General features: G+C 55.3%; 4 protein-coding genes and 1 pseudogene across 4 annotated transcripts in view; 2 read left to right on the top strand and 3 right to left on the bottom strand.

Moving 5' to 3' along the window:
* LOC128902625 (endoplasmic reticulum aminopeptidase 1-like) overlaps positions 1–13,884 on the bottom strand; it is a 16,567-nt gene extending 2,683 nt beyond the window's left edge. The window contains exons 1-17 of the mRNA XM_054185926.1: positions 13,238–13,884; positions 12,534–12,672; positions 10,898–11,032; positions 10,198–10,318; positions 9,690–9,844; positions 7,507–7,620; positions 6,612–6,743; positions 5,939–6,070; positions 5,707–5,790; positions 5,110–5,267; positions 4,543–4,622; positions 4,074–4,257; positions 2,483–2,639; positions 2,208–2,392; positions 1,327–1,488; positions 300–440; positions 111–192 (exon numbers count right to left, since the gene is read on the bottom strand). Coding sequence (XP_054041901.1) covers positions 111–192; positions 300–440; positions 1,327–1,488; positions 2,208–2,392; positions 2,483–2,639; positions 4,074–4,257; positions 4,543–4,622; positions 5,110–5,267; positions 5,707–5,790; positions 5,939–6,070; positions 6,612–6,743; positions 7,507–7,620; positions 9,690–9,844; positions 10,198–10,318; positions 10,898–11,032; positions 12,534–12,672; positions 13,238–13,728 — 2,652 coding nt within the window. The 5' untranslated portion in view covers positions 13,729–13,884. The remainder of the gene's footprint in view (positions 1–110; positions 193–299; positions 441–1,326; positions 1,489–2,207; positions 2,393–2,482; positions 2,640–4,073; positions 4,258–4,542; positions 4,623–5,109; positions 5,268–5,706; positions 5,791–5,938; positions 6,071–6,611; positions 6,744–7,506; positions 7,621–9,689; positions 9,845–10,197; positions 10,319–10,897; positions 11,033–12,533; positions 12,673–13,237) is intronic.
* Positions 13,885–30,644: 16,760 nt separating this feature from the next.
* LOC128902513 (maternal embryonic leucine zipper kinase-like) lies at positions 30,645–36,596 on the top strand. The gene is made up of 7 exons (XM_054185669.1): positions 30,645–30,781; positions 31,073–31,158; positions 31,624–31,740; positions 32,225–32,368; positions 33,948–34,016; positions 35,156–35,248; positions 36,411–36,596. Exons 1-7 carry the CDS (start codon positions 30,718–30,720, stop codon positions 36,594–36,596), a joined length of 759 nt encoding a protein of 252 aa, XP_054041644.1. The 5' UTR covers positions 30,645–30,717.
* Positions 36,597–58,486: 21,890 nt separating this feature from the next.
* LOC128902653 (endoplasmic reticulum aminopeptidase 1-like) lies at positions 58,487–75,055 on the bottom strand. The gene is made up of 18 exons (XM_054186013.1): positions 74,412–75,055; positions 73,708–73,846; positions 72,067–72,201; positions 71,367–71,487; positions 70,859–71,013; positions 68,676–68,789; positions 67,781–67,912; positions 67,108–67,239; positions 66,876–66,959; positions 66,279–66,436; positions 65,712–65,791; positions 65,243–65,426; positions 63,652–63,808; positions 63,377–63,561; positions 62,496–62,657; positions 61,469–61,609; positions 61,280–61,361; positions 58,487–59,436 (listed from the first exon to the last, which is right to left on the bottom strand). Exons 1-18 carry the CDS (start codon positions 74,900–74,902, stop codon positions 59,290–59,292), a joined length of 2,799 nt encoding a protein of 932 aa, XP_054041988.1. The 5' UTR covers positions 74,903–75,055; the 3' UTR covers positions 58,487–59,289.
* Positions 75,056–91,852: 16,797 nt separating this feature from the next.
* LOC128902512 (maternal embryonic leucine zipper kinase-like) lies at positions 91,853–96,424 on the top strand. The gene is made up of 7 exons (XM_054185668.1): positions 91,853–91,965; positions 92,257–92,342; positions 92,808–92,924; positions 93,409–93,552; positions 95,160–95,228; positions 96,112–96,210; positions 96,404–96,424. Exons 1-7 carry the CDS (start codon positions 91,902–91,904, stop codon positions 96,422–96,424), a joined length of 600 nt encoding a protein of 199 aa, XP_054041643.1. The 5' UTR covers positions 91,853–91,901.
* Positions 96,425–119,061: 22,637 nt separating this feature from the next.
* LOC128902704 (endoplasmic reticulum aminopeptidase 1-like) lies at positions 119,062–135,624 on the bottom strand (annotated as a pseudogene).
* Positions 135,625–139,187: the final 3,563 nt, after the last annotated feature.

Here is a 139,187-nt window from a genome sequence, read left to right as displayed (position 1 = left end):
ACCCTGACGCTTCATAACTGGCCGTGCTTTTACCATGTTAAGATTTAATCCCAATTTTAATTTCAGCTATACTACAGCTATGTTTTAAAACCAGAATCTGAATGGCTCACCTGTGCAAGCTGTGACCTTGTAGAGTACCGACTTGTCACTCCAGTGACGATGGTGGCTATGGAATTCGAACCAAGTTCAAATCTGGCAAAAAGAACCACCGATACTCAGAAAATGCCTATTTTTGGAGCCAGTAGAGTTTTAAAGTATCATTGGATAGAGAGAGCAGTAAAACAACTTCTGTTCCTTACTTTTCTACGAATTTCTCCCAATTTGCTTTCAAAAACGTCCAAGCCAGATGATAGCCGGCTGGGTTTTTGGAAACAAATACAATAATATGTGGAAGATCCTGAGTTCTTACGATGTCACCACGCAGACCTTGATCCATTAACCTAAGAATCAATAGCAGAGACGGAAGTTGTTTAGACCAGGAGATAAACCTGGCAAATTACTCATTTGGTACCGAGTTTTTGGTTGGAAGTTCCTTTTTCTAAAGGTCCTGACGCGTCATTTCTGCCGGGTCACTTCCGACTTCTCACAACAAACTCCTCGGCCACATCCATCTTTCCCATCGCTGTTATTTTCACAGTTACAGCTACTTGGCAGACCTGTATTCTAAACACCAAGCATAAAATCGGGGCTACAGTTTGCTCCTACTCAAAATCTCCAAATTAATGACAGTCCATCCGCCCCCTGAAAGAAAGGTATTTGTTCTACACTACGTGCCAGTGGAAAATTCGGACCTGCAAGTGCCCGAACAGCAATGCAATGCAGAGAATAAATAATGACATTACAGAAGAGCTAAAGCACGTCTCCAGTGATACGGGGACACAGCTCCATCGGTGTCGCACGCTGTCACCCCCATCAAACGGCGGAAGTCACAAAACGCGTGGTTTGCAGTTAACCCCTGAAAACCTCAGTGGTGCTCAGCTCGCTTAAAAGCAGGAAACCTCAAATTTTTATAAGAAACGTACAGCATGTGTGCCTGTAATCACAGTCACTAGTAAGGTAAATGAAGAAGTGTCTATCAAGCAAAGATCAGGTATCTTGCATTTTGTCCTAATTTGCTGCTGCAAATTCTGAGCGCGTTGACTCCTGGCACCAGAACACAGAAATGAAAAGGTGCAGCCACTTCCTCTGACCATATTACCTCTACAAAGCGTTTGATACGCCATGAAATGCAAAAGCTCTGAAACGAGACTCTGAATAATTCTATTTCCCGTTTCAATGGTCGTAAAGTTTCTCCAAACACCTTGCTCTTCCTGTGTGACTACTTACCACTGAAGCTTGTCCTTACTTCTGCTGAGGCTGAGAGCCCATTCGATGTCGTCTCTCTCTACGCTGAAGGAGTGCAGTCTGTATTTACTGAGCAGGAAATCCCAGCCTTCGGATGTTTGCGCTCCGACAGCATACACTGCTGCCTTCACGTCTGCTGGCAAGCTACAACGAGTTGAAGACCACGTTACTCTCCACGGCGTATTTAGGACCACGGGTAGAGACATAACCACGTCACCGTCGCACGTCCACTCGCACGGCGGACAACTTATTCAAAAATACTGGTCCCTGGGGGGTATCAGACAGGGACCCCTGCCGCTGTGAAACACTTAAGCGTATCAGGCTGTATCTCAGTGTTGCTCCTGCCTTGGAAACAACTCCCAGAAATTCTGGACTCATCATTTTTTTTTTTGTCCTTTATTTTTGTATGCTCCTTTCATGGCTATGGCCAGTGAGATACCGATACGGTCCCCTTTGGCCTGCCCAGGACAATCTCTCAGAGGTACTTTGGAGGGTGTTTTAGGGAGTTCTTCCACCATGAGGAGAAACAAACATCAGGTGAAGTTCATGAACAGTAGGGAACTGGTTTTACAGCGGCTATAGGTCAGTCTTCAGACATGTAAATCGGGGAATACATGTTATCTTCGCTTTCCAGAACATCTTTACCAAGCCAAGTTGTGGAGTTCCACATGATGTATGCGCTAGTTTGGGCACATATCATGCACCAAACTGCGAAGGCGCTGGGAACGTGAAGTCTAAGTTAGAAAACCACGAAGGCTCAACTTCAGCGCACGGAAAGGACTGAAGTTTAGCTCTTTTTGTAAATTAACTCTACTGGTATTAAACAGAGTATCAGAAAAGGCAGTAATAGTTACAGAACAGACCTCAAGGTCCCGTTGGATTTCTGCCATTCTGTAAAATATCCTTTGGCTTTGTCCACGCACGGCTGGTACCTGTGCACGCAGGCGAACAGCAGCAGCGAGTGCCTAAGAAATCTCTCAGACACTGAGCCTTCATCGCTCCAAGACTGCTTGTCAATCAGGTCTTTAAACAGATTGACTATATACTCCTAAGACACGGAAACAACACAGATATATTTTAAAGTGCGTTTTATAGGGTACAGGCAGAGTTAGAACATTCTCGATTTTTAAAACCTTACCTTTAACTGTTTCTCTGTACCACCCGTATCCCTCCTCTCCACAAGCCTGTATATAGGAATCAGCTCGCTCATACCCTGGAGTACAGGCATGATTTGTCTTTCGTGTTTCAGGTACAAACTCAAATCAAAAGCTTTGGAAATCGACAATTTGTTTACGCTAAGGAAGCAGACGACAGGGGATAAAACAAGTTATAATTAAAACTTAAAAGCAAAAGCTAAGTCAAATGTTTTGCGGAAAACTATACAAATAGGAATGCCTTAAGAGTATTTTCAAATCTCTTTTTAACTCTGCTTTTGGAAGTGAAATGTTGCTCAGCAGCTACCCAAGCTATGAAACCTAACATTTAACCTTTGAACTAAGAAATGGACTGTAAGAGAATGACCTCGGAAGATCGACTTTTTCCCCGCCTCTCTCACGCGCCGAGGTTATCCCAGCAGAGCCTCTCCCTCCTGCCCTCTCCCACTATTGCTTTTGCTCTGCAAACCACACACGTACAGAAGGAATCCCACCACTGAGATGACCTCCTCGGCAAAACACCCTTCCAGCTCAACATGTAGATATTTGGCCTGCAGTAAGCCTCGAAGCTACAACGCCAACTGCTCCTTCACTGTCTTTACCTGACTCGGCAAACTCTCTCCTACCCCTGCCAGACACCTCTCAACGGTTTCTTCCAAGAGCAAATAGAGAACACCCAAGAGGTCTTTGCTCACTCCCCCTGCTCGTTTGTTCATCCTTCTGTGAATCCTTTTCTTCGGACTCCTTTCCATGTCAGCTCCCTGCACACGTTCTCATTTTGTCCTTATTCACCCGTCTCTTCTGCCTCAAAATACAAGTATGCTCTAGTCCCGCATCACAAAATGAACTCTGCTTAACTCAATTTGCATCTCTAGCTGTCCCTTCCTCCTTCGCTCTCGAAGCTCCTCGAACGTGCTGAAAATCTCGCTTCACTCTCCTCTTTCCAAACGAGAAAGACCTTTCCTCTGCTGTCCAAATGAACATCGCAACTAGGCCTGCTGACATCCCCTTCAGCTGCCAGCTCAAATTCATACGATCTTAATTATCGCCCATCTCCCTGCCACTGCCCTCTTTCTCAAACACCGGGAGCTCAGACCGGGAATTACTTCGGCCGGTTCCTTAGTTCTCTGAGCTGCGCACAAACGTTGGGAAAGCGCCTCTAGGACACAGCCTTTCCTAATGCATCCCCGGGAACCAAGATTAAGCCCGATCAGAATCACATCACGTCTTTATGACTGTAACAGCCTTGTTTCTAAACAACAAATGGCACCGGGATCTTTCCAGGTGCAAAAACATTATCCTAGTCCTTCACGCTTCACGCTTCACACTGGCATCCTTCCCTTAGCCAACAACAAATATTGAACACAACATGTTTCGCTAAATAGGGTTAGATAAATCCACTGCAACCAAGAAAAATCCTGGGCTTACACTGCTGTAAGCAGGAAAAGAATACGCTCTCCACCTTCTTAACAGATTTAAGGAATACTACGTACTTATCGGCACTTCCTTCCCCAGTGGTATATATGCAGAAACACAGAGTTTGTATTTTCTTCAGACTTGGGCAGGCGGCCATACCTCACGAGCTGGAATACGTTGTTAACCAGACTGGCTCTGTCGTTGCTGCTAATTGCTGTGTGGTTCTCTTTCAAAAGGTTAATCAGGCGATCCCATCCGTCATCTTCGTAGTGCACAATGTAATACCCATTCATGTCCACGTTGAATTTAACCCACTCCACCTCTTCCGGGAGGATAATGACATCTGGAAACGAAAATGGAACTCCTTTTTTTTTTCTTATTGATTCAAACACATCCTCGTACTACACCCAATGACAGTGTTATTCTCATTTCAGGCATTTAAAGAACACAGGAACACGGTTTCTAAATACATGAACAGATTGACGTCGTGGTATTACGGGGCTGACAAAAAATTGCTTCTCCGGTACCAGTAGTTCCAGTTCCCCGGTCCGAAAAAAACTGTGCAAAACTAAAAGGCTTGCAAACAAACGTTGAATACATTAATCTCCTATTTCGTCAAAGAAATTACCTGCTTTAGTTGTCATCAAAAATCTCTCCACCGTGTCAGATTTACTGGTAATGTAGGTTAGAGGAACGTGCCACGAGTACCTATTGCAAAACAGAAGTGCTTTGTTTAATGAAAGAACTTCACAAAAGCTTCTCCAACTTGTCCCACTCCAACCGCTGAGTAATACCTTTGCCCGCGTGGTAACGGCAACGCGCTGCACTCGCACCTCTGCGCTCAGCGCAGAGCCAGAGGCACCTAGCCAGCTTTCGTTTTGTTTGCTTGGGGGATGACTGACACTGAAGCCGCAACACTACAAACTTTCCAGCCTGGTCCCGCTGGCACGTCTCCAGCGTGGGCTCGCCCAGAGGCGCAGACACGGCAGCTCTGCAGCTTCTGCCACCGTGGCCAGGCGTGCGGGGTCCAAGGACAGGAGTGCTACCGATCCCGAGCTACACCGGGAAAGCCTCCCAGCCAAACAGCTCAGGGAGCGCTCCTCGAGAAGCAATTGTAAGAGCTCTTACTGGACATCACTGTCTGCCATAGGACAGTATTTCGGTTTGTGTGCTGAGATTGCCCCATTTTGTTTACCCTGTGGGCAAGGCAGCGTCTACTCCCTTCACGTAGCGCTCCTGCTGCAGGTGGACGTTCTTCCCTCTCACTGTGACAGTTACCAGGGGAAAGCCTTTTTGCAGTGTCCAGGTGTCCATCATTGCCCTCACGTCAGGAGGTTCTCTGTTAGTCCAGTGCTGGTTTTTAGTGAGGGAAACAGACAACACGGAGGAAGAGGAAGAAGACAGGAGTACACTGACAGTGAAACAGAAGCGGGTATGTCAGAACTCTAAAAGGCCCTCGGTATTGGTAAGCTCTACATAGGTGCGGTTAGACTGGATGACATCTCCAGCTGTTTATTTTGTGGGCGGTCTCATATAGTTAATGACATCTCATTAAGTTCTGCTGCTTTGCAATCAGCCCTGGGCACAGGAGTAGGATTTCTGTCCGATGTCAGAGAAAACAGATCTCCCGTGGAACTGAGGAAACTTTACACTCCCTAGGACCGTGCTCAAGCGGTAAAGGATGCTTTTGGAAGGGGCACGGATCAATGCCACGGCACGGAACAGTAACATCAGAGGGCACAGACACGTGCCAAACTCCTAAGCACTGGCAGGTGGAAAACCAGATACTTACTGCACTTGAAGATGACTGTTGGCTGCTTCTGCAAAAACCATCACCTTGTAGTCCATTTTTATCGTTACCTATTGTAGGGCAAATCTGAAAGGAAAAAACCCCAAAGTTTTGGGTCATCTCGCTTTGATGTCATAATCGTAAGTACTGGCCACAGTCCTCAGTAATATATTAGAGACAAAACACCAGAAGTTACGAAATTTGAAAAAAAAAAAAGAGAATAAGGAATACTTGCATTTGTCATGCTGTTCCACAAATCTTCATTTTTTGTATTCTGATAGCTGTATTTCTGCAGGTACTGGACAAGTCCAGCTTTAAACACATCAGCAGTCAGGTAGTCCCTCAGCATATTTAATACGCAAGATCCCTGAAAAAAAGAGTCACAAAGTGTTTACACAACTACCCCTTTAGCTGGCAAGGTGCTTGTTTCAGAAGAGTTCCAGCATACCACTAATCTACATAGCAGTTCACTTTTCTACGTCCCTCTGAATAAAAAAATACCCAGGTTTTATGCATATTGAAACAGTACTTTGGTCTTTTTGTGACGATTGCTCTTAAAAATATCACCGATTGAGCAAGTGATGTTATTGGTTTTTTTAATTACTATACATGCCAGCACCACACGATGCTCCAGTGAAAAACACTCCTTGGGTTAAGACCCTAAAAAAGTGGTTTAAGACTAAATTGATACAGAAGAGGTAGAAGAAGCAAAGGCTTCCTCATTTGAGAAACCGAAAACGCAACTGCCCTTTGAATCCACCCAGGTGTTTCCAACAAGGCATTATTCCAGTCATAAAACAATTAACACCGTGACTCAGGGACATCTTGTATGTAGGGGTAAAATCAGTAAAATACAATTGACTAGTACAAGCAGCACAACTGAAATCAGCAGCAGTTATGTACTTTACCTTCTCATAGGAAACGCTATCAAACATTTCTAAAATTTGAGCTGGATCTTCCACAGAAGTAGATATAGCGTGTGAGGAATTTAAGGCATCCACTGCCATGGCATCAAAACATCTCCGTAAGAAATAGTCTTCCTGATGGGAGGCAGAACCAAATATTACTACTAAATTTTGCTCGGTGACTACTGAATCCCTACGCGTTCACTTCTCAGTCCATTCCCCATGATCTTTTAAGCCACACAAAGAAAAGACGACTCAGCTTCCTTTTTCTTCCAGAGCATAAAAATAACCTCCAACCAGTAGAACAGACAGCCAAGTGACTTCTGGTGTTTTAAACTAACTTAAATAGTTGAGCTAGTGAGACTTCAAAATAACTCCAAAAAGACACCTGCACATTCCAACAGTTTGATGACAGAGTGGTCAGTAAGCGTAAAAAAAAATTAAAAAAAAAGAAAAAAAAGGAAAAATGTGAATTTCCCTATTATCGTAGCCACGTAGGCTATGGCAAAATTCTGCCCAGATGCACCGTCCATCTGACTTCGGCAGAAAATGTCACGTATCGGGCCTCTGCTAGAGCTAGTGGAAGGATTTTGGTGTTTTCAAATCTGACCCTCTTGGAAGAAATCAGACAAAAGAATTTCTTTACATTTTTGGAAGTCTAAGTCTCTTCAAAAAAAGAATACGTTTGCACCGCAATCGTTAACTTCCGTCATCAGTTCACGAAAACATTTACATATAGTTAAATCCATATTCCTATCCTTCCCAGTTAACGTCAGATCATCCTATCAAACAGAAATTTAAAAGTGGTTCACAGCACTAATCTGTTTCATCTTTGTCCTTACTCAGTAGTGGATTTAGAAGGCAGTTATAAAACAAAAATACAGTAACAGCTGCTTACAACTCTCAGTTCTGGATGGGTAACGCTGACTGAGACGAACTCCATAAACTTCGCAAACCCTTCATTTAACCACAGGTCATTCCACCACTCCATGGTAACAAGGTTGCCAAACCACTGGGGGAAAAAAAAAAGGACTTCTGACATTAAATACACAATTTCTCACAAAGGTTGCATTGCATTGAGAGGGCTGGCAGATGTTATTGCTAGACCACTCTCCATCGTCTTTGAAAGGTCGTGGGGAACAGGAGAGGTGCCTGAGGACTGGAGGAAGGCTGACATCGCTCCAATCTTTAAAAAAGGCAAGAAGGAGGAGCCAGGGAACTACAGACCGGTTAGTCTCACCTCTGTCCCCGGGAAGGTAATGGAGCGACTCATTCTGGATGTCGTCTCCAAACACGTTGAGGAACAGGAAGTCATTGGAAGTGGTCAGCATGGATTTACCAAGGGCAAATCATGCCTGACCAATCTGATAGCTTTCTATGATGTTATAACGGGTTGGCTGGATGAGGGGAGAGCCGTAGATGTCATCTACCTTGACTTTAGCAAGGCTTTTGACACTGTCTCCCACAACATCCTCATTAGGAAGCTGAGGAAGTATGGGCTAGATGAGGTGACGGTGAGGTGGATCGAGAGCTGGCTGCGCGACAGAGCTCAGAGGGTTGTGATCAGCAGCACAGAGTCCAGTTGGAGGCCTGTAACCAGTGGTGTCTCCCAGGGGTCAATACTCGGTCCAGTTTTGTTCAGTATATTCACTAATGACCTGGATGATGGGACAGAGTGTATCCTCAGCAAGTTTGCTGATGATACCAAGCTGGGAGGGGTGGCTGACACTCCGGAGGGCCGTGCTGCCATCCAGCGTGACCTGGACAGGCTGGAGAGCTGGGCAGAGAAGAACCAAATGAGGTTCAACAAAAGCAAGTGCAAGGTCCTCCACCTGGGGAGGAAGAATGCTAAGCACCAGTATAGGTTAGGGGTGGACCTGCTGGGAAGTAGTTCTGAGGAGAAGGATCTGGGGGTCCTGGTAGACAGTAAATTATCCACGAGCCAACAATGTGCCCTTGTTGCCAAAAAGGCCAATGGAATCCTGGGCTGCATAGGGAAGAGTGTGGCCAGCGGGTCGAAGGAGGTCATTCTCCCCCTCTACTCTGCACTGGTGAGGCCACAGCTGGAATACTGCGTCCAGTTTTGGGCTCCCCGGTTCAAGAGGGACAGGGAACTACTGGAGCGGGTCCAGCGTAGGGCACCTAAGATGATTGAGGGACTGGAGCATCTCCCTTATGAGGAAAGGCTGAGAGAGCTGGGACTCTTTAGCCTGGAGAAGAGAAGGCCGAGGGGAGACCTTATTATGGCATATAAGTATCTAAAGGGTGGGTTGAAGGAGGATGGTGCCAGCCTCTTTTCATTGGTTCCCAGTGACAGCACGAGGGGCAACGGGCACAAGTTAGAACACAGGAAGTTCCGTTCAAATACACGGAAAAACTTCTTTACGGTGAGGGTGACAGAGCACTGGAACAGGCTGCCCAGGGAGGCTGTGGAGTCCCCTTCTCTGGAGATTTTCAAGACCCGCCTGGATGCAGCCCTGAGGGATGTGCTCTGGGCAATCCTGCTTTGGCAGGGGAGTGGGACTAGATGATCTCTAGAGGTCCCGTCCAACTCTGAAGTTTCTGTGATTCTGTGATTTATGAAGCTGCATTTAGGGTATGTTATTGACCGCTACGGAACCTTTTGCTAGTGATACAGCTTGCTCTGGCCTCTTCCCATTGCATTCTCCTTTTAGCAGTAATACAGCAAAACATGGGCTTCTACTCACATTCCACTCACAAGAAACCTTGCAAAGAAACCCCGTTTGGCAGGGAAGCCACGTACGAAATGGCGCACCTTTCCAAACTTCCATGTTCCCATTTTGGCGGCCTAAAATTAATTTCAAGGGCTGTCAACGGTGCAAAGGCCCCACAGTGCTGGAGCTGCTGGACTGAACGCAATTGTACCTCCAGCCCTGCGCGTCGGTGCAGCCTGCCAGCACTCCTTCCCCAAAAGCAGTCCTCCTCGTTCACAGACGAGCCCTCAAGCAGAGGCCGCTTTTTTCAGCTTCCAGCTCCAAGACCCTCCTCCCCGCACAGCATCCATCAACCCTGACCCCTCTGCAGGCCCTTCTGAACTCCTTATTCTTCCCCAGATCTCACCTGATGAGCCAGCTCATGGGCTATTATCATAGTAATCCGAAGTTTAGAAGACGCCGAGGACTTTTCAGGGTCATACAACAATGCGGATTCCCGGTATGTGGTCAGTCCCCAGTTTTCCATAGCACCAGACTGAAAATCAGGAAGAGCTGCTAAATCTAGAAAAAAACATTAAAATACTACTGGTATCGTTTTCCTCAATAAAGAACTCGCTTACCTGCTCCTCCCACTTCATGACTGCTCCCACATAAGCACAGGTATCACACACACTTCTAAAGGCTCTCTTTAATGTAATTGCAAAAACATACTTTCAAAAAAAGCTCTACACAGAAGACAAGGATCTTCAGCTCCCAGTGGAGCTTTTCCTCAAGTTCTGGCAAGCAGACACTTACTCCAAAAGCCTCTGAGCCAATCTGGGCCCTGTCTTAATACTCTAAATTTCTGGTTTTGTGGTATTTTACTGTCGGTGCTTAATAATGTTCTTGAATGCATGAAATTATTTAACACTTACCTTGTTTCGGTAAAGGATATGGAATGCTGAAGTAATCCTCATAGAAGTCTAAAAGTTTCACCGCAGCATCCAACGCGTAATCAGCTTGCTTGATCTTGTCTGGCACCGTATACACAGAAATCTACGGCAGACAAGCAGGCAGCACTTCAACCCCAACATCAAAAGCTCACAGAAGTTGCTCTTTACCACAGTTACTTCGATGACCATAAAAAGGGACACTAGAGCACATGCCTATCACGTCTCGCACACGGGCTACTGAAACATTTGCAGAAAAACATTATCGGAATTAGGAAAACAAGTGTTAAAACTCACCCACGAGAACCACCACACCCCTCCAAAGACTTCGACTATTTCCAGCCCTACCACGATAGAGTCACTCAACTGACACAGGTTTCCATTAGTGCTGATACTCCATGAAAACTGGAGTTCATTTGTGTTTAATTATACAATCTTAGATGAAACAAGCTGTCACCAATGCATGTAACTGTCTAAGAAGTAAGCCCGTTACCAAAAACCCGTGAAACTCACAAAGCCCAGAATGCAAATTGATCACCCAAGTACAGAATCAATTCCTTTCTCTCTTTTCCCTCCTGTAAAACGTCGAGACATATAAATCAGATGATCTAACTGCAAAGTAAAACATTATGTATTCATACAGACTTAAATACAAAAAAGCTCTTAGAAAATGAGACAGAGTTACCTTAACTCCGCGACTGGTTATTTTGCTGACGGATTTAAAGTCCGAAACGATAAAGGCCACGAGGTACGTACTCATCTTGACAGTGGTATCAAAATGGTCCTCAACAAGCCAGGGAGTTAGATTCACAGACTTCACCTAAAAAACGAGCACAGCGCATCACCCAGTGTACTACCTGCGAGGACCCTGGCACCAGCAGTTGCTGTCTTTCTTCTCACTTTACAGATACTGCATTTTAAAGATAGATACTACGTTACAGTTTAAAGATATTACATTACTTTACAAAGACATACTGGAAAAAAGCCATCCCCGTGCCCACCCTTCCCCACAGCGAGAACGGAACTGCGCATACGTATAGACATAGGGGCACTTCCATTCAGAAGCGTTACTTACTTCTACACCGGTAAAACCAGAAAAACAAAAACGCTGTTGAGCCCACCGATGGAATTAATCTCTGCTCACACCGATGGAATTAATTAATCTCACACCGAGGGAATTAATCTCACACAACTTTAGCTGATCAGCAGCTGTATAAATCTCAGCAGCCGCTGTTACACGCGAGAGAAGCGAGCTCCTCCAAATCGTGACTCAGCTACCTCGGGTGTGTGGTTTCGCATAAAATGAGGCACTGTTGGAGGTATCCATTTCCCCTCTTGGTTACAGAGAGCCCTAGCTGACCAACTTGACCGGCAACACGTTTAGCCCCACTGAACTGTAACACTGGCACTCACTCCTTAGTCATTTTTTTATCTGTTTCTCTACAAAAGAATTGATTTTTGTTACACCAACTTTCCAGACTTTTCATTTTTGAAAGGTACTTGGGTGAGGGGTGGGAAGTGCTGTTCCCTCGTATAAAGGTTAGTTTCCTTGCAAACCAGCAACTAATAGAACAGAAGAACTTACGGAGAATCTCTTACGCCCAAAGGAAGATCCAATGTACAAAACACAGTTAAGCCCATATATGCATACGTATTTATAATCACAAACAATATCTGTAGCTACTACATGTACAGCACTCTCACTCTGAGATGTTTTTTTAGAAGTCCAAAGGTTATTTTTTTTTTTCACAGAGAAAGTCCTGTTTATCTGACAATTAAGTTAAGACACATGCATCATGTATTTATTCACACACATTTCATCATTCATCTTAAAATCTAAGATCAACATGGAAAGCATTGTGTGAGTAAAAGAAAGATTTTGGAGGCTGCGCTGTGCTGATCATTCTCACACTTCTGCTGAGAAGCAGGAACCCATACGATGCATTATTTTCTTCATTCTGTTTTAACCTTGTGTCAAGACTACCAGCAATAGCACACACACGCTAATGGGAAGGGGAGGGGAGGGGAGGGGAGGGAAGCTTGGAAAGGACCTTTAAAGGCCATCTAGTCCAACCCCCCTGCCATGAGCAGGGACCTCTTCAACTAGGTCAGGTTGCTCAGAGCCCTGCCCAGCATGGCCTGGAATGTCTCCAGGGATGGAGTGTCTACCACGCCCCTGGGCAACCTGGGCCAGTGTCTCACCAAACATGTTCAGGTCATCATTCCCAATAAAAGCAACTGCCTGAATATTCTGTTCTCCTTTTGCTTTTGTGTTTCAAAGATCATCAGTCAACAGCACATCATTAAAAGTATCCACCTACAATTGGCATATTGGACAGCGCAAGGTGCTTTGGTTCCCTCCTGATCTTAATTGAGAACCTGGCTTTGAAGGCTGGTTCATCAAAACATGGGAAGGCCATTCGCGCAGCTGTCGGCTCAAACTGTGTTGCTGCAAGCACTCTAAGTGGGGGGAAAAAAAAGGGTTACGGTCAAACACCTTCATACACACAGCGATGTCTGAAAACAGAGTAATTTCACATTTACACAGTACCTACAGGTACTACCAAAAGCTTTTGCATATCACAGAATCATAGAATCACAGAATGTTTAGAGTTGGAGGGGACCTTAAAGCCCACCCAGTGGCACCCCCTGCCCTGGGCAGGGACACCTCCCACCAGCCCAGGTTGCTCCAAGCCCCGGCCAACCTGGCCTTGAACCCCTCCAGGGATGGGGCAGCCACAGCTGCTCTGGGCACCCTGGGCCAGGGGCTCACCACCTTCACAGCCAAGAACTTCTTCCTCAGATCTCACCTAAATCTCCCCTCTTCCAGTTTAAACCTGCTCCCCCTCGTCCCATGGCTCCCCTCCCTGCTCCAGAGTCCCTCCCCAGCTTTCCTGGAGCCCCTTGAGGGCCTGGAAGGGGCTGGAAGGTCTCCCCGGAGCCTTCTCTTCTCCAGGCTGAACCCCCCCAGCTCTCTCAGCCTGTCCTCACAGCAGAGGGGCTCCAGCCCTCCAAAAAGGGTTACCTGAGTTCTCCTTCCCGGGTCCTGTAGGTGCTTTTATAAAAGCCATGGAAGGACTCGGAGAGATTTGCCCGGTACTGGATGCGGAGGGTGTAGTTGTGCCCAGCCCGCAGGGGCTCAGCGGTGAGGAGTGCCACCTGCTCCAGGGCCTGGTGCTCCACCACCCGCGCCTCCTGCGCCGGGCGGCCGTGGCCAGCCTCGACGGTGGCCCTGGCGATCCCCAGGTGCTTGCTGTGCAGGACTACCGCACTGGTCTGCCAGGTGACTGTAACCTCGATGGCGGCGCTGCCGGCGAAGGTCAGGGTGGTGAGGTTGGGATGGATGACGAGGTGGTAACGCAGTGGGACAACATCCTTGGGGAGTCTCACCCCCTGCCAGGGGAAGGGCGTGCTGTCACCGCCGAGAGCCAGAGCCGCGCTCAGCAGCCCCACCAGCCCCGCCGCCACGGCCAACGACGGCCATGGGGGCGGCCCGGCCCGCCGCCGCGGCGCCATTTTACACCCGCCGCCTGAGGGAGCCGGGAAGGAACGGCGGGAATTCCCCCGCTGGGCACAGCCCTGGGGCGCGTGGCGCGGCACCGCACCGCACCGCGCCGCACCGCACCGCGCCGCGCCGCAGCCCCGGCAGCCCCCAGACTGCCTGCCGCGGCCGCCGGCCCCCGGCGCCGCCGCTGCCGCCCGTCGCGATGGCGGGAGGCAAAGCGAAAGCGAAAGCGGGGGGCCGGGCACTCCGCGCTGCCCGCCCCGGCCCGGCCTCCGCCGTGGGTGGCTGATGCCGGCGCCGCCGGGGAAGGGGAGTGGCTGAGGCGCTGCGGGTCGGTTACTGAACGGGAGCCGCCTGGGGAGAGGCTGAGAGGCGCTGGAGGCGGAGACACCCGTAGGGGACCTGCTCTGCCGGGCCCCCCCTCGCACCCCTGCGGAGCCCCGCCGCCCCCGACAGCTGGAGGGACTGCATTGGATCCCGCTTGCGGCCCCGGGGAGCCCTGCTGTTCCCCAGGCAGCTGGAGGGGCTCTGCCGGGCCCCGCGGGGAGTCCCAGGGAGCCCCGCGGCTCCCCAGGCCCCACTGGGCCTTCCGTGGGGCCCTGCGAGGCCGGGAGAAGCCCTGGGGCTCTTGGCGGGGACTGCTTGGCCCAGCTCATGCATCAAGAGGAGTGTGGCCAGCAGGTGGAGGGAGGTCATCCTTCCCCTCTAATCTGCCTTGGTGAGGCCACATCTGGAGCGCCGTGTCCAGTTCTGGGCTCCCCGGTTCAAGAAGGACGGGGAACTGCTGGAGAGGGGACAGCAAAGGGCTACCAAGATGCTGAGGGCACTGGAACACCTCTCTGATGAAGGAAGGCTGAGGGATTTGGGTCTCTTCAGTCTGGAAAAGGACGGCTGAGGGGGGAATCTCATCAACACTTACAAATACTGAAAGGGTGGGTGTCAGGAGGATGGGGCCAGGCTCTTCTCAGTGGGGCCCAGGGACAGGACAAGAGGTAACAGGCACAAACTTGAGCGTAGGAAGTTCCACCTAAACGTGAGGAGGAACTTCTTCACTTTGAGGGTGGCAGAGCCCTGGCACAGGCTGCCCAGAGAGGTGTGGAGTCTCCGTCTCTGGAGACACTCCAAACCCGCCTGGAGACGCCATCCTGTGCCACCTGCTGTGGGTGACCCTGCTCTGGCAGGGGTTGGACTGGGTGATCTCCAGAGGCCCCTGCCGACCCCGTCCAGTCTGGGATTCTGGGATTCTGGGCCCCACCCCAGCAGGGGGGAGTGAGTGAGCGGCTGCGTGGTCCTGGTCGCTGGCCGGGGTGAAACCACGACATCCTGCTCTAGCCTTGAAAAGAACATGGAGACCTAAAAGGCATCAAGGGCTTACTTGTCTTTCATTCCTCTATTCAGAGAAAGCAATTCCACTGCAGCGCGGAAGCTTTAATTAACACCCTCCTATCTCAGGCTTGGCCAATCCATAGAGACATGACCCGCGAGCCCACATACACGTGGATGTCGCCACGTCCAGCACCTCTGGCCTTCCTGCGGGGCTGCCACCACTGGTGGGGCCACTCTCCACCCCTGCCGGCGCCCCGAGCGTGCCTGGGCCAGGAACTGCCGCTCTGCTCAGCATGTGGTGGAGAAGCAACGGGCTCCGCCATGGCCAATTCCATACCTGGACACCCCCGATGTGGCCCCTCCAGCTCTTGGGGGGGCTGGGGCTCCACACGGTGCAGGGGTGGCCCGGCAGAGTAGGTCCCCGTGGGTGTCTGGGGGGCAGCAGGGCAGTGCGGGACGGGGAAGAAGAGCCCAAACACCACATGAAATTCCACAGTCTTTTTATTAACGGCTGGGAGACGCAGGCAGGCCGGCTGTGCTCCTTCTCCTCCATGCCCTCCGGAGCCAGGAGCACGGCGCTTGCAGGCGGAACCTGGAGGGAGGCTCTCTCACGACTGCCTTCATAATCATCAGGGTTTGAGCCGCCAGGGAAGACACGAAAGCGCTGCCGTCGTTCACCGCGCCTTCAAGGGCTGGGGTGGAAAGGAAGAGAGCCGAGGTCAGAGCCCAGGTGCACAGAGACCTCTGGACCTCTCCGGCCAGGGCCCCCCTTGGCCCCCCGGCTCTTCCCACGGCCAGGAGGGAGCCAGAGGCGTTGGCATCCGCCAGAAGGTGCTGGACACCAGCGCCCCACGTGCCCCCAAAATGTCTCAGTGCTCTGCCCGCACAGGGAGCAGAGCCCTCCCCGGCCGGGGCAGGGACCGGAGCTCCCTACCAGGGGCTCTCCTGCTCCCCGCCAGCCCCGGCAGACACCCCACTGCCCTCGCTCACCGTCGCAGATGACCTGGAGCTCCTCCTGGCGCCCATCCCTCAGCTGCCGCCCGGCGAGCCCTAGGCACACACAGCCCGTCACAGACCCCGCTGGCCTGCCCGCCCCAGCAGCCCAACTGCCCCCCACCGACCCCACGGGCCTGGCCACGCGCCCGCCTGCCCTCGGGCCCGGCTGAGCCCAGGCCGGTGCCCTGAGGGTGAAGCCCAAGGCGGCGGCCAGGGACCCCGCAAGGCTGCCAGCAGCTGCCCCTGCGTGGGCAGGGGTGGGAGAGGGCGGCAGGGAGCCCCGTGGGCGCCCGGCCCCGCGTGGGGCAGTCGGGGCTCTGCAGGCGCCCGGTGCATTCGGCAGCAGCCGTGGCTGGGGCTCAGCTGCCACGGGGCAGGGAGGGACCCGCGGCGGGGTTGTGGCTCACCGATGAATCTGACGGCCGCCTCGCGCAAGGGCTGCTGTGGGCTCCGCAGGTACGGCAGGCTCTGCCGCAGGTAATCCCCCGCGCCGCGGCTGCTTTCCGCCAGCTGGAGAGAGCAGGAGGGGACAGGGTTGGCCCAGAGCCTCCCCCTGCGCCCGGGGCTGGCCTTCCCTGCCTTCCCCTGCTCGCGCGCCCAGGACGCCGCAGCGGGCAGGGGCCCAGCTGGGAGCTCCAACGCGTGGGGGGAGAGGGGCTTCTCCAGTCTGGCTGTGGGGCTTCGAGGCCGCCCTTACCAGGCACTCGCCGAGCCTCCATGGCTGCTCCGTCTCCAGCAGCTTCCTGAGCTGCCTGCGCTTCAGGAGCTTGGCCGCTCCGAGCAGGGCTTCCCGAGAGGCCTGCAGAGCAGCAGAGAGTGGGAGATGGCCCTGCCGCCCAGGGGACAGGACTGCCAGGGGGTCCCTGGGCAGGACAGGGGGGGTGGCAAGGGTTGGGGGTCCAAGGCCTGGCCTCAGACACCTGCAGGCGCCCCTGGGAAGCCCAGGGGGGCTCCAGTGCTTCGGTCTTCGTGGCCGCGCACTGCTGCTCTGCTCCGCTGGACCGAGCAGGGCAGGGGTAGGACACGTCCCTGCCCACCTCCTCAGCTGCTGCCAGCTCTGCGGCTGCAGGCGGGGATGGGTCGGAGCCCTCCTCAGGGCCCCAGGTGCGGCACGTTCAAAGGGCTTAGAAATCCCCACCTGAGCCACGCTCTGGTCCCTGTCGTGCAGGTGGAAGAACAGGGGCATCATCAGGCTCCTCCCCACGTCCTTCCTCGTCTGCTTTTTGTGGCTGCTGACTGCCACCCCCATCGCATCTCTGCAGAGGAGGATGGAGTGCTCTCGCACGTCGCTGGACTCCTAGGAGGAGAGAAGGAAGAGGGGAGGACCTCAGTCCCGCTCCTCCAAGCCCACGGTGAGGAGACGAATGCTTGTGGCTCTCCCTCTGCAGTGAGGAGAACACCTCTCGGGCCAGTGGGCACGCGCGCAGAGGGACGCGCCACCCCGGGCCAGGCACACGTGCGCCCCCGGGCATGCTATCCAAGCCTCCGCTCTCCCGCCGCCTTACGTTTTCAAAGAGGGGCGGGAGCGTCCTGAGCAGCTGCAGAGCGATGGGGCCAGCCGTCTGCCTGTCCAGCACGCGGAGCATGTTGCCGAGGACAGTCAGAGCCCCTGTCGTGATGTCGCTGTCACCGTCCTGCAGTCGCTGTGTGACCTCTGGCAGGAGGCCTTGCAGTGTCGCTGCCTACGAGAAACACACCGTTTCACTCTAGGTGAACCTGCTCTGGCAGGGGGGTTGGCCTATGTGGTCTCCAGAGGTCCCTTCCAACCCCTATCATTCGGTGATTCTGTGGTTGTGTTGTGTGACGCAATCGAGGACCGCACCGGCCGACCCACGCTGCGTGTGGAGGGTGCGGGGCCAGTCGGGCGGAGGTCTCTGCGTGTGCGGAGCAGCCCAGGGCCTGGCCTGAAGCGCTCACGGGCCGCTGAACGGGGCAGCAGGGACAGCGGGCAGCGCTCCCGCCGCTCCCGATTCCTGGCAAAGCCCGAGCAAGCCGCTGCGCGCACCGCGCCTGCAGCCCAGCCCCAGGCGGACACCCGCACTGTGCCCGGCGGCCCCTGCCCACCTTCTTGGGTCTCCCGGACAGCGTGACGAGGCTGCTGACTGCCAGCCTGCGCAGCAGCACCTCCTCGCTGCTCAGGTGGGCCTGGAGGAGGGACAGGACCCGGGCATTGACGTGCTCAAAGTCGGTGTACTCCAGGAGCTGAAAGGCAATCGGCAGCAGAGTGAGAGCCCGGCACAGCCAGCAGAGCTCCCGGACGGCTCGGGGCAAGGCGCCAGGGCCGGACACAGCCCAGGCGGGAGGCAGCAGGGTCCGCAGAGGGCCCTGGCCGCCTCCCCTCTGCCCTCTGCCGCACGCAGGCAGCCTGCCTTCCCCCCGCCTGCCCTCAGAGAGGCAGCGCGTGCCAGCAGGCCCACCTCCACGAAGACCACCATGGCGCCGACGTCCTGCACGGCCCGTCTCTGGAGGAGGCCTTTGACCGCCTGCTCAGACAAGGTGGCGCAGCAGTCCGGTACTTGATGCCGCAGCACCCTGGCCCGGGGAAGAAGGCATTGGTGGCACCGAGCTGGGCAGGGCAACCTCTCTGGGACCGCGCTGAGAGGTGGGCGTCCCACTGCCCATGAGGACGGGGATCGTGCAGGCGGCCCTTCCCAACCAGGGGAGAAACGCCCGGGCAGGCAAGGGCGGCTGAGCAGGCTCTCACCTCGTCAGCATGGCGACACCGCTGTGGTAGGTCTCAGCACTCTCGAGCATGTCCCAGGCCCCCTGACTCCCGATGACTTCAACCAGGGAGGCACCGCCCAGGCACTGGAAGAGCGCTTGCATGGTGCTCACTGCGCTCCTGCGGGCAGAGCAAAGCGCGGTCACACGTGGAGCCCCGTCCCGGCTCTGGGCCCGGGGAGAGACCAGGGACAGGGTCGGGGCACCGGAGGAGTGCCGGAGCACCTGAGCACTGAAGGATGTGTCCCGCTCCCACTGACAATGCAGCAGCAGCCCTTCCGTGAGCTGTTCAGGCTGCAGGAGATCTGGAAGAGCACTGCCATGAAGAGCTCCTCAAAAAGTAGCCGCACGTGGCGTTGGCTGTCGGGCACCAGGAAGATCTCGCGCATGGCACTGGCCACCTGCAGAAACAGCCCGGGACGGCTCTCACTGCAGAGGTGTCCGGGCAGCAGGGCCGGGACAGGCGGCCTGCCGGCGCACCACGGGGCCGAGCGGCACGCGCTGCCCTGCCCGGCTGTGGCCCGAGGGCCCTGGGCCAGACGCCCTGGAGAGGGCCGGGTTTGGGGGCGGGTGGAGTGGGCCGGAGGGGCTGGAGAGGGGCGTGCAGCCCTGGGTGGGACGGGGCAAGCCTCGTCCAGACACTCACGGCCAGGAGTTCTTGGCAGCTGTAGTGTCCCCCGATGCTGTACTGCCTGCTGCATTGGTGACTGACCTCTATCAGCACCCTCAGCAGGTCGGCCACGAGGCTGGGCTCATGGGCCAGCGTGCTCCACATGGCCCTGGCAGTGCTGCAGAGCCAGAGCACACTGTCAGCGGAGCCACCTTGGCCACCACCCCTTCTGCCTGGGCAGGCCCCAGAGGTCCTGAGCTGCCCCCGAGGCTGATGGGCCACGTACTTGTCACAGGGCCAGGAAACCCTCAGCAGGCCAGTGACCACCTCATAACTGTCGATGTCGGCCAGCCGGAGAAGGGTGAACGTCAAGATCTCCTGGAGCAGCAGCCTGCTGACGCAGACCAGGTGCCTATAGATGATCTCCACAAGGTCGTCCACCTGCCGGAGACAGCGGGCTGGAGCACAGCCATGGCCCCCACTGCCACCAAGACCTGCTTCCCTCCCGCCACCCTTTGCTGGCCTCAAGGGACGCCTGTCAGGCACGGCAAGCCCTGGCCTCGGGGCGGAAGGAACGGCCCCCGCAGGGCACGCGCACAGGGCAACCCGGCTGCACACTGCCTACCCCGAGTAGATCCAAACACGAGCCTCTCAAGACCAGCTCCAGAAACCTGGCAACCAGCAGGGTGTCAGAGACCCTGGGGTCCGCCATGTTTTTCAAGATGGTGAGGACAAAGTCGCTCTTCTCAGATGGGAGGAAGCGTCTCCGAAGTAGCTGAGGGAGAGAGGGAGGGGAAAGGCGTCACACCGACTGCCCTGGCGGCAGGGACCGTGGGCTCTGCCAGCAACCAGAGCTCGCCGGTGGCCAGAATGGCCAGAGCTGCGGCACTGACGCTGGGCTAAAGCCTTGGACTGCTCCCTGCGGAGAGGTGGTGGCTCCCTGCAGCCTGATGGGCAGGAGGCCGTGCCATCCCTCGCCGCGGCTGATGCACGGGTTCATCCCAAGCCTCCCGCCAGCCCCACAGCCAAGACCCCCAGCAAGGAAGGAGCTTGTTACCACCTTGGCAACGTGCTCCGGGGCCCAGCGGGCGACATCAGTTGCCTGCTCCACGTGTAGCACCAGGTTCTGGCTCAGGTTTCCTGCCTGGTAGGCTGGGAAGGAGGCAAAACAGAGCATGAGTGGCCAGAACAAGGCAGAGCTGGGGACAGCAGGCGAGGGCCTGAAGGAGAGCTCTGTGCCTGGCTCTCCATTCTGTGGGGAGCCGGAGGTGTGCCGGGGTGGCAGGGGAGGAGGGGAAACCACCTCTTAGGCTGCAGAAGGGCAGGAGCGTGGGGTCTGGTGTTCTGCTCGGGAGGAGGAGAGAAGGCCGGGCGTGCCGCTGCCACAGGCTCTCCAGCCCAAGGGTTCTCGGGACAGGCCCCCAGCTGCTGCCCTGCTCCAGCCTCGCAGGAGTTCGCTGCCCCTTCCTCTAGCAGAGGGGGTGCGCCGAGGCAGTGTGGCGCCATGCCTGGGTCCTTGTGGCTGGGAGGCCCCAGCCCGCCCCGGCCTCTCTTACCATTTCGCAGCAGGAAGAACCTGTGGAAGGCACGCAGCGCCTGCGCAGCCCCATCGCTGATCTCCTGGTCCTCCTCAGCGCAGCACAGGGTGAGGAGCCCCATCAGCTGCCCCAGGAATGGCAGAGGCTTCCTATGGAAGAAGGACCTCCTTCTGTCTCCGCAGGGCAAGTCCTGTGGGAGAGAGGACGGAGCAGTAGCCAGAGCTTTGGAGGGCTCTGCCCTGTGCTGTGCCCCGTGGAGACCCAGCCTGCGGCAGCCGTCTCAGGGCGAGCAGCGTGCTGGGCAGAAGCCCAGGGGAGGCAGGGAGGCAGGGAGGGCTGCCAGGGCCGGGCCTGCAAAACGCTTCTGCGCCCTGGGACGGAGCTGGCTCCCGGAAAAAAGGCACGGGAGGGAGCAGCTCCCAGAGGGAAGGGCAAAGATGCTGGCGCAGGGCTGAGCATTGCCAAATACCCTGCCCTCAGGCCAGGCTTCCCTTGCGGGGAGCCCAGCGCTACCGGCTACGCTGGGGCAGCAGGACGCGGTGAGGGGTGCCGAGAGGTCGCCTGCACTGCAGGCCCCTTACCTCCCGCATGCAAGAGAGTGTCAGGAACTGGGTGAGGTTGACAATCCTCCGCACAGCCCTCTGGCGCCTAGCCACCTCCGGGGATGTCATGAGGGGCATCAGGACCTGGGAAGGCAAAAGCGGACGGTCATCCTTGGGAAACGAGCCAGAGCGGTGGCTCTGCCGCGCGCCTGCTGGGTTAACACCATGTGCTGCTGAGGCTTCCCCTGCACAGGGGGAAGCCTGGATCAGGGTCCGGCCACCTCACAGCCTCGGGGACCATTGCCAACAGCTGGTGACCTGCGGCAGTCAGGGAGGTAGCCGGATCCCACCCTCCCAACCACCTCTGCCCCTTCCCACACGCCCCTCCAGAGATGGCCACGTGTCCCCTCTGCGGGAGGACAGGAACCCCCAGGGGGGCCTGCCCCAGGCAGGTGCCAGCACCTCTGCCCCCGCAGCTTCAGGGCTGGACTCCCCTCGCACCAGGCCACGTCCCAGCAGCTCTCTGCCCTGCTGCCCTCTGGGGAGGAGAGCAGGCACGGGGCGGGCGGCAAGGGCAGTGGCTCAGCAGCGCCAGCTGCCAGAGCAGGGGAGCGGGGAAGGATGCTGGGACTCCTTCTACTGCTCCGGTTCCAGGCTGGGCCGTGCACACTCCAGAAGGCCACCTCTCTTTCGGGTAGGGCAAGGAAGGGACCCCGAGAGCCCCGCTCTTGGCAAATGCCTCACCTGCAAGATCATCTCCAATCTCAACAGGGTGGAACTCGGCGAAGCACCAGACATCACCACCTCCAGCACTCCGTTCAGAGTCTTCAGGATCTGCAAGAGGACAGAGCAGGTGGCACGCTTGCCCTGGCCCTTCTTCCTTGCAGGGAGCTGGCTTGAACGCCTTCCACCCGAGGCGGGCTTCAGCTGCCCGCTGCGCCCGGGAGAGGCCTCAGGCTCTCCCTGCTCTTCCTTCTTCCCCTGTTGTCTTCCTGCAGCCAGAGGCGGCTAGGAAAACGTGTGCGGGGACTGAGTGGCAGGATCTCCCCGTAGCTCAAACCCGGGCTTACCGCAGCATCCAGGGAAGCGCCTTGGCCGTCCCCGTTCTCTGCTGGGTCAAGACAGCAGATGTCACGGATGCAGGGGCAGAAGTTCTCGTGCACCAGGCCCTCAGTGTCTTCGCTGCAAGGAGAGAAGGTGCCGGTTGGATGCCGGGGTTTCCACGTCGGGAAGGTGGTCGCAGGCGTCGGGGCTGGCAGTCCCCAGGGTGGTACCCGTACGAGGTGGGGAAGGGATGCCTGGAGGCACGTCCTCCTTCCCCGGTGCCGCTGAGGCAGGGACAGAGGGCGGTCCTGGCCGGGGGAGCCCGAGCCCCTTTCCGCCTCCTGCCTCTCCCTTCTGGGGAAGAGCTAAGAGGTAGCGGGGAGCCCCCGGGCAGCCTCTGCCCTCCCATCTGGCGCACCCATGGGGGGCCAAGCGTGAGGGAGAGCAGAGGCCCAAAGGCAGTGGTGCCAGGGTCTTGCCGGGATGGGAGATGCCTGCTGCCAGCAGGCCCACGCCGTGGGGGGCCCTGGCCAGGTCAGGGTCTGGGGCAGGTACCTCATTGCGGCGATGGCAAGCATGGCTTCCTGCCACATCACGGCATCCGTGCTGTGAGGAGACTCCTTTTTCCAAAGGGCCTGGAGAGGGAGAGCACGGGCAGGATGGAGCAGCAGGGCTGCCAGCGGCCAGCACCAGTCTGCAGGGCGGGCACTGGCCCCCAGGGCAGCCCCTCGCGTGGCACTGGCCCCGTGGCAGGCAGGGCTGTGCCCAGGGAGGCCCGTCTCGCCCTCCCCTGTGCCCAAGGGCACGTGTGCTGTCTTTACCGCTGGGCTGGCGCTCAGCCAGCGCTCAGCCAGCGCTGCCCCCTCCCTCGGCCCCGCTGGGTGCCCTCACCTCCATTTTCTCCACCAGCTCATGCACTGATCTGAGGTTGGGCCGGTACCTGCCCTGCAGCCAGGCTGTGCAGAGCATGCGGATGGAGACCAGGAACCTCACCTTGGAGGCCTCTTCCTGACAGTCAGGGAGCAGAGAGACAGAGAGGGAGGATGAGGGCCAGAGCAGGGCCAGCAGGAGCGGGGCCTCGAGGGGTGCAGCGATGGCGCAGGGGGCCGGGGGGGGAGCAGCCCTGCACAGCCAGCAGTCCCCCTAGGGCCCGCGCACAGGCAGCAGGCACGGCAGCACGCGGCCGGCAGCCGCGGGCAGAGCCTGCCTGGCAAAGGCTGCCGTTACCCTTTGGGTGCCGTCGAGGAAGGCCAAGACGTAGGTGTGGGCTTCCTTCTCCTCGCCCTTCAGCCAGCAGCTGGCGGCAGAAGCAGCTCCACCTGATGAGGAACAAGCGCGGGGAGAGCTGTAGCCGCGGCAGGAGGCAGAGGGAAGAGAGGGGCCCCCTCTCCAGCCCTGCGCCCGCTGCCCTGCTCCCAGTGAGCCCTGGCCCGGGGTGCTGATGCCCCGTCTGCCCCGGGATGGTGCTGGCAGCAGGGCGGGAAAGGCCCCAGCCCGGCAGCACCGCTGCCTCCCGCCGGCCCAGCGGCCTCTCCCTGCCCTGCTCTCTGCCCCGAGGCTGGAGGTGGTCCCCTGGGGTCCTCTCGCTACTCACTCATGGCGGGGATGCCGGGGCTCTTCTCCTCCTCCGCTTGGAGCATGAGGAGGCTGGCGCAGCCCAAGTCCTCGCTCTGCACCCGGCGTTGCCTGGGGCTTTCTGGCCGCTGATGGTCCTCGGCGGCCACCCCGGCCCTTTGGTCCTCTGCCGCCTCAGGTGCAGGGCTGCTCCGAGGGCAACCGCTCGCCGTCCTGCGGGACAGAGGAGAGGGCTGAGGGTGGGGAGGGGGCTGCCCACGGCGAGCGGCCCCAGCGCGGTGCGGCCTGGCCCGAGCAGGGAGGTGGTGGGTGGCAGGGGCTGGGCAGGGCTGGGGGGAACTCCTGCAGGACGCCGTTTTCCAGCGGGCAGTCCCCCCTCGCCCAGCCGGCCCTGGCGCCGGCTCTCCTGCCCCCAGCCCCTGCGGAAGGGCCTGCTGGGCCCGGGTGCCCTGGGGTCCCTGTGGCCCTGGCCCGGCCCAGAGCCGCACTCCTACCTGCTGCGGGACACCCTGGCCCTGGGGGGGGAACGTGGCAGGGGTCGCAGGGAAACACGCGTTCTGCGCACAGGGACTCTCGCACGTGCCGGATCACCCATGTCCACTCTTCACGAGTGTCCAGGACACTGTGGCGCTGCCATGCGCATGCTGCTGGACATCACCAGCTGTCACAAGGGTAGGTCACCAAGGGCCCATTGTGACCCGCCACCCCTGCCGGGAGGGGCAGCCCATCCTGCCCCCCGCTGGGACCTGGGCTCTCCCAGGGGAGTCAGCCCACCGCTGGCTCTGGCCGCAGCCTGCGGTCCCTCTGCGCACGTCCCCTGCCGCAGGCAGTACTCTGCGGCCCCTTTGGCCTGAGGCCTGAAACCCGGCTGTGTGGTCAAAGGGCATCCTGCCACCACCCACCTGCAGAAATACGTCCAGACCTCTGCCAGGAGCATGAATCCTTCCCATCGTTGGGGAGGATCAGGTCCGAGACTGCCTGAGGAACCCGAGCATACCTAGATGTTTACTGATATTAAAATTACTGATTATTATTATTGATATCCCGAGTTACTGGGTGCTGGTTTCGTTTGGGATGGAATCGACCTTCTTGTGGCAGCTGGCGCAGCGCTGTGCTTTGGGTTTGGGATGGGAATGGTGTCGGTAACTCTCACAGTTTTGGCCACATTGGCCGATGGCCGGCGACAGATGCTCTCCCCCCACGTCTTGCACAGGGAGAGGAGGAGGAGACATAAAGAGACTTACGAGTTTAGAAGAAAGTAAACCACTTTAATGTGATATTAATAATAAAATAAAAAGGAAATAATGAAATAGATACAGCATATACAAAGCCGTACCAAGCTCCCAGGATGCCGTCACCGGCAGGCACTGGGGAAGTCCCAGACTGGACTCGGAGACGGGTGGGAGCTGGATTCCAGAGCCGGAGCCGGGAGCACGCGGGTGGGGATCCCAGGCCGACGAACAGACAGGGCCCTGCTGGGACGCTGCCCATTGAAGAGAGCGAGCTGACCCTTTGATCCCTCAGCTTTCATACTGAGCATGGGACAGGTGGGCTGGAATACCCTGTTGGCCAGTTTGGGGTCCCCTGTCCCGTCCGCTCCTCCCCTCCCCGCAGGTGGGACCCCTCTGCGCTTTTCCGCCTCCCACCCTCCAACGGGGCAAATAACGAAATGAGCTGAGCTTGGGTGTTACGGCAGTAAGTATAAGCAAGAGCCTCCCTGCGTGCCGCTCCTCGGCACAAGCTGCAAACGTTGGTCTTATCGCGCCGAGAACGAACCGTTTTCGGCACAACGTGCTGTTAATTTCAGAGTGAGAAGAGGCCTAGCTCAGAAGTAAAATGACTGAACGCACAGTTGGTTTGGTTTTACCTCAAACCAGGACATTCCACTCCTTATTCCATACCATTTGCGTCGTGCTCAGATCACTGATACGTTTATCTATCAAACCTACACGCACGCGTAGATCGATCGATAGACAGACAGACAGACGGAGGTTACTCAGTTATATCTTGACTTTATACAGAAAAGTTCACTGAGTCCATTTAGTTCATAACTGTAGCGTTTCGTCTACCATAGTAGACTCTCAGGGTAGGAAAGATGAATGAAATTCATTGTGGGCCATGCCCCTGGGTAGCATGTCCATCTCAAAGAGTTTTGCTGGATGACACTTGATGAAGTTGGTTCAGGTTCATTACTACTACGTTACCCTGAAAAACACTGATAGAACACCGTTAGTGTCATATGACAATATCATGCGATTCAGAATTAAGTATTCCCACCCGGGGTCAAATTTCCTTGGGGTACACATTGATCCTCTCCGTTCTTCAGCATCACCCACCAAGTGCAACCAGGTCCTTGAGCAAAAAGAGTCCCACAAACGGGTTTGCCTTGGCCTGAGGCAGGAAAAACCCAAACAGTTTTCCCTAACGTATTCCTTTCACGCACCACAGGGACTTTATCCCCTTCTACTATACGTAAAAGGCCTGATTGAGCTGGAGCAGCTCGATTGATGGATCCCCTGGTGTTAACTAACCAGGTGGCTTGTGCTAAAGGCTTGTCCCAATTTTTAAAGGATCCACCACCCATTGCATTCAGGTAGTTTTTAACAATCCATCGTATCGCTCAACTTCCCTGGAAGCTGGTGCGTGACAGGGGATATGACATACCCACTCAACGCCACGTTCTTTGGCCCAAGTACTTATAAGACTGTGTTTGAAATGAGTCCCATTGGCTGACTCGGTTCCTTCTGGAGCACCATGTCGCCACGAGACTTGCCTTTCAAGGCCCAGGATGGTATCGTGGGCAGTGGCGTGGCGTACGGCGTAGCTTTCCAACCATCTGGTGCTTGCTTCCACCATTGGAAGCACGTAACGCTTACCCTGACGGGTCTGAGGGAGTGTGATGTAGTCTATTTGCCAGGCCTCCCCGTATTTATATTTCACCCATCATCCCCCACACCCCCAAGGCTTCAACCGTTTAGCTTGCTTGATGTCAGCGCATGTTTCGCAGTCAGGGGTAACCTGCGCGATAGCATCCGTGGTTAAATCCACCCCTCGGTCACGAGCCCATTTGTATGTTGCATCCCTTGGTGACCTGAAGTGTCGTGGGCCCACCGAGCTAAAAACAGTTCACCTTTACGTTCCCAGTCCAAACGTGTCTGGAAAATCTTAGCAGCCTGATCCACTTGCTGATTATTTCGATGTTCTTCAGTGGCTCGCCTCATGGGTACATGGGCATCTACATGACGTACCTTCACCACTAGTTTCCCCAGCTGGTCAGCAATATCTTGCCATACTTCAGCAGCCCAGAGGGGTTTACCTCTGCGCCGCCAGTTGCTCTGCTTCCACTGTTTCAGCCGTCCCCACAGAGCACTGGCCACCATCTATGGGTCGGCATAGAGATAGAGTGTCGGCCACTTTTCTCGTTCAGCAATGTCTAAGGCCAGCTGGACGGCTTTTACCTCTGCAAATTGACTCCATTCACCTTGTCCTTCAGCAGCTCCTGCGACTTGTCGTGTAGGACTCCGCACAGCAGCTTTCCACCTTCGATGCTTTCCTACAATACACAAGACCCATCAGTGAACAAGGCGTACTTGCCTTCTCATTAGCTGAGAGCGCATTGTACGGTGGGGCTTCCTCAGCACGGGTCACCACCTCCTCTGGTGGCATTCCAAAGTCTCTGCCTTCGGGACAGTTTGTGATCACTTCTACGATTCCTGGGCGATTTGGGTTTCCTATTCAAGCTCGCTGAGCGATTAAGGCAACCCACTTACTCCAGGTAGCATCAGCGGCCTGACGAGCAGAAGGAGCTTTAGCCTTGAACATCCAGCCCAGCACTGATCATCGGGGCACCAGGAGGAGCGGTACCAGTTACCCCTCAAGCAGCTCCAACTCCTTCATATGCCGCCAAGACTTCTTCCTCAGTTGGGGTACGGTTGGCCTCGGATCCTCTGCATCCCCGACTCCAGAATCCTAGGGGTCGACCTCCAGTCTCCCCTGGTGCTTTCTGCCAGAGGCTGCAGGCAGGGCCATTGTTCCTGGCTGTTGTACAGAGCACATTTTTAACATCCCATCCTGTTTGGAGTGCTCCAAGGGCTACTGCACGCACAGTCTCTTGTTGAATTTGCCTCCAAGGCCTGTCGTTGCTCAGGAGCCCACGTAAACTCCTTTTTCTTTCGAGTCGCTTCACAGAGAGGTTTCACAATCTGACTACAACCTGGCATGTGCATTCTCCAGAAACCCACCACACCTAAAAAGGCTTGTGCTTCCTTTTTGTTCGTAGGTGGGGACATAGATGTTATTTTGTTAATCGCATCCCTTGGGATCTGGCGACACCCATCCTGCCACCCGATTCCTAAGAACTGGCTACTTCAGGCTCTTTGTGTAGCAAAACTTGCTTTCAAAATAATCTTGACTACCTTCTTACCTTTCTTAAAAACCTCTTCTGCTGTATTACCCCACACAATGATGTCATCGACGTACTGCCGGTGTTCTGCAGCTCCCCCCTTCCCCAGTGCCGTCTGGATCGGGCCATGGCAAATAGTGGGTTATCTACATCCATAACGAAATTATCGCTCTCTAAACCAGCTCTGGGGTTTAGAAAGCCGACGTTAGTTTATTTACAGCACCGGGTGCATGGGGGATACCTCCTCCTGTCATGCACAGCCATCAGAACTCTCCGTGTGATTTTTATACACGTTTTACAACATCGCTATAACGTTAGTACCTCCCACCCCTATTTGATTGGTTAGTAACTCACATACAGTTACACCGTCAAGTTACAGCTACCACACATGCTCAAGGGAAGGGTCTTCACCTGGGCAAGGGTTGTCTTGACCTATGGGCGTGATTTTTAGTATTCTAATGAAGGTAGTTCAGCTTGGGACACTAAGAATTTTCACTTTCCTGACAAGTCGGCTAAACGTCTCAAAACACGTAGATTAGTACCATCCTCAAGGTTCTTACGCTCCACGTGCTTCCTGGAGAATGATGCACGACTTGCCTCCCTTGATGAGGAGTTCTTTTAATTAGCTCATGCCTGATAAAGTCGGGGATAGAATCTTCATTATTTGTGACAACTCCCATAAGGCCTTCCAACCCTAGCTACTAATAACATTTCAGGGATGTGCTTTGCTAACAGCAGGGCTGTGTTTGCACCCCTGGGGCAGTCAGTTCCAGGTGTACTGGATGCCTCTCCAGGTGGAAGGCTTGCTGCTCACGCCTTGGGTCTCCAGCCGACGAACCAGGTTCCGGATGGGAATCGGGGACTCTCGGCTGGTGCGATACTGTCACTGATGCACCCCTGATACCATGAGCCGGTGATTAAGGACTCTCTAAGACTCGGTTTTGGAGTGTCAAAGCAGGCATTCTTTATTGCAGCGCTGGGCGCACAGGGGATCGCTCCGCCTAGAGTGCGCGCCGAGTTGCTCAACTACAAAGGCTACAAGCAATCAGAATATACACATTAATTACATTTCCCAGAAATGACTAACATACTCCTATTAGCACCTACAACTCATTAATATGTAAATGTCCCTGATGCATGCGCATCCGTGTCCGTTGGTGGTCTTCCAGGGTCCTCTGGTGGTCGTCAATAGTCTTCCTCACCGTGTCTGCTGGTTGAACTCGGGTACAGTTGCACCCGCGCACACTCCGTTCGTCTTTTGGCTTAGTTTGCAACTCCAGTTCTCACCAAACTAGCTTATTCTAGCATCTCTCCCATCTACTCTCCTCAAGGATACAACGTCTCAAGACTTCCTTGTATCCAACTAAACCCAGCAGACGTCTAACCCATCCGCTTACAAAGCGTTTCAAACTTAGCTACGTTACTCCAGTAAGGAGGGAACCAGATGTTCTTTTCAACCGGGTATCAGTGAGGCCTGAGGGGCTTTCCACCCCAGCCTTTTGTGCTGTTCAAGGCTACTGTATCACCAGCGAGGGTATCACCCTGGCAGCAGCCATTGGGTGTTCTTTAACCTTCTTTAACCTTTAACCTGTTCTTTAACCTTCAGCAGTCCCGCCACAGAAGGGTCAGCTGAAAGACCAGATAAGGCAGGCAGCTGTGTCATGTCCTCAGTCCCTCCAGCTGCCATACCAAAAGCCCACCCATACACTTTTGGGTCTTTGAAATACCCTCTCTTGAGATAGTTTACGCCAAGGATGCGCGGAGCGCCTGGGCCAGTCACAACGGGGTGCATCTGCCATTTATTCCCAGGCCGGCTCACTTTGGCCGAACTACAGTCAGTTCTTGAGACCTGTCACACCAGAAACAGCAACAGATTTTGTTCCTTTATGATTCAATGGCAACAGGGTACACTGCGCACCGGTGTCCACCATGTCTTTATGCTTTTGTGGCTCTAATACGCGAGGACATCGAATCCATAGAGCCCAATAAACTCGGTTATCCCTCTCCTCCTCCTGGCTGGAGGCAGGGCACCTCTAATGTTGAGGGCTGCCCCGTCTGGTGAATTTCCCGCTGGGGGTGTAGCGCTTGGTCATCAGCGCAGGTCGCCCCCCGCCCCGGCCCACGCTGGGCTGCAGTAAATGTGTTTTCTGTTCCAGAGTCTGCTCAGCGTGGAGAAGCCCAAAGGCCGGCTGCAGTTTCTCCTCGCAGGGGCTGAGAAGAATTGCCAGGTCCCCGTTCCTCTCAGAATGGCTTTAGGTGATTATGAGGAAATTCTCAAGTGCTACGAATTACGTGAAACGATTGGAACAGGTAGGCCTGATCCGTGGGCACAACCCGATGCGCGCGCCCTGTCTGACCGCTCTCGTGCTTCCCTAAGCACACGTTAACTGTTGCTGTCGAAGGCACGGGGCACGTTTCTGTTGTGTATTTTGCGTGGCAGAGCTCTGGCAGTGTCACTGAAAGTTGGCGTCAGTGATCGCTTCTTGCTGTAGTGAAGACGCTGCCTGCGGTGTGTGTGACACATCCGCTGCCCCTGTGAGATTATAGGCAAGAAAACGTGTCCTCACGCTGAGCTTTCAACGTCTCTTTTTCCAATCCTAGGTGGGTTTGCAAAGGTGAAACTCGCACGCCATCTCCTCACTGGTGAGAAGGTTGCCATAAAAATCATGGACAAACTTGCTCTGGGGGTAAGCCATGAGATACTTACAAGTTGGTGGGACCTTCCGCTGCCCTTGCGGAGTTCTTGAGAACACAGGGGTGCGACGTGTCAAAAGGCAGCCTGCCTGCCCTTTGGGCTATTGGTGGATGCTGTAGTCTTGAAAGAATATTAATCTCGTGGCCTCTTGTGGGGAGGGCGACATTCTCTGGCTGTAAAATTGAGGAAGTTACAGATTATTACAGTAATTTGAACAGAACGCTGGTGAGAATACTAGCTGTTTTTCGGCTGCCCCTCTGGGTTCGGCTGATCAATGTGCCGGAATTGTAGGAGAGTAACGGCAGAGCTGCTGCTGGGTTGAATTTGGGCACTTGAATTGGGTGCTGTCGTCTTCGCGCTGTGGAACTTTGTATTGCACGGTAGTCTGGTGCTTACTGTGATGGACAAGCCTTCCCAGTAGCTGGCAATTTCATGGCTTGCTGTTGTGGTCTCTTAGGATGACTTGCCTCGTGTTAAAATAGAAATTGATGCCATGAAGAATTTAAGGCACCAGCATATTTGCCAGTTGTATCACGTGATAGAGACATCTGAGAAAATGTTCATGGTCCTAGAGGTAAGCAACGGTGTTTCTCCTGTGGCAAAGGTTCCTGGTTTTCGCTGTAGCAGTAGCTGATAACAGAGTTCAAACGAAACAATTCTTAGGAAGTTACCTGAATGATGTGCATGTTCTCTCTTCCTGTAAAAGCCGCTCTTTGCTGTTGACAAGAAGTGAAATAACTGTAATTGCTACCTTGTGCTTCAGTTATTTTAAAAGAGCACCAGGAGGGTACGTAGGGCCCTGGAACTCTGGCGTGGTTGTCACCTCCTGGGCAGTTTGTATGGCTGTGCCATTAGTGTGATGTATCTGTCGCAGCGCATCAGGCAATAGTCAGGCTCCTCGGCTGCTCTGGTCTGCTGCGATGCCGGCTGAGGGCACGTTTGGGGGACACCTGGGTGCTACCGTGATAACGCAGAGGGATGGAAGAGCGTCGTCGCACTGCTGTTTGGATTTCCTTACTGTATTCTCAAGGTATTCTCTTTTTCCTGTCTTTGTGCAGTACTGTCCTGGAGGAGAGCTCTTTGATTACATCATTTCTAAGGATCGCCTTTCAGAAGAGGAAGCTCGTGTGTTTTTTCGGCAGATTGTTTCGGCGATTGCTTATGTTCACAGCCAGGGATATGCCCACAGGGACCTCAAACCAGTAAGCCTGAAGAGTAGCTAGATTTGCATGAGTGATAACGAACCCTCGCTTTCATTTCTCCATTAGGAGCTGGAGTAAGTTATGCCTTCTCTGTTCTCTGGTGCTTAGAGCTCTTTATCTAGCATCTTCTGAAAGAGCATTGTTTCAGCTTGCTACTGTGTTCCTCAGCTGAGCTGGATGTGTCTGTATCTGAGGAAGGAGCTTCCCTCGGCTTCCTCTGAAAGGGAAGCAGAACAACATGCTTCAGCTGTGAGTGGAGCGGAGAGAGGAATCTGACTTGGAATGTTACTTAGACGTTTTTGTTCTCCCCTTCGTTGCAGCTTGTACCTGTAGAGAGACTTTATGGTGCCACTCTGTTGTGCAAACCGCTGTATGTGCATGCCCAAAGGAAAAAGTGACACGGATAGTTTAAACAAGCGGTGGTTAGACAGAAGGTGCAGGGGGAGCTGCAGGCGACTGGACCCATCCTGTGGCTTTGCTGTCATTGCAGGGTTTAGGGCATCATCATCCCTAAGCATCAGTGTAGGTAATGGAAGACCTGAGTCCCTTTCTCCTTGACGGGGTTAGAAATTTGCATTTTTACAGATGCTGGCATCTCTGAGAAAAGCAACTGTTTTAGCGCACAAGCATTTTCCTAGAGAGCTCCTGAAATCTTTGCCTCCGAAGAACTTCTCCCCAAACAAAGCATCGTATGTACCTTTGTGAAGGAGCTGGCTTTGCAGTTGGCGAGCGGACGGATTCATAGGCTTGTGTGATAACTTGGGTGGGAAGTGGCTTCTAGAGGCTTCTGTTGGAACCTTCCGCTCAAAGCAGTGTCTGACCAAGCTTCTTGGGCCTTATCCGTGTCACATCTTCGACCTCTCCCAAGGATGAGGCAGCACGATCTCTCTGGGCAATCTGTTGAGCCCTTCACTGTCCTTATGAGGAGAAAGGCATTTCCTTAGTTCCAGTCTGAACCTCTCTCCATGCCTGTTGTCTGTCAATTCTCCCACCGTGCGCTGCTGTGAAGAGGCGAGTTCTGTCTTCCTGCCCTCCGGGGAGGTATTAAAAGGCTGCCACGACATCTCCGCTGAAGCTTGCTCGTCTACAGGCTGAAGGAACACCTTTCCCCCAGCCTCTCGTTGAGCAAGCGCTCCAGCCCCCTGAGCACACTGCTGGCAATCCCCAGAGCTTACTTCAGTTGTATGGCCTTCCTGCGCGGGGGGCAGAAGCTGGTTGCGCTGTTGTCGCTGTGCTGAACGGAGGACTGGAGTGACTCCGCCAGCCGACTCGCTGTGCTCCTTTGAACACAGTCCGTGACATTGCCGACTGCCTTTTCTGCCAGAGCAGGCTGCTGCCTCACATCCAGGTTGCTGTCTATCAGCCCTGCCCCACCCCCCAGACCCTTCTCAGCAGGTAGGAACTGGGATTCCCCATCTGGAATACGGGGTATGTTTGGTAACAACCGATCAAAATCTCCAGAGGAGCGATTTAGGTAAATTCTAGCTGCTAACAACACGAAGCAATAAGGTGAAAGAAAACGTGCTCCCTTGGATACTTAGGTTATAGAAGCATTCGTTACCGCTTTCTCTGTTACCAGGAAAATCTGCTGATTGACAAGGAGCATAATTTGAAGCTGATAGACTTCGGACTTTGTGCCAAGCCAAAGGTAAGAGTATCAGTTGCTCTCACAGAGTAGAGCTAAATTAGCTGCTGCACGCACATAAAAACCACGCGTTTGACTTCAGAGGGCAATGCAGAGACTCGCCCAAAGATCCTAAATTCAAGCTGTTTGCGTAGTTGTCGTCCGGTCACTAATTACGGGGTAGGGCGCTAGCTGCGTGAGAGAGCAGTTAACTGCGTGTTACGACCAAACTGTTAGATAATTTTCTCCTCTTACATTTCCCGTTTTATCATAAGTTAAGGCAGAGATCATCTTGTGCGTATCGCACTGCTGTGCCCTGCAAAGACCTATAATATAAAGCTGATGTTGGCATGCATTTCTCTGTAATGAGTTTCAACGGTGTATGTCTTTTTCAAAAGATATGTGTGTACATGGAGATGTGGATCGAGTCAAATAGTTTATTCCAGTTACACTTACAAATCCTCTGGTTCCACGTGCTTGTGCTGAGTAGTTTCCCGAGTTTAAAATCGGTTTCTAGGGGGCCTTTCTATTTGTCAGCTTAACGTGCAAGCTGGGTGCTGTTAAGCAATGGTTTAGTGGCAAGAAGGTCTTACAGATCCAAAGACAGTTGCTTGTCCTCAGATCGTGTTACTTAACTCAAGTTAGTCTTGATTCCCTGCAAGATGCTCTGTTAGACCGCCGTCTCGGTGGTCTCATGTCATCTTATTCTGACTTGCTTGGAACACAGCCCAGGCAAAGTAATAATGTGGTTTTGACAAGGAAGTCATCTTAGTTGTTCTTCGTGAAGTTATTGTCTTAAATATTGGTATAAATAACCAGCTGGCCTCATGCCCAGTAGCTCTTGGATCACTTCTTCCCAAGTTCCATCTCTCTTCTCTCCGCAGTTGCAAAGGAAAGTATTCTTACCAGAGGAGGAGCTGCGGAAAAGGCTGCTAGGATAATAGGTGAATGAGCAGCTTGGGATCTGAATGATTATAGGGTCCTCGTGCTCTTAGACAACTTTGCTATTGAAGCGTATATTGCACCAAAGCGAACATCAGGTGGATGCAGATGCATGGCAGAGGAAGATGAAGCCTCTGAGGCCTCTAATATGGCATGGGTGGAAGACTTATGCTGTGTTAAAGCCGATGCTTCTGTATGATGGCTTTTCTGCGTTCTTCTAGGGTGGCCTTGACAACCGTCTGAACACGTCCTGCGGAAGCCCAGCTTATGCAGCACCGGAGCTGATCCAGGGCAAAGCCTATATTGGCTCAGAGGTATGGAGCACCGGTTTGGGTTAGGGGGGTTCCGCCACCTCCCCCTGCCGGGTATTTAAGTATTTAAAGGTGGTGAAGTTCAGTTGTGCTCACTTTCTTTCTCAACTACTACTGGATAACATTGCCCGGATCGTTTTCGGAAGCTGTGTGTCTGGCCTCAACAGTCACAGCCTGGAACAGCACGTAGTGCTTTTGGCCGCAGGTCGTGTCACTGGCTGGTTTGTCTCTGACTAGTCCTTCGCTATCGCCATTTGTTGCTCTGTATTTTAGTGCCCTACAAAACAGTAACTTAAATGCCTTCCTTCTGCTGCACGTTCTGTGGAGCAGTGATTTATTCTCTTAATTATCCAGCTCTTGTGGCCAAGTTTTATGCAGTTTCAGTATTTTGTGTGCTTTACCAGGTCTGTCTTTGGCTTGAAATTCGTGTATGGAAACTTGCTCTCTTCATACTGTGCAGCGTAATAAAATTTGAGAGAGAAAAACCGTGGAGTTTATCCAGCTTTGATTCCATGTCTAGAACGTGGTACTCGCCTTTGTTCATCTATCCAAACTGTTGTCGTTGCAATCCCTTCAAACTTCCTAAATTGTTGGGCCGTGGGATGGAGTCGGTCTTTTTTCCTTTTGCATACTTTTGCACCACTGTCCTCAGCCTCTCACTCCTGCTTTCTTTCTTGTTTTGCGTGAAGTCTGGTGCTTTGCGAGCCTCCTTACCTATGGTCTAAGTGGGGATTACAGTATGAGGCGGTATGAGGCATGTGGACCTTGTCGTGCCTCTACGAGCAGAGAAGAAGCAGCAGGGCTTTCAGGTTGATGGCACCTGTGCTGGCGGCGGCTGTCATCCGTAATACGTTACCATAGGAAATCCCGTGCGATTCCTAGTTGGATTTCATTTTTGCCAGCAAAATCCTTGTAGATTGAAGGTAATGCAGCAATTTAGTGACCTGAGGGGAGGATACTTGTTTTACTGGTGCTCTAGCTTGAGTGAATGGAAAATGGAGTTTGGGTTGCGCGCTCGCACTTGGAATGTAAGCATTCTGTCCAGAATTAAGGAGCCTACTTCACATGAGCTGTATGTGGGCTTTGCCAAAGGGGGACAATATTACCTGTCTACCCTGTTTTGGATAGATCATGTTCGCAACTTCCACTTGCGTTTATTTTGTAGGCGGATATTTGGAGCATGGGAGTCCTGCTGTATGCTCTGCTGTGTGGCTTTCTCCCCTTTGATGATAACAGCCTCATGGCAGTCTACAGGAAGATCACGGTAGGTATTGGTGCTGGAATACGCTGGGAACAGACATTGCTAAGCATTACAAGAGGTCTTTGCTTTCCTGATGGCAGAACCTGTTGAGCTGTGCCTCGTGCGAAAAGGCATAGCTGCTGCATTTTGTTACACTGTGCTACTTTTCCTATCAATATTTTGTGCGTTTGTTTCTGTCTTCAGTTGTCCTTTGCAGTACTCTAGCTGGGTCCTGTAAGAAGGTAGGAAACTGAATTTCAGGAGAAGCATTGTCTTGCTGGTGGGCTGGATTTTTGTGTCTGAGCCTTGATCTGGCTTCTCCCTTTATTGTATGGAATAGAATTGCAACTATGTAATTTGATTTGCCAAAAATAATGTTCTTGCACGTCAGCTATTCTCATCACAGAATCCCAGATTAGCAGGGGTTGGCAGGGACCTCTGGAGATCATCCCATCCACCCCCCTGCCAGAGCAGGGTCACCCCGAGCAGGTGGCACAGGAACGTGTCCAGGCGGGTTTGGAATGTCTCCAGAGACGGAGACTCCACCACCTCTCTGGGCAGCCTGTGCCAGGGCTCTGCCACCCTCAAAGTAAGGAGGTTCCTCTTCATGTTGAGGTGGAACTTCCCATGGTCAAGTTTGTGCCCGTTACCCCTTGTCCTGTCCCGGGGCACCTCTGAAAAAAGCCTGGCCCCATCCTCCTGGGGACTTTTGTGACTGGCCTAGGCTAGGAGGAGAGGGATAACCGAGTTTATTGGGCTCTGTGGATTCGATATCCTCGCGTATTAGAGCCACAAAAGCATAAAGACATGGTGGACACCGGTGCGCAGTGTACCCTGTTGCCATTGAATCATAAAGGAACAAAATCTGTTGCTGTTTCTGGTGTGACAGGTCTCAAGAACTGACTGCAAGTGAGCCGGCCTGGGAATAAATGGCAGATGCACCCCGTTGTGACTGGCCCAGGCGCTCCGCGCATCCTTGGCGTAAACTATCTCTGGCGTAAACTATCTCAAGAGAGGGTATTTCAAAGACCCAAAAGTGTATGGGTGGGCTTTTGGTATGGCAGCTGGAGGGACTGAGGACATGACACAGCTGCCTGCCTTATCTGGTCTTTCAGCTGACCCTTCTGTGGCGGGACTGCTGAAGGTTAAAGAACAGGTTAAAGGTTAAAGAAGGTTAAAGAACACCCAATGGCTGCTGCCAGGGTGATACCCTCGCTGGTGATACAGTAGCCTTGAACAGCACAAAAGGCTGGGGTGGAAAGCCCCTCAGGCCTCACTGATACCCGGTTGAAAAGAACATCTGGTTCCCTCCTTACTGGAATAATGTAGCTAAGTTTGAAACGCTTTGTAAGCGGATGGGTTAGACGTCTGCTGGGTTTAGTTGGATACAAGGAAGTCTTGAGACGTTGTATCCTTGAGGAGAGTAGATGGGAGAGATGCTAGAATAAGCTAGTTTGGTGAGAACTGGAGTTGCAAACTAAGCCAAAAGACGAACGGAGTGTGCGCGGGTGCAACTGTACCCGAGTTCAACCAGCAGACACGGTGAGGAAGACTATTGACGACCACCAGAGGACCCTGGAAGACCACCAACGGACACGGATGCGCATGCATCAGGGACATTTACATATTAATGAGTTGTAGGTGCTAATAGGAGTATGTTAGTCATTTCTGGGAAATGTAATTAATGTGTATATTCTGATTGCTTGTAGCCTTTGTAGTTGAGCAACTCGGCGCGCACTCTAGGCGGAGCGATCCCCTGTGCGCCCAGCGCTGCAATAAAGAATGCCTGCTTTGACACTCCAAAACCGAGTCTTAGAGAGTCCTTAATCACCGGCTCATGGTATCAGGGGTGCATCAGCGACAGTATCGCACCAGCCGAGAGTCCCCGATTCCCATCCGGAACCTGGTTCGTCGGCTGGAGACCCAAGGCGTGATCAGCAAGCCTTCCACCTGGAGAGGCATCCAGTACACCTGGAACTGACTGCCCCAGGGGTGCAAACACAGCCCTGCTGTTAGCAAAGCACATCCCTGAAATGTTATTAGTAGCTAGGGTTGGAAGGCCTTATGGGAGTTCTCACAAATAATGAAGATTCTATCCCCGACTTTATCAGGCATGAGCTAATTAAAAGAACTCCTCATCAAGGGAGGCAAGTCGTGCATCATTCTCCAGGAAGCACGTGGAGCGTAAGAACCTTGAGGATGGTACTAATCTACGTGTTTTGAGACGTTTAGCCGACTTGTCAGGAAAGTGAAAATTCTTAGTGTCCCAAGCTGAACTACCTTCATTAGAATACTAAAAATCACGCCCATAGGTCAAGACAACCCTTGCCCAGGTGAAGACCCTTCCCTTGAGCATGTGTGGTAGCTGTAACTTGACGGTGTAACTGTATGTGAGTTACTAACCAATCAAATAGGGGTGGGAGGTACTAACGTTATAGCGATGTTGTAAAACGTGTATAAAAATCACACGGAGAGTTCTGATGGCTGTGCATGACAGGAGGAGGTATCCCCCATGCACCCGGTGCTGTAAATAAACTAACGTCGGCTTTCTAAACCCCAGAGCTGGTTTAGAGAGCGATAATTTCGTTATGGATGTAGATAACCCACTATTTGCCATGGCCCGATCCAGACGGCACTGGGGAAGGGGGGAGCTGCAGAACACTGGCAGTACGTCGATGACATCATTGTGTGGGGTAATACAGCAGAAGAGGTTTTTAAGAAAGGTAAGAAGGTAGTCAAGATTATTTTGAAAGCAAGTTTTGCTACACAAAGAGCCTGAAGTAGCCAGTTCTTAGGAATCGGGTGGCAGGATGGGTGTCGCCAGATCCCAAGGGATGCGATTAACAAAATAACATCTATGTCCCCACCTACGAACAAAAAGGAAGCACAAGCCTTTTTAGGTGTGGTGGGTTTCTGGAGAATGCACATGCCAGGTTGTAGTCAGATTGTGAAACCTCTCTGTGAAGCGACTCGAAAGAAAAAGGAGTTTACGTGGGCTCCTGAGCAACGACAGGCCTTGGAGGCAAATTCAACAAGAGACTGTGCGTGCAGTAGCCCTTGGAGCACTCCAAACAGGATGGGATGTTAAAAATGTGCTCTGTACAACAGCCAGGAACAATGGCCCTGCCTGCAGCCTCTGGCAGAAAGCACCAGGGGAGACTGGAGGTCGACCCCTAGGATTCTGGAGTCGGGGATGCAGAGGATCCGAGGCCAACCGTACCCCAACTGAGGAAGAAGTCTTGGCGGCATATGAAGGAGTTGGAGCTGCTTGAGGGGTAACTGGTACCGCTCCTCCTGGTGCCCCGATGATCAGTGCTGGGCTGGATGTTCAAGGCTAAAGCTCCTTCTGCTCGTCAGGCCGCTGATGCTACCTGGAGTAAGTGGGTTGCCTTAATCGCTCAGCGAGCTTGAATAGGAAACCCAAATCGCCCAGGAATCGTAGAAGTGATCACAAACTGTCCCGAAGGCAGAGACTTTGGAATGCCACCAGAGGAGGTGGTGACCCGTGCTGAGGAAGCCCCACCGTACAATGCGCTCTCAGCTAATGAGAAGGCAAGTACGCCTTGTTCACTGATGGGTCTTGTGTATTGTAGGAAAGCATCGAAGGTGGAAAGCTGCTGTGCGGAGTCCTACACGACAAGTCGCAGGAGCTGCTGAAGGACAAGGTGAATGGAGTCAATTTGCAGAGGTAAAAGCCGTCCAGCTGGCCTTAGACATTGCTGAACGAGAAAAGTGGCCGACACTCTATCTCTATGCCGACCCATAGATGGTGGCCAGTGCTCTGTGGGGACGGCTGAAACAGTGGAAGCAGAGCAACTGGCGGCGCAGAGGTAAACCCCTCTGGGCTGCTGAAGTATGGCAAGATATTGCTGACCAGCTGGGGAAACTAGTGGTGAAGGTACGTCATGTAGATGCCCATGTACCCATGAGGCGAGCCACTGAAGAACATCGAAATAATCAGCAAGTGGATCAGGCTGCTAAGATTTTCCAGACACGTTTGGACTGGGAACGTAAAGGTGAACTGTTTTTAGCTCGGTGGGCCCACGACACTTCAGGTCACCAAGGGATGCAACATACAAATGGGCTCGTGACCGAGGGGTGGATTTAACCACGGATGCTATCGCGCAGGTTACCCCTGACTGCGAAACATGCGCTGACATCAAGCAAGCTAAACGGTTGAAGCCTTGGGGGTGTGGGGGATGATGGGTGAAATATAAATACGGGGAGGCCTGGCAAATAGACTACATCACACTCCCTCAGACCCGTCAGGGTAAGCGTTACGTGCTTCCAATGGTGGAAGCAAGCACCAGATGGTTGGAAAGCTACGCCGTACGCCACGCCACTGCCCGCGATACCATCCTGGGCCTTGAAAGGCAAGTCTCGTGGCGACATGGTGCTCCAGAAGGAACCGAGTCAGCCAATGGGACTCATTTCAAACACAGTCTTATAAGTACTTGGGCCAAAGAACGTGGCGTTGAGTGGGTATGTCATATCCCCTGTCACGCACCAGCTTCCAGGGAAGTTGAGCGATACGATGGATTGTTAAAAACTACCTGAATGCAATGGGTGGTGGATCCTTTAAAAATTGGGACAAGCCTTTAGCACAAGCCACCTGGTTAGTTAACACCAGGGGATCCATCAATCGAGCTGCTCCAGCTCAATCAGGCCTTTTACGTATAGTAGAAGGGGATAAAGTCCCTGTGGTGCGTGAAAGGAATACGTTAGGGAAAACTGTTTGGGTTTTTCCTGCCTCAGGCCAAGGCAAACCCGTTTGTGGGACTCTTTTTGCTCAAGGACCTGGTTGCACTTGGTGGGTGATGCTGAAGAACGGAGAGGATCAATGTGTACCCCAAGGAAATTTGACCCCGGGTGGGAATACTTAATTCTGAATCGCATGATATTGTCATATGACACTAACGGTGTTCTATCAGTGTTTTTCAGGGTAACGTAGTAGTAATGAACCTGAACCAACTTCATCAAGTGTCATCCAGCAAAACTCTTTGAGATGGACATGCTACCCAGGGGCATGGCCCACAATGAATTTCATTCATCTTTCCTACCCTGAGAGTCTACTATGGTAGACGAAACGCTACAGTTATGAACTAAATGGACTCAGTGAACTTTTCTGTATAAAGTCAAGATATAACTGAGTAACCTCCGTCTGTCTGTCTGTCTATCGATCGATCTACGCGTGCGTGTAGGTTTGATAGATAAACGTATCAGTGATCTGAGCACGACGCAAATGGTATGGAATAAGGAGTGGAATGTCCTGGTTTGAGGTAAAACCAAACCAACTGTGCGTTCAGTCATTTTACTTCTGAGCTAGGCCTCTTCTCACTCTGAAATTAACAGCACGTTGTGCCGAAAACGGTTCGTTCTCGGCGCGATAAGACCAACGTTTGCAGCTTGTGCCGAGGAGCGGCACGCAGGGAGGCTCTTGCTTATACTTACTGCCGTAACACCCAAGCTCAGCTCATTTCGTTATTTGCCCCGTTGGAGGGTGGGAGGCGGAAAAGCGCAGAGGGGTCCCACCTGCGGGGAGGGGAGGAGCGGACGGGACAGGGGACCCCAAACTGGCCAACAGGGTATTCCAGCCCACCTGTCCCATGCTCAGTATGAAAGCTGAGGGATCAAAGGGTCAGCTCGCTCTCTTCAATGGGCAGCGTCCCAGCAGGGCCCTGTCTGTTCGTCGGCCTGGGATCCCCACCCGCGTGCTCCCGGCTCCGGCTCTGGAATCCAGCTCCCACCCGTCTCCGAGTCCAGTCTGGGACTTCCCCAGTGCCTGCCGGTGACGGCATCCTGGGAGCTTGGTACGGCTTTGTATATGCTGTATCTATTTCATTATTTCCTTTTTATTTTATTATTAATATCACATTAAAGTGGTTTACTTTCTTCTAAACTCGTAAGTCTCTTTATGTCTCCTCCTCCTCTCCCTGTGCAAGACGTGGGGGGAGAGCATCTGTCGCCGGCCATCGGCCAATGTGGCCAAAACTGTGAGAGTTACCGACACCATTCCCATCCCAAACCCAAAGCACAGCGCTGCGCCAGCTGCCGCAAGAAGGTCGATTCCATCCCAAACGAAACCAGCACCCAGTAACTCGGGATATCAATAATAATAATCAGTAATTTTAATATCAGTAAACATCTAGGTATGCTCGGGTTCCTCAGGCAGTCTCGGACCTGATCCTCCCCAACGATGGGAAGGATTCATGCTCCTGGCAGAGGTCTGGACGTATTTCTGCAGGTGGGTGGTGGCAGGATGCCCTTTGACCACACAGCCGGGTTTCAGGCCTCAGGCCAAAGGGGCCGCAGAGTACTGCCTGCGGCAGGGGACGTGCGCAGAGGGACCGCAGGCTGCGGCCAGAGCCAGCGGTGGGCTGACTCCCCTGGGAGAGCCCAGGTCCCAGCGGGGGGCAGGATGGGCTGCCCCTCCCGGCAGGGGTGGCGGGTCACAATGGGCCCTTGGTGACCTACCCTTGTGACAGCTGGTGATGTCCAGCAGCATGCGTATGGCAGCGCCACAGTGTCCTGGACACTCGTGAAGAGTGGACATGGGTGATCCGGCACGTGCGAGAGTCCCTGTGCGCAGAACGCGTGTTTCCCTGCGACCCCTGCCACGTTCCCCCCCCAGGGCCAGGGTGTCCCGCAGCAGGTAGGAGTGCGGCTCTGGGCCGGGCCAGGGCCACAGGGACCCCAGGGCACCCGGGCCCAGCAGGCCCTTCCGCAGGGGCTGGGGGCAGGAGAGCCGGCGCCAGGGCCGGCTGGGCGAGGGGGGACTGCCCGCTGGAAAACGGCGTCCTGCAGGAGTTCCCCCCAGCCCTGCCCAGCCCCTGCCACCCACCACCTCCCTGCTCGGGCCAGGCCGCACCGCGCTGGGGCCGCTCGCCGTGGGCAGCCCCCTCCCCACCCTCAGCCCTCTCCTCTGTCCCGCAGGACGGCGAGCGGTTGCCCTCGGAGCAGCCCTGCACCTGAGGCGGCAGAGGACCAAAGGGCCGGGGTGGCCGCCGAGGACCATCAGCGGCCAGAAAGCCCCAGGCAACGCCGGGTGCAGAGCGAGGACTTGGGCTGCGCCAGCCTCCTCATGCTCCAAGCGGAGGAGGAGAAGAGCCCCGGCATCCCCGCCATGAGTGAGTAGCGAGAGGACCCCAGGGGACCACCTCCAGCCTCGGGGCAGAGAGCAGGGCAGGGAGAGGCCGCTGGGCCGGCGGGAGGCAGCGGTGCTGCCGGGCTGGGGCCTTTCCCGCCCTGCTGCCAGCACCATCCCGGGGCAGACGGGGCATCAGCACCCCGGGCCAGGGCTCGCTGGGAGCAGGGCAGCGGGCGCAGGGCTGGAGAGGGGGCCCCTCTCTTCCCTCTGCCTCCTGCCGTGGCTACAGCTCTCCCCGCGCTTGTTCCTCATCAGGTGGAGCTGCTTCTGCCGCCAGCTGCTGGCTGAAGGGCGAGGAGAAGGAAGCCCACACCTACGTCTTGGCCTTCCTCGACGGCACCCAAAGGGTAACGGCAGCCTTTGCCAGGCAGGCTCTGCCCGCAGCTGCCGGCCGCGTGCTGCCGTGCCTGCTGCCTGCGCGCGGGCCCTAGGGGGACTGCTGGCTGTGCAGGGCTGCTCCCCCCCCGGCCCCCTGCGCCATCGCTGCACCCCTCGAGGCCCCGCTCCTGCTGGCCCTGCTCTGGCCCTCATCCTCCCTCTCTGTCTCTCTGCTCCCTGGCTGTCAGGAAGAGGCCTCCAAGGTGAGGTTCCTGGTCTCCATCCGCATGCTCTGCACAGCCTGGCTGCAGGGCAGGTACCGGCCCAACCTCAGATCAGTGCATGAGCTGGTGGAGAAAATGGAGGTGAGGGCACCCAGCGGGGCCGAGGGAGGGGGCAGCGCTGGCTGAGCGCTGGCTGAGCGCCAGCCCAGCGGTAAAGACAGCACACGTGCCCTTGGGCACAGGGGAGGGCGAGACGGGCCTCCCTGGGCACAGCCCTGCCTGCCACGGGGCCAGTGCCATGCGAAGGGCTGCCCTGGGGGCCAGTGCCCGCCCTGCAGACTGGTGCTGGCCGCTGGCAGCCCTGCTGCTCCATCCTGCCCGTGCTCTCCCTCTCCAGGCCCTTTGGAAAAAGGAGTCTCCTCACAGCACGGATGCCGTGATGTGGCAGGAAGCCATGCTTGCCATCGCCGCAATGAGGTACCTGCCCCAGACCCTGACCTGGCCAGGGCCCCCCACGGCGTGGGCCTGCTGGCAGCAGGCATCTCCCATCCCGGCAAGACCCTGGCACCACTGCCTTTGGGCCTCTGCTCTCCCTCACGCTTGGCCCCCCATGGGTGCGCCAGATGGGAGGGCAGAGGCTGCCCGGGGGCTCCCCGCTACCTCTTAGCTCTTCCCCAGAAGGGAGAGGCAGGAGGCGGAAAGGGGCTCGGGCTCCCCCGGCCAGGACCGCCCTCTGTCCCTGCCTCAGCGGCACCGGGGAAGGAGGACGTGCCTCCAGGCATCCCTTCCCCACCTCGTACGGGTACCACCCTGGGGACTGCCAGCCCCGACGCCTGCGACCACCTTCCCGACGTGGAAACCCCGGCATCCAACCGGCACCTTCTCTCCTTGCAGCGAAGACACTGAGGGCCTGGTGCACGAGAACTTCTGCCCCTGCATCCGTGACATCTGCTGTCTTGACCCAGCAGAGAACGGGGACGGCCAAGGCGCTTCCCTGGATGCTGCGGTAAGCCCGGGTTTGAGCTACGGGGAGATCCTGCCACTCAGTCCCCGCACACCTTTTCCTAGCCGCCTCTGGCTGCAGGAAGACAACAGGGGAAGAAGGAAGAGCAGGGAGAGCCTGAGGCCTCTCCCGGGCGCAGCGGGCAGCTGAAGCCCGCCTCGGGTGGAAGGCGTTCAAGCCAGCTCCCTGCAAGGAAGAAGGGCCAGGGCAAGCGTGCCACCTGCTCTGTCCTCTTGCAGATCCTGAAGACTCTGAACGGAGTGCTGGAGGTGGTGATGTCTGGTGCTTCGCCGAGTTCCACCCTGTTGAGATTGGAGATGATCTTGCAGGTGAGGCATTTGCCAAGAGCGGGGCTCTCGGGGTCCCTTCCTTGCCCTACCCGAAAGAGAGGTGGCCTTCTGGAGTGTGCACGGCCCAGCCTGGAACCGGAGCAGTAGAAGGAGTCCCAGCATCCTTCCCCGCTCCCCTGCTCTGGCAGCTGGCGCTGCTGAGCCACTGCCCTTGCCGCCCGCCCCGTGCCTGCTCTCCTCCCCAGAGGGCAGCAGGGCAGAGAGCTGCTGGGACGTGGCCTGGTGCGAGGGGAGTCCAGCCCTGAAGCTGCGGGGGCAGAGGTGCTGGCACCTGCCTGGGGCAGGCCCCCCTGGGGGTTCCTGTCCTCCCGCAGAGGGGACACGTGGCCATCTCTGGAGGGGCGTGTGGGAAGGGGCAGAGGTGGTTGGGAGGGTGGGATCCGGCTACCTCCCTGACTGCCGCAGGTCACCAGCTGTTGGCAATGGTCCCCGAGGCTGTGAGGTGGCCGGACCCTGATCCAGGCTTCCCCCTGTGCAGGGGAAGCCTCAGCAGCACATGGTGTTAACCCAGCAGGCGCGCGGCAGAGCCACCGCTCTGGCTCGTTTCCCAAGGATGACCGTCCGCTTTTGCCTTCCCAGGTCCTGATGCCCCTCATGACATCCCCGGAGGTGGCTAGGCGCCAGAGGGCTGTGCGGAGGATTGTCAACCTCACCCAGTTCCTGACACTCTCTTGCATGCGGGAGGTAAGGGGCCTGCAGTGCAGGCGACCTCTCGGCACCCCTCACCGCGTCCTGCTGCCCCAGCGTAGCCGGTAGCGCTGGGCTCCCCGCAAGGGAAGCCTGGCCTGAGGGCAGGGTATTTGGCAATGCTCAGCCCTGCGCCAGCATCTTTGCCCTTCCCTCTGGGAGCTGCTCCCTCCCGTGCCTTTTTTCCGGGAGCCAGCTCCGTCCCAGGGCGCAGAAGCGTTTTGCAGGCCCGGCCCTGGCAGCCCTCCCTGCCTCCCTGCCTCCCCTGGGCTTCTGCCCAGCACGCTGCTCGCCCTGAGACGGCTGCCGCAGGCTGGGTCTCCACGGGGCACAGCACAGGGCAGAGCCCTCCAAAGCTCTGGCTACTGCTCCGTCCTCTCTCCCACAGGACTTGCCCTGCGGAGACAGAAGGAGGTCCTTCTTCCATAGGAAGCCTCTGCCATTCCTGGGGCAGCTGATGGGGCTCCTCACCCTGTGCTGCGCTGAGGAGGACCAGGAGATCAGCGATGGGGCTGCGCAGGCGCTGCGTGCCTTCCACAGGTTCTTCCTGCTGCGAAATGGTAAGAGAGGCCGGGGCGGGCTGGGGCCTCCCAGCCACAAGGACCCAGGCATGGCGCCACACTGCCTCGGCGCACCCCCTCTGCTAGAGGAAGGGGCAGCGAACTCCTGCGAGGCTGGAGCAGGGCAGCAGCTGGGGGCCTGTCCCGAGAACCCTTGGGCTGGAGAGCCTGTGGCAGCGGCACGCCCGGCCTTCTCTCCTCCTCCCGAGCAGAACACCAGACCCCACGCTCCTGCCCTTCTGCAGCCTAAGAGGTGGTTTCCCCTCCTCCCCTGCCACCCCGGCACACCTCCGGCTCCCCACAGAATGGAGAGCCAGGCACAGAGCTCTCCTTCAGGCCCTCGCCTGCTGTCCCCAGCTCTGCCTTGTTCTGGCCACTCATGCTCTGTTTTGCCTCCTTCCCAGCCTACCAGGCAGGAAACCTGAGCCAGAACCTGGTGCTACACGTGGAGCAGGCAACTGATGTCGCCCGCTGGGCCCCGGAGCACGTTGCCAAGGTGGTAACAAGCTCCTTCCTTGCTGGGGGTCTTGGCTGTGGGGCTGGCGGGAGGCTTGGGATGAACCCGTGCATCAGCCGCGGCGAGGGATGGCACGGCCTCCTGCCCATCAGGCTGCAGGGAGCCACCACCTCTCCGCAGGGAGCAGTCCAAGGCTTTAGCCCAGCGTCAGTGCCGCAGCTCTGGCCATTCTGGCCACCGGCGAGCTCTGGTTGCTGGCAGAGCCCACGGTCCCTGCCGCCAGGGCAGTCGGTGTGACGCCTTTCCCCTCCCTCTCTCCCTCAGCTACTTCGGAGACGCTTCCTCCCATCTGAGAAGAGCGACTTTGTCCTCACCATCTTGAAAAACATGGCGGACCCCAGGGTCTCTGACACCCTGCTGGTTGCCAGGTTTCTGGAGCTGGTCTTGAGAGGCTCGTGTTTGGATCTACTCGGGGTAGGCAGTGTGCAGCCGGGTTGCCCTGTGCGCGTGCCCTGCGGGGGCCGTTCCTTCCGCCCCGAGGCCAGGGCTTGCCGTGCCTGACAGGCGTCCCTTGAGGCCAGCAAAGGGTGGCGGGAGGGAAGCAGGTCTTGGTGGCAGTGGGGGCCATGGCTGTGCTCCAGCCCGCTGTCTCCGGCAGGTGGACGACCTTGTGGAGATCATCTATAGGCACCTGGTCTGCGTCAGCAGGCTGCTGCTCCAGGAGATCTTGACGTTCACCCTTCTCCGGCTGGCCGACATCGACAGTTATGAGGTGGTCACTGGCCTGCTGAGGGTTTCCTGGCCCTGTGACAAGTACGTGGCCCATCAGCCTCGGGGGCAGCTCAGGACCTCTGGGGCCTGCCCAGGCAGAAGGGGTGGTGGCCAAGGTGGCTCCGCTGACAGTGTGCTCTGGCTCTGCAGCACTGCCAGGGCCATGTGGAGCACGCTGGCCCATGAGCCCAGCCTCGTGGCCGACCTGCTGAGGGTGCTGATAGAGGTCAGTCACCAATGCAGCAGGCAGTACAGCATCGGGCGACACTACAGCTGCCAAGAACTCCTGGCCGTGAGTGTCTGGACGAGGCTTGCCCCGTCCCACCCAGGGCTGCACGCCCCTCTCCAGCCCCTCCGGCCCACTCCACCCGCCCCCAAACCCGGCCCTCTCCAGGGCGTCTGGCCCAGGGCCCTCGGGCCACAGCCGGGCAGGGCAGCGCGTGCCGCTCGGCCCCGTGGTGCGCCGGCAGGCCGCCTGTCCCGGCCCTGCTGCCCGGACACCTCTGCAGTGAGAGCCGTCCCGGGCTGTTTCTGCAGGTGGCCAGTGCCATGCGCGAGATCTTCCTGGTGCCCGACAGCCAACGCCACGTGCGGCTACTTTTTGAGGAGCTCTTCATGGCAGTGCTCTTCCAGATCTCCTGCAGCCTGAACAGCTCACGGAAGGGCTGCTGCTGCATTGTCAGTGGGAGCGGGACACATCCTTCAGTGCTCAGGTGCTCCGGCACTCCTCCGGTGCCCCGACCCTGTCCCTGGTCTCTCCCCGGGCCCAGAGCCGGGACGGGGCTCCACGTGTGACCGCGCTTTGCTCTGCCCGCAGGAGCGCAGTGAGCACCATGCAAGCGCTCTTCCAGTGCCTGGGCGGTGCCTCCCTGGTTGAAGTCATCGGGAGTCAGGGGGCCTGGGACATGCTCGAGAGTGCTGAGACCTACCACAGCGGTGTCGCCATGCTGACGAGGTGAGAGCCTGCTCAGCCGCCCTTGCCTGCCCGGGCGTTTCTCCCCTGGTTGGGAAGGGCCGCCTGCACGATCCCCGTCCTCATGGGCAGTGGGACGCCCACCTCTCAGCGCGGTCCCAGAGAGGTTGCCCTGCCCAGCTCGGTGCCACCAATGCCTTCTTCCCCGGGCCAGGGTGCTGCGGCATCAAGTACCGGACTGCTGCGCCACCTTGTCTGAGCAGGCGGTCAAAGGCCTCCTCCAGAGACGGGCCGTGCAGGACGTCGGCGCCATGGTGGTCTTCGTGGAGGTGGGCCTGCTGGCACGCGCTGCCTCTCTGAGGGCAGGCGGGGGGAAGGCAGGCTGCCTGCGTGCGGCAGAGGGCAGAGGGGAGGCGGCCAGGGCCCTCTGCGGACCCTGCTGCCTCCCGCCTGGGCTGTGTCCGGCCCTGGCGCCTTGCCCCGAGCCGTCCGGGAGCTCTGCTGGCTGTGCCGGGCTCTCACTCTGCTGCCGATTGCCTTTCAGCTCCTGGAGTACACCGACTTTGAGCACGTCAATGCCCGGGTCCTGTCCCTCCTCCAGGCCCACCTGAGCAGCGAGGAGGTGCTGCTGCGCAGGCTGGCAGTCAGCAGCCTCGTCACGCTGTCCGGGAGACCCAAGAAGGTGGGCAGGGGCCGCCGGGCACAGTGCGGGTGTCCGCCTGGGGCTGGGCTGCAGGCGCGGTGCGCGCAGCGGCTTGCTCGGGCTTTGCCAGGAATCGGGAGCGGCGGGAGCGCTGCCCGCTGTCCCTGCTGCCCCGTTCAGCGGCCCGTGAGCGCTTCAGGCCAGGCCCTGGGCTGCTCCGCACACGCAGAGACCTCCGCCCGACTGGCCCCGCACCCTCCACACGCAGCGTGGGTCGGCCGGTGCGGTCCTCGATTGCGTCACACAACACAACCACAGAATCACCGAATGATAGGGGTTGGAAGGGACCTCTGGAGACCACGTAGGCCAACCCCCCTGCCAGAGCAGGTTCGCCTAGAGTGAAACGGTGTGTTTCTCGTAGGCAGCGACACTGCAAGGCCTCCTGCCAGAGGTCACACAGCGACTGCAGGACGGTGACAGCGACATCACGACAGGGGCTCTGACTGTCCTCGGCAACATGCTCCGCGTGCTGGACAGGCAGACGGCTGGCCCCATCGCTCTGCAGCTGCTCAGGACGCTCCCGCCCCTCTTTGAAAACGTAAGGCGGCGGGAGAGCGGAGGCTTGGATAGCATGCCCGGGGGCGCACGTGTGCCTGGCCCGGGGTGGCGCGTCCCTCTGCGCGCGTGCCCACTGGCCCGAGAGGTGTTCTCCTCACTGCAGAGGGAGAGCCACAAGCATTCGTCTCCTCACCGTGGGCTTGGAGGAGCGGGACTGAGGTCCTCCCCTCTTCCTTCTCTCCTCCTAGGAGTCCAGCGACGTGCGAGAGCACTCCATCCTCCTCTGCAGAGATGCGATGGGGGTGGCAGTCAGCAGCCACAAAAAGCAGACGAGGAAGGACGTGGGGAGGAGCCTGATGATGCCCCTGTTCTTCCACCTGCACGACAGGGACCAGAGCGTGGCTCAGGTGGGGATTTCTAAGCCCTTTGAACGTGCCGCACCTGGGGCCCTGAGGAGGGCTCCGACCCATCCCCGCCTGCAGCCGCAGAGCTGGCAGCAGCTGAGGAGGTGGGCAGGGACGTGTCCTACCCCTGCCCTGCTCGGTCCAGCGGAGCAGAGCAGCAGTGCGCGGCCACGAAGACCGAAGCACTGGAGCCCCCCTGGGCTTCCCAGGGGCGCCTGCAGGTGTCTGAGGCCAGGCCTTGGACCCCCAACCCTTGCCACCCCCCTGTCCTGCCCAGGGACCCCCTGGCAGTCCTGTCCCCTGGGCGGCAGGGCCATCTCCCACTCTCTGCTGCTCTGCAGGCCTCTCGGGAAGCCCTGCTCGGAGCGGCCAAGCTCCTGAAGCGCAGGCAGCTCAGGAAGCTGCTGGAGACGGAGCAGCCATGGAGGCTCGGCGAGTGCCTGGTAAGGGCGGCCTCGAAGCCCCACAGCCAGACTGGAGAAGCCCCTCTCCCCCCACGCGTTGGAGCTCCCAGCTGGGCCCCTGCCCGCTGCGGCGTCCTGGGCGCGCGAGCAGGGGAAGGCAGGGAAGGCCAGCCCCGGGCGCAGGGGGAGGCTCTGGGCCAACCCTGTCCCCTCCTGCTCTCTCCAGCTGGCGGAAAGCAGCCGCGGCGCGGGGGATTACCTGCGGCAGAGCCTGCCGTACCTGCGGAGCCCACAGCAGCCCTTGCGCGAGGCGGCCGTCAGATTCATCGGTGAGCCACAACCCCGCCGCGGGTCCCTCCCAGCCCCGTGGCAGCTGAGCCCCAGCCACGGCTGCTGCCGAATGCACCGGGCGCCTGCAGAGCCCCGACTGCCCCACGCGGGGCCGGGCGCCCACGGGGCTCCCTGCCGCCCTCTCCCACCCCTGCCCACGCAGGGGCAGCTGCTGGCAGCCTTGCGGGGTCCCTGGCCGCCGCCTTGGGCTTCACCCTCAGGGCACCGGCCTGGGCTCAGCCGGGCCCGAGGGCAGGCGGGCGCGTGGCCAGGCCCGTGGGGTCGGTGGGGGGCAGTTGGGCTGCTGGGGCGGGCAGGCCAGCGGGGTCTGTGACGGGCTGTGTGTGCCTAGGGTTCGCCGGGCGGCAGCTGAGGGATGGGCGCCAGGAGGAGCTCCAGGTCATCTGCGACGGTGAGCGAGGGCAGTGGGGTGTCTGCCGGGGCTGGCGGGGAGCAGGAGAGCCCCTGGTAGGGAGCTCCGGTCCCTGCCCCGGCCGGGGAGGGCTCTGCTCCCTGTGCGGGCAGAGCACAGAGACATTTCGGGGGCACGTGGGGCGCTGGTGGGAGCACCTTCTGGCGGATGCCAGCGCCTCTGGCTCCCTCCTGGCCGTGGGAAGAGCCGGGGGGCCAAGGGGGGCCCTGGCCGGAGGGGTCCAGAGGTCTCTGTGCACCTGGGCTCTGACCTCGGCTCTCTTCCTTTCCACCCCAGCCCTTGAAGGCGCGGTGAACGACGGCAGCGCTTTCGTGTCTTCCCTGGCGGCTCAAACCCTGATGATTATGAAGGCAGTCGTGAGAGAGCCTCCCTCCAGGTTCCGCCTGCAAGCGCCGTGCTCCTGGCTCCGGAGGGCGTGGAGGAGGAGGAGCACAGCCGGCCTGCCTGCGTCTCCCAGCCATTAATAAAAAGACTGTGGAATTTCATGTGGTGTTTGGGCTCTTCTTCCCCGTCCCGCACTGCCCTGCTGCCCCCCAGACACCCACGGGGACCTACTCTGCCGGGCCACCCCTGCACCGTGTGGAGCCCCAGCCCCCCCGAGAGCTGGAGGGGCCACGTCGGGGGTGTCCAGGTGTGGAATTGGCCGGAGTGTGCCGGAGCCCGTTGCTTCTCCACCACATGCTGAGCAGAGCGGCAGTTCCTGACCCAGGCACGCTCGGGGCGCCGGGAGGGGTGGAGAGTGGCCCCACCAGTGGTGGCAGCCCCACAGGAAGGCCAGAGGTGCTGGACGTGGCGACATCCACGTGTATGTGGGCTCGCGGGTCATGTCTCTATGGATTGGCCAAGCCTGAGATAGGAGGGTGTTAATTAAAGCTTCCGCGCTGCAGTGGAATTGCTTTCTCTGAATAGAGGAACAGAAGACAAGTAAGGCCTTGACGCGTTTTAGGTCTCCATGTTCTTGTCAAGGCTAGAGCAGCATGTCGTGGTTTCACCCCGGCCAGCGACCAGGACCACACAGCCGCTCACTCACTCCCCCCTGCTGGGGTGGGGCCCAGAATCCCAGAATCCCAGACTGGACGGGGTCAGCAGGGGCCTCTGGAGATCACCCAGTCCAATCACCTGCCAGAGCAGGGTCACCCACAGCAGGTGGCACAGGATGGCGTCTCCAGGCAGGTTTGGAGTGTCTCCGGAGCAGAGACTCCACACCTCTCTGGGCAGCCTGTGCCAGGGCTCTGCCACCCTCAAAGTAAGGAGGTTCCTCCTCATGTTGAGATGGAACTTCCCATGCTCAAGTCTGTGCCCGTTACCTCTTGTCCTGTCCCCGGGCACCACTGAGAAGAGCCTGGCCCCATCCTCCTGACACCCACCCTTTCAGTATTTGTAAGTGTTGATAAGGTCCCCCCTCAGCCGTCCTGTTTCCAGACTGAAGAGACCCAAATCCCTCAGCCTTTCCTCATCAGAGAGGTGTTCCAGTCCCCTCAGCATCTTGGTAGCCCTTTGCTGTCCCCTCTCCAGCACGTTGTTCTTGAACCAGGGAGCCCAGAACTGGACCCAGCACTCCAGGTGCAGCCTCCCCAGGGCAGAGCAGAGGGGGAGGATGACCTCCCTCCACCTGCTGGCCACGCTCTGCCCAACTCTCCAGCCTGGCCAGGTCTCTCTGGATGGCGGCACGGCCTTCCGGTGTGTCAGCCACCTCCCCCAGCTTTGTGTCACCAGCGAACCCGCTGAGGGTGCCCTCTGTCCCCTCCTCCAGGTTACTGATGAATGTATTGAAGTGACCCCTGGGGACCACCACTCGTCACTGACCTCCAACTAGACTCTGTGCCCCTAATCACAACCCTCTGAGCTCTGTCTTGCATTGCATCCAGATGCACGTTGCAATGCATCTGGATACACACGGGCTAAGAGATGGTTCCTCAATTAAAAAAAAAAAAAAAAGCCAGGGGGGTGTGTGTGTGTGTGTTAGAGCAAGAAGGGGCTGTGGTAGATGAGGAATAGAACTTGATTTCCCCGCAGTTGAGAAACTGAAGATGAAGCAGTAAAGGCAGAAACCAGAAACACAAATTGCTGCTTACAACAGGAAAAGAAAGGAATGCGCAAAATGACACTAATGAGGTACTTTATCTAGGCTCACGTCAACAAATTTTATTTATTATTAAATTACCTTTTCAGCTCTGAAAACATTTTAAAGCGAGCAACAGTCAACGATACCTGAAATAACAGCAGGAAATGTACGTGCGATGCACAGCCTGCTCAGAATCCCCGTTTCCTTCAATGAGCCCAGAGGCAAAAGGTGCTGGGTACATAAAGGGGTACCCTCTATATAAGGTGAGTGAGAGGAATGGTATTTTCTGTAGCATTGTGACACAGCTTTTTGCCCTCAACAGCAGAACTCGGCAGCGTTTCTGAGCTCTGATGAAGGAAGTTTCAACTGCTTGGGCAGGTCTAATTTCTAGCTGAGAGAAGAGCAAGCAAGGCACGGTCAAAAGTTCATGATGAGTTCCAGGTTATGCATTTTTCCCCCCCAAGTTTTTATCTCTGTAAAGTTTCTGTCTGCTTCAGCGTATTCGTGAGGAAACAGACAGCTCAGAGCTGCAGAGGAAACAAACACCGTGGAATCACGGCAAGGGCACAGTTGCAAGAGCAAAGAAATCAAGTGTATTTAAAGACACGTGGTAATTAGTTGAATATTTTTTCTTTTTAAAGTTTAGCACAGAAATAAGAGTTTCCTGCAGGTAAACAGAGAAGGCCATTCCCAACTTCCTGTTAAAAACAACCCTCCACCAGAAAACCACCCACCTCCAAGATTTCAGCTTCGCTTTCTTGACTAACTGTCCCTTCTGAGCACACAGTAGTAATAATTTCTCTCCTTAGAGCAACTGGCTTACGCTGCTTAGCATAGAATCATAGGATCACAGAATCTTCATGGTTGGAAAGGACCTTTGAGATCATCGAGTCCAACCATATACACAGAAAAAACCCCTACAGTCTCTGCCACTAGAGCATGCCCTGAAGTGCCACATCTGGTCGTTTCTTAAACACCTCTAGGGATGGTGACTCAACCCCCTCCCTGGGCAGGCTGTTCCAGTGCCTGACCACTCTTTCAGTAAAGTCATTCTTCCTAATCTCTAATCTAAACCTCCCCTGCCGCAGCTTCAGACCATTTCCTCTGGTCCTGTCGTTATTCACCTGGGAGAAGAGCCCAACCCCCACCTCTCTGCACCCTCCTTTCAGGGAGTTGTAGAGGGCAATGAGGTCTCCCCTCAGCCTCCTCTTCTCCAAGCTAAACATGCCCAGCTCCCTCAGCCTCTCCTCATATGCCCTGGTCTCCAGACCCCTCCCCAGCCTGGTCGCTCTCCTCTGGACACGCTCCAGCACCTCAATGTCCCTCTTGTACAGCAGGGCCCAGAACTGGACACAGCACTCGAGGTGAGGCCTCACCAGCGCCAAGTACAGAGGTACCATCGCTTCCCTGCTCCTGCTGGCCACGCTATTCCTGATACAAGCCAGAATGCTGTTGGCCTTCTTGGCCACCTGGGCACACTGCTGGCTCGTGTTAAGCTGGCTCCACCAGCACCCCCAGGTCCTTTTCTGCTGGGCAGCTTTCCAGCCACTCTGCCCCAAGCCTGTAGCGTTGCTTGGGGTTGTTGTGACCAAAATGCAGGACCCGGCACGTGGCCTTATTAAACCTCATACGGTTGGCCTTGGCCCATGGATCCAGCCTGTCCAGGTCCCTCTGTAGAGCCTTCCTACCCTCCAGCAGATCAACGCTCCCAGCTAGTTTGGTGTCATCTGCAAACTGACTGAGGGTGCACTCAATCCCCTCATCCAGATCATTGATAAAGATATTAAATAAAACCAGCCCCAAAACTGAGCCCTGAGGGACACCACTGGTGAGCGGCCGCTGAGAGGATTTCACCCCATTAATCCCAACTCTCTGGGCACGGCCATCCAGCCAGTTTTTAACCCAGCGAAGAGTACGCTTGTCTGTGCCATGATTCGCCAGCTTCTCCAGGAGAATGCTGTGGGGGACGGTGTCAAAGGCCTTACCAAAGTCCAGACAGACAACGTCCACAGCCTTCCCCGCATCCAGAAGGTGGGTCACATGGTCATAGGAAGAGATCAGGTTGGTTCAGCAGGACCTCCCTTTCCTAGAGCCATGCTGGCTGGCCCTGACCCCTTGGCTGCCCTGCACTTGCCGTGAGAGCTCACTCAAGATGATCCTCTCCATGATCTTCCCTGGTACTGAGGTCAGGCCGACAGGCCTGTAGTTCCCCGGATCCTCCTTCCGACCCTTCTTGTAGATGGGTGTCCCATTAGCCACCCTCCAGTCATCTGGTACCTCCCCTGTTGACCAAGACCGTTGATAACTGATGGAGAGGGGCTTGGTGAGCTCTCCCGCCAGCTCCCTGAGTACTCTTGGGTGAAGCCCATCCAGCCCCATCGACTTGTGTGCGTCTAGGTGCAGAAGCAGATCACTGACTGCTTCCTCCTGGATTATGGGTGGGCTGTTCTGCTCCCCATCCTTATCTCCCAGCTCAGGAGGCTGAGCACCCTGGGGATAGCTGGTCTGACTGTTGAAGACGGAGGCAAAGAAGCCATTAAGGATCTCAGCCTTCTCCTCGTCCTTGGTTGCAACTTCTCCCCCCCCCTCCCCGCATCCAGTAAGGAATGGAGATTCTCCCTGGCTTTCTTTTTGTTGATGTATTTATAAAAGCTTTTTTTGTTGTCCTTAATGGTAGTGGCCAAGTTGAGCTCCAGCTGGGCTTTTGCCTTCCTAATTTTCTCTCTGTATAACCTAATGAGATCTCCGTGGTCCTCCTGAGTTGCCTGTCCCTTCTTCCAAAGGTGGTAAACCCTCCTTTTATTCCTAAGTCCCAGCAGAAGTTCCTTATTCATCCAGGCTGGCCATTTTCCCCGCCCTTTAGACTTGCGACGCTTGGGGACAGCCTGCTCCTGGGCCTTTAAGATTTCCTTCTTGAAGAGCGTCCAGCCTTCCTGGACCCCTTTGCCCTTCAGGACAAAGTCCTGAGTCCCCCAGGGGACTCTCTCAACCAGTGTCCTGAACAAGTCAAAGTCCGCCCTCCGGAAGTCCAAGGTGGAGGTTTTGCTAACCCCCCTCCTTACATCGCTACGAATTGAAAACGTGACCATTTCATGATCACTAAACCCCAGACGACCTCCGACCACCACATCTCCCACTAGTCCTTCTCTCTTTGTGAGCAGTAGGTCTAGCGAGACACCTCCCCTGGGAGGCTCCCCTACCAGTTGTGTCAGGAAGTTCTCTTCCATGCACTCGAGGAACCTCCGAGCCTGCCTGCTCTCTGCTGTGTTGTATTTCCAGCAGATACCCGGCAGGTTGAGGTCCCCAACCAGAACAAGGGCTGGCGATGGCGAGACTTCAGCCAGCTGCTTACAGAAGACTTCATCTGTCTCCTCATGCTCGTTGGGTGGTCTGTAGCATACTCCCAGCACAACATCTCCCTTATTTGCCTTCCCCTTCGTCCTTACCCATAAACACTCGACTTTACCATCGCTGGAATCTAGCTCCATACAATCAAAACATTCCCTAATGCACAGAGCCACACCCCCGCCTCTCCCTCCTTGCCTGGCCCTTCTGAAGAGCTTATAGCCATCCATCGCAGCATTCCAGTCGTGACAGTCATCCCACCACGTTTCCGTGATGGCCGCTACCTCATAGCTGTCCTGCTGCACAACGGCTTCCAGCTCATCCCGTTTGTTGCCCATGCTGCGTGCATTCGTGTAGGCGCACTTGAGCTGGGCTACCGACTTCACCCCCACCCTTGGCCCTTTATCCCTAGGCTCGTTACTAGCGGGCCTGGTTTTATCCCCTTCCCCCTTCGTTTCTAGTTTAAAGCCCCGTCCATGAGCCTTGCTAACTCTCAGCCTAGTGCCCTTTTCCCCTTTCGGGATCGGCTTTTCCCATTCTTAGCGAGCAGGCCCGGCGTCCTGCAGATCAAACTACGATCACAGAACCCAAAGCCCTGCTCGTAGCACCAGTTTCGGAGCCGGGTGTTGATCTGTCCGATTTTCTTGTTTACCCATTCGTCAGTCCCCAAACAGGAGGGACAGAGGAGAACACAGTTTGTGCTCCCGAACCCTTGACAAGCCGTCCCAAGGCCCTGAGATCTTTCTCCATTGCCCTCGGACTTCTGCTCTCCAGCTCCTCACCGTCTGCCTGTACGATCAAAAGAGGGTAATAATCGGAGGGACGTTTCAGGCCAGGAAGCTTCCCGGCGGTATCCCTAACACGGGCCCCAGGGAGGCAGCAGACCTCCCTGTGGGAAGGGTCCGGCCTGCATACGGGACCCTCCGTTCCCCTCAGAATGGACCCCCCTACGACTGTTGCCCTCCTCCTGCTCTTCACAGCAGCAGTCTTAATGCGTGGAGCTGGCTGCTTTGGCGACTCCCCGGATGGGGCTCTATCAGCATCCTTAGTTCCCTCATGGTCCGTCTCCAGAGGCCCGTATCTGTTCTGTACGGGCAGCTGGGGGGGCATGGGGGGTCTGGAGGGGACCTCCTGCTGCCCCCAGCAAGTACCCGCTTCCATTCCCCGCCTCCATTCCCCGCCCTCCTCTCCTAGTTCCCCTCCTTCTGCCTGGTGACAAGAGGGCAGGGGATCATGACCTACAGGCAAGACGTAAGGAGCGCAATGCCCGTCTGTCCTGTTGAGTGTCAATGGGTACGTGTGACAACAGTTGCATTTCGATTAGGTGAAAAAGGGATAATGAAAAGCAAAAATTCCTGCTGAAACAAACTGCTGGTTAATCATCTGAAGTATAATCCACCAACTGGTTTTTTTTTATTTTTGCACAGAAAATGTACGTACTTGTTACCTAAAAGCACAAGAATATTTCCAGTGCGGGCAAAGCATCCACACCGGCAGCAGGAGGAGCCGGGCAGGACTCGGCGAGAGGGTGGCGTTACGGGCACCTCGGCAGCGTGCAGCCACCGCAATGTCCCCAGCCCTGAGACACCGCCAGAGAGCTCGCAGGGATGGGCCTCGTCGTATTTACTTTGATTGAGGCAATTTTAACTACACTTGGTACTTGGGGGTTTTTTAATTACCTGACGCTTGATCCAAGGTACAGGCTTGTCAAAATTACTCCCCTGGGAACACAAACCCTAAGGATAAAGACGCGTCCGCAACGCGGTAGGGCTGTAGCGCGTGTCAGTGTCGAGTAGCGCGGCCCATTGTACCTTTGCAGGAACGACAGCGAAGGGTCAGCACCTGCAGGTGGGAAGTTCCTCTGGGTTGTTCATCTCACAGTACCTTCGGCTTTTTCAGAAGCAATGCATTTCGCATTTCTAGCAGTCACACAACCCCCGCCCCCCCCCGCCTTAATTCACGCCACAGCATCCCCCTTCTCTCAGAAGTGTCACCTGGGGAGACACCAGCGAAAGGACCGGGTCTGTTCCCAGCAAGCCGCAACCGTGAGACAGACAAATCCTGAGCAGCAGCAGCATTAGCCCGCCTTACAGTGCCTCCCAAACAAATCTATCCAATTGAGCTGTCCCTCCAGCCCTCCTTTTTCATGCCTTTTCAGTTACTTCTGACAAAAATAAGCAAGGTGCCTTAATTTACAGATGGTTGTTTTGCAGCCATGTCTTGACTTTCTCCAAATTTCTATCCATCCATTGTATGTTGTCTTCAATGGTTTCGATAGCTTGCTGGACACAGCGAAGCTGTGCGCTTCTTTCATCCAGAGAACTGAAGAATTCTTTCACCTGTTGACAAAAAAGTGAAAGAACAGTCGATGAAGAGGCGGCCACCTCTCCGTTGCGCAGGAAGACCAGAAGAAACTTGTGATCCTCGAACCTGGCCTTGGCTCTGCCCCGCCTCCCTTCCTCCCTGCTCCCCGGCCCGCCATCCCAAGAAGAGTTTTTTGAAACGGTTTCGTAGCGGCTCGATCTCACAAGCCCGGCAAGATCACATTTCAAATTCGACCATAAAAAAACGCAGCTGCAGGAGCTGTCGTCTGGTTCCTGCTCGTTCAATAAACCCGTGTGGCCGTTTCAGCCGTGGCAGCTGCAGTGTTTCAGCGCAGACGTCACCGGGGAGACTGAGCGTCCCCTGCTCTGCCCGGTGGCTGCTCTGCTCCCGAACACACCTTCCCCCGAAGCTCGGCCGGGTGCTCCTGCTGGTACGGGCGGGACAACGGTGTGGGACAGACAAGAGACCGTGCGGCTGTTACTAGAGTGGCTCAAGGAGAGCCACTGACCTTTGCCTGCCGGCAGCTCCAGACCATTTGGAGGCGCAGCAGAAGCGTAAGTGTTGATGGCAAAGCACTTTCGGAAGTTTTCCCTACACAGGGACGTCTGCACCTCCTTTCATTTTTCTAAAAAAAACCCTCCAACCTCCTCCAGTGCTTGGGGAAGCCGCTGCTCTCACCCTTGAAGCACTTGGGAAGGCAGCCACTGGAAACCTGGAGGCTGCTTCTGCTCCTTGAATTCACTGCATTCCCCGCGGCTGCTGCAAGTATTGGCAGCTGCCTCTTTCACTTTTTTTCTTTTTTTTTTTCTCTTGTTTTTTTCCCCAAGGAGGCAGTCCTGATCACAAGGCTCAGGCTTGAGCTGGCGTTAATGGCAGACGCTTTTAAAAGATACAGTGACTGTACATACTGTACAAATTAAAGACATCATTTTCTGATAATTTACCTTGATGAGTGTGATACAAGACGCAAATACTTGTACAAAGTACCACAGAGACACAAATAGGATACAAGGAAGGGAGCTGCTGGATTTTCTCCCTCAGCCTCAGAGTGACTTTGCCTGGATTCAGAGACTCGTGCCTGAGTCCCACGGATCCCCAGGGAGACACAGCCACATTTCTGGGTAGGACACGGAAATGTCCCTGCAGCCCCTGCCACTGGCCAAGATGCTGCTCGTGACAGACTGGGAGAGTCCGCTCAGATTTAAAATGAAGACTGAAGACCGTATTCTATATTCTCTCCTTTTATATTTAATATGGTTGCATTACTTAGGCCTGTGTTTTGCCGTAAAGCAGAAAAGTCTAAACTGGCAACAAAAATTGCAGCTTCTGAAAAGGCATTGTCAGGAATGCCATTATATCTGCACGTGGGCCAGTCTGGGTTTTTTACCATCGACAGGGATTGTGGATTAAGTCGACAAAATCATTATCCTCTGTGACACCCAGGAGCGCGGAGAATTTTCCCCAGAATAGAGGATACAGAACAGCGGTGTATTTCTCACTGGCCTTCAGCATTTGTCTTCTGTACAATCAGTGAACAGACCTAACGGTTTTTTCTCACTGTTCTCCAGAGTCGGCAGAAAAAACAGAGGCAGGTAAAGCACGAACGGCAGACAAACGTTGACACGCTGCACCCAGGCCCGCTGCTTAAACAAAGAACATCCTCCTCCTGGCATTGGCTTAATGCTCTCCCTTCAGTAACCTAACTCATCACCAACACCATCGTTTCGCAAGGAAAACGCAGGGTCTTACCCTGACGCTTCATAACTGGCCGTGCTTTTACCATGTTAAGATTTAATCCCAATTTTAATTTCAGCTATACTACAGCTATGTTTTAAAACCAGAATCTGAATGGCTCACCTGTGCAAGCTGTGACCTTGTAGAGTACCGACTTGTCACTCCAGTGACGATGGTGGCTATGGAATTCGAACCAAGTTCAAATCTGGCAAAAAGAACCACCGATACTCAGAAAATGCCTATTTTTGGAGCCAGTAGAGTTTTAAAGTATCATTGGATAGAGAGAGCAGTAAAACAACTTCTGTTCCTTACTTTTCTACGAATTTCTCCCAATTTGCTTTCAAAAACGTCCAAGCCAGATGATAGCCGGCTGGGTTTTTGGAAACAAATACAATAATATGTGGAAGATCCTGAGTTCTTACAATGTCACCACGCAGACCTTGATCCATTAACCTAAGAATCAATAGCAGAGACGGAAGTTGTTTAGACCAGGAGATAAACCTGGCAAATTACTCATTTGGTACCGAGTTTTTGGTTGGAAGTTCCTTTTTCTAAAGGTCCTGACGCGTCATTTCTGCCGGGTCACTTCCGACTTCTCACAACAAACTCCTCGGCCACATCCATCTTTCCCATCGCTGTTATTTTCACAGTTACAGCTACTTGGCAGACCTGTATTCTAAATACCAAGCATAAAATCGGGGCTACAGTTTGCTCCTACTCAAAATCTCCAAATTAATGACAGTCCATCCGCCCCCTGAAAGAAAGGTATTTGTTCTACACTACGTGCCAGTGGAAAATTCGGACCTGCAAGTGCCCGAACAGCAATGCAATGCAGAGAATAAATAATGACATTACAGAAGAGCTAAAGCACGTCTCCAGTGATACGGGGACACAGCTCCATCGGTGTCGCATGCTGTCACCCCCATCAAACGGCGGAAGTCACAAAACGCGTGGTTTGCAGTTAACCCCTGAAAACCTCAGTGGTGCTCAGCTCGCTTAAAAGCAGGAAACCTCAAATTTTTATAAGAAACGTACAGCATGTGTGCCTGTAATCACAGTCACTAGTAAGGTAAATGAAGAAGTGTCTATCAAGCAAAGATCAGGTATCTTGCATTTTGTCCTAATTTGCTGCTGCAAATTCTGAGCGCGTTGACTCCTGGCACCAGAACACAGAAATGAAAAGGTGCAGCCACTTCCTCTGACCATATTACCTCTACAAAGCGTTTGATACGCCATGAAATGCAAAAGCTCTGAAACGAGACTCTGAATAATTCTATTTCCCGTTTCAATGGTCGTAAAGTTTCTCCAAACACCTTGCTCTTCCTGTGTGACTACTTACCACTGAAGCTTGTCCTTACTTCTGCTGAGGCTGAGAGCCCATTCGATGTCGTCTCTCTCTACGCTGAAGGAGTGCAGTCTGTATTTACTGAGCAGGAAATCCCAGCCTTCGGATGTTTGCGCTCCGACAGCATACACTGCTGCCTTCACGTCTGCTGGCAAGCTACAACGAGTTGAAGACCACGTTACTCTCCACGGCGTATTTAGGACCACGGGTAGAGACATAACCACGTCACCGTCGCACGTCCACTCGCACGGCGGACAACTTATTCAAAAATACTGGTCCCTGGGGGGTATCAGACAGGGACCCCTGCCGCTGTGAAACACTTAAGCGTATCAGGCTGTATCTCAGTGTTGCTCCTGCCTTGGAAACAACTCCCAGAAATTCTGGACTCATCATTTTTTTTTTTGTCCTTTATTTTTGTATGCTCCTTTCATGGCTATGGCCAGTGAGATACCGATACGGTCCCCTTTGGCCTGCCCAGGACAATCTCTCAGAGGTACTTTGGAGGGTGTTTTAGGGAGTTCTTCCACCATGAGGAGAAACAAACATCAGGTGAAGTTCATGAACAGTAGGGAACTGGTTTTACAGCGGCTATAGGTCAGTCTTCAGACATGTAAATCGGGGAATACATGTTATCTTCGCTTTCCAGAACATCTTTACCAAGCCAAGTTGTGGAGTTCCACATGATGTATGCGCTAGTTTGGGCACATATTATGCACCAAACTGCGAAGGCGCTGGGAACGTGAAGTCTAAGTTAGAAAACCACGAAGGCTCAACTTCAGCGCACGGAAAGGACTGAAGTTTAGCTCTTTTTGTAAATTAACTCTACTGGTATTAAACAGAGTATCAGAAAAGGCAGTAATAGTTACAGAACAGACCTCAAGGTCCCGTTGGATTTCTGCCATTCTGTAAAATATCCTTTGGCTTTGTCCACGCACGGCTGGTACCTGTGCACGCAGGCGAACAGCAGCAGCGAGTGCCTAAGAAATCTCTCAGACACTGAGCCTTCATCGCTCCAAGACTGCTTGTCAATCAGGTCTTTAAACAGATTGACTATATACTCCTAAGACACGGAAACAACACAGATATATTTTAAAGTGCGTTTTATAGGGTACAGGCAGAGTTAGAACATTCTCGATTTTTAAAACCTTACCTTTAACTGTTTCTCTGTACCACCCGTATCCCTCCTCTCCACAAGCCTGTATATAGGAATCAGCTCGCTCATACCCTGGAGTACAGGCATGATTTGTCTTTCGTGTTTCAGGTACAAACTCAAATCAAAAGCTTTGGAAATCGACAATTTGTTTACGCTAAGCAAGCAGACGACAGGGGATAAAACAAGTTATAATTAAAACTTAAAAGCAAAAGCTAAGTCAAATGTTTTGCGGAAAACTATACAAATAGGAATGCCTTAAGAGTATTTTCAAATCTCTTTTTAACTCTGCTTTTGGAAGTGAAATGTTGCTCAGCAGCTACCCAAGCTATGAAACCTAACATTTAACCTTTGAACTAAGAAATGGACTGTAAGAGAATGACCTCGGAAGATCGACTTTTTCCCCGCCTCTCTCACGCGCCGAGGTTATCCCAGCAGAGCCTCTCCCTCCTGCCCTCTCCCACTATTGCTTTTGCTCTGCAAACCACACACGTACAGAAGGAATCCCACCACTGAGATGACCTCCTCGGCAAAACACCCTTCCAGCTCAACATGTAGATATTTGGCCTGCAGTAAGCCTCGAAGCTACAACGCCAACTGCTCCTTCACTGTCTTTACCTGACTCGGCAAACTCTCTCCTACCCCTGCCAGACACCTCTCAACGGTTTCTTCCAAGAGCAAATAGAGAACTCCCAAGAGGTCTTTGCTCACTCCCCCTGCTCGTTTGTTCATCCTTCTGTGAATCCTTTTCTTCGGACTCCTTTCCATGTCAGCTCCCTGCACACGTTCTCATTTTGTCCTTATTCACCCGTCTCTTCTGCCTCAAAATACAAGTATGCTCTAGTCCCGCATCACAAAATGAACTCTGCTTAACTCAATTTGCATCTCTAGCTGTCCCTTCCTCCTTCGCTCTCGAAGCTCCTCGAACGTGCTGAAAATCTCGCTTCACTCTCCTCTTTCCAAACGAGAAAGACCTTTCCTCTGCTGTCCAAATGAACATCGCAACTAGGCCTGCTGACATCCCCTTCAGCTGCCAGCTCAAATTCATACGATCTTAATTATCGCCCATCTCCCTGCCACTGCCCTCTTTCTCAAACACCGGGAGCTCAGACCGGGAATTACTTCGGCCGGTTCCTTAGTTCTCTGAGCTGCGCACAAACGTTGGGAAAGCGCCTCTAGGACACAGCCTTTCCTAATGCATCCCCGGGAACCAAGATTAAGCCCGATCAGAATCACATCACGTCTTTATGACTGTAACAGCCTTGTTTCTAAACAACAAATGGCACCGGGATCTTTCCAGGTGCAAAAACATTATCCTAGTCCTTCACGCTTCACGCTTCACACTGGCATCCTTCCCTTAGCCAACAACAAATATTGAACACAACATGTTTCGCTAAATAGGGTTAGATAAATCCACTGCAACCAAGAAAAATCCTGGGCTTACACTGCTGTAAGCAGGAAAAGAATACGCTCTCCACCTTCTTAACAGATTTAAGGAATACTACGTACTTATCGGCACTTCCTTCCCCAGTGGTATATATGCAGAAACACAGAGTTTGTATTTTCTTCAGACTTGGGCAGGCGGCCATACCTCACGAGCTGGAATACGTTGTTAACCAGACTGGCTCTGTCGTTGCTGCTAATTGCTGTGTGGTTCTCTTTCAAAAGGTTAATCAGGCGATCCCATCCGTCATCTTCGTAGTGCACAATGTAATACCCATTCATGTCCACGTTGAATTTAACCCACTCCACCTCTTCCGGGAGGATAATGACATCTGGAAACGAAAATGGAACTCCTTTTTTTTTTCTTATTGATTCAAACACATCCTCGTACTACACCCAATGACAGTGTTATTCTCATTTCAGGCATTTAAAGAACACAGGAACACGGTTTCTAAATACATGAACAGATTGACGTCGTGGTATTACGGGGCTGACAAAAAATTGCTTCTCCGGTACCAGTAGTTCCAGTTCCCCGGTCCGAAAAAAACTGTGCAAAACTAAAAGGCTTGCAAACAAACGTTGAATACATTAATCTCCTATTTCGTCAAAGAAATTACCTGCTTTAGTTGTCATCAAAAATCTCTCCACCGTGTCAGATTTACTGGTAATGTAGGTTAGAGGAACGTGCCACGAGTACCTATTGCAAAACAGAAGTGCTTTGTTTAATGAAAGAACTTCACAAAAGCTTCTCCAACTTGTCCCACTCCAACCGCTGAGTAATACCTTTGCCCGCGTGGTAACGGCAACGCGCTGCACTCGCACCTCTGCGCTCAGCGCAGAGCCAGAGGCACCTAGCCAGCTTTCGTTTTGTTTGCTTGGGGGATGACTGACACTGAAGCCGCAACACTACAAACTTTCCAGCCTGGTCCCGCTGGCACGTCTCCAGCGTGGGCTCGCCCAGAGGCGCAGACACGGCAGCTCTGCAGCTTCTGCCACCGTGGCCAGGCGTGCGGGGTCCAAGGACAGGAGTGCTACCGATCCCGAGCTACACCGGGAAAGCCTCCCAGCCAAACAGCTCAGGGAGCGCTCCTCGAGAAGCAATTGTAAGAGCTCTTACTGGACATCACTGTCTGCCATAGGACAGTATTTCGGTTTGTGTGCTGAGATTGCCCCATTTTGTTTACCCTGTGGGCAAGGCAGCGTCTACTCCCTTCACGTAGCGCTCCTGCTGCAGGTGGACGTTCTTCCCTCTCACTGTGACAGTTACCAGGGGAAAGCCTTTTTGCAGTGTCCAGGTGTCCATCATTGCCCTCACGTCAGGAGGTTCTCTGTTAGTCCAGTGCTGGTTTTTAGTGAGGGAAACAGACAACACGGAGGAAGAGGAAGAAGACAGGAGTACACTGACAGTGAAACAGAAGCGGGTATGTCAGAACTCTAAAAGGCCCTCGGTATTGGTAAGCTCTACATAGGTGCGGTTAGACTGGATGACATCTCCAGCTGTTTATTTTGTGGGCGGTCTCATATAGTTAATGACATCTCATTAAGTTCTGCTGCTTTGCAATCAGCCCTGGGCACAGGAGTAGGATTTCTGTCCGATGTCAGAGAAAACAGATCTCCCGTGGAACTGAGGAAACTTTACACTCCCTAGGACCGTGCTCAAGCGGTAAAGGATGCTTTTGGAAGGGGCACGGATCAATGCCACGGCACGGAACAGTAACATCAGAGGGCACAGACACGTGCCAAACTCCTAAGCACTGGCAGGTGGAAAACCAGATACTTACTGCACTTGAAGATGACTGTTGGCTGCTTCTGCAAAAACCATCACCTTGTAGTCCATTTTTATCGTTACCTATTGTAGGGCAAATCTGAAAGGAAAAAACCCCAAAGTTTTGGGTCATCTCGCTTTGATGTCATAATCGTAAGTACTGGCCACAGTCCTCAGTAATATATTAGAGACAAAACACCAGAAGTTACGAAATTTGAAAAAAAAAAAAGAGAATAAGGAATACTTGCATTTGTCATGCTGTTCCACAAATCTTCATTTTTTGTATTCTGATAGCTGTATTTCTGCAGGTACTGGACAAGTCCAGCTTTAAACACATCAGCAGTCAGGTAGTCCCTCAGCATATTTAATACGCAAGATCCCTGAAAAAAAGAGTCACAAAGTGTTTACACAACTACCCCTTTAGCTGGCAAGGTGCTTGTTTCAGAAGAGTTCCAGCATACCACTAATCTACATAGCAGTTCACTTTTCTACGTCCCTCTGAATAAAAAAATACCCAGGTTTTATGCATATTGAAACAGTACTTTGGTCTTTTTGTGACGATTGCTCTTAAAAATATCACCGATTGAGCAAGTGATGTTATTGGTTTTTTTAATTACTATACATGCCAGCACCACACGATGCTCCAGTGAAAAACACTCCTTGGGTTAAGACCCTAAAAAAGTGGTTTAAGACTAAATTGATACAGAAGAGGTAGAAGAAGCAAAGGCTTCCTCATTTGAGAAATCGAAAACGCAACTGCCCTTTGAATCCACCCAGGTGTTTCCAACAAGGCATTATTCCAGTCATAAAACAATTAACACCGTGACTCAGGGACATCTTGTATGTAGGGGTAAAATCAGTAAAATACAATTGACTAGTACAAGCAGCACAACTGAAATCAGCAGCAGTTATGTACTTTACCTTCTCATAGGAAACGCTATCAAACATTTCTAAAATTTGAGCTGGATCTTCCACAGAAGTAGATATAGTGTGTGAGGAATTTAAGGCATCCACTGCCATGGCATCAAAACATCTCCGTAAGAAATAGTCTTCCTGATGGGAGGCAGAACCAAATATTACTACTAAATTTTGCTCGGTGACTACTGAATCCCTACGCGTTCACTTCTCCGTCCATTCCCCAAGATCTTTTAAGCCACACAAAGAAAAGACGACTCAGCTTCCTTTTTCTTCCAGAGCATAAAAATAACCTCCAACCAGCAGAACAGACAGCCAAGTGACTTCTGGTGTTTTAAACTAACTTAAATAGTTGAGCTAGTGAGACTTCAAAATAACTCCAAAAAGACACCTGCACATTCCAACAGTTTGATGACAGAGTGGTCAGTAAGCGTAAAAAAAAATTAAAAAAAAAGAAAAAAAAGGAAAAATGTGAATTTCCCTATTATCGTAGCCACGTAGGCTATGGCAAAATTCTGCCCAGATGCACCGTCCATCTGACTTCGGCAGAAAATGTCACGTATCGGGCCTCTGCTAGAGCTAGTGGAAGGATTTTGGTGTTTTCAAATCTGACCCTCTTGGAAGAAATCAGACAAAAGAATTTCTTTACATTTTTGGAAGTCTAAGTCTCTTCAAAAAAAGAATACGTTTGCACCGCAATCGTTAACTTCCGTCATCAGTTCACGAAAACATTTACATATAGTTAAATCCATATTCCTATCCTTCCCAGTTAACGTCAGATCATCCTATCAAACAGAAATTTAAAAGTGGTTCACAGCACTAATCTGTTTCATCTTTGTCCTTACTCAGTAGTGGATTTAGAAGGCAGTTATAAAACAAAAATACAGTAACAGCTGCTTACAACTCTCAGTTCTGGATGGGTAACGCTGACTGAGACGAACTCCATAAACTTCGCAAACCCTTCATTTAACCACAGGTCATTCCACCACTCCATGGTAACAAGGTTGCCAAACCACTGGGGGAAAAAAAAAAGGACTTCTGACATTAAATACACAATTTCTCACAAAGGTTGCATTGCATTGAGAGGGCTGGCAGATGTTATTGCTAGACCACTCTCCATCGTCTTTGAAAGGTCATGGGGCAGAGGAGAGGTGCCTGAGGACTGGAGGAAGGCTGACATCGCTCCAATCTTTAAAAAAGGCAAGAAGGAGGAGCCAGGGAACTACAGACCGGTTAGTCTCACCTCTGTCCCCGGGAAGGTAATGGAGCGACTCATTCTGGATGTCGTCTCCAAACACGTTGAGGAACAGGAAGTCATTGGAAGTGGTCAGCATGGATTTACCAAGGGCAAATCATGCCTGACCAATCTGATAGCTTTCTATGATGTTATAACGGGTTGGCTGGATGAGGGGAGAGCCGTAGATGTCATCTACCTTGACTTTAGCAAGGCTTTTGACACTGTCTCCCACAACATCCTCATTAGGAAGCTGAGGAAGTATGGGCTAGATGAGGTGATGGTGAGGTGGATCGAGAGCTGGCTGCGCGACAGAGCTCAGAGGGTTGTGATCAGCAGCACAGAGTCCAGTTGGAGGCCTGTAACCAGTGGTGTCTCCCAGGGGTCAATACTCGGTCCAGTTTTGTTCAGTATATTCACTAATGACCTGGATGATGGGACAGAGTGTATCCTCAGCAAGTTTGCTGATGATACCAAGCTGGGAGGGGTGGCTGACACTCCGGAGGGCCGTGCTGCCATCCAGCGTGACCTGGACAGGCTGGAGAGCTGGGCAGAGAAGAACCAAATGAGGTTCAACAAAAGCAAGTGCAAGGTCCTCCACCTGGGGAGGAAGAATGCTAAGCACCAGTATAGGTTAGGGGTGGACCTGCTGGGAAGTAGTTCTGAGGAGAAGGATCTGGGGGTCCTGGTAGACAGTAAATTATCCACGAGCCAACAATGTGCCCTTGTTGCCAAAAAGGCCAATGGAATCCTGGGCTGCATAGGGAAGAGTGTGGCCAGCGGGTCGAAGGAGGTCATTCTCCCCCTCTACTCTGCACTGGTGAGGCCACAGCTGGAATACTGCGTCCAGTTTTGGGCTCCCCGGTTCAAGAGGGACAGGGAACTACTGGAGCGGGTCCAGCGTAGGGCACCTAAGATGATTGAGGGACTGGAGCATCTCCCTTATGAGGAAAGGCTGAGAGAGCTGGGACTCTTTAGCCTGGAGAAGAGAAGGCCGAGGGGAGACCTTATTATGGCATATAAGTATCTAAAGGGTGGGTTGAAGGAGGATGGTGCCAGCCTCTTTTCATTGGTTCCCAGTGACAGCACGAGGGGCAACGGGCACAAGTTAGAACACAGGAAGTTCCGTTCAAATACACGGAAAAACTTCTTTACGGTGAGGGTGACAGAGCACTGGAACAGGCTGCCCAGGGAGGCTGTGGAGTCCCCTTCTCTGGAGATTTTCAAGACCCGCCTGGATGCAGCCCTGAGGGATGTGCTCTGGGCAATCCTGCTTTGGCAGGGGAGTGGGACTAGATGATCTCTAGAGGTCCCGTCCAACTCTGAAGTTTCTGTGATTCTGTGATTTATGAAGCTGCATTTAGGGTATGTTATTGACCGCTACGGAACCTTTTGCTAGTGATACAGCTTGCTCTGGCCTCTTCCCATTGCATTCTCCTTTTAGCAGTAATACAGCAAAACATGGGCTTCTACTCACATTCCACTCACAAGAAACCTTGCAAAGAAACCCCGTTTGGCAGGGAAGCCACGTACGAAATGGCGCACCTTTCCAAACTTCCATGTTCCCATTTTGGCGGCCTAAAATTAATTTCAAGGGCTGTCAACGGTGCAAAGGCCCCACAGTGCTGGAGCTGCTGGACTGAACGCAATTGTACCTCCAGCCCTGCGCGTCGGTGCAGCCTGCCAGCACTCCTTCCCCAAAAGCAGTCCTCCTCGTTCACAGACGAGCCCTCAAGCAGAGGCCGCTTTTTTCAGCTTCCAGCTCCAAGACCCTCCTCCCCGCACAGCATCCATCAACCCTGACCCCTCTGCAGGCCCTTCTGAACTCCTTATTCTTCCCCAGATCTCACCTGATGAGCCAGCTCATGGGCTATTATCATAGTAATCCGAAGTTTAGAAGACGCCGAGGACTTTTCAGGGTCATACAACAATGCGGATTCCCGGTATGTGGTCAGTCCCCAGTTTTCCATAGCACCAGACTGAAAATCAGGAAGAGCTGCTAAATCTAGAAAAAAACATTAAAATACTACTGGTATCGTTTTCCTCAATAAAGAACTCGCTTACCTGCTCCTCCCACTTCATGACTGCTCCCACATAAGCACAGGTATCACACACACTTCTAAAGGCTCTCTTTAATGTAATTGCAAAAACATACTTTCAAAAAAAGCTCTACACAGAAGACAAGGATCTTCAGCTCCCAGTGGAGCTTTTCCTCAAGTTCTGGCAAGCAGACACTTACTCCAAAAGCCTCTGAGCCAATCTGGGCCCTGTCTTAATACTCTAAATTTCTGGTTTTGTGGTATTTTACTGTCGGTGCTTAATAATGTTCTTGAATGCATGAAATTATTTAACACTTACCTTGTTTCGGTAAAGGATATGGAATGCTGAAGTAATCCTCATAGAAGTCTAAAAGTTTCACCGCAGCATCCAACGCGTAATCAGCTTGCTTGATCTTGTCTGGCACCGTATACACAGAAATCTACGGCAGACAAGCAGGCAGCACTTCAACCCCAACATCAAAAGCTTACAGAAGTTGCTCTTTACCACAGTTACTTCGATGACCATAAAAAGGGACACTAGAGCACATGCCTATCACGTCTCGCACACGGGCTACTGAAACATTTGCAGAAAAACATTATCGGAATTAGGAAAACAAGTGTTAAAACTCACCCACGAGAACCACCACACCCCTCCAAAGACTTCGACTATTTCCAGCCCTACCACGATAGAGTCACTCAACTGACACAGGTTTCCATTAGTGCTGATACTCCATGAAAACTGGAGTTCATTTGTGTTTAATTATACAATCTTAGATGAAACAAGCTGTCACCAATGCATGTAACTGTCTAAGAAGTAAGCCCGTTACCAAAAACCCGTGAAACTCACAAAGCCCAGAATGCAAATTGATCACCCAAGTACAGAATCAATTCCTTTCTCTCTTTTCCCTCCTGTAAAACGTCGAGACATATAAATCAGATGATCTAACTGCAAAGTAAAACATTATGTATTCATACAGACTTAAATACAAAAAAGCTCTTAGAAAATGAGACAGAGTTACCTTAACTCCACGACTGGTTATTTTGCTGACGGATTTAAAGTCCGAAACGATAAAGGCCACGAGGTACGTACTCATCTTGACAGTGGTATCAAAATGGTCCTCAACAAGCCAGGGAGTTAGATTCACAGACTTCACCTAAAAAACGAGCACAGCGCATCACCCAGTGTACTACCTGCGAGGACCCTGGCACCAGCAGTTGCTGTCTTTCTTCTCACTTTACAGATACTGCATTTTAAAGATAGATACTACGTTACAGTTTAAAGATATTACATTACTTTACAAAGACATACTGGAAAAAAGCCATCCCCGTGCCCACCCTTCCCCACAGCGAGAACGGAACTGCGCATACGTATAGACATAGGGGCACTTCCATTCAGAAGCGTTACTTACTTCTACACCGGTAAAACCAGAAAAACAAAAACGCTGTTGAGCCCACCGATGGAATTAATCTCTGCTCACACCGATGGAATTAATTAATCTCACACCGATGGAATTAATCTCACACAACTTTAGCTGATCAGCAGCTGTATAAATCTCAGCAGCCGCTGTTACACGCGAGAGAAGCGAGCTCCTCCAAATCGTGACTCAGCTACCTCGGGTGTGTGGTTTTGCATAAAATGAGGCACTGTTGGAGGTATCCATTTCCCCTCTTGGTTACAGAGAGCCCTAGCTGACCAACTTGACCGGCAACACGTTTAGCCCCACTGAACTGTAACACTGGCACTCACTCCTTAGTCATTTTTTTATCTGTTTCTCTACAAAAGAATTGATTTTTGTTACACCAACTTTCCAGACTTTTCATTTTTGAAAGGTACTTGGGTGAGGGGTGGGAAGTGCCGTTCCCTCGTATAAAGGTTAGTTTCCTTGCAAACCAGCAACTAATAGAACAGAAGAACTTACGGAGAATCTCTTACGCCCAAAGGAAGATCCAATGTACAAAACACAGTTAAGCCCATATATGCATACGTATTTATAATCACAAACAATATCTGTAGCTACTACATGTACAGCACTCTCACTCTGAGATGTTTTTTTAGAAGTCCAAAGGTTATTTTTTTTTTTCACAGAGAAAGTCCTGTTTATCTGACAATTAAGTTAAGACACATGCATCATGTACTTATTCACACACATTTCATCATTCATCTTAAAATCTAAGATCAACATGGAAAGCATTGTGTGAGTAAAAGAAAGATTTTGGAGGCTGCGCTGTGCTGATCATTCTCACACTTCTGCTGAGAAGCAGGAACCCATACGATGCATTATTTTCTTCATTCTGTTTTAACCTTGTGTCAAGACTACCAGCAATAGCACACACACGCTAATGGGAAGGGGAGGGGAGGGGAGGGGAGGGGAGGGAAGCTTGGAAAGGACCTTTAAAGGCCATCTAGTCCAACCCCCCTGCCATGAGCAGGGACCTCTTCAACTAGGTCAGGTTGCTCAGAGCCCTGCCCAGCATGGCCTGGAATGTCTCCAGGGATGGGGTGTCTACCACGCCCCTGGGCAACCTGGGCCAGTGTCTCACCAAACATGTTCAGGTCATCATTCCCAATAAAAGCAACTGCCTGAATATTCTGTTCTCCTTTTGCTTTTGTGTTTCAAAGATCATCAGTCAACAGCACATCATTAAAAGTATCCACCTACAATTGGCATATTGGACAGCGCAAGGTGCTTTGGTTCCCTCCTGATCTTAATTGAGAACCTGGCTTTGAAGGCTGGTTCATCAAAACATGGGAAGGCCATTCGCGCAGCTGTCGGCTCAAACTGTGTTGCTGCAAGCACTCTAAGTGGGGGGAAAAAAAAGGGTTACGGTCAAACACCTTCATACACACAGCGATGTCTGAAAACAGAGTAATTTCACATTTACACAGTAACTACAGGTACTACCAAAAGCTTTTGCATATCACAGAATCATAGAATCACAGAATGTTTAGAGTTGGAGGGGACCTTAAAGCCCACCCAGTGCCACCCCCTGCCCTGGGCAGGGACACCTCCCTCCAGCCCAGGTTGCTCCAAGCCCCGGCCAACCTGGCCTTGAACCCCTCCAGGGATGGGGCAGCCACAGCTGCTCTGGGCAACCTGGGCCAGGGGCTCACCACCCTCACAGCCAAGAACTTCTTCCTCAGATCTCACCTAAATCTCCCCTCTTCCAGTTTAAACCTGCTCCTTCTTGTCCCACGGCTCCCCTCCCTGCTCCAGAGTCCCTCCCCAGCTTTCCTGGAGCCCCTTGAGGGCCTGGAAGGGGCTGGAAGGTCTCCCCGGAGCCTTCTCTTCTCCAGGCTGAACCCCCCCAGCTCTCTCAGCCTGTCCTCACAGCAGAGGGGCTCCAGTCCTCCAAAAAGGGTTACCTGAGTTCTCCTTCCCGGGTCCTGTAGGTGCTTTTATAAAAGCCATGGAAGGACTCGGAGAGATTTGCCCGGTACTGGATGCGGAGGGTGTAGTTGTGCCCAGCCCGCAGGGGCTCAGCGGTGAGGAGTGCCACCTGCTGCAGGGCCTGGTGCTCCACCACCCGCGCCTCCTGCGCCGGGCGGCCGTGGCCAGCCTCGACGGTGGCCCTGGCGATCCCCAGGTGCTTGCTGTGCAGGACTACCGCACTGGTCTGCCAGGTGACTGTAACCTCGATGGCGGCGCTGCCGGCGAAGGTCAGGGTGGTGAGGTTGGGATGGATGACGAGGTGGTAACGCAGTGGGACAACATCCTTGGGGAGTCTCACCCCCTGCCAGGGGAAGGGCGTGCTGTCACCGCCGAGAGCCAGAGCCGTGCTCAGCAGCCCCACCAGCCCCGCCGCCACGGCCAACGACGGCCATGGGGGCGGCCCGGCCCGCCGCCGCGGCGCCATTTTACACCCGCCGCCTGAGGGAGCCGGGAAGGAACGGCGGGAATTCCCCCGCTGGGCACAGCCCTGGGGCGCGTGGCGCGGCACCGCACCGCACCGCGCCGCACCGCACCGCGCCGCGCCGCAGCCCCGGCAGCCCCCAGACTGCCTGCCGCGGCCGCCGGCCCCCGGCGCCGCCGCTGCCGCCCGTCGCGATGGCGGGAGGCAAAGCGAAAGCGAAAGCGGGGGGCCGGGCACTCCGCGCTGCCCGCCCCGGCCCGGCCTCCGCCGTGGGTGGCTGATGCCGGCGCCGCCGGGGAAGGGGAGTGGCTGAGGCGCTGCGGGTCGGTTACTGAACGGGAGCCGCCTGGGGAGAGGCTGAGAGGCGCTGGAGGCGGAGACACCCGTAGGGGACCTGCTCTGCCGGGCCCCCCCTCGCACCCCTGCGGAGCCCCGCCGCCCCCGACAGCTGGAGGGACTGCATTGGATCCCGCTTGCGGCCCCGGGGAGCCCTGCTGTTCCCCAGGCAGCTGGAGGGGCTCTGCCGGGCCCCGCGGGGAGCCCCAGGGAGCCCCGCGGCTCCCCAGGCCCCACTGGGCCTTCCGTGGGGCCCTGCGAGGCCGGGAGAAGCCCTGGGGCTCTTGGCGGGGACTGCTTGGCCCAGCTCATGCATCAAGAGGAGTGTGGCCAGCAGGTGGAGGGAGGTCATCCTTCCCCTCTAATCTGCCTTGGTGAGGCCACATCTGGAGCGCCGTGTCCAGTTCTGGGCTCCCCGGTTCAAGAAGGACGGGGAACTGCTGGAGAGGGGACAGCAAAGGGCTACCAAGATGCTGAGGGCACTGGAACACCTCTCTGATGAAGGAAGGCTGAGGGATTTGGGTCTCTTCAGTCTGGAAAAAGGACGGCTGAGGGGGGAATCTCATCAACACTTACAAATACTGAAAGGGTGGGTGTCAGGAGGATGGGGCCAGGCTCTTCTCAGTGGGGCCCAGGGACAGGACAAGAGGTAAAGGAAACAAACTTGAGCGTAGGAAGTTCCACCTAAACGTGAGGAGGAACTTCTTCACTTTGAGGGTAGCAGAGCCCTGGCACAGGCTGCCCAGAGAGGTGGGGGAGTCTCCGTCTCTGGAGAAATTCCAAACCCGCCTGGACGCATTCCTGTGCCACCTGCTCTGGGTGACCCTGCTCTGGCAGGGGTTGGACTGGGTGATCTCCAGAGGCCCCTGCCGACCCCGTCCAGTCTGGGATTCTGGGATTCTGGGCCCCACCCCAGCAGGGGGGAGTGAGTGAGCGGCTGCGTGGTCCTGGTCGCTGGCCGGGGTGAAACCATGACATGCTGCTCTAGCCTTGACAAGAACATGGAGACCTAAAACACGTCAAGGCCTTACTTGTCTTTCATTCCTCTATTCAGAGAAAGCAATTCCACTGCAGCGCGGAAGCTTTAATTAACACCCTCCTATCTCAGGCTTGGCCAATCCATAGACATATGACCCGCGAGCCCACATACACGTGGATGTCGCCACGTCCAGCACCTCTGGCCTTCCTGTGGGGCTGCCACCACTGGTGGGGCCACTCTCCACCCCTGCCGGCGCCCCGAGCGTGCCTGGGCCAGGAACTGCCGCTCTGCTCAGCATGTGGTGGAGAAGCAACGGGCTCCGCCATGGCCAATTCCATACCTGGACACCCCCGATGTGGCCCCTCCAGCTCTCGGGGGGGCTGGGGCTCCACACGGTGCAGGGGTGGCCCGGCAGAGTAGGTCCCCGTGGGTGCCTGGGGGGCAGCAGGGCAGTGCGGGACGGGGAAGAAGAGCCCAAACACCACATGAAATTCCACAGTCTTTTTATTAACGGCTGGGAGACGCAGGCAGGCCGGCTGTGCTCCTCCTCCTCCACGCCCTCCGGAGCCAGGAGCATGGCGCTTGCAGGCGGAACCTGGAGGGAGGCTCTCTCACGACTGCCTTCATAATCATCAGGGTTTGAGCCGCCAGGGAAGACACGAAAGCGCTGCCGTCGTTCACCGCGCCTTCAAGGGCTGGGGTGGAAAGGAAGAGAGCCGAGGTCAGAGCCCAGGTGCACAGAGACCTCTGGACCCCTCCGGCCAGGGCCCCCCTTGGCCCCCCGGCTCTTCCCACGGCCAGGAGGGAGCCAGAGGCGTTGGCATCCGCCAGAAGGTGCTGGACACCAGCGCCCCACGTGCCCCCGAAATGTCTCTGTGCTCTGCCCGCACAGGGAGCAGAGCCCTCCCCGGCCGGGGCAGGGACCGGAGCTCCCTACCAGGGGCTCTCCTGCTCCCCGCCAGCCCCGGCAGACACCCCACTGCCCTCGCTCACCGTCGCAGATGACCTGGAGCTCCTCCTGGCGCCCATCCCTCAGCTGCCGCCCGGCGAGCCCTAGGCACACACAGCCCGTCACAGACCCCGCTGGCCTGCCCGCCCCAGCAGCCCAACTGCCCCCCACCGACCCCACGGGCCTGGCCACGCGCCCGCCTGCCCTCGGGCCCGGCTGAGCCCAGGCCGGTGCCCTGAGGGTGAAGCCCAAGGCGGCGGCCAGGGACCCCGCAAGGCTGCCAGCAGCTGCCCCTGCGTGGGCAGGGGTGGGAGAGGGCGGCAGGGAGCCCCGTGGGCGCCCGGCCCCGCGTGGGGCAGTCGGGGCTCTGCAGGCGCCCGGTGCATTCGGCAGCAGCCGTGGCTGGGGCTCAGCTGCCACGGGGCAGGGAGGGACCCGCGGCGGGGTTGTGGCTCACCGATGAATCTGACGGCCGCCTCGCGCAAGGGCTGCTGTGGGCTCCGCAGGTACGGCAGGCTCTGCCGCAGGTAATCCCCCGCGCCGCGGCTGCTTTCCGCCAGCTGGAGAGAGCAGGAGGGGACAGGGTTGGCCCAGAGCCTCCCCCTGCGCCCGGGGCTGGCCTTCCCTGCCTTCCCCTGCTCGCGCGCCCAGGACGCCGCAGCGGGCAGGGGCCCAGCTGGGAGCTCCAACGCGTGGGGGGGAGAGGGGCTTCTCCAGTCTGGCTGTGGGGCTTCGAGGCCGCCCTTACCAGGCACTCGCCGAGCCTCCATGGCTGCTCCGTCTCCAGCAGCTTCCTGAGCTGCCTGCGCTTCAGGAGCTTGGCCGCTCCGAGCAGGGCTTCCCGAGAGGCCTGCAGAGCAGCAGAGAGTGGGAGATGGCCCTGCCGCCCAGGGGACAGGACTGCCAGGGGGTCCCTGGGCAGGACAGGGGGGTGGCAAGGGTTGGGGGTCCAAGGCCTGGCCTCAGACACCTGCAGGCGCCCCTGGGAAGCCCAGGGGGGCTCCAGTGCTTCGGTCTTCGTGGCCGCGCACTGCTGCTCTGCTCCGCTGGACCGAGCAGGGCAGGGGTAGGACACGTCCCTGCCCACCTCCTCAGCTGCTGCCAGCTCTGCGGCTGCAGGCGGGGATGGGTCGGAGCCCTCCTCAGGGCCCCAGGTGCGGCACGTTCAAAGGGCTTAGAAATCCCCACCTGAGCCACGCTCTGGTCCCTGTCGTGCAGGTGGAAGAACAGGGGCATCATCAGGCTCCTCCCCACGTCCTTCCTCATCTGCTTTTTGTGGCTGCTGACTGCCACCCCCATCGCATCTCTGCAGAGGAGGATGGAGTGCTCTCGCACGTCGCTGGACTCCTAGGAGGAGAGAAGGAAGAGGGGAGGACCTCAGTCCCGCTCCTCCAAGCCCACGGTGAGGAGACGAATGCTTGTGGCTCTCCCTCTGCAGTGAGGAGGAGAACACCTCTCGGGCCAGTGGGCACGCGCGCAGAGGGACGCGCCACCCCGGGCCAGGCACACGTGCGCCCCCGGGCATGCTATCCAAGCCTCCGCTCTCCCGCCGCCTTACGTTTTCAAAGAGGGGCGGGAGCGTCCTGAGCAGCTGCAGAGCGATGGGGCCAGCCGTCTGCCTGTCCAGCACGCGCAGCATGTTGCCGAGGACAGTCAGAGCCCCTGTCGTGATGTCGCTGTCACCGTCCTGCAGTCGCTGTGTGACCTCTGGCAGCAGGCCTTGCAGTGTCGCTGCCTACGAGAAACACACCGTTTCACTCTAGGTGAACCTGCTCTGGCAGGGGGGTTGGCCTACGTGGTCTCCAGAGGTCCCTTCCAACCCCTATCATTCGGTGATTCTGTGGTTGTGTTGTGTGACGCAATCGAGGACCGCACCGGCCGACCCACGCTGCGTGTGGAGGGTGCGGGGCCAGTCGGGCGGAGGTCTCTGCGTGTGCGGAGCAGCCCAGGGCCTGGCCTGAAGCGCTCACGGGCCGCTGAACGGGGCAGCAGGGACAGCGGGCAGCGCTCCCGCCGCTCCCGATTCCTGGCAAAGCCCGAGCAAGCCGCTGCGCGCACCGCGCCTGCAGCCCAGCCCCAGGCGGACACCCGCACTGTGCCCGGCGGCCCCTGCCCACCTTCTTGGGTCTCCCGGACAGCGTGACGAGGCTGCTGACTGCCAGCCTGCGCAGCAGCACCTCCTCGCTGCTCAGGTGGGCCTGGAGGAGGGACAGGACCCGGGCATTGACGTGCTCAAAGTCGGTGTACTCCAGGAGCTGAAAGGCAATCGGCAGCAGAGTGAGAGCCCGGCACAGCCAGCAGAGCTCCCGGACGGCTCGGGGCAAGGCGCCAGGGCCGGACACAGCCCAGGCGGGAGGCAGCAGGGTCCGCAGAGGGCCCTGGCCGCCTCCCCTCTGCCCTCTGCCGCACGCAGGCAGCCTGCCTTCCCCCCGCCTGCCCTCAGAGAGGCAGCGCGTGCCAGCAGGCCCACCTCCACGAAGACCACCATGGCGCCGACGTCCTGCACGGCCCGTCTCTGGAGGAGGCCTTTGACCGCCTGCTCAGACAAGGTGGCGCAGCAGTCCGGTACTTGATGCCGCAGCACCCTGGCCCGGGGAAGAAGGCATTGGTGGCACCGAGCTGGGCAGGCCAACCTCTCTGGGACCGCGCTGAGAGGTGGGCGTCCCACTGCCCATGAGGACGGGGATCGTGCAGGCGGCCCTTCCCAACCAGGGGAGAAACGCCCGGGCAGGCAAGGGCGGCTGAGCAGGCTCTCACCTCGTCAGCATGGCGACACCGCTGTGGTAGGTCTCAGCACTCTCGAGCATGTCCCAGGCCCCCTGACTCCCGATGACTTCAACCAGGGAGGCACCGCCCAGGCACTGGAAGAGCGCTTGCATGGTGCTCACTGCGCTCCTGCGGGCAGAGCAAAGCGCGGTCACACGTGGAGCCCCGTCCCGGCTCTGGGCCCGGGGAGAGACCAGGGACAGGGTCGGGGCACCGGAGGAGTGCCGGAGCACCTGAGCACTGAAGGATGTGTCCCGCTCCCACTGACAATGCAGCAGCAGCCCTTCCGTGAGCTGTTCAGGCTGCAGGAGATCTGGAAGAGCACTGCCATGAAGAGCTCCTCAAAAAGTAGCCGCACGTGGCGTTGGCTGTCGGGCACCAGGAAGATCTCGCGCATGGCACTGGCCACCTGCAGAAACAGCCCGGGACGGCTCTCACTGCAGAGGTGTCCGGGCAGCAGGGCCGGGACAGGCGGCCTGCCGGCGCACCACGGGGCCGAGCGGCACGCGCTGCCCTGCCCGGCTGTGGCCCGAGGGCCCTGGGCCAGACGCCCTGGAGAGGGCCGGGTTTGGGGGCGGGTGGAGCGGGCCGGAGGGGCTGGAGAGGGGCGTGCAGCCCTGGGTGGGACGGGGCAAGCCTCGTCCAGACACTCACGGCCAGGAGTTCTTGGCAGCTGTAGTGTCGCCCGATGCTGTACTGCCTGCTGCATTGGTGACTGACCTCTATCAGCACCCTCAGCAGGTCGGCCACGAGGCTGGGCTCATGGGCCAGCGTGCTCCACATGGCCCTGGCAGTGCTGCAGAGCCAGAGCACACTGTCAGCGGAGCCACCTTGGCCACCACCCCTTCTCCCTGGGCAGGCCCCAGAGGTCCTGAGCTGCCCCCGAGGCTGATGGGCCACGTACTTGTCACAGGGCCAGGAAACCCTCAGCAGGCCAGTGACCACCTCATAACTGTCGATGTCGGCCAGCCGGAGAAGGGTGAACGTCAAGATCTCCTGGAGCAGCAGCCTGCTGACGCAGACCAGGTGCCTATAGATGATCTCCACAAGGTCGTCCACCTGCCGGAGACAGCGGGCTGGAGCACAGCCATGGCCCCCACTGCCACCAAGACCTGCTTCCCTCCCGCCACCCTTTGCTGGCCTCAAGGGACGCCTGTCAGGCACGGCAAGCCCTGGCCTCGGGGCGGAAGGAACGGCCCCCGCAGGGCACGCGCACAGGGCAACCCGGCTGCACACTGCCTACCCCGAGTAGATCCAAACACGAGCCTCTCAAGACCAGCTCCAGAAACCTGGCAACCAGCAGGGTGTCAGAGACCCTGGGGTCCGCCATGTTTTTCAAGATGGTGAGGACAAAGTCGCTCTTCTCAGATGGGAGGAAGCGTCTCCGAAGTAGCTGAGGGAGAGAGGGAGGGGAAAGGCGTCACACCGACTGCCCTGGCGGCAGGGACCGTGGGCTCTGCCAGCAACCAGAGCTCGCCGGTGGCCAGAATGGCCAGAGCTGCGGCACTGACGCTGGGCTAAAGCCTTGGACTGCTCCCTGCGGAGAGGTGGTGGCTCCCTGCAGCCTGATGGGCAGGAGGCCGTGCCATCCCTCGCCGCGGCTGATGCACGGGTTCATCCCAAGCCTCCCGCCAGCCCCACAGCCAAGACCCCCAGCAAGGAAGGAGCTTGTTACCACCTTGGCAACGTGCTCCGGGGCCCAGCGGGCGACATCAGTTGCCTGCTCCACGTGTAGCACCAGGTTCTGGCTCAGGTTTCCTGCCTGGTAGGCTGGGAAGGAGGCAAAACAGAGCATGAGTGGCCAGAACAAGGCAGAGCTGGGGACAGCAGGCGAGGGCCTGAAGGAGAGCTCTGTGCCTGGCTCTCCATTCTGTGGGGAGCCGGAGGTGTGCCGGGGTGGCAGGGGAGGAGGGGAAACCACCTCTTAGGCTGCAGAAGGGCAGGAGCGTGGGGTCTGGTGTTCTGCTCGGGAGGAGGAGAGAAGGCCGGGCGTGCCGCTGCCACAGGCTCTCCAGCCCAAGGGTTCTCGGGACAGGCCCCCAGCTGCTGCCCTGCTCCAGCCTCGCAGGAGTTCGCTGCCCCTTCCTCTAGCAGAGGGGGTGCGCCGAGGCAGTGTGGCGCCATGCCTGGGTCCTTGTGGCTGGGAGGCCCCAGCCCGCCCCGGCCTCTCTTACCATTTCGCAGCAGGAAGAACCTGTGGAAGGCACGCAGCGCCTGCGCAGCCCCATCGCTGATCTCCTGGTCCTCCTCAGCGCAGCACAGGGTGAGGAGCCCCATCAGCTGCCCCAGGAATGGCAGAGGCTTCCTATGGAAGAAGGACCTCCTTCTGTCTCCGCAGGGCAAGTCCTGTGGGAGAGAGGACGGAGCAGTAGCCAGAGCTTTGGAGGGCTCTGCCCTGTGCTGTGCCCCGTGGAGACCCAGCCTGCGGCAGCCGTCTCAGGGCGAGCAGTGTGCTGGGCAGAAGCCCAGGGGAGGCAGGGAGGCAGGGAGGGCTGCCAGGGCCGGGCCTGCAAAACGCTTCTGCGCCCTGGGACGGAGCTGGCTCCCGGAAAAAAGGCACGGGAGGGAGCAGCTCCCAGAGGGAAGGGCAAAGATGCTGGCGCAGGGCTGAGCATTGCCAAATACCCTGCCCTCAGGCCAGGCTTCCCTTGCGGGGAGCCCAGCGCTACCGGCTACGCTGGGGCAGCAGGACGCGGTGAGGGGTGCCGAGAGGTCGCCTGCACTGCAGGCCCCTTACCTCCCGCATGCAAGAGAGTGTCAGGAACTGGGTGAGGTTGACAATCCTCCGCACAGCCCTCTGGCGCCTAGCCACCTCCGGGGATGTCATGAGGGGCATCAGGACCTGGGAAGGCAAAAGCGGACGGTCATCCTTGGGAAACGAGCCAGAGCGGTGGCTCTGCCGCGCGCCTGCTGGGTTAACACCATGTGCTGCTGAGGCTTCCCCTGCACAGGGGGAAGCCTGGATCAGGGTCCGGCCACCTCACAGCCTCGGGGACCATTGCCAACAGCTGGTGACCTGCGGCAGTCAGGGAGGTAGCCGGATCCCACCCTCCCAACCACCTCTGCCCCTTCCCACACGCCCCTCCAGAGATGGCCACGTGTCCCCTCTGCGGGAGGACAGGAACCCCCAGGGGGGCCTGCCCCAGGCAGGTGCCAGCACCTCTGCCCCCGCAGCTTCAGGGCTGGACTCCCCTCGCACCAGGCCACGTCCCAGCAGCTCTCTGCCCTGCTGCCCTCTGGGGAGGAGAGCAGGCACGGGGCGGGCGGCAAGGGCAGTGGCTCAGCAGCGCCAGCTGCCAGAGCAGGGGAGCGGGGAAGGATGCTGGGACTCCTTCTACTGCTCCGGTTCCAGGCTGGGCCGTGCACACTCCAGAAGGCCACCTCTCTTTCGGGTAGGGCAAGGAAGGGACCCCGAGAGCCCCGCTCTTGGCAAATGCCTCACCTGCAAGATCATCTCCAATCTCAACAGGGTGGAACTCGGCGAAGCACCAGACATCACCACCTCCAGCACTCCGTTCAGAGTCTTCAGGATCTGCAAGAGGACAGAGCAGGTGGCACGCTTGCCCTGGCCCTTCTTCCTTGCAGGGAGCTGGCTTGAACGCCTTCCACCCGAGGCGGGCTTCAGCTGCCCGCTGCGCCCGGGAGAGGCCTCAGGCTCTCCCTGCTCTTCCTTCTTCCCCTGTTGTCTTCCTGCAGCCAGAGGCGGCTAGGAAAACGTGTGCGGGGACTGAGTGGCAGGATCTCCCCGTAGCTCAAACCCGGGCTTACCGCAGCATCCAGGGAAGCGCCTTGGCCGTCCCCGTTCTCTGCTGGGTCAAGACAGCAGATGTCACGGATGCAGGGGCAGAAGTTCTCGTGCACCAGGCCCTCAGTGTCTTCGCTGCAAGGAGAGAAGGTGCCGGTTGGATGCCGGGGTTTCCACGTCGGGAAGGTGGTCGCAGGCGTCGGGGCTGGCAGTCCCCAGGGTGGTACCCGTACGAGGTGGGGAAGGGATGCCTGGAGGCACGTCCTCCTTCCCCGGTGCCGCTGAGGCAGGGACAGAGGGCGGTCCTGGCCGGGGGAGCCCGAGCCCCTTTCCGCCTCCTGCCTCTCCCTTCTGGGGAAGAGCTAAGAGGTAGCGGGGAGCCCCCGGGCAGCCTCTGCCCTCCCATCTGGCGCACCCATGGGGGGCCAAGCGTGAGGGAGAGCAGAGGCCCAAAGGCAGTGGTGCCAGGGTCTTGCCGGGATGGGAGATGCCTGCTGCCAGCAGGCCCACGCCGTGGGGGGCCCTGGCCAGGTCAGGGTCTGGGGCAGGTACCTCATTGCGGCGATGGCAAGCATGGCTTCCTGCCACATCACGGCATCCGTGCTGTGAGGAGACTCCTTTTTCCAAAGGGCCTGGAGAGGGAGAGCACGGGCAGGATGGAGCAGCAGGGCTGCCAGCGGCCAGCACCAGTCTGCAGGGCGGGCACTGGCCCCCAGGGCAGCCCCTCGCGTGGCACTGGCCCCGTGGCAGGCAGGGCTGTGCCCAGGGAGGCCCGTCTCGCCCTCCCCTGTGCCCAAGGGCACGTGTGCTGTCTTTACCGCTGGGCTGGCGCTCAGCCAGCGCTCAGCCAGCGCTGCCCTCTCCCTCGGCCCCGCTGGGTGCCCTCACCTCCATTTTCTCCACCAGCTCATGCACTGATCTGAGGTTGGGCCGGTACCTGCCCTGCAGCCAGGCTGTGCAGAGCATGCGGATGGAGACCAGGAACCTCACCTTGGAGGCCTCTTCCTGACAGCCAGGGAGCAGAGAGACAGAGAGGGAGGATGAGGGCCAGAGCAGGGCCAGCAGGAGCGGGGCCTCGAGGGGTGCAGCGATGGCGCAGGGGGCCGGGGGGGGAGCAGCCCTGCACAGCCAGCAGTCCCCCTAGGGCCCGCGCGCAGGCAGCAGGCACGGCAGCACGCGGCCGGCAGCCGCGGGCAGAGCCTGCCTGGCAAAGGCTGCCGTTACCCTTTGGGTGCCGTCGAGGAAGGCCAAGACGTAGGTGTGGGCTTCCTTCTCCTCGCCCTTCAGCCAGCAGCTGGCGGCAGAAGCAGCTCCACCTGATGAGGAACAAGCGCGGGGAGAGCTGTAGCCGCGGCAGGAGGCAGAGGGAAGAGAGGGGCCCCCTCTCCAGCCCTGCGCCCGCTGCCCTGCTCCCAGCGAGCCCTGGCCCGGGGTGCTGCTGCCCCGTCTCCCCCGGGATGGTGCTGGCAGCAGGGCGGGAAAGGCCCCAGCCCGGCAGCACTGCTGCCTCCCGCCGGCCCAGCGGCCTCTCCCTGCCCTGCTCTCTGCCCCGAGGCTGGAGGTGGTCCCCTGGGGTCCTCTCGCTACTCACTCATGGCGGGGATGCCGGGGCTCTTCTCCTCCTCCGCTTGGAGCATGAGGAGGCTGGCGCAGCCCAAGTCCTCGCTCTGCACCCGGCGTTGCCTGGGGCTTTCTGGCCGCTGATGGTCCTCGGCGGCCACCCCGGCCCTTTGGTCCTCTGCCGCCTCAGGTGCAGGGCTGCTCCGAGGGCAACCGCTCGCCGTCCTGCGGGACAGAGGAGAGGGCTGAGGGTGGGGAGGGGGCTGCCCACGGCGAGCGGCCCCAGCGCGGTGCGGCCTGGCCCGAGCAGGGAGGTGGTGGGTGGCAGGGGCTGGGCAGGGCTGGGGGGAACTCCTGCAGGACGCCGTTTTCCAGCGGGCAGTCCCCCCTCGCCCAGCCGGCCCTGGCGCCGGCTCTCCTGCCCCCAGCCCCTGCGGAAGGGCCTGCTGGGCCCGGGTGCCCTGGGGTCCCTGTGGCCCTGGCCCGGCCCAGAGCCGCACTCCTACCTGCTGCGGGACACCCTGGCCCTGGGGGGGGAACGTGGCAGGGGTCGCAGGGAAACACGCGTTCTGCGCACAGGGACTCTCGCACGTGCCGGATCACCCATGTCCACTCTTCACGAGTGTCCGGGACACTGTGGGGCTGCCATGCGCATGCTGCTGGACATCACCAGCTGTCACAAGGGTAGGTCACCAAGGGCCCATTGTGACCCGCCACCCCTGCCGGGAGGGGCAGCCCATCCTGCCCCCCGCTGGGACCTGGGCTCTCCCAGGGGAGTCAGCCCACCGCTGGCTCTGGCCGCAGCCTGCGGTCCCTCTGCGCACGTCCCCTGCCGCAGGCAGTACTCTGCGGCCCCTTTGGCCTGAGGCCTGAAACCCGGCTGTGTGGTCAAAGGGCATCCTGCCACCACCCACCTGCAGAAATACGTCCAGACCTCTGCCAGGAGCATGAATCCTTCCCATCGTTGGGGAGGATCAGGTCCGAGACTGCCTGAGGAACCCGAGCATACCTAGATGTTTACTGATATTAAAATTACTGATTATTATTATTGATATCCCGAGTTACTGGGTGCTGGTTTCGTTTGGGATGGAATCGACCTTCTTGCGGCAGCTGGCGCAGCGCTGTGCTTTGGGTTTGGGATGGGAATGGTGTCGGTAACTCTCACAGTTTTGGCCACATTGGCCGATGGCCGGCGACAGATGCTCTCCCCCCACGTCTTGCACAGGGAGAGGAGGAGGAGACATAAAGAGACTTACGAGTTTAGAAGAAAGTAAACCACTTTAATGTGATATTAATAATAAAATAAAAAGGAAATAATGAAATAGACACAGCATATACAAAGCCGTACCAAGCTCCCAGGATGCCGTCACCGGCAGGCACTGGGGAAGTCCCAGACTGGACTCGGAGACGGGTGGGAGCTGGATTCCAGAGCCGGAGCCGGGAGCACGCGGGTGGGGATCCCAGGCCGACGAACAGACAGGGCCCTGCTGGGACGCTGCCCATTGAAGAGAGCGAGCTGACCCTTTGATCCCTCAGCTTTCATACTGAGCATGGGACAGGTGGGCTGGAATACCCTGTTGGCCAGTTTGGGGTCCCCTGTCCCGTCCGCTCCTCCCCTCCCCGCAGGTGGGACCCCTCTGCGCTTTTCCGCTTCCCACCCTCCAACGGGGCAAATAACGAAATGAGCTGAGCTTGGGTGTTACGGCAGTAAGTATAAGCAAGAGCCTCCCTGCGTGCCGCTCCTCGGCACAAGCTGCAAACGTTGGTCTTATCGCACCGAGAACGAACCGTTTTCGGCACAACGTGCTGTTAATTTCAGAGTGAGAAGAGGCCTAGCTCAGAAGTAAAATGACTGAACGCACAGTTGGTTTGGTTTTACCTCAAACCAGGACATTCCACTCCTTATTCCATACCATTTGCGTCGTGCTCAGATCACTGATACGTTTATCTATCAAACCTACACGCACGCGTAGATCGATCGATAGACAGACAGACAGACAGACAGACGGAGGTTACTCAGTTATATCTTGACTTTATACAGAAAAGTTCACTGAGTCCATTTAGTTCATAACTGTAGCGTTTCGTCTACCATAGTAGACTCTCAGGGTAGGAAAGATGAATGAAATTCATTGTGGGCCATGCCCCTGGGTAGCATGTCCATCTCAAAGAGTTTTGCTGGATGACACTTGATGAAGTTGGTTCAGGTTCATTACTACTACGTTACCCTGAAAAACACTGATAGAACACCGTTAGTGTCATATGACAATATCATGCGATTCAGAATTAAGTATTCCCACCCGGGGTCAAATTTCCTTGGGGTACACATTGATCCTCTCCGTTCTTCAGCATCCCCCACCAAGTGCAACCAGGTCCTTGAGCAAAAAGAGTCCCACAAACGGGTTTGCCTTGGCCTGAGGCAGGAAAAACCCAAACAGTTTTCCCTAACGTATTCCTTTCACGCACCACAGGGACTTTATCCCCTTCTACTATACGTAAAAGGCCTGATTGAGCTGGAGCAGCTCGATTGATGGATCCCCTGGTGTTAACTAACCAGGTGGCTTGTGCTAAAGGCTTGTCCCAATTTTTAAAGGATCCACCACCCATTGCATTCAGGTAGTTTTTAACAATCCATCGTATCGCTCAACTTCCCTGGAAGCTGGTGCGTGACAGGGGATATGACATACCCACTCAACGCCACGTTCTTTGGCCCAAGTACTTATAAGACTGTGTTTGAAATGAGTCCCATTGGCTGACTCGGTTCCTTCTGGAGCACCATGTCGCCACGAGACTTGCCTTTCAAGGCCCAGGATGGTATCGCGGGCAGTGGCGTGGCGTACGGCGTAGCTTTCCAACCATCTGGTGCTTGCTTCCACCATTGGAAGCACGTAACGCTTACCCTGACGGGTCTGAGGGAGCGTGATGTAGTCTATTTGCCAGGCCTCCCCGTATTTATATTTCACCCATCATCCCCCACACCCCCAAGGCTTCAACCGTTTAGCTTGCTTGACGTCAGCGCATGTTTCGCAGTCAGGGGTAACCTGCGCGATAGCATCCGTGGTTAAATCCACCCCTCGGTCACGAGCCCATTTGTATGTTGCATCCCTTGGTGACCTGAAGTGTCGTGGGCCCACCGAGCTAAAAACAGTTCACCTTTACGTTCCCAGTCCAAACGTGTCTGGAAAATCTTAGCAGCCTGATCCACTTGCTGATTATTTCGATGTTCTTCAGTGGCTCGCCTCATGGGTACATGGGCATCTACATGACGTACCTTCACCACTAGTTTCCCCAGCTGGTCAGCAATATCTTGCCATACTTCAGCAGCCCAGAGGGGTTTACCTCTGCGCCGCCAGTTGCTCTGCTTCCACTGTTTCAGCCGTCCCCACAGAGCACTGGCCACCATCTATGGGTCGGCATAGAGATAGAGTGTCGGCCACTTTTCTCGTTCAGCAATGTCTAAGGCCAGCTGGACGGCTTTTACCTCTGCAAATTGACTCCATTCACCTTGTCCTTCAGCAGCTCCTGCGACTTGTCGTGTAGGACTCCGCACAGCAGCTTTCCACCTTCGATGCTTTCCTACAATACACAAGACCCATCAGTGAACAAGGCGTACTTGCCTTCTCATTAGCTGAGAGCGCATTGTACGGTGGGGCTTCCTCAGCACGGGTCACCACCTCCTCTGGTGGCATTCCAAAGTCTCTGCCTTCGGGACAGTTTGTGATCACTTCTACGATTCCTGGGCGATTTGGGTTTCCTATTCAAGCTCGCTGAGCGATTAAGGCAACCCACTTACTCCAGGTAGCATCAGCGGCCTGACGAGCAGAAGGAACTTTAGCCTTGAACATCCAGCCCAGCACTGATCATCGGGGCACCAGGAGGAGCGGTACCAGTTACCCCTCAAGCAGCTCCAACTCCTTCATATGCCGCCAAGATTTCTTCCTCAGTTGGGGTACGGTTGGCCTCGGATCCTCTGCATCCCCGACTCCAGAATCCTAGGGGTCGACCTCCAGTCTCCCCTGGTGCTTTCTGCCAGAGGCTGCAGGCAGGGCCATTGTTCCTGGCTGTTGTACAGAGCACATTTTTAACATCCCATCCTGTTTGGAGTGCTCCAAGGGCTACTGCACGCACAGTCTCTTGTTGAATTTGCCTCCAAGGCCTGTCGTTGCTCAGGAGCCCACGTAAACTCCTTTTTCTTTTGAGTCGCTTCACAGAGAGGTTTCACAATCTGACTACAACCTGGCATGTGCATTCTCCAGAAACCCACCACACCTAAAAAGGCTTGTGCTTCCTTTTTGTTCGTAGGTGGGGACATAGATGTTATTTTGTTAATCGCATCCCTTGGGATCTGGCGACACCCATCCTGCCACCCGATTCCTAAGAACTGGCTACTTCAGGCTCTTTGTGTAGCAAAACTTGCTTTCAAAATAATCTTGACTACCTTCTTACCTTTCTTAAAAACCTCTTCTGCTGTATTACCCCACACAATGATGTCATCGACGTACTGCCGGTGTTCTGCAGCTCCCCCCTTCCCCAGTGCCGTCTGGATCGGGCCATGGCAAATAGTGGGTTATCTACATCCATAACGAAATTATCGCTCTCTAAACCAGCTCTGGGGTTTAGAAAGCCGACATTAGTTTATTTACAGCACCGGGTGCATGGGGGATACCTCCTCCTGTCATGCACAGCCATCAGAACTCTCCGTGTGATTTTTATACACGTTTTACAACATCGCTATAACGTTAGTACCTCCCACCCCTATTTGATTGGTTAGTAACTCACATACAGTTACACCGTCAAGTTACAGCTACCACACATGCTCAAGGGAAGGGTCTTCACCTGGGCAAGGGTTGTCTTGACCTATGGGCGTGATTTTTAGTATTCTAATGAAGGTAGTTCAGCTTGGGACACTAAGAATTTTCACTTTCCTGACAAGTCGGCTAAACGTCTCAAAACACGTAGATTAGTACCATCCTCAAGGTCCTTACGCTCCACGTGCTTCCTGGAGAATGATGCACGACTTGCCTCCCTTGATGAGGAGTTCTTTTAATTAGCTCATGCCTGATAAAGTCGGGGGTAGAATCTTCATTATTTGTGAGAACTCCCATAAGGCCTTCCAACCCTAGCTACTAATAACATTTCAGGGATGTGCTTTGCTAACAGCAGGGCTGTGTTTGCACCCCTGGGGCAGTCAGTTCCAGGTGTACTGGATGCCTCTCCAGGTGGAAGGCTTGCTGATCACGCCTTGGGTCTCCAGCCGACGAACCAGGTTCCGGATGGGAATCGGGGACTCTCGGCTGGTGCGATACTGTCGCTGATGCACCCCTGATACCATGAGCCGGTGATTAAGGACTCTCTAAGACTCGGTTTTGGAGTGTCAAAGCAGGCATTCTTTATTGCAGCGCTGGGCGCACAGGGGATCGCTCCGCCTAGAGTGCGCGCCGAGTTGCTCAACTACAAAGGCTACAAGCAATCAGAATATACACATTAATTACATTTCCCAGAAATGACTAACATACTCCTATTAGCACCTACAACTCATTAATATGTAAATGTCCCTGATGCATGCGCATCCGTGTCCGTTGGTGGTCTTCCAGGGTCCTCTGGTGGTCGTCAATAGTCTTCCTCACCGTGTCTGCTGGTTGAACTCGGGTACAGTTGCACCCGCGCACACTCCGTTCGTCTTTTGGCTTAGTTTGCAACTCCAGTTCTCACCAAACTAGCTTATTCTAGCATCTCTCCCATCTACTCTCCTCAAGGATACAACGTCTCAAGACTTCCTTGTATCCAACTAAACCCAGCAGACGTCTAACCCATCCGCTTACAAAGCGTTTCAAACTTAGCTACGTTACTCCAGTAAGGAGGGAACCAGATGTTCTTTTCAACCGGGTATCAGTGAGGCCTGAGGGGCTTTCCACCCCAGCCTTTTGTGCTGTTCAAGGCTACTGTATCACCAGCGAGGGTATCACCCTGGCAGCAGCCATTGGGTGTTCTTAACCTTCTTTAACCTTTAACCTGTTCTTTAACCTTCAGCAGTCCCGCCACAGAAGGGTCAGCTGAAAGACCAGATAAGGCAGGCAGCTGTGTCATGTCCTCAGTCCCTCCAGCTGCCATACCAAAAGCCCACCCGTACACTTTTGGGTCTTTGAAATACCCTCTCTTGAGATAGTTTACGCCAAGGATGCGCGGAGCGCCTGGGCCAGTCACAACGGGGTGCATCTGCCATTTATTCCCAGGCCGGCTCACTTTGGCCGAACTACAGTCAGTTCTTGAGACCTGTCACACCAGAAACAGCAACAGATTTTGTTCCTTTATGATTCAATGGCAACAGGGTACACTGCGCACTGGTGTCCACCATGTCTTTATGCTTTTGTGGCTCTAATACGCGAGGACATCGAATCCATAGAGCCCAATAAACTCGGTTATCCCTCTCCTCCTCCTGGCTGGAGGCAGGGCACCTCTAATGTTGAGGGCTGCCCCGTCTGGTGAATTTCCCGCTGGGGGTGTAGCGCTTGGTCATCAGCGCAGGTCGCCCCCCGCCCCGGCCCGCGCTGGGCTGCAGTAAATGCGTTTTCCGTTCCAGAGTCTGCTCAGCATGGAGAAGCCCAAAGGCCGGCTGCAGTTTCTCCTCACAGGGGCTGAGAAGAATTGCCAGGTCCCCGTTCCTCTCAGAATGGCTTTAGGTGATTATGAGGAAATTCTCAAGTGCTACGAATTACGTGAAACGATTGGAACAGGTAGGCCTGATCCGTGGGCACAACCCGATGCGCGCGCCCTGTCTGACCGCTCTCGTGCTTCCCTAAGCACACGTTAACTGTTGCTGTCGAAGGCACGGGGCACGTTTCTGTTGTGTATTTTGCGTGGCAGAGCTCTGGCAGTGTCACTGAAAGTTGGCGTCAGTGATCGCTTCTTGCTGTAGTGAAGACGCTGCCTGCGGTGTGTGTGACACATCCGCTGCCCCTGTGAGATTATAGGCAAGAAAACGTGTCCTCACGCTGAGCTTTCAACGTCTCTTTTTCCAATCCTAGGTGGGTTTGCAAAGGTGAAACTCGCACGCCATCTCCTCACTGGTGAGAAGGTTGCCATAAAAATCATGGACAAACTTGCTCTGGGGGTAAGCCATGAGATACTTACAAGTTGGTGGGACCTTCCGCTGCCATTGCGGAGTTCTTGAGAACACAGGGGTGCGACGTGTCAAAAGGCAGCCTGCCTGCCCTTTGGGCTATTGGTGGATGCTGTAGTCTTGAAAGAATATTAATCTCGTGGCCTCTTGTGGGGAGGGCGACATTCTCTGGCTGTAAAATTGAGGAAGTTACAGATTATTACAGTAATTTGAACAGAACGCTGGTGAGAATACTAGCTGTTTTTCGGCTGCCCCTCTGGGTTCGGCTGATCAATGTGCCGGAATTGTAGGAGAGTAACGGCAGAGCTGCTGCTGGGTTGAATTTGGGCACTTGAATTGGGTGCTGTCGTCTTCGCGCTGTGGAACTTTGTATTGCACGGTAGTCTGGTGCTTACTGTGATGGACAAGCCTTCCCAGTAGCTGGCAATTTCATGGCTTGCTGTTGTGGTCTCTTAGGATGACTTGCCTCGTGTTAAAATAGAAATTGATGCCATGAAGAATTTAAGGCACCAGCATATTTGCCAGTTGTATCACGTGATAGAGACATCTGAGAAAATGTTCATGGTCCTAGAGGTAAGCAACGGTGTTTCTCCTGTGGCAAAGGTTCCTGGTTTTCGCTGTAGCAGTAGCTGATAACAGAGTTCAAACGAAACAATTCTTAGGAAGTTACCTGAATGATGTGCATGTTCTCTCTTCCTGTAAAAGCCGCTCTTTGCTGTTGACAAGAAGTGAAATAACTGTAATTGCTACCTTGTGCTTCAGTTATTTTAAAAGAGCACCAGGAGGGTACGTAGGGCCCTGGAACTCTGGCGTGGTTGTCACCTCCTGGGCAGTTTGTGTGGCTGTGCCATTAGTGTGATGTATCTGTCGCAGCGCATCAGGCAATAGTCAGGCTCCTCGGCTGCTCTGGTCTGCTGCGATGCCGGCTGAGGGCACGTTTGGGGGACACCTGGGCGCTACCATGATAACGCAGAGGGATGGAAGAGCGTCCTCGCACTGCTGTTTGGATTTCCTTACTGTATTCTCAAGGTATTCTCTTTTTCCTGTCTTTGTGCAGTACTGTCCTGGAGGAGAGCTCTTTGATTACATCATTTCTAAGGATCGCCTTTCAGAAGAGGAAGCTCGTGTGTTTTTTCGGCAGATTGTTTCGGCGATTGCTTATGTTCACAGCCAGGGATATGCCCACAGGGACCTCAAACCAGTAAGCCTGAAGAGTAGCTAGATTTGCATGAGTGATAACGAACCCTCGCTTTCATTTCTCCATTAGGAGCTGGAGTAAGTTATGCCTTCTCTGTTCTCTGGTGCTTAGAGCTCTTTATCTAGCGTCTTCTGAAAGAGCATTGTTTCAGCTTGCTACTGTGTTCCTCAGCTGAGCTGGATGTGTCTGTATCTGAGGAAGGAGCTTCCCTCAGCTTCCTCTGAAAGGGAAGCAGAACAACATGCTTCAGCTGTGAGTGGAGCGGAGAGAGGAATCTGACTTGGAATGTTACTTAGACGTTTTTTTCTCCCCTTCGTTGCAGCTTGTACCTGTAGAGAGACTTTATGGTGCCACCGCTTTTTGTTATGCCTTTTGTTGTGCCTTTTGTTGTGCAAACCGCTGTATGTGCATGCCCAAAGGAAAAAGTGACACGGATAATTTAAACAAGCGGTGGTTAGACAGAAGGTGCAGGGGGAGCTGCAGGCGACTGGACCCATCCTGTGGCTTTGCTGTCATTGCAGGGTTTAGGGCATCATCATCCCTAAGCATCAGTGTAGGTAATGGAAGACCTGAGTCCCTTTCTCCTTGACGGGGTTAGAAATTTGCATTTTTACAGATGCTGGCATCTCTGAGAAAAGCAACTGTTTTAGCGCACAAGCGTTTTCCTAGAGAGCTCCTGAAATCTTTGCCTCCGAAGAACTTCTCCCCAAACAAAGCATCGTATGTACCTTTGTGAAGGAGCTGGCTTTGCAGTTGGCGAGCGGACGGATTCATAGGCTTGTGTGATAACTTGGGTGGGAAGTGGCTTCTAGAGGCTTCTGTTGGAACCTTCCGCTCAAAGCAGTGTCTGACCAAGCTTCTTGGGCCTTATCCGTGTCACATCTTCGACCTCTCCCAAGGATGAGGCAGCACGATCTCTCTGGGCAATCTGTTGAGCCCTTCACTGTCCTTATGAGGAGAAAGGCATTTCCTTAGTTCCAGTCTGAACCTCTCTCCATGCCTGTTGTCTGTCAATTCTCCCACCGTGCGCTGCTGTGAAGAGGCGAGTTCTGTCTTCCTGCCCTCCGGGGAGGTATTAAAAGGCTGCCACGACATCTCCGCTGAAGCTTGCTCGTCTACAGGCTGAAGGAACACCTTTCCCCCAGCCTCTCGTTGAGCAAGCGCTCCAGCCCCCTGAGCACACTGCTGGCAATCCCCAGAGCTTACTTCAGTTGTATGGCCTTCCTGCGCGGGGGGCAGAAGCTGGTTGCGCTGTTGTCGCTGTGCTGAACGGAGGACTGGAGTGACTCCGCCAGCCGACTCGCTGTGCTCCTTTGAACACAGTCCGTGACATTGCCGACTGCCTTTTCTGCCAGAGCAGGCTGCTGCCTCACATCCAGGTTGCTGTCTATCAGCCCTGCCCCACCCCCCAGACCCTTCTCAGCAGGTAGGAACTGGGGTTCCCCATCTGGAATACGGGGTATGTTTGGTAACAACCGATCAAAATCTCCAGAGGAGCGATTTAGGTAAATTCTAGCTGCTAACAACACGAAGCAATAAGGTGAAAGAAAACGTGCTCCCTTGGATACTTAGGTTATAGAAGCATTCGTTACCGCTTTCTCTGTTACCAGGAAAATCTGCTGATTGACAAGGAGCATAATTTGAAGCTGATAGACTTCGGACTTTGTGCCAAGCCAAAGGTAAGAGTATCAGTTGCTCTCACAGAGTAGAGCTAAATTAGCTGCTGCACGCACATAAAAACCGCGCGTTTGACTTCAGAGGGCAATGCAGAGACTCGCCCAAAGATCCTAAATTCAAGCTGTTTGCATAGTTGTAATCCGGTCGTGTATGGAAACTTGCTCTCTTCATACTGTGCAGCGTAGTAAAATTTGAGAGAGAAAAACCGTGGAGTTTATCCAGCTTTGATTCCATGTCTAGAACGTGGTACTCGCCTTTGTTCATCTATCCAAACTGTTGTCGTTGCAATCCCTTCAAACTTCCTAAATTGTTGGGCCGTGGGATGGAGTCGGTCTTTTTTCCTTTTGCATACTTTTGCACCACTGTCCTCAGCCTCTCACTCCTGCTTTCTTTCTTGTTTTGCGTGAAGTCTGGTGCTTTGCGAGCCTCCTTACCTATGGTCTAAGTGGGGATTACAGTATGAGGCGGTATGAGGCATGTGGACCTTGTCGTGCCTCTACGAGCAGAGAAGAAGCAGCAGGGCTTTCAGGTTGATGGCACCTGTGCTGGCGGCGGCTGTCATCCGTAATACGTTACCATAGGAAATCCCGTGCGATTCCTAGTTGGATTTCATTTTTGCCAGCAAAATCCTTGTAGATTGAAGGTAATGCAGCAATTTAGTGACCTGAGGGGAGGATACTTGTTTTACTGGTGCTCTAGCTTGAGTGAATGGAAAATGGAGTTTGGGTTGCGCGCTCGCACTTGGAATGTAAGCATTCTGTCCAGAATTAAGGAGCCTACTTCACATGAGCTGTATGTGGGCTTTGCCAAAGGGGGACAATATTACCTGTCTACCCTGTTTTGGATAGATCATGTTCGCAACTTCCACTTGCGTTTATTTTGTAGGCGGATATTTGGAGCATGGGAGTCCTGCTGTATGCTCTGCTGTGTGGCTTTCTCCCCTTTGATGATAACAGCCTCATGGCAGTCTACAGGAAGATCACGGTAGGTATTGGTGCTGGAATACGCTGGGAACAGACATTGCTAAGCATTACAAGAGGTCTTTGCTTTCCTGATGGCAGAACCTGTTGAGCTGTGCCTCGTGCGAAAAGGCATAGCTGCTGCATTTTGTTACACTGTGCTACTTTTCCTATCAATATTTTGTGCGTTTGTTTCTGTCTTCAGTTGTCCTTTGCAGTACTCTAGCTGGGTCCTGTAAGAAGGTAGGAAACTGAATTTCAGGAGAAGCATTGTCTTGCTGGTGGGCTGGATTTTTGTGTCTGAGCCTTGATCTGGCTTCTCCCTTTATTGTATGGAATAGAATTGCAACTATGTAATTTGATTTGCCAAAAATAATGTTCTTGCACGTCAGCTATTCTCATCACAGAATCCCAGATTAGCAGGGGTTGGCAGGGACCTCTGGAGATCATTCCGTCCACCCCCCTGCCAGAGCAGGGTCACCCCGAGCAGGTGGCACAGGAACGTGTCCAGGCGGGTTTGGAATGTCTCCAGAGACGGAGACTCCCCCACCTCTCTGGGCAGCCTGTGCCAGGGCTCTGCCACCCTCAAAGTAAGGAGGTTCCTCTTCATGTTGAGGTGGAACTTCCCATGGTCAAGTTTGTGCCCGTTACCCCTTGTCCTGTCCCGGGGCACCTCTGAAAAAAGCCTGGCCCCATCCTCCTGGGGACTCTTGTGACTGGCCTAGGCGCTCTGTGCATCCTTGGCATCCTCAATTTTACAGCCAGAGAATGTCGCCCTCCCCACAAGAGGCCACGAGATTAATATTCTTTCAAGACTACAGCATCCACCAATAGCCCAAAGGGCAGGCAGGCTGCCTTTTGACACGTCGCACCCCTGTGTTCTCAAGAACTCCGCAAGGGCAGCGGAAGGTCCCACCAACTTGTAAGTATCTCATGGCTTACCCCCAGAGCAAGTTTGTCCATGATTTTTATGGCAACCTTCTCACCAGTGAGGAGATGGCGTGCGAGTTTCACCTTTGCAAACCCACCTAGGATTGGAAAAAGAGACGTTGAAAGCTCAGCGTGAGGACACGTTTTCTTGCCTATAATCTCACAGGGGCAGCGGATGTGTCACACACACCGCAGGCAGCGTCTTCACTAGAGCAAGAAGCGATCACTGACGCCAACTTTCAGTGACACTGCCAGAGCTCTGCCACGCAAAACACACAACAGAAACGTGCCCCGTGCCTTCGACAGCAACAGTTAACGTGTGCTTAGGGAAGCACGAGAGCGGTCAGACAGGGCGCGCGCATCGGGTTGTGCCCACGGATCAGGCCTACCTGTTCCAATCGTTTCACGTAATTCGTAGCACTTGAGAATTTCCTCATAATCACCTAAAGCCATTCTGAGAGGAACGGGGACCTGGCAATTCTTCTCAGCCCCTGTGAGGAGAAACTGCAGCCGGCCTTTGGGCTTCTCCACGCTGAGCAGACTCTGGAACGGAAAACGCATTTACTGCAGCCCAGCGCGGGCCGGGGCGGGGGGCGACCTGCGCTGATGACCAAGCGCTACACCCCCAGCGGGAAATTCACCAGACGGGGCAGCCCTCAACATTAGAGGTGCCCTGCCTCCAGCCAGGAGGAGGAGAGGGATAACCGAGTTTATTGGGCTCTGTGGATTCGATGTCCTCGCGTATTAGAGCCACAAAAGCATAAAGACATGGTGGACACCGGTGCGCAGTGTACCCTGTTGCCATTGAATCATAAAGGAACAAAATCTGTTGCTGTTTCTGGTGTGACAGGTCTCAAGAACTGACTGCAAGTGAGCCGGCCTGGGAATAAATGGCAGATGCACCCCGTTGTGACTGGCCCAGGCGCTCCGCGCATCCTTGGCGTAAACTATCTCAAGAGAGGGTATTTCAAAGACCCAAAAGTGTACGGGTGGGCTTTTGGTATGGCAGCTGGAGGGACTGAGGACATGACACAGCTGCCTGCCTTATCTGGTCTTTCAGCTGACCCTTCTGTGGCGGGACTGCTGAAGGTTAAAGAACAGGTTAAAGGTTAAAGAAGGTTAAAGAACACCCAATGGCTGCTGCCAGGGTGATACCCTCGCTGGTGATACAGTAGCCTTGAACAGCACAAAAGGCTGGGGTGGAAAGCCCCTCAGGCCTCACTGATACCCGGTTGAAAAGAACATCTGGTTCCCTCCTTACTGGAGTAACGTAGCTAAGTTTGAAACGCTTTGTAAGCGGATGGGTTAGACGTCTGCTGGGTTTAGTTGGATACAAGGAAGTCTTGAGACGTTGTATCCTTGAGGAGAGTAGATGGGAGAGATGCTAGAATAAGCTAGTTTGGTGAGAACTGGAGTTGCAAACTAAGCCAAAAGACGAACGGAGTGTGCGCGGGTGCAACTGTACCCGAGTTCAACCAGCAGACACGGTGAGGAAGACTATTGACGACCACCAGAGGACCCTGGAAGACCACCAACGGACACGGATGCGCATGCATCAGGGACATTTACATATTAATGAGTTGTAGGTGCTAATAGGAGTATGTTAGTCATTTCTGGGAAATGTAATTAATGTGTATATTCTGATTGCTTGTAGCCTTTGTAGTTGAGCAACTCGGCGCGCACTCTAGGCGGAGCGATCCCCTGTGCGCCCAGCGCTGCAATAAAGAATGCCTGCTTTGACACTCCAAAACCGAGTCTTAGAGAGTCCTTAATCACCGGCTCATGGTATCAGGGGTGCATCAGCGACAGTATCGCACCAGCCGAGAGTCCCCGATTCCCATCCGGAACCTGGTTCGTCGGCTGGAGACCCAAGGCGTGATCAGCAAGCCTTCCACCTGGAGAGGCATCCAGTACACCTGGAACTGACTGCCCCAGGGGTGCAAACACAGCCCTGCTGTTAGCAAAGCACATCCCTGAAATGTTATTAGTAGCTAGGGTTGGAAGGCCTTATGGGAGTTCTCACAAATAATGAAGATTCTACCCCCGACTTTATCAGGCATGAGCTAATTAAAAGAACTCCTCATCAAGGGAGGCAAGTCGTGCATCATTCTCCAGGAAGCACGTGGAGCGTAAGGACCTTGAGGATGGTACTAATCTACGTGTTTTGAGACGTTTAGCCGACTTGTCAGGAAAGTGAAAATTCTTAGTGTCCCAAGCTGAACTACCTTCATTAGAATACTAAAAATCACGCCCATAGGTCAAGACAACCCTTGCCCAGGTGAAGACCCTTCCCTTGAGCATGTGTGGTAGCTGTAACTTGACGGTGTAACTGTATGTGAGTTACTAACCAATCAAATAGGGGTGGGAGGTACTAACGTTATAGCGATGTTGTAAAACGTGTATAAAAATCACACGGAGAGTTCTGATGGCTGTGCATGACAGGAGGAGGTATCCCCCATGCACCCGGTGCTGTAAATAAACTAATGTCGGCTTTCTAAACCCCAGAGCTGGTTTAGAGAGCGATAATTTCGTTATGGATGTAGATAACCCACTATTTGCCATGGCCCGATCCAGACGGCACTGGGGAAGGGGGGAGCTGCAGAACACCAGCAGTACGTCGATGACATCATTGTGTGGGGTAATACAGCAGAAGAGGTTTTTAAGAAAGGTAAGAAGGTAGTCAAGATTATTTTGAAAGCAAGTTTTGCTACACAAAGAGCCTGAAGTAGCCAGTTCTTAGGAATCGGGTGGCAGGATGGGTGTCGCCAGATCCCAAGGGATGCGATTAACAAAATAACATCTATGTCCCCACCTACGAACAAAAAGGAAGCACAAGCCTTTTTAGGTGTGGTGGGTTTCTGGAGAATGCACATGCCAGGTTGTAGTCAGATTGTGAAACCTCTCTGTGAAGCGACTCAAAAGAAAAAGGAGTTTACGTGGGCTCCTGAGCAACGACAGGCCTTGGAGGCAAATTCAACAAGAGACTGTGCGTGCAGTAGCCCTTGGAGCACTCCAAACAGGATGGGATGTTAAAAATGTGCTCTGTACAACAGCCAGGAACAATGGCCCTGCCTGCAGCCTCTGGCAGAAAGCACCAGGGGAGACTGGAGGTCGACCCCTAGGATTCTGGAGTCGGGGATGCAGAGGATCCGAGGCCAACCGTACCCCAACTGAGGAAGAAATCTTGGCGGCATATGAAGGAGTTGGAGCTGCTTGAGGGGTAACTGGTACCGCTCCTCCTGGTGCCCCGATGATCAGTGCTGGGCTGGATGTTCAAGGCTAAAGTTCCTTCTGCTCGTCAGGCCGCTGATGCTACCTGGAGTAAGTGGGTTGCCTTAATCGCTCAGCGAGCTTGAATAGGAAACCCAAATCGCCCAGGAATCGTAGAAGTGATCACAAACTGTCCCGAAGGCAGAGACTTTGGAATGCCACCAGAGGAGGTGGTGACCCGTGCTGAGGAAGCCCCACCGTACAATGCGCTCTCAGCTAATGAGAAGGCAAGTACGCCTTGTTCACTGATGGGTCTTGTGTATTGTAGGAAAGCATCGAAGGTGGAAAGCTGCTGTGCGGAGTCCTACACGACAAGTCGCAGGAGCTGCTGAAGGACAAGGTGAATGGAGTCAATTTGCAGAGGTAAAAGCCGTCCAGCTGGCCTTAGACATTGCTGAACGAGAAAAGTGGCCGACACTCTATCTCTATGCCGACCCATAGATGGTGGACAGTGCTCTGTGGGGACGGCTGAAACAGTGGAAGCAGAGCAACTGGCGGCGCAGAGGTAAACCCCTCTGGGCTGCTGAAGTATGGCAAGATATTGCTGACCAGCTGGGGAAACTAGTGGTGAAGGTACGTCATGTAGATGCCCATGTACCCATGAGGCGAGCCACTGAAGAACATCGAAATAATCAGCAAGTGGATCAGGCTGCTAAGATTTTCCAGACACGTTTGGACTGGGAACGTAAAGGTGAACTGTTTTTAGCTCGGTGGGCCCACGACACTTCAGGTCACCAAGGGATGCAACATACAAATGGGCTCGTGACCGAGGGGTGGATTTAACCACGGATGCTATCGCGCAGGTTACCCCTGACTGCGAAACATGCGCTGACATCAAGCAAGCTAAACGGTTGAAGCCTTGGGGGTGTGGGGGATGATGGGTGAAATATAAATACGGGGAGGCCTGGCAAATAGACTACATCACGCTCCCTCAGACCCGTCAGGGTAAGCGTTACGTGCTTCCAATGGTGGAAGCAAGCACCAGATGGTTGGAAAGCTACGCCGTACGCCACGCCACTGCCCGCGATACCATCCTGGGCCTTGAAAGGCAAGTCTCGTGGCGACATGGTGCTCCAGAAGGAACCGAGTCAGCCAATGGGACTCATTTCAAACACAGTCTTATAAGTACTTGGGCCAAAGAACGTGGCGTTGAGTGGGTATGTCATATCCCCTGTCACGCACCAGCTTCCAGGGAAGTTGAGCGATACGATGGATTGTTAAAAACTACCTGAATGCAATGGGTGGTGGATCCTTTAAAAATTGGGACAAGCCTTTAGCACAAGCCACCTGGTTAGTTAACACCAGGGGATCCATCAATCGAGCTGCTCCAGCTCAATCAGGCCTTTTACGTATAGTAGAAGGGGATAAAGTCCCTGTGGTGCGTGAAAGGAATACGTTAGGGAAAACTGTTTGGGTTTTTCCTGCCTCAGGCCAAGGCAAACCCGTTTGTGGGACTCTTTTTGCTCAAGGACCTGGTTGCACTTGGTGGGGGATGCTGAAGAACGGAGAGGATCAATGTGTACCCCAAGGAAATTTGACCCCGGGTGGGAATACTTAATTCTGAATCGCATGATATTGTCATATGACACTAACGGTGTTCTATCAGTGTTTTTCAGGGTAACGTAGTAGTAATGAACCTGAACCAACTTCATCAAGTGTCATCCAGCAAAACTCTTTGAGATGGACATGCTACCCAGGGGCATGGCCCACAATGAATTTCATTCATCTTTCCTACCCTGAGAGTCTACTATGGTAGACGAAACGCTACAGTTATGAACTAAATGGACTCAGTGAACTTTTCTGTATAAAGTCAAGATATAACTGAGTAACCTCCGTCTGTCTGTCTATCTATCGATCGATCTACGCGTGCGTGTAGGTTTGATAGATAAACGTATCAGTGATCTGAGCACGATGCAAATGGTATGGAATAAGGAGTGGAATGTCCTGGTTTGAGGTAAAACCAAACCAACTGTGCGTTCAGTCATTTTACTTCTGAGCTAGGCCTCTTCTCACTCTGAAATTAACAGCACGTTGTGCCGAAAACGGTTCGTTCTCGGTGCGATAAGACCAACGTTTGCAGCTTGTGCCGAGGAGCGGCACGCAGGGAGGCTCTTGCTTATACTTACTGCCGTAACACCCAAGCTCAGCTCATTTCGTTATTTGCCCCGTTGGAGGGTGGGAAGCGGAAAAGCGCAGAGGGGTCCCACCTGCGGGGAGGGGAGGAGCGGACGGGACAGGGGACCCCAAACTGGCCAACAGGGTATTCCAGCCCACCTGTCCCATGCTCAGTATGAAAGCTGAGGGATCAAAGGGTCAGCTCGCTCTCTTCAATGGGCAGCGTCCCAGCAGGGCCCTGTCTGTTCGTCGGCCTGGGATCCCCACCCGCGTGCTCCCGGCTCCGGCTCTGGAATCCAGCTCCCACCCGTCTCCGAGTCCAGTCTGGGACTTCCCCAGTGCCTGCCGGTGACGGCATCCTGGGAGCTTGGTACGGCTTTGTATATGCTGTGTCTATTTCATTATTTCCTTTTTATTTTATTATTAATATCACATTAAAGTGGTTTACTTTCTTCTAAACTCGTAAGTCTCTTTATGTCTCCTCCTCCTCTCCCTGTGCAAGACGTGGGGGGAGAGCATCTGTCGCCGGCCATCGGCCAATGTGGCCAAAACTGTGAGAGTTACCGACACCATTCCCATCCCAAACCCAAAGCACAGCGCTGCGCCAGCTGCCGCAAGAAGGTCGATTCCATCCCAAACGAAACCAGCACCCAGTAACTCGGGATATCAATAATAATAATCAGTAATTTTAATATCAGTAAACATCTAGGTATGCTCGGGTTCCTCAGGCAGTCTCGGACCTGATCCTCCCCAACGATGGGAAGGATTCATGCTCCTGGCAGAGGTCTGGACGTATTTCTGCAGGTGGGTGGTGGCAGGATGCCCTTTGACCACACAGCCGGGTTTCAGGCCTCAGGCCAAAGGGGCCGCAGAGTACTGCCTGCGGCAGGGGACGTGCGCAGAGGGACCGCAGGCTGCGGCCAGAGCCAGCGGTGGGCTGACTCCCCTGGGAGAGCCCAGGTCCCAGCGGGGGGCAGGATGGGCTGCCCCTCCCGGCAGGGGTGGCGGGTCACAATGGGCCCTTGGTGACCTACCCTTGTGACAGCTGGTGATGTCCAGCAGCATGCGCATGGCAGCCCCACAGTGTCCCGGACACTCGTGAAGAGTGGACATGGGTGATCCGGCACGTGCGAGAGTCCCTGTGCGCAGAACGCGTGTTTCCCTGTGACCCCTGCCACGTTCCCCCCCCCAGGGCCAGGGTGTCCCGCAGCAGGTAGGAGTGCGGCTCTGGGCCGGGCCAGGGCCACAGGGACCCCAGGGCACCCGGGCCCAGCAGGCCCTTCCGCAGGGGCTGGGGGCAGGAGAGCCGGCGCCAGGGCCGGCTGGGCGAGGGGGGACTGCCCGCTGGAAAACGGCGTCCTGCAGGAGTTCCCCCCAGCCCTGCCCAGCCCCTGCCACCCACCACCTCCCTGCTCGGGCCAGGCCGCACCGCGCTGGGGCCGCTCGCCGTGGGCAGCCCCCTCCCCACCCTCAGCCCTCTCCTCTGTCCCGCAGGACGGCGAGCGGTTGCCCTCGGAGCAGCCCTGCACCTGAGGCGGCAGAGGACCAAAGGGCCGGGGTGGCCGCCGAGGACCATCAGCGGCCAGAAAGCCCCAGGCAACGCCGGGTGCAGAGCGAGGACTTGGGCTGCGCCAGCCTCCTCATGCTCCAAGCGGAGGAGGAGAAGAGCCCCGGCATCCCCGCCATGAGTGAGTAGCGAGAGGACCCCAGGGGACCACCTCCAGCCTCGGGGCAGAGAGCAGGGCAGGGAGAGGCCGCTGGGCCGGCGGGAGGCAGCGGTGCTGCCGGGCTGGGGCCTTTCCCGCCCTGCTGCCAGCACCATCCCGGGGGAGACGGGGCAGCAGCACCCCGGGCCAGGGCTCGCTGGGAGCAGGGCAGCGGGCGCAGGGCTGGAGAGGGGGCCCCTCTCTTCCCTCTGCCTCCTGCCACGGCTACAGCTCTCCCCGCGCTTGTTCCTCATCAGGTGGAGCTGCTTCTGCCGCCAGCTGCTGGCTGAAGGGCGAGGAGAAGGAAGCCCACACCTACGTCTTGGCCTTCCTCGACGGCACCCAAAGGGTAACGGCAGCCTTTGCCAGGCAGGCTCTGCCCGCGGCTGCCGGCCGCGTGCTGCCGTGCCTGCTGCCTGCGCGCGGGCCCTAGGGGGACTGCTGGCTGTGCAGGGCTGCTCCCCCCCCGGCCCCCTGCGCCATCGCTGCACCCCTCGAGGCCCCGCTCCTGCTGGCCCTGCTCTGGCCCTCATCCTCCCTCTCTGTCTCTCTGCTCCCTGGCTGTCAGGAAGAGGCCTCCAAGGTGAGGTTCCTGGTCTCCATCCGCATGCTCTGCACAGCCTGGCTGCAGGGCAGGTACCGGCCCAACCTCAGATCAGTGCATGAGCTGGTGGAGAAAATGGAGGTGAGGGCACCCAGCGGGGCCGAGGGAGGGGGCAGCGCTGGCTGAGCGCTGGCTGAGCGCCAGCCCAGCGGTAAAGACAGCACACGTGCCCTTGGGCACAGGGGAGGGCGAGACGGGCCTCCCTGGGCACAGCCCTGCCTGCCACGGGGCCAGTGCCACGCGAGGGGCTGCCCTGGGGGCCAGTGCCCGCCCTGCAGACTGGTGCTGGCCGCTGGCAGCCCTGCTGCTCCATCCTGCCCGTGCTCTCCCTCTCCAGGCCCTTTGGAAAAAGGAGTCTCCTCACAGCACGGATGCCGTGATGTGGCAGGAAGCCATGCTTGCCATCGCCGCAATGAGGTACCTGCCCCAGACCCTGACCTGGCCAGGGCCCCCCACGGCGTGGGCCTGCTGGCAGCAGGCATCTCCCATCCCGGCAAGACCCTGGCACCACTGCCTTTGGGCCTCTGCTCTCCCTCACGCTTGGCCCCCCATGGGTGCGCCAGATGGGAGGGCAGAGGCTGCCCGGGGGCTCCCCGCTACCTCTTAGCTCTTCCCCAGAAGGGAGAGGCAGGAGGCGGAAAGGGGCTCGGGCTCCCCCGGCCAGGACCGCCCTCTGTCCCTGCCTCAGCGGCACCGGGGAAGGAGGACGTGCCTCCAGGCATCCCTTCCCCACCTCGTACGGGTACCACCCTGGGGACTGCCAGCCCCGACGCCTGCGACCACCTTCCCGACGTGGAAACCCCGGCATCCAACCGGCACCTTCTCTCCTTGCAGCGAAGACACTGAGGGCCTGGTGCACGAGAACTTCTGCCCCTGCATCCGTGACATCTGCTGTCTTGACCCAGCAGAGAACGGGGACGGCCAAGGCGCTTCCCTGGATGCTGCGGTAAGCCCGGGTTTGAGCTACGGGGAGATCCTGCCACTCAGTCCCCGCACACGTTTTCCTAGCCGCCTCTGGCTGCAGGAAGACAACAGGGGAAGAAGGAAGAGCAGGGAGAGCCTGAGGCCTCTCCCGGGCGCAGCGGGCAGCTGAAGCCCGCCTCGGGTGGAAGGCGTTCAAGCCAGCTCCCTGCAAGGAAGAAGGGCCAGGGCAAGCGTGCCACCTGCTCTGTCCTCTTGCAGATCCTGAAGACTCTGAACGGAGTGCTGGAGGTGGTGATGTCTGGTGCTTCGCCGAGTTCCACCCTGTTGAGATTGGAGATGATCTTGCAGGTGAGGCATTTGCCAAGAGCGGGGCTCTCGGGGTCCCTTCCTTGCCCTACCCGAAAGAGAGGTGGCCTTCTGGAGTGTGCACGGCCCAGCCTGGAACCGGAGCAGTAGAAGGAGTCCCAGCATCCTTCCCCGCTCCCCTGCTCTGGCAGCTGGCGCTGCTGAGCCACTGCCCTTGCCGCCCGCCCCGTGCCTGCTCTCCTCCCCAGAGGGCAGCAGGGCAGAGAGCTGCTGGGACGTGGCCTGGTGCGAGGGGAGTCCAGCCCTGAAGCTGCGGGGGCAGAGGTGCTGGCACCTGCCTGGGGCAGGCCCCCCTGGGGGTTCCTGTCCTCCCGCAGAGGGGACACGTGGCCATCTCTGGAGGGGCGTGTGGGAAGGGGCAGAGGTGGTTGGGAGGGTGGGATCCGGCTACCTCCCTGACTGCCGCAGGTCACCAGCTGTTGGCAATGGTCCCCGAGGCTGTGAGGTGGCCGGACCCTGATCCAGGCTTCCCCCTGTGCAGGGGAAGCCTCAGCAGCACATGGTGTTAACCCAGCAGGCGCGCGGCAGAGCCACCGCTCTGGCTCGTTTCCCAAGGATGACCGTCCGCTTTTGCCTTCCCAGGTCCTGATGCCCCTCATGACATCCCCGGAGGTGGCTAGGCGCCAGAGGGCTGTGCGGAGGATTGTCAACCTCACCCAGTTCCTGACACTCTCTTGCATGCGGGAGGTAAGGGGCCTGCAGTGCAGGCGACCTCTCGGCACCCCTCACCGCGTCCTGCTGCCCCAGCGTAGCCGGTAGCGCTGGGCTCCCCGCAAGGGAAGCCTGGCCTGAGGGCAGGGTATTTGGCAATGCTCAGCCCTGCGCCAGCATCTTTGCCCTTCCCTCTGGGAGCTGCTCCCTCCCGTGCCTTTTTTCCGGGAGCCAGCTCCGTCCCAGGGCGCAGAAGCGTTTTGCAGGCCCGGCCCTGGCAGCCCTCCCTGCCTCCCTGCCTCCCCTGGGCTTCTGCCCAGCACGCTGCTCGCCCTGAGACGGCTGCCGCAGGCTGGGTCTCCACGGGGCACAGCACAGGGCAGAGCCCTCCAAAGCTCTGGCTACTGCTCCGTCCTCTCTCCCACAGGACTTGCCCTGCGGAGACAGAAGGAGGTCCTTCTTCCATAGGAAGCCTCTGCCATTCCTGGGGCAGCTGATGGGGCTCCTCACCCTGTGCTGCGCTGAGGAGGACCAGGAGATCAGCGATGGGGCTGCGGCAGGCGCTGCGTGCCTTCCACAGGTTCTTCCTGCTGCGAAATGGTAAGAGAGGCCGGGGCGGGCTGGGGCCTCCCAGCCACAAGGACCCAGGCATGGCGCCACACTGCCTCGGCGCACCCCCTCTGCTAGAGGAAGGGGCAGCGAACTCCTGCGAGGCTGGAGCAGGGCAGCAGCTGGGGGCCTGTCCCGAGAACCCTTGGGCTGGAGAGCCTGTGGCAGCGGCACGCCCGGCCTTCTCTCCTCCTCCCGAGCAGAACACCAGACCCCACGCTCCTGCCCTTCTGCAGCCTAAGAGGTGGTTTCCCCTCCTCCCCTGCCACCCCGGCACACCTCCGGCTCCCCACAGAATGGAGAGCCAGGCACAGAGCTCTCCTTCAGGCCCTCGCCTGCTGTCCCCAGCTCTGCCTTGTTCTGGCCACTCATGCTCTGTTTTGCCTCCTTCCCAGCCTACCAGGCAGGAAACCTGAGCCAGAACCTGGTGCTACACGTGGAGCAGGCAACTGATGTCGCCCGCTGGGCCCCGGAGCACGTTGCCAAGGTGGTAACAAGCTCCTTCCTTGCTGGGGGTCTTGGCTGTGGGGCTGGCGGGAGGCTTGGGATGAACCCGTGCATCAGCCGCGGCGAGGGATGGCACGGCCTCCTGCCCATCAGGCTGCAGGGAGCCACCACCTCTCCGCAGGGAGCAGTCCAAGGCTTTAGCCCAGCGTCAGTGCCGCAGCTCTGGCCATTCTGGCCACCGGCGAGCTCTGGTTGCTGGCAGAGCCCACGGTCCCTGCCGCCAGGGCAGTCGGTGTGACGCCTTTCCCCTCCCTCTCTCCCTCAGCTACTTCGGAGACGCTTCCTCCCATCTGAGAAGAGCGACTTTGTCCTCACCATCTTGAAAAACATGGCGGACCCCAGGGTCTCTGACACCCTGCTGGTTGCCAGGTTTCTGGAGCTGGTCTTGAGAGGCTCGTGTTTGGATCTACTCGGGGTAGGCAGTGTGCAGCCGGGTTGCCCTGTGCGCGTGCCCTGCGGGGGCCGTTCCTTCCGCCCCGAGGCCAGGGCTTGCCGTGCCTGACAGGCGTCCCTTGAGGCCAGCAAAGGGTGGCGGGAGGGAAGCAGGTCTTGGTGGCAGTGGGGGCCATGGCTGTGCTCCAGCCCGCTGTCTCCGGCAGGTGGACGACCTTGTGGAGATCATCTATAGGCACCTGGTCTGCGTCAGCAGGCTGCTGCTCCAGGAGATCTTGACGTTCACCCTTCTCCGGCTGGCCGACATCGACAGTTATGAGGTGGTCACTGGCCTGCTGAGGGTTTCCTGGCCCTGTGACAAGTACGTGGCCCATCAGCCTCGGGGGCAGCTCAGGACCTCTGGGGCCTGCCCAGGGAGAAGGGGTGGTGGCCAAGGTGGCTCCGCTGACAGTGTGCTCTGGCTCTGCAGCACTGCCAGGGCCATGTGGAGCACGCTGGCCCATGAGCCCAGCCTCGTGGCCGACCTGCTGAGGGTGCTGATAGAGGTCAGTCACCAATGCAGCAGGCAGTACAGCATCGGGCGACACTACAGCTGCCAAGAACTCCTGGCCGTGAGTGTCTGGACGAGGCTTGCCCCGTCCCACCCAGGGCTGCACGCCCCTCTCCAGCCCCTCCGGCCCGCTCCACCCGCCCCCAAACCCGGCCCTCTCCAGGGCGTCTGGCCCAGGGCCCTCGGGCCACAGCCGGGCAGGGCAGCGCGTGCCGCTCGGCCCCGTGGTGCGCCGGCAGGCCGCCTGTCCCGGCCCTGCTGCCCGGACACCTCTGCAGTGAGAGCCGTCCCGGGCTGTTTCTGCAGGTGGCCAGTGCCATGCGCGAGATCTTCCTGGTGCCCGACAGCCAACGCCACGTGCGGCTACTTTTTGAGGAGCTCTTCATGGCAGTGCTCTTCCAGATCTCCTGCAGCCTGAACAGCTCACGGAAGGGCTGCTGCTGCATTGTCAGTGGGAGCGGGACACATCCTTCAGTGCTCAGGTGCTCCGGCACTCCTCCGGTGCCCCGACCCTGTCCCTGGTCTCTCCCCGGGCCCAGAGCCGGGACGGGGCTCCACGTGTGACCGCGCTTTGCTCTGCCCGCAGGAGCGCAGTGAGCACCATGCAAGCGCTCTTCCAGTGCCTGGGCGGTGCCTCCCTGGTTGAAGTCATCGGGAGTCAGGGGGCCTGGGACATGCTCGAGAGTGCTGAGACCTACCACAGCGGTGTCGCCATGCTGACGAGGTGAGAGCCTGCTCAGCCGCCCTTGCCTGCCCGGGCGTTTCTCCCCTGGTTGGGAAGGGCCGCCTGCACGATCCCCGTCCTCATGGGCAGTGGGACGCCCACCTCTCAGCGCGGTCCCAGAGAGGTTGGCCTGCCCAGCTCGGTGCCACCAATGCCTTCTTCCCCGGGCCAGGGTGCTGCGGCATCAAGTACCGGACTGCTGCGCCACCTTGTCTGAGCAGGCGGTCAAAGGCCTCCTCCAGAGACGGGCCGTGCAGGACGTCGGCGCCATGGTGGTCTTCGTGGAGGTGGGCCTGCTGGCACGCGCTGCCTCTCTGAGGGCAGGCGGGGGGAAGGCAGGCTGCCTGCGTGCGGCAGAGGGCAGAGGGGAGGCGGCCAGGGCCCTCTGCGGACCCTGCTGCCTCCCGCCTGGGCTGTGTCCGGCCCTGGCGCCTTGCCCCGAGCCGTCCGGGAGCTCTGCTGGCTGTGCCGGGCTCTCACTCTGCTGCCGATTGCCTTTCAGCTCCTGGAGTACACCGACTTTGAGCACGTCAATGCCCGGGTCCTGTCCCTCCTCCAGGCCCACCTGAGCAGCGAGGAGGTGCTGCTGCGCAGGCTGGCAGTCAGCAGCCTCGTCACGCTGTCCGGGAGACCCAAGAAGGTGGGCAGGGGCCGCCGGGCACAGTGCGGGTGTCCGCCTGGGGCTGGGCTGCAGGCGCGGTGCGCGCAGCGGCTTGCTCGGGCTTTGCCAGGAATCGGGAGCGGCGGGAGCGCTGCCCGCTGTCCCTGCTGCCCCGTTCAGCGGCCCGTGAGCGCTTCAGGCCAGGCCCTGGGCTGCTCCGCACGCGCAGAGACCTCTGCCCGACTGGCCCCGCACCCTCCACACGCAGCGTGGGTCGGCCGGTGCGGTCCTCGATTGCGTCACACAACACAACCACAGAATCACCGAATGATAGGGGTTGGAAGGGACCTCTGGAGACCACGTAGGCCAACCCCCCTGCCAGAGCAGGTTCACCTAGAGTGAAACGGTGTGTTTCTCGTAGGCAGCGACACTGCAAGGCCTCCTGCCAGAGGTCACACAGCGACTGCAGGACGGTGACAGCGACATCACGACAGGGGCTCTGACTGTCCTCGGCAACATGCTCCGCGTGCTGGACAGGCAGACGGCTGGCCCCATCGCTCTGCAGCTGCTCAGGACGCTCCCGCCCCTCTTTGAAAACGTAAGGCGGCGGGAGAGCGGAGGCTTGGATAGCATGCCCGGGGGCGCACGTGTGCCTGGCCCGGGGTGGCGCGTCCCTCTGCGCGCGTGCCCACTGGCCCGAGAGGTGTTCTCCTCCTCACTGCAGAGGGAGAGCCACAAGCATTTGTCTCCTCACCGTGGGCTTGGAGGAGCGGGACTGAGGTCCTCCCCTCTTCCTTCTCTCCTCCTAGGAGTCCAGCGACGTGCGAGAGCACTCCATCCTCCTCTGCAGAGATGCGATGGGGGTGGCAGTCAGCAGCCACAAAAAGCAGACGAGGAAGGACGTGGGGAGGAGCCTGATGATGCCCCTGTTCTTCCACCTGCACGACAGGGACCAGAGCGTGGCTCAGGTGGGGATTTCTAAGCCCTTTGCATGTGCCGCACCTGGGGCCCTGAGGAGGGCTCCGACCCATCCCCGCCTGCAGCCGCAGAGCTGGCAGCAGCTGAGGAGGTGGGCAGGGACGTGTCCTACCCCTGCCCTGCTCGGTCCAGCGGAGCAGCGCAGCAGTGTGCGGCCACGAAGACCGAAGCACTGGAGCCCCCCTGGGCTTCCCAGGGGCGCCTGCAGGTGTCTGAGGCCAGGCCTTGGACCCCCAACCCTTGCCACCCCCCTGTCCTGCCCAGGGACCCCCTGGCAGTCCTGTCCCCTGGGCGGCAGGGCCATCTCCCACTCTCTGCTGCTCTGCAGGCCTCTCGGGAAGCCCTGCTCGGAGCGGCCAAGCTCCTGAAGCGCAGGCAGCTCAGGAAGCTGCTGGAGACGGAGCAGCCATGGAGGCTCGGCGAGTGCCTGGTAAGGGCGGCCTCGAAGCCCCACAGCCAGACTGGAGAAGCCCCTCTCCCCCCACGCGTTGGAGCTCCCAGCTGGGCCCCTGCCCGCTGCGGCGTCCTGGGCGCGCGAGCAGGGGAAGGCAGGGAAGGCCAGCCCCGGGCGCAGGGGGAGGCTCTGGGCCAACCCTGTCCCCTCCTGCTCTCTCCAGCTGGCGGAAAGCAGCCGCGGCGCGGGGGATTACCTGCGGCAGAGCCTGCCGTACCTGCGGAGCCCACAGCAGCCCTTGCGCGAGGCGGCCGTCAGATTCATCGGTGAGCCACAACCCCGCCGCGGGTCCCTCCCTGCCCCGTGGCAGCTGAGCCCCAGCCACGGCTGCTGCCGAATGCACCGGGCGCCTGCAGAGCCCCGACTGCCCCACGCGGGGCCGGGCGCCCACGGGGCTCCCTGCCGCCCTCTCCCACCCCTGCCCACGCAGGGGCAGCTGCTGGCAGCCTTGCGGGGTCCCTGGCCGCCGCCTTGGGCTTCACCCTCAGGGCACCGGCCTGGGCTCAGCCGGGCCCGAGGGCAGGCGGGCGCGTGGCCAGGCCCGTGGGGTCGGTGGGGGGCAGTTGGGCTGCTGGGGCGGGCAGGCCAGCGGGGTCTGTGACGGGCTGTGTGTGCCTAGGGCTCGCCGGGCGGCAGCTGAGGGATGGGCGCCAGGAGGAGCTCCAGGTCATCTGCGACGGTGAGCGAGGGCAGTGGGGTGTCTGCCGGGGCTGGCGGGGAGCAGGAGAGCCCCTGGTAGGGAGCTCCGGTCCCTGCCCCGGCCGGGGAGGGCTCTGCTCCCTGTGCGGGCAGAGCACAGAGACATTTCGGGGGCACGTGGGGCGCTGGTGGCCAGCACCTTCTGGCGGATGCCAACGCCTCTGGCTCCCTCCTGGCCGTGGGAAGAGCCGGGGGGCCAAGGGGGGCCCTGGCCGGAGGGGTCCAGAGGTCTCTGTGCACCTGGGCTCTGACCTCGGCTCTCTTCCTTTCCACCCCAGCCCTTGAAGGCGCGGTGAACGACGGCAGCGCTTTCGTGTCTTCCCTGGCGGCTCAAACCCTGATGATTATGAAGGCAGTCGTGAGAGAGCCTCCCTCCAGGTTCCGCCTGCAAGCGCCGTGCTCCTGGCTCCGGAGGGCGTGGAGGAGGAGGAGCACAGCCGGCCTGCCTGCGTCTCCCAGCCATTAATAAAAAGACTGTGGAATTTCATGTGGTGTTTGGGCTCTTCTTCCCCGTCCCGCACTACCCTGCTGCCCCCCAGACACCCACGGGGACCTACTCTGCCGGGCCACCCCTGCACCGTGTGGAGCCCCAGCCCCCCCGAGAGCTGGAGGGGCCACATCGGGGGTGTCCCGGTGTGGAATTGGCCATGGCGGAGCCCGTTGCTTCTCCACCACGTGCTGAGCAGAGCGGCAGTTCCTGGCCCAGGCACGCTCGGGGCGCCGGCAGGGGTGGAGAGTGGCCCCACCAGTGGTGGCAGCCCCACAGGAAGGCCAGAGGTGCTGGACGTGGCGACATCCACGTGTATGTGGGCTCGCGGGTCATGTCTCTATGGATTGGCCAAGCCTGAGATAGGAGGGTGTTAATTAAAGCTTCCGCGCTGCAGTGGAATTGCTTTCTCTGAATAGAGGAATGAAAGACAAGTAAGGCCTTGACGCGTTTTAGGTCTCCATGTTCTTGGCAAGGCTAGAGCAGCATGTCGTGGTTTCACCCCGGCCAGCGACCAGGACCACGCAGCCGCTCACTCACTCCCCCCTGCTGGGGTGGGGCCCAGAATCCCAGAATCCCAGACTGGCCGGGGTCGGCAGGGGCCTCTGGAGATCACCCAGTCCAACCCCTGCCAGAGCAGGGTCACCCACAGCAGGTGGCACAGGATGGCGTCTCCAGGCGGGTTTGGAGTGTCTCCGGAGCAGAGACTCCACACCTCTCTGGGCAGCCTGTGCCAGGGCTCTGCCACCCTCAAAGTAAGGAGGTTCCTCCTCATGTTGAGATGGAACTTCCCATGCTCAAGTCTGTGCCCGTTACCTCTTGTCCTGTCCCCGGGCACCACTGAGAAGAGCCTGGCCCCATCCTCCTGACACCCCCCCTTTCAGTATTTGTAAGTGTTGATAAGGTCCCCCCTCAGCCGTCCTGTTTCCAGACTGAAGAGACCCAAATCCCTCAGCCTTCCTTCATCAGAGAGATGTTCCAGTCCCCTCAGCATCTTGGTAGCCCTTTGCTGTCCCCTCTCCAGCACGTTGTTCTTGAACCAGGGAGCCCAGAACTGGACCCAGCACTCCAGGTGCAGCCTCCCCAGGGCAGAGCAGAGGGGGAGGATGACCTCCCTCCACCTGCTGGCCACGCTCTGCCCAACTCTCCAGCCTGGCCAGGTCTCTCTGGATGGCGGCACGGCCTTCCGGTGTGTCAGCCACCTCCCCCAGCTTTGTGTCACCAGCGAACCCGCTGAGGGTGCCCTCTGTCCCCTCCTCCAGGTTACTGATGAATGTATTGAAGTGACCCCTGGGGACCACCACTCGTCACTGACCTCCAACTAGACTCTGTGCCCCTAATCACAACCCTCTGAGCTCTGTCTTGCATTGCATCCAGATGCACGTTGCAATGCATCTGGATACACACGGGCTAAGAGATGGTTCCTCAATTAAAAAAAAAAAAAAAAGCCAGGGGTGGGTGTGTGTGTGTGTTAGAGCAAGAAGGGGCTGTGGTAGATGAGGAATAGAACTTGATTTCCCCGCAGTTGAGAAACTGAAGATGAAGCAGTAAAGGCAGAAACCAGAAACACAAATTGCTGCTTACAACAGGAAAAGAAAGGAATGTGCAAAATGACACTAATGAGGTATTTTATCTAGGCTCACGTCAACAAATTTTATTTATTATTAAATTACCTTTTCAGCTCTGAAAACATTTTAAAGCGAGCAACAGTCAACGATACCTGAAATAACAGCAGGAAATGTACGTGCGATGCACAGCCTGCTCAGAATCCCCGTTTCCTTCAATGAGCCCAGAGGCAAAAGGTGCTGGGTACATAAAGGGGTACCCTCTATATAAGGTGAGTGAGAGGAATGGTATTTTCTGTAGCATTGTGACACAGCTTTTTGCCCTCAACAGCAGAACTCGGCAGCGTTTCTGAGCTCTGATGAAGGAAGTTTCAACTGCTTGGGCAGGTCTAATTTCTAGCTGAGAGAAGAGCAAGCAAGGCACGGTCAAAAGTTCATGATGAGTTCCAGGTTATGCATTTTTCCCCCCCAAGTTTTTATCTCTGTAAAGTTTCTGTCTGCTTCAGCGTATTCGTGAGGAAACAGACAGCTCAGAGCTGCAGAGGAAACAAACACCGTGGAATCACGGCAAGGGCACAGTTGCAAGAGCAAAGAAATCAAGTGTATTTAAAGACACGTGGTAATTAGTTGAATATTTTTTCTTTTTAAAGTTTAGCACAGAAATAAGAGTTTCCTGCAGGTAAACAGAGAAGGCCATTCCCAACTTCCTGTTAAAAACAACCCTCCACCAGAAAACCACCCACCTCCAAGATTTCAGCTTCGCTTTCTTGACTAACTGTCCCTTCTGAGCACACAGTAGTAATAATTTCTCTCCTTAGAGCAACTGGCTTACGCTGCTTAGCATAGAATCATAGGATCACAGAATCTTCATGGTTGGAAAGGACCTTTGAGATCATCGAGTCCAACCATATACACAGAAAAAACCCCTACAGTCTCTGCCACTAGAGCATGCCCTGAAGTGCCACATCTGGTCGTTTCTTAAACACCTCTAGGGATGGTGACTCAACCCCCTCCCTGGGCAGGCTGTTCCAGTGCCTGACCGCTCTTTCGGTAAAGCAATTCTTCCTAATCTCTAATCTAAACCTCCCCTGCCGCAGCTTCAGACCATTTCCTCTGGTCCTGTCGTTATTCACCTGGGAGAAGAGGCCAACCCCCACCTCTCTGCACCCTCCTTTCAGGGAGTTGTAGAGGGCAATGAGGTCTCCCCTCAGCCTCCTCTTCTCCAAGCTAAACATGCCCAGCTCCCTCAGCCTCTCCTCAGATGCCCTGGTCTCCAGACCCCTCACCAGCCTGGTCGCTCTCCTCTGGACATGCTCCAGCACCTCAATGTCCCTCTTGTACAGCAGGGCCCAGAACTGAACACAGCACTCGAGGTGAGGCCTCACCAGTGCCAAGTACAGAGGTACCATCGCTTCCCTGCTCCTGCTGGCCACGCTATTCCTGATACAAGCCAGAATGCTGTTGGCCTTCTTGGCCACCTGGGCACACTGCTGGCTCGTGTTAAGCTGGCTCCACCAGCACCCCCAGGTCCTTTTCTGCCGGGCAGCTTTCCAGCCACTCTGCCCCAAGCCTGTAGCGTTGCTTGGGGTTGTTGTGACCGAAATGCAGGACCCGGCACGTGGCCTTATTAAACCTCATACGGTTGGCCTTGGCCCATGGATCCAGCCTGTCCAGGTCCCTCTGTAGAGCCTTCCTACCCTCCAGCAGATCAACGCTCCCAGCTAGTTTGGTGTCATCTGCAAACTGACTGAGGGTGCACTCAGTCCCCTCATCCAGATCATTGATAAAAATATTAAATAAAACCAGCCCCAAAACTGAGCCCTGAGGGACACCACTGGTGAGCGGCCGCTGAGAGGATTTCACCCCATTAATCCCAACTCTCTGGGCACGGCCATCCAGCCAGTTTTTAACCCAGCGAAGAGTACGCTTGTCTGTGCCATGATTCGCCAGCTTCTCCAGGAGAATGCTGTGGGGGACGGTGTCAAAGGCCTTACCAAAGTCCAGATAGACAACGTCCACAGCCTTCCCCGCATCCAGAAGGCGGGTCACATGGTCATAGGAAGAGATCAGGTTGGTTCAGCAGGACCTCCCTTTCCTAGAGCCATGCTGGCTGGCCCTGACCCCTTGGCTGCCCTGCACTTGCCGTGAGAGCTCACTCAAGATGATCCTCTCCATGATCTTCCCTGGTACTGAGGTCAGGCCGACAGGCCTGTAGTTCCCCGGATCCTCCTTCCGACCCTTCTTGTAGATGGGTGTCCCATTAGCCACCCTCCAGTCATCTGGTACCTCCCCTGTTGACCAAGACTGTTGATAACTGATGGAGAGGGGCTTGGTGAGCTCTCCCGCCAGCTCCCTGAGTACTCTTGGGTGAAGCCCATCCAGCCCCATCGACTTGTGTGCGTCTAGGTGCAGAAGCAGATCACTGACTGCTTCCTCCTGGATTATGGGTGGGCTGTTCTGCTCCCCATCCTTATCTCCCAGCTCAGGAGGCTGAGCACCCTGGGGATAGCTGGTCTGACTGTTGAAGACGGAGGCAAAGAAGCCATTAAGGATCTCAGCCTTCTCCTCGTCCTTGGTTGCAACTTCTCCCCCCCCCTCCCCGCATCCAGTAAGGAATGGAGATTCTCCCTGGCTTTCTTTTTGTTGATGTATTTATAAAAGCTTTTTTTGTTGTCCTTAATGGTAGTGGCCAAGTTGAGCTCCAGCTGGGCTTTTGCCTTCCTAATTTTCTCTCTGTATAACCTAATGAGATCTCTGTGGTCCTCCTGAGTTGCCTGTCCCTTCTTCCAAAGGTGGTAAACCCTCCTTTTATTCCTAAGTCCCAGCAGAAGTTCCTTATTCATCCAGGCTGGCCATTTTCCCCCCCCTTTAGACTTGCGACGCTTGGGGACAGCCTGCTCCTGGGCCTTTAAGATTTCCTTCTTGAAGAGCGTCCAGCCTTCCTGGACCCCTTTGCCCTTCAGGACAAAGTCCTGAGTCCCCCAAGGGACTCTCTCAACCAGTGTCCTGAACAAGTCAAAGTCCGCCCTCCGGAAGTCCAAGGTGGAGGTTTTGCTAACCCCCCTCCTTACTTCGCTACGAATTGAAAACGTGACCATTTCATGATCACTAAACCCCAGACGACCTCCGACCACCACATCTCCCACTAGTCCTTCTCTCTTTGTGAGCAGTAGGTCTAGCGAGACACCTCCCCTGGGAGGCTCCCCTACCAGTTGTGTCAGGAAGTTCTCTTCCATGCACTCGAGGAACCTCCGAGCCTGCCTGCTCTCTGCTGTGTTGTATTTCCAGCAGATACCCGGCAGGTTGAGGTCCCCAACCAGAACAAGGGCTGGTGATGGCGAGACTTCAGCCAGCTGCTTACAGAAGACTTCATCTGTCTCCTCGTGCTCGTTGGGTGGTCTGTAGCATACTCCCAGCACAACATCTCCCTTATTTGCCTTCCCCTTCGTCCTTACCCATAAACACTCGACTTTACCATCGCTGGAATCTAGCTCCATACAATCAAAACATTCCCTAATGCACAGAGCCACACCCCCGCCTCTCCCTCCTTGCCTGGCCCTTCTGAAGAGCTTATAGCCATCCATCGCAGCATTCCAGTCGTGACAGTCATCCCACCACGTTTCCGTGATGGCCGCTACCTCATAGCTGTCCTGCTGCACAACGGCTTCCAGCTCATCCCGTTTGTTGCCCATGCTGCGTGCATTCGTGTAGGCGCACTTGAGCTGGGCTACCGACTTCACCCCCACCCTTGGCCCTTTATCCCTAGGCTCGTTACTAGCGGGCCTGGTTTTATCCCCTTCCCCCTTCGTTTCTAGTTTAAAGCCCCGTCCATGAGCCTTGCTAACTCTCAGCCTAGTGCCCTTTTCCCCTTTCGGGATCGGCTTTTCCCATTCTTAGCGAGCAGGCCCGGCGTCCTGCAGATCAAACTACGATCACAGAACCCAAAGCCCTGCTCGTAGCACCAGTTTCGGAGCCAGGTGTTGATCTGTCCGATTTTCTTGTTTACCCATTCGTCAGTCCCCAAACAGGAGGGACAGAGGAGAACACAGTTTGTGCTCCCGAACCCTTGACAAGCCGTCCCAAGGCCCTGAGATCTTTCTCCATTGCCCTCGGACTTCTGCTCTCCAGCTCCTCACCGTCTGCCTGTACGATCAAAAGAGGGTAATAATCGGAGGGACGTTTCAGGCCAGGAAGCTTCCCGGCGGTATCCCTAACACGGGCCCCAGGGAGGCAGCAGACCTCCCTGTGGGAAGGGTCCGGCCTGCATACGGGACCCTCCGTTCCCCTCAGAATGGACCCCCCTACGACTGTTGCCCTCCTCCTGCTCTTCACAGCAGCAGTCTTAATGCGTGGAGCTGGCTGCTTTGGCGACTCCCCGGATGGGGCTCTATCAGCATCCTTAGTTCCCTCATGGTCCGTCTCCAGAGGCCCGTATCTGTTCTGTACGGGCAGCTGGGGGGGCATGGGGGGTCTGGAGGGGACCTCCTGCTGCCCCCAGCAAGTACCCGCTTCCATTCCCCGCCTCCATTCCCCGCCCTCCTCTCCTAGTTCCCCTCCTTCTGCCTGGTGACAAGAGGGCAGGGGATCATGACCTACAGGCAAGACGTAAGGAGCGCAATGCCCGTCTGTCCTGTTGAGTGTCAATGGGTACGTGTGACAACAGTTGCATTTCGATTAGGTGAAAAAGGGATAATGAAAAGCAAAAATTCCTGCTGAAACAAACTGCTGGTTAATCATCTGAAGTATAATCCACCAACTGGTTTTTTTTTATTTTTGCACAGAAAATGTACGTACTTGTTACCTAAAAGCACAAGAATATTTCCAGTGCGGGCAAAGCATCCACACCGGCAGCAGGAGGAGCCGGGCAGGACTCGGCGAGAGGGTGGCGTTACGGGCACCTCGGCAGCGTGCAGCCACCGCAATGTCCCCAGCCCTGAGACACCGCCAGAGAGCTCGCAGGGATGGGCCTCGTCGTATTTACTTTGATTGAGGCAATTTTAACTACACTTGGTACTTGGGGGTTTTTTAATTACCTGACGCTTGATCCAAGGTACAGGCTTGTCAAAATTACTCCCCTGGGAACACAAACCCTAAGGATAAAGACGCGTCCGCAACGCGGCAGGGCTGTAGCGCGTGTCAGTGTCGAGTAGCGCGGCCCATTGTACCTTTGCAGGAACGACAGCGAAGGGTCAGCACCTGCAGGTGGGAAGTTCCTCTGGGTTGTTCATCTCACAGTACCTTCGGCTTTTTCAGAAGCAATGCATTTCGCATTTCTAGCAGTCACACAACCCCCGCCCCCCCCGCCTTAATTCACGCCACAGCATCCCCCTTCTCTCAGAAGTGTCACCTGGGGAGACACCAGCGAAAGGACCGGGTCTGTTCCCAGCAAGCCGCAACCGTGAGACAGACAAATCCTGAGCAGCAGCAGCATTAGCCCGCCTTACAGTGCCTCCCAAACAAATCTATCCAATTGAGCTGTCCCTCCAGCCCTCCTTTTTCATGCCTTTTCAGTTACTTCTGACAAAAATAAGCAAGGTGCCTTAATTTACAGATGGTTGTTTTGCAGCCATGTCTTGACTTTCTCCAAATTTCTATCCATCCATTGTATGTTGTCTTCAATGGTTTCGATAGCTTGCTGGACACAGCGAAGCTGTGCGCTTCTTTCATCCAGAGAACTGAAGAATTCTTTCACCTGTTGACAAAAATGTGAAAGAACAGTCGATGAAGAGGCGGCCACCTCTCCGTTGCGCAGGAAGACCAGAAGAAACTTGTGATCCTCGAACCTGGCCTTGGCTCTGCCCCGCCTCCCTTCCTCCCTGCTCCCCGGCCCGCCATCCCAAGAAGAGTTTTTTGAAACGGTTTCGTAGCGGCTCGATCTCACAAGCCCGGCAAGATCACATTTCAAATTCGACCATAAAAAAACGCAGCTGCAGGAGCTGTCGTCTGGTTCCTGCTCGTTCAATAAACCCGTGTGGCCGTTTCAGCCGTGGCAGCTGCAGTGTTTCAGCGCAGACGTCACCGGGGAGACTGAGCGTCCCCTGCTCTGCCCGGTGGCTGCTCTGCTCCCGAACACACCTTCCCCCGAAGCTCGGCCGGGTGCTCCTGCTGGTACGGGCGGGACAACGGTGTGGGACAGACAAGAGACCGTGCGGCTGTTACTAGAGTGGCTCAAGGAGAGCCACTGACCTTTGCCTGCCGGCAGCTCCAGACCATTTGGAGGCGCAGCAGAAGCGTAAGTGTTGATGGCAAAGCACTTTCGGAAGTTTTCCCTACACAGGGACGTCTGCACCTCCTTTCATTTTTCTAAAAAAAACCCTCCAACCTCCTCCAGTGCTTGGGGAAGCCGCTGCTCTCACCCTTGAAGCACTTGGGAAGGCAGCCACTGGAAACCTGGAGGCTGCTTCTGCTCCTTGAATTCACTGCATTCCCCGCGGCTGCTGCAAGTATTGGCAGCTGCCTCTTTCACTTTTTTTCTTTTTTTTTTTCTCTTGTTTTTTTCCCCAAGGAGGCAGTCCTGATCACAAGGCTCAGGCTTGAGCTGGCGTTAATGGCAGACGCTTTTAAAAGATACAGTGACTGTACATACTGTACAAATTAAAGACATCATTTTCTGATAATTTACCTTGATGAGTGTGATACAAGACGCAAATACTTGTACAAAGTACCACAGAGACACAAATAGGATACAAGGAAGGGAGCTGCTGGATTTTCTCCCTCAGCCTCAGAGTGACTTTGCCTGGATTCAGAGACTCGTGCCTGAGTCCCACGGATCCCCAGGGAGACACAGCCACATTTCTGGGTAGGACACGGAAATGTCCCTGCAGCCCCTGCCACTGGCCAAGATGCTGCTCGTGACAGACTGGGAGAGTCCGCTCAGATTTAAAATGAAGACTGAAGACCGTATTCTATATTCTCTCCTTTTATATTTAATATGGTTGCATTACTTAGGCCTGTGTTTTGCCGTAAAGCAGAAAAGTCTAAACTGGCAACAAAAATTGCAGCTTCTGAAAAGGCATTGTCAGGAATGCCATTATATCTGCACGTGGGCCAGTCTGGGTTTTTTACCATCGACAGGGATTGTGGATTAAGTCGACAAAATCATTATCCTCTGTGACACCCAGGAGCGCGGAGAATTTTCCCCAGAATAGAGGATACAGAACAGCGGTGTATTTCTCACTGGCCTTCAGCATTTGTCTTCTGTACAATCAGTGAACAGACCTAACGGTTTTTTCTCACTGTTCTCCAGAGTCGGCAGAAAAAACAGAGGCAGGTAAAGCACGAACGGCAGACAAACGTTGACACGCTGCACCCAGGCCCGCTGCTTAAACAAAGAACATCCTCCTCCTGGGCATTGGCTTAATGCTCTCCCTTCAGTAACCTAACTCATCACCAACACCATCGTTTCGCAAGGAAAACGCAGGGTCTTACCCTGACGCTTCATAACTGGCCGTGCTTTTACCATGTTAAGATTTAATCCCAATTTTAATTTCAGCTATACTACAGCTATGTTTTAAAACCAGAATCTGAATGGCTCACCTGTGCAAGCTGTGACCTTGTAGAGTACCGACTTGTCACTCCAGTGACGATGGTGGCTATGGAATTCGAACCAAGTTCAAATCTGGCAAAAAGAACCACCGATACTCAGAAAATGCCTATTTTTGGAGCCAGTAGAGTTTTAAAGTATCATTGGATAGAGAGAGCAGTAAAACAACTTCTGTTCCTTACTTTTCTACGAATTTCTCCCAATTTGCTTTCAAAAACGTCCAAGCCAGATGATAGCCGGCTGGGTTTTTGGAAACAAATACAATAATATGTGGAAGATCCTGAGTTCTTACGATGTCACCACGCAGACCTTGATCCATTAACCTAAGAATCAATAGCAGAGACGGAAGTTGTTTAGACCAGGAGATAAACCTGGCAAATTACTCATTTGGTACCGAGTTTTTGGTTGGAAGTTCCTTTTTCTAAAGGTCCTGACGCGTCATTTCTGCCGGGTCACTTCCGACTTCTCACAACAAACTCCTCGGCCACATCCATCTTTCCCATCGCTGTTATTTTCACAGTTACAGCTACTTGGCAGACCTGTATTCTAAATACCAAGCATAAAATCGGGGCTACAGTTTGCTCCTACTCAAAATCTCCAAATTAATGACAGTCCATCCGCCCCCTGAAAGAAAGGTATTTGTTCTACACTACGTGCCAGTGGAAAATTCGGACCTGCAAGTGCCCGAACAGCAATGCAATGCAGAGAATAAATAATGACATTACAGAAGAGCTAAAGCACGTCTCCAGTGATACGGGGACACAGCTCCATCGGTGTCGCATGCTGTCACCCCCATCAAACGGCGGAAGTCACAAAACGCGTGGTTTGCAGTTAACCCCTGAAAACCTCAGTGGTGCTCAGCTCGCTTAAAAGCAGGAAACCTCAAATTTTTATAAGAAACGTACAGCATGTGTGCCTGTAATCACAGTCACTAGTAAGGTAAATGAAGAAGTGTCTATCAAGCAAAGATCAGGTATCTTGCATTTTGTCCTAATTTGCTGCTGCAAATTCTGAGCGCGTTGACTCCTGGCACCAGAACACAGAAATGAAAAGGTGCAGCCACTTCCTCTGACCATATTACCTCTACAAAGCGTTTGATACGCCATGAAATGCAAAAGCTCTGAAACGAGACTCTGAATAATTCTATTTCCCGTTTCAATGGTCGTAAAGTTTCTCCAAACACCTTGCTCTTCCTGTGTGACTACTTACCACTGAAGCTTGTCCTTACTTCTGCTGAGGCTGAGAGCCCATTCGATGTCGTCTCTCTCTACGCTGAAGGAGTGCAGTCTGTATTTACTGAGCAGGAAATCCCAGCCTTCGGATGTTTGCGCTCCGACAGCATACACTGCTGCCTTCACGTCTGCTGGCAAGCTACAACGAGTTGAAGACCACGTTACTCTCCACGGCGTATTTAGGACCACGGGTAGAGACATAACCACGTCACCGTCGCACGTCCACTCGCACGGCGGACAACTTATTCAAAAATACTGGTCCCTGGGGGGTATCAGACAGGGACCCCTGCCGCTGTGAAACACTTAAGCGTATCAGGCTGTATCTCAGTGTTGCTCCTGCCTTGGAAACAACTCCCAGAAATTCTGGACTCATAATTTTTTTTTTTGTCCTTTATTTTTGTATGCTCCTTTCATGGCTATGGCCAGTGAGATACCGATACGGTCCCCTTTGGCCTGCCCAGGACAATCTCTCAGAGGTACTTTGGAGGGTGTTTTAGGGAGTTCTTCCACCATGAGGAGAAACAAACATCAGGTGAAGTTCATGAACAGTAGGGAACTGGTTTTACAGCGGCTATAGGTCAGTCTTCAGACATGTAAATCGGGGAATACATGTTATCTTCGCTTTCCAGAACATCTTTACCAAGCCAAGTTGTGGAGTTCCACATGATGTATGCGCTAGTTTGGGCACATATCATGCACCAAACTGCGAAGGCGCTGGGAACGTGAAGTCTAAGTTAGAAAACCACGAAGGCTCAACTTCAGCGCACGGAAAGGACTGAAGTTTAGCTCTTTTTGTAAATTAACTCTACTGGTATTAAACAGAGTATCAGAAAAGGCAGTAATAGTTACAGAACAGACCTCAAGGTCCCGTTGGATTTCTGCCATTCTGTAAAATATCCTTTGGCTTTGTCCACGCACGGCTGGTACCTGTGCACGCAGGCGAACAGCAGCAGCGAGTGCCTAAGAAATCTCTCAGACACTGAGCCTTCATCGCTCCAAGACTGCTTGTCAATCAGGTCTTTAAACAGATTGACTATATACTCCTAAGACACGGAAACAACACAGATATATTTTAAAGTGCGTTTTATAGGGTACAGGCAGAGTTAGAACATTCTCGATTTTTAAAACCTTACCTTTAACTGTTTCTCTGTACCACCCGTATCCCTCCTCTCCACAAGCCTGTATATAGGAATCAGCTCGCTCATACCCTGGAGTACAGGCATGATTTGTCTTTCGTGTTTCAGGTACAAACTCAAATCAAAAGCTTTGGAAATCGACAATTTGTTTACGCTAAGCAAGCAGACGACAGGGGATAAAACAAGTTATAATTAAAACTTAAAAGCAAAAGCTAAGTCAAATGTTTTGCGGAAAACTATACAAATAGGAATGCCTTAAGAGTATTTTCAAATCTCTTTTTAACTCTGCTTTTGGAAGTGAAATGTTGCTCAGCAGCTACCCAAGCTATGAAACCTAACATTTAACCTTTGAACTAAGAAATGGACTGTAAGAGAATGACCTCGGAAGATCGACTTTTTCCCCGCCTCTCTCACGCGCCGAGGTTATCCCAGCAGAGCCTCTCCCTCCTGCCCTCTCCCACTATTGCTTTTGCTCTGCAAACCACACACGTACAGAAGGAATCCCACCACTGAGATGACCTCCTCGGCAAAACACCCTTCCAGCTCAACATGTAGATATTTGGCCTGCAGTAAGCCTCGAAGCTACAACGCCAACTGCTCCTTCACTGTCTTTACCTGACTCGGCAAACTCTCTCCTACCCCTGCCAGACACCTCTCAACGGTTTCTTCCAAGAGCAAATAGAGAACTCCCAAGAGGTCTTTGCTCACTCCCCCTGCTCGTTTGTTCATCCTTCTGTGAATCCTTTTCTTCGGACTCCTTTCCATGTCAGCTCCCTGCACACGTTCTCATTTTGTCCTTATTCACCCGTCTCTTCTGCCTCAAAATACAAGTATGCTCTAGTCCCGCATCACAAAATGAACTCTGCTTAACTCAATTTGCATCTCTAGCTGTCCCTTCCTCCTTCGCTCTCGAAGCTCCTCGAACGTGCTGAAAATCTCGCTTCACTCTCCTCTTTCCAAACGAGAAAGACCTTTCCTCTGCTGTCCAAATGAACATCGCAACTAGGCCTGCTGACATCCCCTTCAGCTGCCAGCTCAAATTCATACGATCTTAATTATCGCCCATCTCCCTGCCACTGCCCTCTTTCTCAAACACCGGGAGCTCAGACCGGGAATTACTTCGGCCGGTTCCTTAGTTCTCTGAGCTGCGCACAAACGTTGGGAAAGCGCCTCTAGGACACAGCCTTTCCTAATGCATCCCCGGGAACCAAGATTAAGCCCGATCAGAATCACATCACGTCTTTATGACTGTAACAGCCTTGTTTCTAAACAACAAATGGCACCGGGATCTTTCCAGGTGCAAAAACATTATCCTAGTCCTTCACGCTTCACGCTTCACACTGGCATCCTTCCCTTAGCCAACAACAAATATTGAACACAACATGTTTCGCTAAATAGGGTTAGATAAATCCACTGCAACCAAGAAAAATCCTGGGCTTACACTGCTGTAAGCAGGAAAAGAATACGCTCTCCACCTTCTTAACAGATTTAAGGAATACTACGTACTTATCGGCACTTCCTTCCCCAGTGGTATATATGCAGAAACACAGAGTTTGTATTTTCTTCAGACTTGGGCAGGCGGCCATACCTCACGAGCTGGAATACGTTGTTAACCAGACTGGCTCTGTCGTTGCTGCTAATTGCTGTGTGGTTCTCTTTCAAAAGGTTAATCAGGCGATCCCATCCGTCATCTTCGTAGTGCACAATGTAATACCCATTCATGTCCACGTTGAATTTAACCCACTCCACCTCTTCCGGGAGGATAATGACATCTGGAAACGAAAATGGAACTCCTTTTTTTTTTCTTATTGATTCAAACACATCCTCGTACTACACCCAATGACAGTGTTATTCTCATTTCAGGCATTTAAAGAACACAGGAACACGGTTTCTAAATACATGAACAGATTGACGTCGTGGTATTACGGGGCTGACAAAAAATTGCTTCTCCGGTACCAGTAGTTCCAGTTCCCCGGTCCGAAAAAAACTGTGCAAAACTAAAAGGCTTGCAAACAAACGTTGAATACATTAATCTCCTATTTCGTCAAAGAAATTACCTGCTTTAGTTGTCATCAAAAATCTCTCCACCGTGTCAGATTTACTGGTAATGTAGGTTAGAGGAACGTGCCACGAGTACCTATTGCAAAACAGAAGTGCTTTGTTTAATGAAAGAACTTCACAAAAGCTTCTCCAACTTGTCCCACTCCAACCGCTGAGTAATACCTTTGCCCGCGTGGTAACGGCAACGCGCTGCACTCGCACCTCTGCGCTCAGCGCAGAGCCAGAGGCACCTAGCCAGCTTTCGTTTTGTTTGCTTGGGGGATGACTGACACTGAAGCCGCAACACTACAAACTTTCCAGCCTGGTCCCGCTGGCACGTCTCCAGCGTGGGCTCGCCCAGAGGCGCAGACACGGCAGCTCTGCAGCTTCTGCCACCGTGGCCAGGCGTGCGGGGTCCAAGGACAGGAGTGCTACCGATCCCGAGCTACACCGGGAAAGCCTCCCAGCCAAACAGCTCAGGGAGCGCTCCTCGAGAAGCAATTGTAAGAGCTCTTACTGGACATCACTGTCTGCCATAGGACAGTATTTCGGTTTGTGTGCTGAGATTGCCCCATTTTGTTTACCCTGTGGGCAAGGCAGCGTCTACTCCCTTCACGTAGCGCTCCTGCTGCAGGTGGACGTTCTTCCCTCTCACTGTGACAGTTACCAGGGGAAAGCCTTTTTGCAGTGTCCAGGTGTCCATCATTGCCCTCACGTCAGGAGGTTCTCTGTTAGTCCAGTGCTGGTTTTTAGTGAGGGAAAAAGACAACACGGAGGAAGAGGAAGAAGACAGGAGTACACTGACAGTGAAACAGAAGCGGGTATGTCAGAACTCTAAAAGGCCCTCGGTATTGGTAAGCTCTACATAGGTGCGGTTAGACTGGATGACATCTCCAGCTGTTTATTTTGTGGGCGGTCTCATATAGTTAATGACATCTCATTAAGTTCTGCTGCTTTGCAATCAGCCCTGGGCACAGGAGTAGGATTTCTGTCCGATGTCAGAGAAAACAGATCTCCCGTGGAACTGAGGAAACTTTACACTCCCTAGGACCGTGCTCAAGCGGTAAAGGATGCTTTTGGAAGGGGCACGGATCAATGCCACGGCACGGAACAGTAACATCAGAGGGCACAGACACGTGCCAAACTCCTAAGCACTGGCAGGTGGAAAACCAGATACTTACTGCACTTGAAGATGACTGTTGGCTGCTTCTGCAAAAACCATCACCTTGTAGTCCATTTTTATCGTTACCTATTGTAGGGCAAATCTGAAAGGAAAAAACCCCAAAGTTTTGGGTCATCTCGCTTTGATGTCATAATCGTAAGTACTGGCCACAGTCCTCAGTAATATATTAGAGACAAAACACCAGAAGTTACGAAATTTGAAAAAAAAAAAAGAGAATAAGGAATACTTGCATTTGTCATGCTGTTCCACAAATCTTCATTTTTTGTATTCTGATAGCTGTATTTCTGCAGCTACTGGACAAGTCCAGCTTTAAACACATCAGCAGTCAGGTAGTCCCTCAGCATATTTAATACGCAAGATCCCTGAAAAAAAGAGTCACAAAGTGTTTACACAACTACCCCTTTAGCTGGCAAGGTGCTTGTTTCAGAAGAGTTCCAGCATACCACTAATCTACATAGCAGTTCACTTTTCTACGTCCCTCTGAATAAAAAAATACCCAGGTTTTATGCATATTGAAACAGTACTTTGGTCTTTTTGTGACGATTGCTCTTAAAAATATCACCGATTGAGCAAGTGATGTTATTGGTTTTTTTAATTACTATACATGCCAGCACCACACGATGCTCCAGTGAAAAACACTCCTTGGGTTAAGACCCTAAAAAAGTGGTTTAAGACTAAATTGATACAGAAGAGGTAGAAGAAGCAAAGGCTTCCTCATTTGAGAAATCGAAAACGCAACTGCCCTTTGAATCCACCCAGGTGTTTCCAACAAGGCATTATTCCAGTCATAAAACAATTAACACCGTGACTCAGGGACATCTTGTATGTAGGGGTAAAATCAGTAAAATACAATTGACTAGTACAAGCAGCACAACTGAAATCAGCAGCAGTTATGTACTTTACCTTCTCATAGGAAACGCTATCAAACATTTCTAAAATTTGAGCTGGATCTTCCACAGAAGTAGATATAGTGTGTGAGGAATTTAAGGCATCCACTGCCATGGCATCAAAACATCTCCGTAAGAAATAGTCTTCCTGATGGGAGGCAGAACCAAATATTACTACTAAATTTTGCTCGGTGACTACTGAATCCCTACGCGTTCACTTCTCCGTCCATTCCCCAAGATCTTTTAAGCCACACAAAGAAAAGACGACTCAGCTTCCTTTTTCTTCCAGAGCATAAAAATAACCTCCAACCAGCAGAACAGACAGCCAAGTGACTTCTGGTGTTTTAAACTAACTTAAATAGTTGAGCTAGTGAGACTTCAAAATAACTCCAAAAAGACACCTGCACATTCCAACAGTTTGATGACAGAGTGGTCAGTAAGCGTAAAAAAAAATTAAAAAAAAAGAAAAAAAAGGAAAAATGTGAATTTCCCTATTATCGTAGCCACTTAGGCTATGGCAAAATTCTGCCCAGATGCACCGTCCATCTGACTTCGGCAGAAAATGTCACGTATCGGGCCTCTGCTAGAGCTAGTGGAAGGATTTTGGTGTTTTCAAATCTGACCCTCTTGGAAGAAATCAGACAAAAGAATTTCTTTACATTTTTGGAAGTCTAAGTCTCTTCAAAAAAAGAATACGTTTGCACCGCAATCGTTAACTTCCGTCATCAGTTCACGAAAACATTTACATATAGTTAAATCCATATTCCTATCCTTCCCAGTTAACGTCAGATCATCCTATCAAACAGAAATTTAAAAGTGGTTCACAGCACTAATCTGTTTCATCTTTGTCCTTACTCAGTAGTGGATTTAGAAGGCAGTTATAAAACAAAAATACAGTAACAGCTGCTTACAACTCTCAGTTCTGGATGGGTAACGCTGACTGAGACGAACTCCATAAACTTCGCAAACCCTTCATTTAACCACAGGTCATTCCACCACTCCATGGTAACAAGGTTGCCAAACCACTGGGGGAAAAAAAAAAGGACTTCTGACATTAAATACACAATTTCTCACAAAGGTTGCATTGCATTGAGAGGGCTGGCAGATGTTATTGCTAGACCACTCTCCATCGTCTTTGAAAGGTCATGGGGCAGAGGAGAGGTGCCTGAGGACTGGAGGAAGGCTGACATCGCTCCAATCTTTAAAAAAGGCAAGAAGGAGGAGCCAGGGAACTACAGACCGGTTAGTCTCACCTCTGTCCCCGGGAAGGTAATGGAGCGACTCATTCTGGATGTCGTCTCCAAACACGTTGAGGAACAGGAAGTCATTGGAAGTGGTCAGCATGGATTTACCAAGGGCAAATCATGCCTGACCAATCTGATAGCTTTCTATGATGTTATAACGGGTTGGCTGGATGAGGGGAGAGCCGTAGATGTCATCTACCTTGACTTTAGCAAGGCTTTTGACACTGTCTCCCACAACATCCTCATTAGGAAGCTGAGGAAGTATGGGCTAGATGAGGTGATGGTGAGGTGGATCGAGAGCTGGCTGCGCGACAGAGCTCAGAGGGTTGTGATCAGCAGCACAGAGTCCAGTTGGAGGCCTGTAACCAGTGGTGTCTCCCAGGGGTCAATACTCCGTCCAGTTTTGTTCAGTATATTCACTAATGACCTGGATGATGGGACAGAGTGTATCCTCAGCAAGTTTGCTGATGATACCAAGCTGGGAGGGGTGGCTGACACTCCGGAGGGCCGTGCTGCCATCCAGCGTGACCTGGACAGGCTGGAGAGCTGGGCAGAGAAGAACCAAATGAGGTTCAACAAAAGCAAGTGCAAGGTCCTCCACCTGGGGAGGAAGAATGCTAAGCACCAGTATAGGTTAGGGGTGGACCTGCTGGGAAGTAGTTCTGAGGAGAAGGATCTGGGGGTCCTGGTAGACAGTAAATTATCCACGAGCCAACAATGTGCCCTTGTTGCCAAAAAGGCCAATGGAATCCTGGGCTGCATAGGGAAGAGTGTGGCCAGCGGGTCGAAGGAGGTCATTCTCCCCCTCTACTCTGCACTGGTGAGGCCACAGCTGGAATACTGCGTCCAGTTTTGGGCTCCCCGGTTCAAGAGGGACAGGGAACTACTGGAGCGGGTCCAGCGTAGGGCACCTAAGATGATTGAGGGACTGGAGCATCTCCCTTATGAGGAAAGGCTGAGAGAGCTGGGACTCTTTAGCCTGGAGAAGAGAAGGCCGAGGGGAGACCTTATTATGGCATATAAGTATCTAAAGGGTGGGTTGAAGGAGGATGGTGCCAGCCTCTTTTCATTGGTTCCCAGTGACAGCACGAGGGGCAACGGGCACAAGTTAGAACACAGGAAGTTCCGTTCAAATACACGGAAAAACTTCTTTACGGTGAGGGTGACAGAGCACTGGAACAGGCTGCCCAGGGAGGCTGTGGAGTCCCCTTCTCTGGAGATTTTCAAGACCCGCCTGGATGCAGCCCTGAGGGATGTGCTCTGGGCAATCCTGCTTTGGCAGGGGAGTGGGACTAGATGATCTCTAGAGGTCCCGTCCAACTCTGAAGTTTCTGTGATTCTGTGATTTATGAAGCTGCATTTAGGGTATGTTATTGACCGCTACGGAACCTTTTGCTAGTGATACAGCTTGCTCTGGCCTCTTCCCATTGCATTCTCCTTTTAGCAGTAATACAGCAAAACATGGGCTTCTACTCACATTCCACTCACAAGAAACCTTGCAAAGAAACCCCGTTTGGCAGGGAAGCCACGTACGAAATGGCGCACCTTTCCAAACTTCCATGTTCCCATTTTGGCGGCCTAAAATTAATTTCAAGGGCTGTCAACGGTGCAAAGGCCCCACAGTGCTGGAGCTGCTGGACTGAACGCAATTGTACCTCCAGCCCTGCGCGTCGGTGCAGCCTGCCAGCACTCCTTCCCCAAAAGCAGTCCTCCTCGTTCACAGACGAGCCCTCAAGCAGAGGCCGCTTTTTTCAGCTTCCAGCTCCAAGACCCTCCTCCCCGCACAGCATCCATCAACCCTGACCCCTCTGCAGGCCCTTCTGAACTCCTTATTCTTCCCCAGATCTCACCTGATGAGCCAGCTCATGGGCTATTATCATAGTAATCCGAAGTTTAGAAGACGCCGAGGACTTTTCAGGGTCATACAACAATGCGGATTCCCGGTATGTGGTCAGTCCCCAGTTTTCCATAGCACCAGACTGAAAATCAGGAAGAGCTGCTAAATCTAGAAAAAAACATTAAAATACTACTGGTATCGTTTTCCTCAATAAAGAACTCGCTTACCTGCTCCTCCCACTTCATGACTGCTCCCACATAAGCACAGGTATCACACACACTTCTAAAGGCTCTCTTTAATGTAATTGCAAAAACATACTTTCAAAAAAAGCTCTACGCAGAAGACAAGGATCTTCAGCTCCCAGTGGAGCTTTTCCTCAAGTTCTGGCAAGCAGACACTTACTCCAAAAGCCTCTGAGCCAATCTGGGCCCTGTCTTAATACTCTAAATTTCTGGTTTTGTGGTATTTTACTGTCGGTGCTTAATAATGTTCTTGAATGCATGAAATTATTTAACACTTACCTTGTTTCGGTAAAGGATATGGAATGCTGAAGTAATCCTCATAGAAGTCTAAAAGTTTCACCGCAGCATCCAACGCGTAATCAGCTTGCTTGATCTTGTCTGGCACCGTATACACAGAAATCTACGGCAGACAAGCAGGCAGCACTTCAACCCCAACATCAAAAGCTTACAGAAGTTGCTCTTTACCACAGTTACTTCGATGACCATAAAAAGGGACACTAGAGCACATGCCTATCACGTCTCGCACACGGGCTACTGAAACATTTGCAGAAAAACATTATCGGAATTAGGAAAACAAGTGTTAAAACTCACCCACGAGAACCACCACACCCCTCCAAAGACTTCGACTATTTCCAGCCCTACCACGATAGAGTCACTCAACTGACACAGGTTTCCATTAGTGCTGATACTCCATGAAAACTGGAGTTCATTTGTGTTTAATTATACAATCTTAGATGAAACAAGCTGTCACCAATGCATGTAACTGTCTAAGAAGTAAGCCCGTTACCAAAAACCCGTGAAACTCACAAAGCCCAGAATGCAAATTGATCACCCAAGTACAGAATCAATTCCTTTCTCTCTTTTCCCTCCTGTAAAACGTCGAGACATATAAATCAGATGATCTAACTGCAAAGTAAAACATTATGTATTCATACAGACTTAAATACAAAAAAGCTCTTAGAAAATGAGACAGAGTTACCTTAACTCCACGACTGGTTATTTTGCTGACGGATTTAAAGTCCGAAACGATAAAGGCCACGAGGTACGTACTCATCTTGACAGTGGTATCAAAATGGTCCTCAACAAGCCAGGGAGTTAGATTCACAGACTTCACCTAAAAAACGAGCACAGCGCATCACCCAGTGTACTACCTGCGAGGACCCTGGCACCAGCAGTTGCTGTCTTTCTTCTCACTTTACAGATACTGCATTTTAAAGATAGATACTACGTTACAGTTTAAAGATATTACATTACTTTACAAAGACATACTGGAAAAAAGCCATCCCCGTGCCCACCCTTCCCCACAGCGAGAACGGAACTGCGCATACGTATAGACATAGGGGCACTTCCATTCAGAAGCGTTACTTACTTCTACACCGGTAAAACCAGAAAAACAAAAACGCTGTTGAGCCCACCGATGGAATTAATCTCTGCTCACACCGATGGAATTAATTAATCTCACACCGATGGAATTAATCTCACACAACTTTAGCTGATCAGCAGCTGTATAAATCTCAGCAGCCGCTGTTACACGCGAGAGAAGCGAGCTCCTCCAAATCGTGACTCAGCTACCTCGGGTGTGTGGTTTCGCATAAAATGAGGCACTGTTGGAGGTATCCATTTCCCCTCTTGGTTACAGAGAGCCCTAGCTGACCAACTTGACCGGCAACACGTTTAGCCCCACTGAACTGTAACACTGGCACTCACTCCTTAGTCATTTTTTTATCTGTTTCTCTACAAAAGAATTGATTTTTGTTACACCAACTTTCCAGACTTTTCATTTTTGAAAGGTACTTGGGTGAGGGGTGGGAAGTGCCGTTCCCTCGTATAAAGGTTAGTTTCCTTGCAAACCAGCAACTAATAGAACAGAAGAACTTACGGAGAATCTCTTACGCCCAAAGGAAGATCCAATGTACAAAACACAGTTAAGCCCATATATGCATACGTATTTATAATCACAAACAATATCTGTAGCTACTACATGTACAGCACTCTCACTCTGAGATGTTTTTTTAGAAGTCCAAAGGTTATTTTTTTTTTTCACAGAGAAAGTCCTGTTTATCTGACAATTAAGTTAAGACACATGCATCATGTACTTATTCACACACATTTCATCATTCATCTTAAAATCTAAGATCAACATGGAAAGCATTGTGTGAGTAAAAGAAAGATTTTGGAGGCTGCGCTGTGCTGATCATTCTCACACTTCTGCTGAGAAGCAGGAACCCATACGATGCATTATTTTCTTCATTCTGTTTTAACCTTGTGTCAAGACTACCAGCAATAGCACACACACGCTAATGGGAAGGGGAGGGGAGGGGAGGGGAGGGGAGGGAAGCTTGGAAAGGACCTTTAAAGGCCATCTAGTCCAACCCCCCTGCCATGAGCAGGGACCTCTTCAACTAGGTCAGGTTGCTCAGAGCCCTGCCCAGCATGGCCTGGAATGTCTCCAGGGATGGGGTGTCTACCACGCCCCTGGGCAACCTGGGCCAGTGTCTCACCAAACATGTTCAGGTCATCATTCCCAATAAAAGCAACTGCCTGAATATTCTGTTCTCCTTTTGCTTTTGTGTTTCAAAGATCATCAGTCAACAGCACATCATTAAAAGTATCCACCTACAATTGGCATATTGGACAGCGCAAGGTGCTTTGGTTCCCTCCTGATCTTAATTGAGAACCTGGCTTTGAAGGCTGGTTCATCAAAACATGGGAAGGCCATTCGCGCAGCTGTCGGCTCAAACTGTGTTGCTGCAAGCACTCTAAGTGGGGGGAAAAAAAAGGGTTACGGTCAAACACCTTCATACACACAGCGATGTCTGAAAACAGAGTAATTTCACATTTACACAGTAACTACAGGTACTACCAAAAGCTTTTGCATATCACAGAATCATAGAATCACAGAATGTTTAGAGTTGGAGGGGACCTTAAAGCCCACCCAGTGGCACCCCCTGCCCTGGGCAGGGACACCTCCCACCAGCCCAGGTTGCTCCAAGCCCCGGCCAACCTGGCCTTGAACCCCTCCAGGGATGGGGCAGCCACAGCTGCTCTGGGCAACCTGGGCCAGGGGCTCACCACCCTCACAGCCAAGAACTTCTTCCTCAGATCTCACCTAAATCTCCCCTCTTCCAGTTTAAACCTGCTCCTTCTTGTCCCACGGCTCCCCTCCCTGCTCCAGAGTCCCTCCCCAGCTTTCCTGGAGCCCCTTGAGGGCCTGGAAGGGGCTGGAAGGTCTCCCCGGAGCCTTCTCTTCTCCAGGCTGAACCCCCCCAGCTCTCTCAGCCTGTCCTCACAGCAGAGGGGCTCCAGTCCTCCAAAAAGGGTTACCTGAGTTCTCCTTCCCGGGTCCTGTAGGTGCTTTTATAAAAGCCATGGAAGGACTCGGAGAGATTTGCCCGGTACTGGATGCGGAGGGTGTAGTTGTGCCCAGCCCGCAGGGGCTCAGCGGTGAGGAGTGCCACCTGCTCCAGGGCCTGGTGCTCCACCACCCGCGCCTCCTGCGCCGGGCGGCCGTGGCCAGCCTCGACGGTGGCCCTGGCGATCCCCAGGTGCTTGCTGTGCAGGACTACCGCACTGGTCTGCCAGGTGACTGTAACCTCGATGGCGGCGCTGCCGGCGAAGGTCAGGGTGGTGAGGTTGGGATGGATGACGAGGTGGTAACGCAGTGGGACAACATCCTTGGGGAGTCTCACCCCCTGCCAGGGGAAGGGCGTGCTGTCACCGCCGAGAGCCAGAGCCGCGCTCAGCAGCCCCACCAGCCCCGCCGCCACGGCCAACGACGGCCATGGGGGCGGCCCGGCCCGCCGCCGCGGCGCCATTTTACACCCGCCGCCTGAGGGAGCCGGGAAGGAACGGCGGGAATTCCCCCGCTGGGCACAGCCCTGGGGCGCGTGGCGCGGCACCGCACCGCACCGCGCCGCACCGCACCGCGCCGCGCCGCAGCCCCGGCAGCCCCCAGACTGCCTGCCGCGGCCGCCAGCCCCCGGCGCCGCCGCTGCCGCCCGTCGCGATGGCGGGAGGCAAAGCGAAAGCGAAAGCGGGGGGCTGGGCACTCCGCGCTGCCCGCCCCGGCCCGGCCTCCGCCGTGGGTGGCTGATGCCGGCGCCGCCGGGGAAGGGGAGTGGCTGAGGCGCTGCGGGTCGGTTACTGAACGGGAGCCGCCTGGGGAGAGGCTGAGAGGCGCTGGAGGCGGAGACACCCGTAGGGGACCTGCTCTGCCGGGCCCCCCCTCGCACCCCTGCGGAGCCCCGCCGCCCCCGACAGCTGGAGGGACTGCATTGGATCCCGCTTGCGGCCCCGGGGAGCCCTGCTGTTCCCCAGGCAGCTGGAGGGGCTCTGCCGGGCCCCGCGGGGAGCCCCAGGGAGCCCCGCGGCTCCCCAGGCCCCACTGGGCCTTCCGTGGGGCCCTGCGAGGCCGGGAGAAGCCCTGGGGCTCTTGGCGGGGACTGCTTGGCCCAGCTCATGCATCAAGAGGAGTGTGGCCAGCAGGTGGAGGGAGGTCATCCTTCCCCTCTAATCTGCCTTGGTGAGGCCACATCTGGAGCGCCGTGTCCAGTTCTGGGCTCCCCGGTTCAAGAAGGACGGGGAACTGCTGGAGAGGGGACAGCAAAGGGCTACCAAGATGCTGAGGGCACTGGAACACCTCTCTGATGAAGGAAGGCTGAGGGATTTGGGTCTCTTCAGTCTGGAAAAAGGACGGCTGAGGGGGGAATCTCATCAACACTTACAAATACTGAAAGGGTGGGTGTCAGGAGGATGGGGCCAGGCTCTTCTCAGTGGGGCCCAGGGACAGGACAAGAGGTAAAGGAAACAAACTTCAGCGTAGGAAGTTCCACCTAAACGTGAGGAGGAACTTCTTCACTTTGAGGGTAGCAGAGCCCTGGCACAGGCTGCCCAGAGAGGTGGGGGAGTCTCCGTCTCTGGAGAAATTCCAAACCCGCCTGGACGCATTCCTGTGCCACCTGCTCTGGGTGACCCTGCTCTGGCAGGGGTTGGACTGGGTGATCTCCAGAGGCCCCTGCCGACCCCGTCCAGTCTGGGATTCTGGGATTCTGGGCCCCACCCCAGCAGGGGGGAGTGAGTGAGCGGCTGCGTGGTCCTGGTCGCTGGCCGGGGTGAAACCACGACATGCTGCTCTAGCCTTGACAAGAACATGGAGACCTAAAACACGTCAAGGCCTTACTTGTCTTTCATTCCTCTATTCAGAGAAAGCAATTCCACTGCAGCGCGGAAGCTTTAATTAACACCCTCCTATCTCAGGCTTGGCCAATCCATAGACATATGACCCGCGAGCCCACATACACGTGGATGTCGCCACGTCCAGCACCTCTGGCCTTCCTGTGGGGCTGCCACCACTGGTGGGGCCACTCTCCACCCCTGCCGGCGCCCCGAGCGTGCCTGGGCCAGGAACTGCCGCTCTGCTCAGCATGTGGTGGAGAAGCAACGGGCTCCGCCATGGCCAATTCCATACCTGGACACCCCCGATGTGGCCCCTCCAGCTCTCGGGGGGGCTGGGGCTCCACACGGTGCAGGGGTGGCCCGGCAGAGTAGGTCCCCGTGGGTGCCTGGGGGGCAGCAGGGCAGTGCGGGACGGGGAAGAAGAGCCCAAACACCACATGAAATTCCACAGTCTTTTTATTAACGGCTGGGAGACGCAGGCAGGCCGGCTGTGCTCCTCCTCCTCCACGCCCTCCGGAGCCAGGAGCACGGCGCTTGCAGGCGGAACCTGGAGGGAGGCTCTCTCACGACTGCCTTCATAATCATCAGGGTTTGAGCCGCCAGGGAAGACACGAAAGCGCTGCCGTCGTTCACCGCGCCTTCAAGGGCTGGGGTGGAAAGGAAGAGAGACGAGGTCAGAGCCCAGGTGCACAGAGACCTCTGGACCCCTCCGGCCAGGGCCCCCCTTGGCCCCCCGGCTCTTCCCACGGCCAGGAGGGAGCCAGAGGCGTTGGCATCCGCCAGAAGGTGCTGGACACCAGCGCCCCACGTGCCCCCGAAATGTCTCTGTGCTCTGCCCGCACAGGGAGCAGAGCCCTCCCCGGCCGGGGCAGGGACCGGAGCTCCCTACCAGGGGCTCTCCTGCTCCCCGCCAGCCCCGGCAGACACCCCACTGCCCTCGCTCACCGTCGCAGATGACCTGGAGCTCCTCCTGGCGCCCATCCCTCAGCTGCCGCCCGGCGAGCCCTAGGCACACACAGCCCGTCACAGACCCCGCTGGCCTGCCCGCCCCAGCAGCCCAACTGCCCCCCACCGACCCCACGGGCCTGGCCACGCGCCCGCCTGCCCTCGGGCCCGGCTGAGCCCAGGCCGGTGCCCTGAGGGTGAAGCCCAAGGCGGCGGCCAGGGACCCCGCAAGGCTGCCAGCAGCTGCCCCTGCGTGGGCAGGGGTGGGAGAGGGCGGCAGGGAGCCCCGTGGGCGCCCGGCCCCGCGTGGGGCAGTCGGGGCTCTGCAGGCGCCCGGTGCATTCGGCAGCAGCCGTGGCTGGGGCTCAGCTGCCACGGGGCAGGGAGGGACCCGCGGCGGGGTTGTGGCTCACCGATGAATCTGACGGCCGCCTCGCACAAGGGCTGCTGTGGGCTCCGCAGGTACGGCAGGCTCTGCCGCAGGTAATCCCCCGCGCCGCGGCTGCTTTCCGCCAGCTGGAGAGAGCAGGAGGGGACAGGGTTGGCCCAGAGCCTCCCCCTGCGCCCGGGGCTGGCCTTCCCTGCCTTCCCCTGCTCGCGCGCCCAGGACGCCGCAGCGGGCAGGGGCCCAGCTGGGAGCTCCAACGCGTGGGGGGAGAGGGGCTTCTCCAGTCTGGCTGTGGGGCTTCGAGGCCGCCCTTACCAGGCACTCGCCGAGCCTCCATGGCTGCTCCGTCTCCAGCAGCTTCCTGAGCTGCCTGCGCTTCAGGAGCTTGGCCGCTCCGAGCAGGGCTTCCCGAGAGGCCTGCAGAGCAGCAGAGAGTGGGAGATGGCCCTGCCGCCCAGGGGACAGGACTGCCAGGGGGTCCCTGGGCAGGACAGGGGGGTGGCAAGGGTTGGGGGTCCAAGGCCTGGCCTCAGACACCTGCAGGCGCCCCTGGGAAGCCCAGGGGGGCTCCAGTGCTTCGGTCTTCGTGGCCGCGCACTGCTGCTCTGCTCCGCTGGACCGAGCAGGGCAGGGGTAGGACACGTCCCTGCCCACCTCCTCAGCTGCTGCCAGCTCTGCGGCTGCAGGCGGGGATGGGTCGGAGCCCTCCTCAGGGCCCCAGGTGCGGCACGTTCAAAGGGCTTAGAAATCCCCACCTGAGCCACGCTCTGGTCCCTGTCGTGCAGGTGGAAGAACAGGGGCATCATCAGGCTCCTCCCCACGTCCTTCCTCGTCTGCTTTTTGTGGCTGCTGACTGCCACCCCCATCGCATCTCTGCAGAGGAGGATGGAGTGCTCTCGCACGTCGCTGGACTCCTAGGAGGAGAGAAGGAAGAGGGGAGGACCTCAGTCCCGCTCCTCCAAGCCCACGGTGAGGAGACGAATGCTTGTGGCTCTCCCTCTGCAGTGAGGAGAACAC

The sequence above is a fragment of the Rissa tridactyla genome, chromosome Z, assembly GCF_028500815.1.
Source record: "Rissa tridactyla isolate bRisTri1 chromosome Z, bRisTri1.patW.cur.20221130, whole genome shotgun sequence".
NCBI lineage: Eukaryota > Metazoa > Chordata > Aves > Charadriiformes > Laridae > Rissa > Rissa tridactyla.
This window is presented reverse-complemented; position numbering and strand designations above follow the sequence as displayed.

What these genes read in the sequence shown, in the direction of transcription:
- LOC128902513 (XM_054185669.1), top strand. Translation starts at nt 30,718, where the DNA reads ATGGCTTTAGGTGATTATGAGGAAATTCTCAAGTGCTACGAATTACGT. An exon ending in ACGTGAAACGATTGGAACAG is followed by an intron (nt 30,782 to 31,072) that starts GTAGGCCTGATC and finishes TTCCAATCCTAG; the next exon opens with GTGGGTTTGCAAAGGTGAAA. An exon ending in CCCACAGGGACCTCAAACCA is followed by an intron (nt 32,369 to 33,947) that starts GTAAGCCTGAAG and finishes CTCTGTTACCAG; the next exon opens with GAAAATCTGCTGATTGACAA.
- LOC128902653 (XM_054186013.1), bottom strand. Translation starts at nt 74,902, where the DNA reads ATGGCGCCGCGGCGGCGGGCCGGGCCGCCCCCATGGCCGTCGTTGGCC. An exon ending in CGCTGTCCAATATGCCAATT is followed by an intron (nt 72,202 to 73,707) that starts GTAGGTGGATAC and finishes CTCGTTTTTTAG; the next exon opens with GTGAAGTCTGTGAATCTAAC. An exon ending in GACGCTGCCTTGCCCACAGG is followed by an intron (nt 65,792 to 66,278) that starts GTAAACAAAATG and finishes GTTTTGCAATAG; the next exon opens with GTACTCGTGGCACGTTCCTC.
- LOC128902512 (XM_054185668.1), top strand. Translation starts at nt 91,902, where the DNA reads ATGGCTTTAGGTGATTATGAGGAAATTCTCAAGTGCTACGAATTACGT. An exon ending in ACGTGAAACGATTGGAACAG is followed by an intron (nt 91,966 to 92,256) that starts GTAGGCCTGATC and finishes TTCCAATCCTAG; the next exon opens with GTGGGTTTGCAAAGGTGAAA. An exon ending in CAGTCTACAGGAAGATCACG is followed by an intron (nt 96,211 to 96,403) that starts GTAGGTATTGGT and finishes TGTCCTTTGCAG; the next exon opens with TACTCTAGCTGGGTCCTGTA.